Source organism: Myotis yumanensis, unplaced genomic scaffold (assembly GCF_028538775.1).
Source record: "Myotis yumanensis isolate MYYU_CA2020_CCGP unplaced genomic scaffold, mMyoYum1.0.hap1 SCAF_8, whole genome shotgun sequence".
Lineage (NCBI taxonomy): Eukaryota > Metazoa > Chordata > Mammalia > Chiroptera > Vespertilionidae > Myotis > Myotis yumanensis.
This window is the reverse complement of record NW_027223759.1, coordinates 33672549-33816727: the sequence shown is the minus strand read 5'-3', so window position 1 is coordinate 33816727 and position 144179 is coordinate 33672549. Positions and strand designations below refer to the sequence as shown.

The 144179-nt window shown below is 51.0% G+C and overlaps 1 long non-coding RNA gene across 1 annotated transcript; it reads right to left on the bottom strand.

Moving 5' to 3' along the window:
• Positions 1 to 32200: 32200 nt before the first annotated feature.
• On the bottom strand, positions 32201 to 117048 carry LOC139015601 (uncharacterized). Its single transcript, XR_011472464.1, has 3 exons — positions 117017 to 117048; positions 109363 to 109584; positions 32201 to 32441 (listed from the first exon to the last, which is right to left on the bottom strand). It is a non-coding gene; the product is annotated as an uncharacterized lncRNA (long non-coding RNA).
• Between the last annotated feature and the right edge of the window lie 27131 nt (positions 117049 to 144179).

Here is a 144179-nt window from a genome sequence, read left to right as displayed (position 1 = left end):
ATCTATCTCAGGAAGTCTAGAGGGAGATTAACACACACACACACACACACACACACACAACCCACAAAAATCTAATCTGCTTCCCCTGCCTAGGCATAGAGCAAAACTAATTTTTCTTCTAGGTGTTAAGGACTAAACTCAGGCCTAGTGTTGGGGACACAGACACATGCTCACAAGGGTACTGCTCTGCAGTCTGCTCAGGGCCAGTCCCCATCTCTGTTTCTCTTTGTCTCCGAAGCAAAATGCATGTTCCTGCACCGTGTCATTTAAAGTCTGACCCAGAGACCTATTTCCTCCAAAGGCTTAGTCCAAGTGGGAAATGCAAGAAAAATTCAGGAAAACATAAACTACGAATTTCTACTTGTTTTCAGGACACTGAAGCCAGCGAGAGTGACTCAATGTCTCTGCCATGCCTGGGGATGGAGCCCTGGGAGGTCACTCCCCAAAGACAATGGGAGGCTCCTGAGATCAAGGTCACTGCCTGGTCTCCTACTGGCACCTGGTACACGTTTTGAATGAATACTGCCATGAAACACACAGATACACACCCATAGATGGTATGGTGTGTGCCTGGGAGATGTACAAGGCATTTAATGGTCACAGCAGGTCTGTGGCAGAGCTGCTGGGATCAGCCCATTTCACAGCTGAGGGGGAGTGGAAGCGGACACCCAGAGAGGCCAAGCAGTCTGCCCACGTCACACTGGGCGAATTAGCAGTGGAATGGGATGCAGACTCACCTCTGGGTCCATGTTCCTAACCACTGTGGTCCATGTTAATCCCCCTCCATCCCCCACCCCCACTCCAGACGGCCTAGAGCAACATTAGTCATGACTGGTGAACATGAACCAATCTACTCAAGTTAGGGTAGACCTCCAAAGCCGGGTCCCATCTTCAGGCCCCCTCCCAGAGCCCCATGGTGGGTCATCGGGATTGTATTAGGGGGTGCTCCTCTTTACCAAGTTCCAGGCCCTTCTACCTGTACTTTCTGTCCTGGCCACAGATGTCTCCATGGGCACGTGGGCCTTGCTGAAGGCTCAGAGTGGCTCCCATGACCTCAGGCCTCAGCTGGCCCGTGGGCCGTGCCCTTACAGGGGACCTGGGGAGCAGGCCTGGGGCTGCTGGTCTTTCTCAGATAAACTTCAGCCTCAGCCGGGCCACTTGGTTTTTGCTGAGAACACCAACTAAGAGCATGTTGCCTTATCTTTTGAACTTTTAGGGAGCCAGGGTCATGTCCTCTACATAGACGGAATAACTGACCCCATTGCATGAATGCAGCAAATGCCAGGCTCCGGCCCAGAAATGCTTCCAGTGAGAAAGACGAGGCCATTTCTTTGCCTGTGGGGCCCTGGGGATATTCTTGCTTGCACTTTCCTGCCAGGTGGGCAAATAAACGTCATATTTTTAATGGAACAATGATATATTTAGCATTTGTTAAGTTTAGACTTCCTAATTTTTCTCTGTTGCTAAACAACTACACACAAATAAAATGCAATGTTTTAGCCCAAAATAAACAGAGTGAATAGTTTCCCAGATACCACGGGAGAGAGCACCCTGCACGGGTCTGTCCGCTGGTTCTCACACAGGGCAGAGCTGGCTGGGGTGCCCGCTGGGACCCGAGGCCAGGGACACAAGGGTCACTGCCTCTGTGTGACCACGTCAGAAGGGTCTGCTTGTCTGGTTCGTTTCAGCCTCGCCAGTCCTGGGTTTCTCTATGTCTAATGCTGAGTGTGGGAAGAGAATTTTCTGAGTCCTGGTTTGCCCAAGACTGACAGGTCAGGGACTCTCAGGCCAGGCCGGGGAGTCCTCCCGGATGGCCAGGGGAGCTTTCGGTCAGTTCTAGAATGGAGGTGACCTTACCAAGGTGGCCGTGTCAGTTCCATTCTCTTGGTGCCTCCTGGGGAACACAGGGCTCTTATGCTCCCCTCCCCATCCCCCCTGCCCTGCTCCTGGAATTGTCCCCTTCCCCTCCTCCCACTACCCCACGCTCTGTACTCCACCCACATGGAGCCTGTCTGCTCCTCTTTCCACATCAGGGACTCCACATATTTGAAGATAGCCATCAGGTCACCCAAGTAAGAGAGTGCTAATTTCCCCTCCTACCTGGATGGCATTGCAAATAACTGTTGAAAGGCTGAATTAGTTAATAGGGCGATGACATAACTGGTAACTGTTTGGTTTAGATCCTTATCTCAGCTGATGGGCCAAATATATTCCAGCTGGATTAAAGATGGAAAGATTCTTTCAAAATGAAATCATAAAATAATAATAAAACATATTTTAAATAGCTACAAGAAACTGTAAGTGAAAAAAAGATCTGGAACTGGTTTGGCCTCTGTAAGCATAATACCCCGATCAGAATCCACGAAGGAGCCGTTCATTGACCTGCTCAAACCTGGAAGTAAAAAGTGTCTACAAATTAAAATAACCCATAAACATAATTAAACATAAAACAGCACATTGGCAATATTCTCAGCCTGTATGACAAATAATTGGAACCCCTAATAAGATGGGAACCTTTTCAAAACAATTTAAAGCATGACAGCGTGTTGCTCATAGAATAATAAATTCGCATGACCAGCAGTCACTGAAAATATTTAGCTGTGTTAATAAACAAAGAAATTCAAACTTAAAACCAGATGTGTTTTTGCCTATTAGACTGGAAAAGATTAAAGAAGGATGTAACGCCTCATCTTGCTGTGGGGCTAGGAGGCAGGAGCGTGAGGAACGGTGCTGTCCCCCTGCAGGGGCCGTGGCAGGGTGCACCCATGAATAATCGCTGGAATATTACCCACACTCCCACCCCCAGGCCTTTCAGTGTCTGAGAAATTGCAGTCGCTTTGGAATTTGTCAGCATCAGGCTTGGGTAATGGCACAGGTGTGTGCTCAGCCAGGAACGCCTGCAAACGGGGGAGTGACCGGAGTGTTGATACGCTGCTGGGGAGTGTGCACACCCCCGCCACCTTGGAGACAGTCTGATAGTTTCCTTAAGAGCTATACCTACACCTGCTGTGATTCAGGCATTTCCCTCCTGGGCATTTACCCAAGAGAGGACAAAGCAATATCCATGCAAGATTTGTACACAGACGCTCACGGCAGCATCGTTGTTATAACCAACAGCTGGAAACAGCCCAGTGTCATCAACAGGTGAATGAAGAAAGGAACTGTGGGGTCCGTGCAACATCACCACTCGGCAATAACAGGGAAAGAACCCCGATGAACATGATCCTTTAGCCTAGACCCGTGGTCAGCAAACCGAGGCTCGCGAGCCACATGCAGCTCTTTGGCCCCTTCAGTGTGGCTCTTCCATAAAATACCAAGTGCGGGTGCGCACGTACAGTGCGATTGAAACTTCGTGGCCCATGCGCAGAAGTCGATATTTTGTGGAAGAGCCACACTGAAGGGGCCAAAGAGCCACATGTGGCTCGTGAGCTGCGGTTTGCCGAGCCACAGTTTGCCGACCTCTGGCCTAGACGAACCTCAGAGTAATGATGCCACGTGAACAGTGCAAGATGAAAACTATGTGTGCTATGGGATCACATTCCCCTCGAGTCTAGGAAAATGCCAAGAAATCCGTAGTGACAGAAGCAGGACGAGTGGCTGCCTGGGGACGGAGGGGCAGTCACAGGAGCAAGGGAGGGATGAGGAAGGACCGGGAAGAGCCTCCGGAGGTGGTGGACACATCTCCTCGTCAAGTGTGGTCGTGGCTTCACAGGTGTGTAACACTGTCAGCAGTTATCAAATGCACACTTCAATAGGTGCCCTTTCTGTGTCAATTATACCTCAAGCAATCTGCTAAAATAAGTTAAAAGTAGTGTAAAAGGTTCCTGTTGTCTGAAGTGCTCTCTCTGTCTTGAGCACATCCGCACGGCGGGGAAGCTAGTTCACGTGAAGAATTCAGAGCAGCCACTCTTCCTGAGCCTGCCATGTGCAGGAAGCTGTGCTGATGCCGGGGACCAGGTCAAGGCCGCATGCCTATGGCAGTCCTTGAGAAACGTTCTTGAGGGTGGGGGGGTGGGGGTGGGAGGGTAAGGCTGAGCTCCCCATCAGGAGGACCAGTCAGGCCCCAGGGAGCGCTGCGGGGTCGGGGTGGGGCAGCAGTCTGAGCGGGAGCCCATTCATTGGCAGAAATGACAAAAACTAAAGTACAAACGATGCCAATTACAGCCACCGTCACTGGACTGTGGAGACTTCAGGACTCCACACTCCCTAGCAGAGCAGGGGGAGCCTGTCTCGCCCCACCACCTCCTCCCTGAATAAGTGCCTTTTCATTCCCTGTGCCCATGTCTCCGTGCCTCGGGGCTGCAGACTTCCTGAGAAACCCCACTCCCCGTCCTTTCCACCTGCTCACACCGCCCACCCTTCAGGGCCCGGCTTGGGCTGTCAGGAAGCTTCCAGACCTGCCCATCGGGTTAGGTGCCTACCCAGCCTCTCTGTGATCCAGCCCTCATCACACCGTAGTGGACCTGCAGCTGATCGCAGGCCTCTCCTGGGCTGGATGGTGCCTCCCCTGGGACACAGGCCACGACTTGTCAGTCTCCGTGTTCCTAATCCTAGCAGTTTCTACAATATCGTAGGCACTCAGCTGCATTTGCAATAATCGATCATTGCAATAATGAATCAATACATGAATGAACAAAGACACAAAGACAGGGAGATTAGCTCGGGTAATGCCCCGCGGCCTTTCTCACCCCCATCCTCTCTAATAAAAGTGACAGGGGTGTGCTGTCCCCCGTCTCAGGCACTCAGACTTCGAGGTGTCCACAGGCCTCCCCACGCCTGTGCAGGCACCTGCCGCTCTCCATCAGCCAGCGCGCTTCTCTCCATCTTGCTCTTCTAATCGTGTTACCAAAAAAATTTGCAATTTATTTCATTATCCCAACTTTAAACACAGAACGTGTGTTTTTTTTTCAAAATACACTCGCTCCGCACCTTCAAACTCGGAGTCAGTGCCTGGTATGGGGTGCAGCCTCTCTGCGCTGGGCTGTGGAAAACCCACCTGTCACGGAATCAGGTTGTGCTGATGGTAGCAGAGGGCTGACTGAAGCCATTGGCGACCTGGACAGCGAGGGGGATGCAGACTCAGAGGACACGTCAGAGGAAGAACGGGTTAAACTGGGCACAGTCATATCAGACAGTGCACTCTGGAGACCCCGAGGGTGAGGGCTGCGGCCTGTCCTTGCCTCCGCCCAGGCCCTGCCATCAGCTGCCAGTGAGCAGGGTTGTTTGCAGGTCACAAGGGGGCAGAGAAGGACCAGCCTCTGCAGTCTTCTGGGGACACCAGCCTTTGGAGGCTCCCCATGAAACAGCTGGCCAGGGTTAGGGACAGATGCAGGGGTCTCTGTGTTTCTAGGCTCAGCAAAGAAGAGAAATGGAAGACCTGACCTTGTCCAGGCAGGCTTGGGAATCCCACCAGTCAAAGGGCGAACGTGTAAGAGATGCAGGGGTGGGGGCGCAAAGAGGTGTGAGACTGGGCGGGCGAAGTTGGAAACCAGGCACTTGTCCACCGGTCCTAGTGAGGAGGCTACAAGTCCAGTTTGGGGCCTTGGTGCCTTTGAAAGCGTGTTTTTTTCTCACCCACAAACTGTGTTCGAGAAAATGAAATCAGCAGACTCCAAGACCTCACCATTTCCCTCCATTGTGGCAAAGAGGATTTCTAAAAATACGTACCCATTTCACATAAGCAGTGTAAAGATAACAGCTTAGAGACAAGTCATACCGATGGACTGAGATGCTCCTGGGGAAAATCTCATGTGCAAAATATGAAGGAATGAATAAATATGATTAATTCTATGAGGGTATGAAGTGCTAAGATCAGGATGGTTCTCTGGGATCCAGGCATCATGGCCCTTCAGAGGAGCTGGCTCACAGGCTCACATACATGTACTTTTAAATTCTCATTCAAAACCTCCCCAGAAGGCCTGTGTGCTCTGCTGATTCAGGGGTTACACTGCCGACCACGACAGAGCCCTACCCTTGGGTCATGCTGTAAACAGACAGTTGTCCTACAAAGTGGCTGGGACCATAAAGCAACTTTCCCAGAACATCAGAGGGAAAGAGAAAGAACCGTCAGTACATGTTTTTTGAACAACAACATTAAAAGAATAATTTATTAGATTACTTCCTCTCACACACCACGATGTATCCGAGATAGATTCAAGAAGGACATATTTAACCGTCAGCAAAGCTACAAGAAAGCAAACATCAATCATAAAATCTCCTGAGAAGGAGGAGCTTTCATATGTTGAAGCAATAAAAGAAATGACAAAGGAAAAGTTGTTGGATTCTGACTAGATCCATTTTTAAATGCCAGTATATCAAAACCATAACCAGGACTTCAGAGTGAATGGGTAAAGAAAAGGTAATTGTGGTAAGTATGCAGACAGAGGGTTAATTTCACTGCAAAACGCCCCTGGGAGAAAAAGGGGTGGGGGTCATGGACCAAGAAGTCACAAAAGGAAATGCAATTAGTAAACAAACACTTGGGGAAATTTCCCACAGCACGAAGGATGGATCAATGCAATTAAAATAATTACATACCATTTGACCTATCAAGTTAACAAAGCTTGTGAAAATAAACATCGTTGCCAGAGAAGGGACCTTCAAGTTACCAGTGGACAGTGCTGCCCCAGAGCCGGGGACCATCTGTGGTGACAGACCAAGTCCTCTAACCTCTGGGAATCCCGAGGCAGTGAAAACAAATACCAGGAAAGCTTCAGAGAGAGAGAGAGATTTTCATCACGACATAATTCACAACAGTGACAAATGGGCCGTGCTATAAATGCCCCCCAAAGAGACACGTGGTTAAGGAAACACACTCTTTTGCAAAAGTGATTACTGATATTTTAAAAGAGTATACCACAGCCAGGGAAATATGTCTGATGTGACAGAATGTTAAGTGGAAAAGCAGAACCCAAAGCTGAATACACGGTGTGATCAAATCCGTAATAAAATCAGTTTCCGTGGGAAGGTGAAAGAACATACCGAGATGTTTTTCTCATGGGATTAGGGTTGATTTACTTTTCATTTCATTCTACTTGCTTATATTTCACAAATCTGCTTTACGGAGAGCCCTGGCTCTCAAATTTTAATATGTAGAAGCATCACTTGAATGCTCCTTAAAAATGAGGATTCCCGGACCCAGAGGGTCTGGTCTACGAGACCTGGAAGCACCGTGCCTATTAACATTCTGAGGATTGTCATGTCGGCAGTTCTAACCAATTCTCCGACACCAACTGGTGTCCCACAGTTCAATTCAATTCTGACACCAACCACCCAGAGTCAGCATCCGATCCCACAAGTTAAAGGGCAAGTTCCCCACCAGACTGCCCTCCCTTCAGGCGCCAGCTACCCATGGGATCCTGAGGATACCCCAACTTCTGTCCCACTTGACTATGAATTTGGGAGTCCCCATGATTCCTACCTCATGCTTGATGATTTGCTAGAACTCAGGAAAGCGCTGACCCTTGAACACCATGGCTTAGAACGCAAGGGTACATTTATACGCAGATGTTTTTCAATCGACAATTTGAAGAAACTTGAAAGCAAACCAGGCAGCCTAAAATAGACTATGTGTAAACTTACAGCAGCAATAGATAGACTCAGTACTTTAAATGTATTTTCTCTTCCTTGTGATGTTCTTTACATGTTCTTTTCTCTAGCTCTCTTTATGTGAGAACACAGTATATAACACACGTCACACACACACACACACACACACACACACACGGTGTTGTTTGTGATCAGGAAGACTTCTGGTCCACATGGTCTCGCAATCGTTAAGTTTGGGGGGAAATAAAAGTTACACTTTTAATTTTTCAACTTTGTGGTGGGTCGGCACCCGACCCCTGCAGTGTTCTAGCGTCCATTGTACTCGTGAATACAGTTTTATTTCAAAGAAGACAAAGTAAAGCCAGAAAGAAAGATGCACAGGGTGAAGTCTGGGAGGGGAAGCCAGAGCTTCCATGCCCGCTTGTCCCAGAATCCCAGCTCGTCCCCTTCCCAACGCATTGATGCATTCACCAACCAGGAAGCTCCCTCACACCTCCAGATCAGAGTTTTTATTGGGGATTTTATCACCTACGATTGATTGATACCTCACTGGCCATAGGCTTGAACACACTCTCCAGCCCTCTCCCTCCCCTCCCCAGAGGTCTACTGTGATGGTTCAAGTTCCAGCCCTCCTATCACATGCTTGGTCTTTCCGGCCTGGACAGCTCCTCCTTGAAATGATCTAGGACCCCACTTCATTAGCATAAATTCAGGTATGGCCTAAAGGTGTCCCTGTGAATAGCAGAGACATTGGTATTGCTCAGGAAATCCCAAGGGGTTTGGAACTCTGTACAAGGAACAGGGACAAAGGCCAGGGGATTCTTTACTATGTCACAATAGTCCACGTCCAACAGTTACACTCTGACAAATATTAGAACATGCATTATTTTAATTTAAAAAATAAGGTGTAGGTTGTTAATGAAGAAGGTAATTGGGGACGCTAGAGGACAGGGCAGTGGGAAAGACTCCCCGTGGGATCTTGGAGCTGGGGCCATGATGGTACTGGGGGTTCCCAGCAGGAATGTTAGCTGGAGGTGGGTATACGCCAAGGATGAATGTTTGAGCATCTACCCATAGGTCACATTTCTGGAAGGAGTGCTGTGGTCCGTGTTCGCTGGAGATTAAGTCCTCGTGCAGAAGAGATGACCGAGGGCAGGTAACAGAGCCAAGGGGTCTATCTCACCTGCCCCTCAAGTGAGTGTTTTATAAAGTGTGTGCGGCACGGCGGCTAATAGAACAGAAATGCCAGGGGACAGTGCACGCAATAACTGTTGTTTGTGACACTTGTTTCCGTTTTACGTGTATGTTTACTGTGTGTGTGTGTGTGAACAGCATCTGGGCTCCACAAGGAAGTGGGGTGAAAAACCTTGTGTTGTGGACAGCTGACTGTCAGTGAGCAGAAAATGGGACAATACAGTGAGGAACGACAGGGACCATCCAAGAAACAAGGGCAGTGATGGAATGATGAGGTGGGGCGCTGGCAGGGGCCACAAAGGAAAGGCCAGAAGGGAGAGACATTTAGGGTTCTACAGGCAGACTCAGTGCCGGCCTGACATGAGGCTGGGTGTGGGCCTAAGATTGTAGAAGACACACCAGAAAGGAGAGGGTATGTCGTGAGGGATGTGCTAACAGGACTTTCAGGCACAGATATGTCTGCCTACGGGACAGGGTACAGCAAACAGGAGAGCCAAAGAAGGTGAAAATGAGGAGGGCAGAGCGCCACAGCCCACAGGGAGCAGAGGACAGAGGGAGCCTTTAGGGCAGCGGTTCTCAACCTGTGGGTCACGACCTCTTTGGGGGTTGAACGACACTTTCACAGGGGTCGCCTAAGACCACCCTGCATATCAGATATTTACATAACGATTCATAACAGTAGCAACATTACAGTTATGAAGTAGCAACGGAAATAATTTTATGGTTGGGTCACAACATGAGGAACTGTATTTAAAGGACCAGAAGGTTGAGAACCACTGCTTTAGGGAGACAGGAAAAAGAAGCCAGATCCTGGAAGGGAGGTTCCCGGGTAGAAACGAGAGCAGCCCGAGGCTCTGCCCCGAAAGCCCCCTGGAATGCACATGGAACTCACTCACTCACTCAGCTGCAAAATTAACTCCGCCAGGGAATTCGAGAAGCTCAATCACGATTTTTCAAACTCTGGAAAGAAGTTGCCGTCAACACTAGTGGACGATCCAGCAGGAGCCCAGGTGATTAAAAGCCCGAAGGACTGACTCAGGTAGACAGAGGCTGATCAAAGCACAGGTGGATTCAGGACAGACTTTAAGTGTGACTGGGAACCTGAACTGGCAGAGAAATGCACCCAACCCGATAAAAGCCAGGCCAACTCATTACCAAAAGCACCAGGAGAGCTGGTTCCTTGGTTAAGAAATAAAACAAAGGTCAATGTTCACCTTAAACCACACCCAAGTAAAATAGAGGTCAATCAATGAGTTAACAAACAAAAGAAAAAATATATGAATATTGATACAATCTCTGTCTAAAGAAGGGCCTTCTAAATAAATAAATCACTTATATAAATTATTTTAGATATCCACACAGGGGGAGTAAACCCACAAGAATGCATTACAAACAGTGATGGGGGCACTTCAAAAGGGAAGGCCAATGGCGTCAACCGCTGTGTGAGTGACATATGATCGCTGGCGTCCCATCGGAACTGGGCCTTGAAGAACCGCGGGATTTGGACAGGTGCACGGTGGGAAGGGAGGGCCAGGTGGCCAGGACAGCATGAGGCGGGCCGGGGCAAGGGGACAGCCAGGCCTTCAGCTGGCCTGGCTTAATTATCAGGTAACAAAAGTGCTGCATCAACAAAGACCACCTGGCCAAGGGATACCACCTGCCTAACTTCATTCCTTATGACTGGCAACACTGACACGTGCAGAGTCTGTGAAAACAAACTTAATTGTCCAGCAAATACCATCCTCTCTGCAGGCACCCGGGTCTAACCCACACGCCCGACCCAGGATGCCGACTTTGCCAGAGAGAATCGCCACCTCGGGAAAGCGAACGCAGACATTGCTAAGTGCCATCAGCAGAACCGGTTTTCTAGTTATTTCCTCCTTCATCAAACACAACCCGAGGGCAGCTTTCTGCATTTTATCCAGAGAGGCAGGAGACCCTCGGAGGCAGAGCCCGCCCCGTCCGTCCGGGAAGGGAAAGCTAGGACAAAGGAGCAGGGACAGGGGCAGGACACCAGGCTCGCTGCTGCCCTCCCCAGATGTGACTTCAAAGGGACTCTTCAATCTGCCCTTAAATATAGCGGTTTTGTTTCATCTTCATGCACTTTCTCAGAAAACAAGTATTTCTGAAATGCCTGGCAGCCGGAACAAAGTGCCTAATTTAGGGACTGCATGCCATGCCCCCTTCTTCAAATGACATTTTATTTCCTGATATTCAAGAAAGAAACTGGACCCTTACACAGAAAGGTTAGGAAAAACATCCTCCTCAGGATGACAACCTTGTTTTTTCTCGTGTCCTCTCGGCTAAGATGTCCACAGGAGGCTGGGAGGTGGTGTTACTGCTCGGTGTCGACAGGCTCAAAGGTCCTCTCGTGTCCACACTAAAAAGCAGTTTTCTTGGTGACAAATCCTCAAATTGATGCCATTCAGTTTGAAATTCAGGAGATGCTGACCATCCCTCTGCTGCACCCCGAGGCTCACACGTCCACCTCAGGCGTTTCTCCTTCTCTTCCTGCTCCCCCAGGCGAGAGGCCGACTGGCAGGACAGGAGGCTGCGAGAACCTTCCTGTCTGGAGCCTCCTCTGAAAGATCAGAGGCCTGAAGGCTAATTCACAGCGTGTTATTAACAGGTTCTCACCTTCAATCTGGTAGAGCTCTTCCTTTTAATCCGGACCCTCTGTTTACGGAGCTGATTAAAGGTGTCCTTCCCAACCCAATCTGCTGCGGGCGGGACACGTTCCCCTGAGAGGCCGTGTTTGGGGAAGGGACCCTCTGAAGGGAGATAAGGATTTTTTATGATGTCGGCACCAGATGGATGCAGACACCTTGTTCAAAGCTGAGAGCGCATTAGCATTTGCGAAGAGCCCACACCTGCTCCCAGCGCCCAGGGATTGTGCTCACGTGTTTGTCCTATGGACACTTAATGAAAAGGGTTTTTCCCACTTTCCAGGAGAAAAGTGGAGAGACAGGAAAGTTTCCCTTTATGATGGGCAGGAGGTAGCTGGAGCCTGTCCTTACTGACAAGAGAAAGGTGAGTATTGGACAGAAGGCCCTGGCCCTGCCCCAAACCTCCCCCCTGCTCCATCCTGGCCAGGCCTCCCTGCCGGCCCTGGCCCTGCCCCCAGCCCACGTCCTCTGAGCATGCCTCGCACAGTGTGGGGACACATTAGTGTAGTTCAGGGGTGAGGAACATCCAGCCCACCCCGGGCCGTACAAGGCCCACAAAGTCATTTGGCCTGGCTGCCAAGGCATTAGGGGTGAGTTCATTAAATGTTTGACCAAATAGAGCAGGCCAATTTTTAAGATGATAATTTTGTATGGCCTGCAAATGATGTTATAAATATCCAAATGGCCCTTGGCAGAAAAAAACTCCTCTCCCCTCTGCTCCCCTCCCTTCCCTCTCCTCCTCTCCTCCCCTTCCCTTCTCCCATCTCCTCTCCTCCCCTGCCCTCCTTTTTTCTTCCCTCCCCTCCTCCCCTCTCCTCTCTTCACACTCCACAACCAGAGGCTGAAGCCCCAGGCATCGGCATGGCAGTGAAGCAGGCCTGGCTTAGTCAACTCTGCCCTGCCCATCTGAGTGGCCTCAACCAAGTCTCCAAACTCTCCACTCATACGGTTCCCTGTCTCCAAAACAGAGGGCTCAGTAGGACCCATCCAGCTCCCCCTGGCAGCCATGGGCCTGGTCTCTGGTGCCACGTGGCCTCCTGTCTTCTCTCCGAGGCCTGCTCTCTGCCCGGCACCCCTCGGGAAGGAAGACCGGGATCTTTCCAGCCCAGGACCCCCGACCTCACTGGATTCTTATCTCTGTCCACTGCAGCAGGGACTCCACCAGAAGAGGTGCTCTATCATCACCTTGTCCTTAGAGGCACTTATCTGGACTCTGTGAGGAGGAGAGGGGACGGAGACAAGGACCCTATTCACCAGCACTCCCAAACCACGCCCCTGCTTTTTAATTTGGAGCAAAAACATTCATACAGTCGTCCTCTGGTTTCTCTGTGTGTAATTCTCTTCCTGGTTGGGGCAATGCCAGACCAATGCCCCCGTCTAAATGGGGGAAGTTCCAGGCTTACGCTATGTGTGTGTGTGTATGTGTGTGTGTGACGAACACAGTGGGTATTAACCCTGAGCCCTCCTATCCTGTGTGAACATGCCGATAAGTCCCAACCCCCCTTGCTGCTCCTAAGGCCACCTGGACACCCCCACAGTGCCCAGCAGGCCCTGCAGGGTCACCCGCCGCAGCCCGCAGGCCAGGCCTTCCCTTGGCCTCCTCAGGAAGGCTCACGTGCATGGAAGGCTCACATTGACATGTCACCCTCTATTCTCAACACGCAGCCAGTTTCAATACCACAGCTTTCTGCCGATGAACCACAAAAGCCTTCCCACAAAGAGCTGGGGCTCCGAGTCCCTGCTACCTGACACCCAAGCCTGTGGTCCTGCCTGGTAGAGGCCACAAGGGGAGCAGACAGTGGGCAGGGGAGTCGAGATGCAAAGCCCATCTCAGAGGGAAGGGCTGGGTGCACGCACATGCATGTGCCTGGAATATAGAACATATATTGTGTATTATATGTATATCTAGCTAATTTCTTAGTGAGTCAATCACCAGGAAAGTGTTTTGGTGTCTTCATGAAGTCTGGAGGTAGCAGGAGAGGATCGTGCAGGTAACATAGGAGCCGGGTTCTCCGATGGGCTGGAGCCTCCTTGCACCAGCCCGCTCCCAGCCATTCCGCAGCTGCCCCGGGGCACCTGGCCTTCCTGGCCATGCAGCCCCGAAGGCCACCTGCTCGGCGTGGTTTAGGAAGACGTTGCTCTTCAGGTGCCACAGGAACAGCGGCGGGGGCTAAGCTGCCCGGCCACCTCACACTCCCAAAGGTGCTTGGGTTACATTCCCACCATGTCCCCATGTGTCAAGTGCATTGGGCTTATTGTTTCTGGAACGCGTACCGTACCGGCATCCCGAGCGCGGCCTCTGTGACGTGCTGGTGTCTGAGCCAAAGGAGTCACACAGGCTGCTGTTTTCCTAGGCACAGACGCGCAGCGCTCGGCTCTCTGTGGCTTCTCTCATAATGTTGTTTTAATATATTACAACCACTTGTGAGTGCCAATGTCAGCTGTGAGAGGGAAAAAACACCAGAATTGCCATTAAAGAGCAATAATGAGCTGGAAGACTCACTTCCAGGTCCCCACACAGAATCTCCTGCGACGACAATAAGCCACCACGTGAGAGTAGCGCCTTGTGGCGTCCAAGAACCTCCGTGGACACATCCTGGGGAGAGGTGGGACACGGCAGCTGGGACTGCATTCATTGGTAAGGAGCTGTTCCTGCTCTCCTGCCGGGCCCTCGGCGGTCAGAGCAGACCCAGCATCGACACCACGCCCTTGCTCTCGCACCGGAGCTGACAACAGGTGACACCCCTCCTTCCTGTCATCACCAAACCCCATCAGCTACGGTCAGCAGGAAGCTTGTCACAATAAAGCCAGGATCTGCAAGAAGCATTTTGTTGACAAATGTGTTACCTTCCTTTTTCTATGTTTGGTGCTTGCTGGAGACTCCTGGTTGTGTCAGCTGTCCTGGGCGAGGCAGAATTCAGGGGGATGGAAGGAAGAGGAGGCTGTGCTTGCTGGGGGCTTCTCACCTTCTTCCGCCTCCTGCCACGGGGGTGGGGGGTTTGGGGGGGAGTGGTTCTCCCAGCAACCAGCTGGGGACTGGGACTAGGACTGGGACAGGTGGGTGGAGGTTGCAGAGGGCCACACAAGAGAGGCACCAAGTCAGGGAGCTGGCCCGCCTGCCAGAGCCCCACGCTGGGTGTGTCCCAAACAGCTGTCGCCTGAGGCCCTGGCGTCACCGTGACAATCTCCCTGAGCTAATGTTTATTGATGCTGTTTTCTGTTAATTAAATTAAAGCTCTTTCTGCAGCCCTTGGGCAGGCAGGGCTGCCTGATGGGAGAAGGGGGGCTATTTTCCCAGGTGCTGGGTGGGGTTGCAGCCAAGGGAAGTGAAATGTGATCCCCCCAAGTGTGAAGCTCCCCCAGAGGCCCCTGTCACCAGGCTGCACTCGGGTTTCAGCCCATCTTGCTTCAATTCAGCGCTTTATGCACAAAATTTCACTCAGAAAAATAAAACCCAGACCTAATGATTTCGATTGAAAATTACTGCTCTCTAACATAAAACATATTAAACGTCATTAAATTTTATGGGTTACGACTCCCTAGTGGACAGCACACCAGCCCTCCGTGCAGGAACCGCCGGTGTGGTGAATTGGGATCCACGTGATTTATGGAGATGATCAGAAATGTCATCAGAATGGCTCCACCTGGGCAGACGACAGATCCAATAACCTGATCTGGCCCTAGCTGGTTTGGTTCAGTGGATAAGGCATCGGCCTGTGGACTAAGGGATCCCGGGTTCTATTCCGGCCAAGGGCACATGCCTGGTTACAGGCTCAATCTCCAGTAGGGGGTGTGCAGGAGGCAGTTGATCGATGATTCTCTCTCATTATTGATGTTTCTATCATTCTCTTCCTCTCCTTTCCTCTCTGAAATCAATAAAAATATATTTTTTTAAAAAAGCTGATCTGTTCAGTTTTAATTATTGCTGATCCCTTTCATTCGAACACTCCACATTTGCAAATTCACCTTCTGGCTAAAATGTGTTTCTGAGGGCAAACTCAACACTCACGCGCTCCGGTGGTCAGGTGTGGGCAGGTGCAGAGCTGGGAATGAGTCGTCCAAAAGCATGTCCCCAGGTGAGGTTCACAGAGAGCCAAGTTGGGGGGATTGCTTTGCATTTTTGTGCCCTTTGGCAGTGATTTCACGTGCCCCAAGGGCAGTGCCGAGGTACTGGGGGTAATCGGTGTCCCTGAGCTCGAGAAGGCTGTGTGGTGCCTTACGGAGCAGACACGTGTTAGGTGTGCTTCGCTCAGGCCGGTGTGCTGGTGCTGTTGTCCGGGTCAGTGTCAGGGAGTGAGGGTGCCGAGCATGGAGCAAACCTCGGAGGAAACCCCTGTGCTCTGGGAAGGGCTCAGGGACAGCTAGCACGCTTGAGAGCCGTGGAGAATGGAAAAGCAGCTACATTGGTGGATTCATGAGATGATGACTGATTTTTAAAAATGTCGTGGCAAAGACATTGTTGTGAGGCTAAACTAAAAGCCAGAGAAATGTATGGTCACCGTTGCCCGGGGTCATGCAAGTGTTAGGTCTTTCTCAGCGAGCGTTTTATTATAAAGAAACGCGGTATATAATTAGTTATTTTTGAGAAGTGCATATTAAATAAGGTGCCTTTAAACAGAAACACGGGTAAGACAAGGTTACCTATGGAACAGCTGGTGAGAATGTTGTGACCAGAGACTCACAGGAAGCTTAGCCCACATTTCCCGTGGGAGCAAGGGCTCAGTGTTCCTTACTTCCCTGTTGGTGCTGACTTGATAGAGAGTAACCATCTGAGGAAGAAGAATGGGCTGTGGTTGTTGTAATTACAAAGTTGTACATGAAGAAACTTAAAGATGAAGTGAGAAGGAACACTCACCTGCCATCTCATCAGAAGAGGACAGTTAAAATGTAGCGTCATGCCTTTCGTGCCTCCTTCAGGGTGTCCAGGTTGGCATATACACTGTGCCCTGGTCAGATCCCACTGCTTCCTTTTGTGCTGTTACCTTGACAGCATTGCCTTTTTCAATAAACATCCACCCTAAACCTCCTTCTTCATAGCTGCATAATATTCCATCCAGTATTAACCCTTATACCTGTGTCTAACCTTCTACCTCCTTCTTCATAGCTGCATAATATTCCATCCTGATTAACCCTGATACCTGTGTCTAATCCTCTCTCTCGGGGACAGTGTTTCCAGGGATGTGGGTGCAGGTCATTCACTGCACAGCAGCACCCGGCAGAGGGCAGGGGAATGTAGCTCACAGTGAACTTGGGCAGCCATGCTTCCTGGCTGGAGCCGTGTCTTTTTGGAGGAAGGGATGCCTGTCAGCCCCTGAGCCTGAAGGTTGGGTACCCAGCAGGCATAACTTCATCCATTTCCTCCAGCACATCCCAAGGGTCAGAGAAGTCCCTGGTTGGACATTCAGGTTATGGCTCATAAAAACAGGGAGGCTGTGAGCGGGTTCCCTCCCAGTTTCTCCCAGCTCCAATCATTGTCGTTAAGTATTGATCAATTCTGAGAAGTGGGGTAACTAGGTTAGAATAAAACTTTATTCACTGAAAAGCGACCATTTCAGTCATTCTCGTTGACTCGTGAGTGCTGAGAAGTGGCCAGCTCCTTGCTTGAACTTGAACGGGAACAGAGCTGTTTTTATGCCAGAAACTCTGCCTTTGCCCACATTCTCTCAGGAAACCTCCCCACACAGCAGCTTCTTCTGAAAAATTAGATGATCCCATTGGCCACCCTCAAAGGTCCCTTTCCGCTGGAGAGAAATAATTGTAACATTGTGTGTGCAAGACTTTGACTTTTATTGGGGTGTTTTTAGTATCGGCATTTTAACCAGGAGCGTGTCCTCGTTAAAATTCTGGACCCGCATTCCCCAGACCCTGTGGCTCACCGCCTTAATGAATCACTGCTGTGCACTGTTATTGGGGTTTCATCTGCAGAACCCTCTGCCTCGGGCTGGAGAGACTCAGGGCTTGACAGACCCCGGGCTGGGAGACCCGGACGGGGCCTTCATCATCCTGCTATTTATCTACTTCCTGTTTGTAGAGTTAAGCCACAAACCAAATACACAGGGAAATACTAAAAACGCATTATTTATTTTCAAAAAACATTTTCTCTCTAAACGGCTGAATACGTGTTCTCTGTTTATCCTTTCAGGCAGGAGCTCCGTGTCCTGCCAGCACCGAGACCCAGCACCCACCCCACACCTCCGCGGCTGCACGGGGAGCAGGTGTCACCAGGCCCGGGCTAGGCCTGTCCGCCTATAGTAAGCTCCAAAAGGTGACCCCCGCCAGCATGCCACCACACCGGGGTTCACTCTCCTCTCCTCCCTGTCACCCATGCACACAGCCAAATGAATGAATATCTAAGAGGACAACTTCGTTCCCGGGGCAGGTGTTATAACCGGATAGAACCGACTAAGCAGTTCACCGTGGGACCTCAGGTTTATGGAGAAAGGACAGGCGGCATCTCCCCTTCCCCAAAGTGGGGGACAGCTGCTTTGTCTTCCAGGATTGGGGATCCCCTGACCCTCCACGGTTAAGTCAAAGGGACTGGTGCCTCCAAACCCCCTATAGGTGTGGGTGCGAGGAGGGCTGCTGCTGGCATGGATACCCTGACGCTGTGGGAGACAGGGTGGGTTAACAGAAGGAAAATGAAGGGTGAGCCTTAAGCCAAGAGGGAAGCATCGCCCCAGGGCAGCTGCTCCCGGGCCTCACCGCAGCCTTCCCTGCCCCCGCAGGTCCAGGGCCCAGGCCTCCCAGGTCGCAAAGAGAACCAGCTGACTCTCCTCCACACTGAAAACTGAGGTACCGCACAGACATTTTCTCTATTTAAGCCTAAATCAAATTAGTTTGGAGAATGGCATTTGCAGCCTAATTTCTCATGACTGCACGAGTGGCTGAGTGCCGTTTTCCGATGAAATATTATACTGTCTCGCTCATAACAAGGGCCAAATGAATGAGAACGGCAGTGATGGATGCAAAGGTGCTTACTGTAAACAAAGTGCACGCTTTCCCCGGTCCAAACCCTCTTTTAATTTGGAGCCTCTGGTTAATATTTACGCTGAGCCTCATTTACAACACTGAGTAGTGGAAGTCACTAACCCGACTTTGTGAGTTCCTACGATCCTGTGAGGCAGGGATGAGATGAGCAAAACAGCTCCTAATGGAAGGGAGGATCGTTTTGTTGGGCCACTTTCTCCTGGCATCTGCGTGAAAGGGAAGATGTCTGAGGCCAGACTGGGGGCGGGGGGTGGGACCTTATAAACTGGGGCACACCCTCATCGGGCCGGAGTTTGGGTCACTCCCAGGAGAGCCACCAGTGACACGCTGTCCACCAGCACCCGCAGACTTGGAAATGCCTTTAAACCCACCCGTCTGCTCGGTGAGGTCCAAGGCCCGGCCTCTGGGGTGGTTCAGGATCCGTTGTTTTGTTTACTGTTCTTTTATTTTTCATGATAGAAGCAGAGCAAAAGTCATTTGTGAAATGCTTCAATATACAGAAAAAAAGGGAGAAAGAAAGGGAAGGGAGAGAACGTCCCTGAGAGGACTAACCCCCGAGGCCAAGGGCTGGCCTCCCTACACAGTTCCCAGTGTTGGTATCGGATGCGTAGTTTCTGGAATGCGGTTGTGGTCGCAGTGTGTGAGGTCGCGCTCACGTCCCGGTTTTATGGAGTCACATGGGAACACGAGCATTTGTAATGTGCGATGGAGGAGGTGTCAGGGCGTGTGGACAGGGCGTGAGGGTTGCTCGGCACCGTGTCAGCCTGTGCAGAGTAGCTGGGCTGCAGTAGCTTCTTTAAAAACAATAACGAGAGCGTCGGTAGAATGCAGAATAGGAGTGGGGCAAAGTCATGTTTTTGTAGCAAAGCGCTTGACAATCTCTCAGTGTGTCCTTTCTATAAAAAATAGAAAAATGAGTGGGTTTGGCTCAAGAGTGGTCCATGGTTCTGGGGACACTGGGTCCTGCTTCCGCCTGTGGCTGTGCTCATCCCCTGGGTGGTGTCCACCTCTGGCCCCAGGACGTGGCCCAGCCTGGATGGTGGGGGTAACTGGAACAACTGAGCGTGCTCCTGGCTCCCTTGTCCGACCTCCCTCAGTCCTGCTCACCCCAGCTGGTTTGGGCCACTGTCCTGTGCTCTGCAGGCAGCGGCCCGGCCTGCCGAGTCCCCCTGCACCTGACCCTCTTCCTGCACCCTGACTCACACTGACTCACCTCCTCTGGGCCCATCTCTGCATGGGCAGCTCCTTCTGATTATAATCCATTCATTCCAGACACGCCACGGGGCCTGTTGTAACCTATTTATGTGGTAGAGAAGGAGGCGAGAGATCGCTGTTCTCAAGGGAGGCTCGTCAAACGTCCTTGGCGAGCTGCTCGACACAGCACCGTTGTCGGACCCGCCATCTCAGAGCCACGGTTTCTTTCCACGTGTCCATCACCTGCCGCACACTCCTGAGGAGGCAAGACAGACGCTTTCATCAGAAAGAGCTGATTCACTCTGTGGTTTTGGCACAGTTTCCCACACGCCACATACTTAAACCATCCTCACGAACAAAGCACCTGTGTGCCAAGTCCAATCTGCATGGCTGGGGGCGGGGGGCACTCCGCGCACGTGTTTCTGACAGCCGCTAACAAGAGTAGCCTTCTATCTGCAGCAGGATCTCGGGTCTTGGGAGGGGTAGGCATTGTGGAGGCTGCCCGAGGACCCCAGCCACGTAGGAGCAGTGCCCAGCGAGGACTAGCTGGGCTTCCCGTGGATGGAGACGTGGCAGGTGGAGAGGGAATCCTCGCTGGGCTGCAGAGAGATGACGGCAGCTTGTCCAAGCACAAGTGGATGGACGGTTGGTTAAACAGATGCTGCCAGTGCCTGGTGATGCCTGGGGAGCTTCACGGAGCAGAGGATGGAGCTTCAGGGAAGAGAAGCTGCTCTGTCTCCCGGACCTTGGAGCATGGAGGGAGCAAGTAGAGGTGTTGGAACTGAGAGCACAGGCTTCGTTTTCCAGATAGTGTGTCACCCATACGCTCAGGGTTGGGAAGGGGTAAGCAGAAGGTGTTGCCGATGAGGACACAAGGCCAGAGCAGGGTCAGCCACTCGGAGTCTTGCTAACCTGCAGCCGGGTCCCTGCACTGCAAACTGCTCCTGAAGCCCCCCTGCATGTGCCTGTCCTGTGTGCCTGTCCTATGTGTGTCTATCCTGTGTGCGTGCCCTGTGTGCACCTTTCCTGTGTGTGCCTGTGCTGTGTGTGCCTGTGCTGTGTGCGCCTGTGCTGTGTGCCTGTGTTGTGTGCGCCTGTCCTGTGTGCCTGTGTTGTGTGCGCCTGTCCTGTGCGCCTGTGCTGTGTACGCCTGTCCTGTGTGCGCCTGTGCTGTGTGCCTGTGTTGTGTGCGCCTGTCCTGTGTGCCTGTGTTGTGTGCGCCTGTCCTGTGTGCCTGTGTTGTGTGCGCCTGTGCTGTGTGCGCCTGTGCTGTGTGCCTGTGCTGTGTGCCTGTGTTGTGTGCACCTGTGCTGTGTGCCTGTGCTGTGTGCCTGTGTTGTGTGCACCTGTGCTGTGTGTGCCTGTCCTGTGCGCCTGTGTTGTGTGCGCCTGTGCTGTGTGCGCCTGTGCTGTGTGCCTGTCCTGTGTGCACCTTTCCTGTGTGCGCCTGTGCTGTGTGCGCCTGTCCTGTGCGCCTGTGCTGTGTGCGCCTGTCCTTTGTGTGCCTGTCCTGTGTGCACCTTTCCTGTGTGCGCCTGTGCTGTGTGCGCCTGTGCTGTGTGCCTGTCCTGTGTGCCTGTGTTGTGTGCACCTGTGCTGTGTGCCTGTGCTGTGTGCCTGTGTTGTGTGCACCTGTGCTGTGTGTGCCTGTGCTGTGCGCCTGTGTTGTGTGCGCCTGTGCTGTGTGCGCCTGTGCTGTGTGCCTGTCCTGTGTGCACCTTTCCTGTGTGCGCCTGTGCTGTGTGCCTGTGCTGTGCGCCTGTGCTGTGTGCGCCTGTCCTTTGTGTGCCTGTCCTGTGTGCACCTTTCCTGTGTGCGCCTGTGCTGTGTGCGCCTGTGCTGTGCGCCTGTGCTGTGCGCCTGTGCTGTGCGCCTGTGCTGTGTGCGCCTGTCCTTTGTGTGCCTGTCCTGTGTGCACCTTTCCTGTGTGCGCCTGTGCTGTGTGCGCCTGTCCTGTGCGCCTGTGCTTGTGCGCCTGTGCTGTGTGCGCCTGTCCTGTGCGCCTGTGCTTGTGCGCCTGTGCTGTGTGCGCCTGTGGTGGGGGAGTAGTGAGAGGCTTTCTCTGAGGCTCTCCAATGACACCAGGCAGCATCGGGAAAGAGCGTCCTGGGCCTGAGGCATGAGGAACGTGTTCTTGGTTTCCCCCTGGTCAACAATGACCCTTTTCCCCGTGTGTCCAACGAAACCTTGAAGGATTCCTATTTCTAAAATTTACCCTCCACAAATCTTAATTACTGCAAAGAGTTCCACACTGAATATGCCTCAGATGGAAAACACAAGCCCTGAATGTATTTGTCTTAGTGCAGAATGGTCAGAAGTCAGCAGCCATGGCGCTCCGGTTGACAATTCTGACTGAATGATGGTCGCTATGACTCATCTGCTCATGGAAAAATTGGTTAAAAATATGATTTGCCTAAATTTTAGTTGCAATAGTTGTTTCATTAGATTTAACCTATTTAGGTGAGGGTTGGGGGAAATGGACTGAAATTTTATGATTAACTGCTTGAAATGATTAAAAGTTTATTTCCTTGCTCCTAAGTGTTTCTTTCCCCTTGAAGACCAAGTTCACACAAACAATTCAGAGAAAACAGATCTGCTCCTCCTCTGGACAGAGATAGCTCCCTGGGTGGAGCTGGCGGGCCTTGGAGAGTCACAGCCACAGCGTCGCCCTCGGCGGTGGTCCGAGCATGGGGTTAGTCAGCGGCTCCGGGCAGCAACTCAAAACAGGCAGAGACACCAGGGCAGGGCTCCGACCTTGCTGCCAAGACCTCAGGTAAAACTGAGGAGCCTGGGCTCCCCCGCTCTGCTTCCTCTGGGCGTTCCCCCCGAACTTCCTTGGCTGCTGACTCAAAGCACCCCGTGCTCTCACACCCCTCTCCTGAGATGCACCCTGGGCAGCTGTGGGGAGCTCCTCCGGCTTTCACGGCCTTATATCCCCCCCGCAATCCCTTGCCCTCTTACCCCACCCCCAGCCTCACTCTGGCTCACATATGATGAAGGGCAATCCCACGTGCCAGTTTTCTGGAAGGTCGAGGATGAACGTCTGGCTGAGCAGAGGGGCAAAGGTTCTCCAGTCATCAGTGCCCGGTGCCAGGAGGGGAGAGGAACAGCTGCCCAGCTCCTCCGTGGCTGGGAGAAGGGCCCTGGGAGCTGGGCCCCGCTCAGCCTCAGGGTGAGCCATCGCAGGAGATGGGGCAAAGCTGGCAGAGAGCTCCATCCGGATTCACGGCACGGGGACGGCAGCACATTCGACAGCTTGTGACGTGCGCACCCAGCTCCTGCCATTGCTCTGGTGACAGTACTACTGGCATTTCTGTCAACCCTCGTGGGAGAGGGGACATAGAATTCTGTCCCAATGCACAGATCTTTCCTCTCACTCGTCCGGTCCCTTCAGCTCTTGGTATTTGGTGAAATCTCTCGTCCTGAATGAAGCAGGCAGAGAACCCCAAACTGAGCCTTCTTTCCCTGACAAACCCCCCACCCCATGTGCTCCGACATCTGCCTAGCTTGTCAGTCCTCTCTGCTAAGCTTGTTTCTTCTTGGCTTCCACCTCCAGTGCATCTGGGTCACAGTCAAGGTTCTGGATCTGGTCTATCAAACACATCCCCACATGCAACCAGTCCAGCCCATCCCTGGATACCAGACCTGCTCTCTGAAAGTGCCGGGGGGTCTAGTTGAATTTCTTTGGAATTGTGAATCCACCCCAAGTTCTGCCCGGAGACCCTATTCCAGGTACATGCCATGACCACGGACATCAGCCAGACCAGCCTGAGAAGAGTGGACCTTATGAGTGGACAGCTGGCCCTGCTGCATTGGGCAGCCAGCATCCCCTAAACTCCGACATCCTCCAGGTCTGACCTCTCTCCTCCCAGGCCAGTTTGACACCCTCATCCCACCTCGAGGCTGCTTGCCCAAGCCACAAAAGAGGCGTCACCTGATACATCTGTTATCAGTGAAAGTGTAGTTTTTGGGGTGCCTCAAGGAAAATAATTTCCTGAGGCCCCTACGGGAAGATGGGATTTCATGGAAAGCTTTATTGATGATGTAAAATTAAGGGGGTTCCCCTCCAAGGTCCCATCTTTGTCCATCTCTCCATGGAAGAAGTCCAGTCTTGTCTTCAGCAGGGCCAGGATTAAAGCCACTGCCCAGAATTTCTGCTCCATATTAAAGTCCATCCCAGCATCTGGCTCGCTCAGCTTGTGTCCCAGCTGCAGTCCATTGCATGTGGGGTCTGCATGGCCAAGAACCATGCAACTGCTTCAGGCCACGTGGCTCTGGAGAGAGAAGAGGCCAGCGCATGGGCGAGTGTGGGTCATGGAGCAAGAGAGCGAACAGAGAACAAAAGCAAATAAGCGAGAGTGAACAAGAGAGCCCAAGAGAGAGGGGACTCTCTGTTTGGGGATTTTAACTAGGAGCTTCTGTGAACTAATCAATTAACTCTCCAAGATTTTGCACGTGCTTCTGATGGGGTCCACCCCCTGGCCCATCCATTGTTCCCAGGCTAGACTGACAGGCAAGCAACTTCTCTACATCATCCAGACTTCATTGCCCATGCACCCACCCATCTCCCCCTTTGTTTGATCCCTTCCCTTCCCCCAGTGAACTTCAAGGGATGGACCTGAAGCTGCCAAGATGGCTGTGCTTATCATGTCTGGCCTTCTGTTCGCTTTCTTTCCTTTTATTAATATTAACCAGCTAATTATGATGATAACACGTCCAGGCTGAAAACGTTATGAATACAGCATGCACTCAAAGTTGGAATTTTGATGCAGGCAACTCATGACTGTGCCTTTAACATGAGGGGGTAGAAAATAATCCATCAAAGTTATATCCTGTGAACGCTGGTCATTAGCAAAATTAAGCACAGGAATGGTCTTAGCTTGCTGACCGCACTGGGATCCAGGACCCCCGTCCTAGTGACAAGAGTTTGGAATCAGGGTCTTACAGAAAACAAGGAAGCATGAGTCCACGCCCTGTACGTAAGGTTCCCTTCAGAAGTGACCTGTGCAGAAACCCCCGTCTGTGTCCACTAACTTTTTACATGTTTAAATTTCTTCCTGTACCTACTACGAATGTGGGATTTAATATTTCTTTTTAGAAGTTTTGTTATTTACGGCTAGACCTCAGCTGTGATGTTTATGCCAGTAAATCTCTCAGGCTTCTCAGATACGTTGCCGAATCCCTCCACCCCCAAATAATCCAAACCAAAAAGCTGCATCAGAAATTAATAACCATGATCATAAATCAAAGTGAAGTTTTTATCCTTTCATTCTGCATACGCCATCATGACTAAATGAGGACCCCAATGCACACAGGACTTAATCAAAAAGGGAGAGAAAAAAACCTTCCTTAATCAAAGGCATATTTCATCTCTGAAGAATTCATCAGAACGTGTTATGGTGTGACTGTACGTCTTGAAAATCTCTCTCTAGCACATCTGGAAACTCACCCGTTCCCCCCACCCCCCATCGTTATATTCAGGAATACAAACCGTTCCGATTTGCATGCATGAAGCAGTTTCTTCATCTCCCACCTTGTGCGCCATGCGACGAATGTCTGTAATCTATGGTTACAATTACAGGGATGTGGATTAACAGGGCCCCACTATGCAGATGGCTGCCATGACCGAGAAACTGCCGGAAACATGAGACGGTGCTGAGCACCCTTCGCTGCAGCGTACAGCACAGAGCCCTCCCGTGGCGTCCGCCTGGGACCAGAGCTTTCATGAGCACCTGAACCCAGACTTTTCTGTGCTCTGAGCAGGAATGATGCTGACAAGTCACCCTGCTATTGCAATCCTGCGCTCACAGCCAATGTCTGATGCCCCCTCCCGATTGCCCCCCACACACACCCCCAGGGCTGAACTGTCCCTCCACTCTCCTGGGGGCTCTGCCTCTCGTCTCTCAGCAACATACCTGCCGGCTCTTGCCAAGTCCTCCAAGGTGGATGTTCAGTGCATGCATCCCTTGTGTATTGGTTGATATCAGAGGCCAACATATCCAGGAAGGGCTTTTCACCACCTACAATCATGCCCTGTCTGCTTGTCCATAGTATCTGAGTTTGTGCACAAAATAAACAGAGAAAGGTGAAGAAAGCAGAGTGTGCGCGCAGCACAGCGAGGTACTGGAATGTCACGTTCATCACCACCACCCCCCAGAGCAGCATCCTTCAGGTGCTGGCATGGCCGCATCCGCAGCAGCATCCCTGCCTCGGGGGGCAGGCACCGGGCAACTCTGAAGACCCATTCAGACTCAGACTCACTCCGTCACAGCAGCTATAGGAGCCTGGGGAAATGTCTTCTACTGCTTCCTGGGCTATACAATGGGAACAATTACACAGTGGGGCCTTGACTTGCGAGTTTAATTCGTTCTGAGACCGAGCTCGTTAAGGAGCTCGTTAACTCAAATTACTGTATCAACTCAATGCAAAAAATCGGTTGAGAGACAGCTGGTATCTCAAAAAACGCGTTAGTCGGGACACTCGTAAGTCAAGGCCCCACTGTACTGCTTAGTGCCTCCATCCATCCATCCCTCTGTGTCCCGTGGCTGCTGTCACAAAGTACCACAACTGGGTGATGTCGAACAACAGAAATTGATCATCTCAGAGTTCTGGAGGCTGGAGTCCAAAATCAAGGTGTGTGCAGGGCCTCGCTCCCTCTAAAGTCTGTAGGGGAAGGATCCTGGCCTCTTCCAGCTGCTGGTACCTCTGGACATTCCTTGGCTCATGGCTGCATCACTGCAGTCTTCACCTGGTATTTTCCCTGTGGTTCTTCATGTAGTCCTCCCTCTGTGTGTCTGTCATGTCCCCCCTCTGTGTGTCTGTCACGTAGTCCTCCCTCTGTGTGTCTGTCACATAGTCCCCCCTCTGTGTGTCTGTCACGTAGTCCTCCCTCTGTGTGTCTGTCATGTCCGCCCTCTGTGTGGCTGTCACGTAGTCCTCCCTCTGTGTGTCTGTCACGTAGTCCCCCCTCTGTGTGTCTGTCACGTAGTCCTCCCTCTGTGTGTCTGTCACGTAGTCCTCCCTCTGTGTGTCTGTCACGTAGTCCTCCCTCTGTGTGTCTGTCATGTCCGCCCTCTGTGTGGCTGTCACGTAGTCCTCCCTCTGTGTGTCTGTCATGTAGTCCCCCCTCTGTGTGTCTGTCACGTAGTCCTCCCTCTGTGTGTCTGTCACGTAGTCCTCCCTCTGTGTGTCTGTCACGTAGTCCCCCCTCTGTGTGTCTGTCACATACTCCTCCCTCTGTATGTCTGTCACATAGTCCTCCCTCTGTGTGTCTGTCACATAGTCCTCCCTCTGTGTGTCTGTCACATAGTACCCCCTCTGTGTGTCTGTCTGAGGGCTCTGGTTACACTGGATGAGGGCTTACCCTAGGACCTAATTTGAACTTGATCATCCCTGTAAAGGCCTTATATCCAAATAAGGTCACATTTTGAGGTTCTGGGGGTTGGCACTCCAACACATCTTTTTAAGGGGTCACAATTCAGCTTATAACCAATTTACAGGGTTGTTGTTGGAACTGGAGACGGTGCACGGGGTCCATTAATGACCACAGTACTGTCTCTTCCACTGGCCCTAGCTCCTGAGTTGAGGCACACTCAGTGGAGCACACAGTGACTGCTTTGCCTGGGTTCAACCTGATAAGGGGACTGATATGCTTGGGACTCACACTGTAGCGAGTCGGGGCACTATTCAAAGAGCTGCAGGCATCACAATGGGTCCCCTCAGCTAGAGATGCAAATTCAGCTTCCAGATAATCCTGCAGCACTTGCAGCTGCCGCAAACCAGGCAGGGTAAGCATCACGTGAGCTTCTAAATTTGGCACAAAACCTGCTTTCTTCCAAAATCATGGGCAATTATTCTCTATGAAAAGACCAAGATTGTTCATTGTTTTTCAAGGAAACATGAAATGGAGAAGAATGAATACGGCATGATATGAAGAACTGCTATAGGGTTGAGTGGTACACAAGGTAATTAACGCTCTGAGCAAAGATGGCTACAAAGACGCCAAGATGAAGCTCACATCAAGACCGCTGGTCCAGCTTGCGTGGTTTTGGACAGGCCGCCGCGGTTCTCACTCAGCCTGGCTGTACTTGGGAGCCCCTTTTTTAAAGAATCTGTCACAAACAACATCACGCTGATGCTGCTCCGCAGCCTGTCCCCAGCCTTTGACGGAGGAACCTGCCAGGCGGCAGGGTGAAGTGGTATGTGCTCCCAGTGGATTCTGGGATTTGTGTTACTCAAGGTTGGGGTTTAAACACCTCTGAGTGAGCGGGTCACATGGCGAATCAATATGTAGTTCTAAATGGCATAAAAAAGGGCTTGTGTGCCCCCCCCCCCCCCCCGCCCCTGCCAAAAGGGCTCTCAGTAGTGCTGGCTGCCCACCATCCTGCCTGGAGGGCTTAGGACAAGTGCCTGTTCCATGGGCCCATGGGGTTTTGCTGTTAGCGCTGCAGGCAGTCTCCAGGCTGAGACCAGTCCTGCGGGTTAATTACTGCCAGAGGTCACAGTGTGATGTCAGCTCATCTCAAACCCCATCCAGCAGATGTGCTCCCAAAATGTTGTGGCATAGACCACTGGCGGTGCATTCTGAAATCAGTTCTTCTTTCTGGTTTCACTGAGAAATCATACGCAATCGAGACTGAGGTTCCATGGGAATATTACAGAGATTTCTTTTCCTTTGGCTACAATTTTTGTACCACAAAAAGTTCCCAGCTAAAATAATTTCCCCAGTGTTTTATAGGGAATAGAACTTTATAATCCCAGTGGTTCTTAATGTGTTCCTAATCCCCTCAGCTCATTCTAGTGGAGAGTTTGGGTTCCCAAAAGCAGACATGCAGTATGACCATCTCTAGCTCTCTGAGGGAACTGAGTCTGACCTCAACCAAGAACACAAAAGCCCCGGGTTCGGTGCACTTCCCAAAGGCAATCATTCATCCACAGAGCAGCTCTGACCTGAGCTCCCACTGAGAAATGTATGGAGGACATGGAGTCCATCCAGTCCTCCACACGTTCTAGAATTTTCCATGTTAAATATAGCCTATATTTTCTTGTTCTCTCATTTGTCATGGGGTTGCACTTTGCCATAAAACTCTCCACACACATGTAGGGATGACGTAGAAAAAGACTTGAGTTATTGAGGACATTGTGTCGCTCCTCTCTTAAGATGCCCAATGTGAGAAATGGTATTATACACAAAATACACACACAGACACACCACACACACAAACACAGACACACCACACACTCACAGACACACACACACACACACACACACACACACACACACGCCCTAGGAGAAGTTTCTTCTCCAAGGCACTCATTTGCTTTCTCCTCATAAGCATTGGTACCTGGTAACGGATTCACATTTGTTTTTGCTTCGGCCACCAGGGCCATCAGAGCACAGTCTGCACCTCAGCCTTGGCATGGGTCCCACATCATTTTCTGTCCCCCAAGTCCCCACTCTCCTGGAGGGGGCCTGGCACTTGCTGTCACTTGCCCAGCCTCCTTCCTAAGGCCTAGTGTGAGGTCAGGGCCCTTCCTGAACCAGGATCAAGGTGGGAGCCAGCAAGGGGAGTGTGCTGTGAGAAGACCTTCTGCAGTAAACTCCATCGTTGGGCCCCTCCCCTAGATGGACCTCCTGGATAGGAAACACAATCAGCTGTCCCCCCTCCAAATACCCATTCCCCACCCACCTTGCACATGGTTGAAAGTGCTTAGGTTTAGATGGGCTAAGCTGTCTTTCCTCAAGTTACTTCCCTCCCAGTGCCAGCCCTTGTTTCCCCAGTAAAATGGGGAAATAGGACTGCCCACCCCACTGGATTCTGGGGCTTTGATAATATACTCCATGGAAAGCCCTGGGCACAATGCCCAGAACAGTGAACACACAATATGTGTTACTGCAGCTGTGGCTGCTGTTGTCACTGTTTGCATTCATATTTGTAATGATACTACCCCGTGTGCCATCAGTGTCATCTAAGTTACGGGCAGGAATAGTTCATGTGCAGGATTAATGGAAGCTCAGCAGGAAGCCGGGCGGCCCACTAATTTGAGAGCCATCAGCCCCATTTCCATGCAGCCATTAATCCCGGGCCAATCCAGCGTGATCCCTCAGCTTATCCTTCCAAAGGATCGCATGAGAAACTTTTCCAAAATGCTGTTCCGATCCAGATATATGATGTCTGCAGACGGCTCTGCTCTGTAAGTCCAGTTTCCCTGTCAAAACAAGGAAATGGGACTAATCTCCCGTGATTGGCCCTCGAGGAACTCCCGCTGGCTTCAGATGATCACCTTCCTCCCGGGAGGCTTATAAACCATCTACTGGAAAGTCATTTCTAAATGCTTGCCCTGGATCCAGCTCCAGGGCTGTGGTTGAAGGAGACGCTTCATCTTCCCCTTTTCGTAGGAAGTGATATGTCCCACTTTTCACATGGACCATAGCTTTTTGGAAACTACTGCCACGTAGGTGTCATTGACTAACCTTGGGCCAGCACTCCTCTCCATCCATCCTAATTATCTGGGTAATTTTCTAGTTGCTCACAATAGAATTCTGTCTCCATCTACAATGTTAGATGGGCAGGGGCTGGGGAGGAGGGAAGTGCATGAATTTTTCATAATGGCCATTTGCTAAAAATCTTCTTAGATTTGGCTTTCTAAAGTTTTGGGGCTCGTATTTGAATCCAGTTGCTCCTGATGCCCTAAGAAGGTGTGATACCTGCATCTAAGTAAGAAAGACAGCCCTCAAGTCCCTGGCTTTGTCCCTGCTGTCCCTGCTGACATGATGAGTTGGGGTCATTTTGCTTCTCTGACTGCCACCAAGGCCAACCCAGAGCAAATCAGACCTGGGTTCTGGTGGCAGTGGCACAGCCATAGGAATAGTGGGAGAGGTGTGAGCCATGTGAGCTATTTGTGGGAATAGAATAAGCACATGAAAAATACCTGCAGAGAATACCTGACATGTCCATCTGCCCACCCTCTTTAGATTGCAGGTCACTGACTTCTTTTCTGGGACCACCCCTCCTTCACTCTCAAGCCAGGTAGTTCATGTGAGGCTGATTGCCTCTTAGGCAAAGGCTATGACATAGGCCTGGCCAGTTAGGTGTCACAACTGCTCAGCCAGAGTGATGGATTTGGTGTGTGCAGCCCAGGAGCCAAACCAAGAACCAGCCCTGAGACTTCGCTGTAATTTCTGGGAAGTAGCCTCTCTGCCTGCGGCCTGGAGCTCCCATCTTCGGGAGACTCCATCTGAGAATGAAAACAGCACAGATGAAAGCAGAACCTCACAATGGAGACCAGCTTCCTAAAACGTTGCGGGAATATCTGGAAGTAGTTTCCCCTAAAGCGAGGTTTTGCTCCCACTGGAACTTTCAGTCATATAAGCCAATGGATTTATCTTTTCTTAAAACCAACTTTAATTATATTTCTGTCAGTTGCAACTAAAAGACTCTTATCTGATTGTCTGCAGAACTGGAGAGCTTAGGAAGGGGTCAGGCGGGCCAAGAACCAAAGGTGGCAGACATCGCTGATATTCATCAAATGTCTCCAGTTCCCGATTTTCCAGGCACATATTAGGATTGCATTTCTCTATTCCCTTTGAAGTTAGCTGAGGCCATATGGCTTGCTTTGGCAAATGAAATGTGATCGGAGAGGCACATCTAACTTCCAGGGAGAAGCTTTAAGAGCCAATGTGTTATTTCAACACATTCCCTTTCCTCTGTTTGCCAATAATGGAAACATAAAGCTGGAGACTCCCTCAGCCTGGTTCCATGAGATAGAGAAGAGCCCATGGCCCCAGACAAGTAGTGATGGACATGTGGCTTGAGTGGGGGGAAAGAAATAAACAGACATAAAGATTTTAAATCTACTGATATTTTGGCTTGTTTGTTATTTCAGCATAGTTTATCTGATCCTGACTGATACAAACATCTAGCCCATGGGAATAGCAGTAAGAGCTCAGGCAGGCAAGGTGACCTTCTTCAGATGGTGAGCCAGCCGTGTCATCTAGGTCCTCCATGTGAGGGGAGAAATGGGCAGAAAGATCTCGAAGACTTGCAGAATCCAGAGCACCATTAGACCAAGGCTTATGAATGTTGTTAAAGAAGTAAAGGAAATAATAAGATAAAAGACTTAGATCCATTGGTAGCTAGGAAACTTGGATAACACTTATAATAGCAGCCAAAGGAGATAAGAGAAATGGAATGTGCAAGAAAATGTAAAAGTGATAAACCCAGAAGATAGAAATGAATTCACTAATGAAATTACACTTGAAACTGTACTTTCTGGATTTTTCTGTGAGTCAGATTCTCAGGTCACTGATTTATATATGTTGTGCTGGGCTCCATGGTAACTGGAGAAGGTCCTAAAGAGACCATAATCCCAAGGGTGGGGTTACTGGGATCAGACTCTCCTCATCTTGTCCCTCGGGGTAGTGTGGGATCCTGATTGGATAAGAGAGTTTCAAAGACTATCAAAGCACAAAATAAAGTGTTTTTCTTTTGTTTACAGGATTCTAAAATAGCTTCTTGTCTTAGTTATCTATTGCTACACAGATTATTACCCTCAAACTGTGTGGCTTAAAACAATAAATGTATTTATTATGTTAGACTTTTCTGTGGGTCAGGAGTTTGGAAGTGGATCAGCTGGGTGCTTCTGGCTTAGGGTCTCTTGTGAGGTTACAATCCAGGTGACATCTGGGACTATAGTCATTGGAGGGCTTGATGGGGCTGAGGAGCAATTTTAAGATGGCACATTCATGTGGCTGTTGGCAGGAGGCCTCAGTTCCTCACCATGTGTGCCTCTAAACAGGGCTGCTTGAGCATCCTTACAATATGGCAGCTGGCTTCTCCCAGAGTCAGTGACCTAAGAGAGAGAAAGCAAAGAAAACATCACAATGCCTTTTATGACTTAGTCTCAAACTGTTGACCTAGTCTCCAAGAAGTTACAAACCATTGCTTCTGTCTTCTATCTGTTAGAAGAGAGTTGCTACGTTTGACCTACAAGCGAAGGGAAAGGAATTAAGCTCCATTTCTTGAAGGGAGGAGTATCAGTTTGTGGACAAATTTTAAAACCACCACACTCGTGCATTTTTTTCTTCTTTTAGTGTGGTGGACAGAATAATGGACTCCAGAGATGTGCACATCTTAATTCCTGAAACCTAAGGACATGTGACCCTACACAGCAAAAGGGACTTTGTGGGTGTGGTTAGGTCAGGGACCTTGAGATGGAGAGATCATCCTGGATTACTAGGATATTTGTCCATGCTCCCTATCCTGGCTGCTGTGTGCAGAGTAAGGGAACTCTGGGTTCAAGGACTGATGTTCCCTAATAGCTGTGTGACTTGGGCCATGGGACTTGATGGGCCCTACAGCCTGCCTGGCGTGAGAGTTCTTCGCGTGATTAATGGGTTTCATCCAGACGACTCCCGGATGTCAGGAGTCTGCTGCACATGCCTTTAGCAGAGAGTGAAGGCACAGGCACAGCCCGACACACTGAACCTCAAGACCTCATTATCCACAAGGCTCAGGAAAGACGGTCCAGGCAGCACCAGGGGAAGAGGTCACAGCGAAGGCAGGAGGGACATTGACGGTGTCTTGCTTAAGCTGGTTTCCAAATTGCTTATTGAGCCCTAGAGGAGGTGTGTCCCCCAGCATTTGTGTTTGTCCCCTTGGGCCCTCGGGGGAGGGATCCTGGCTCCCTCTTCCTTTACATTCACCCGGGAATTATGACCCTAGTTGATCAAACTCAACAAGCAAGCAGTGTTAAATTAAAATGTCACCACGGGGTCCCTTTTTCATTTTCCTTCCTCACTGCAGTGGACCAAAAAGAGCTGCTGACTCAGAGCCCCCTTCACACAATCCATCCCATCTCATAAAGGACCGAATTCTAAGTCCCCAGGCTGAGCTCGGGACTGTCCCACCCACAGGAGAGCGAGTCCCCAGACTCAGCAGGGCGCGCAGGATGCTCTGCCCAGGGCACTGTAATTCCCGTGCAGGTGGTCAATTTTTGCCGAGCAAGACATGCCAATGACTTTGGCGAAGCAATTGCATTTGTTTTGACACTGGACTTCATTACTACAGGTTTCTTTCAGAAAAATCACCACTTGTTGGTGCTCTGTCCACAGTCATAGAGCTCAGGATGTGTGTGCTGAGTGAGCGTGTGGATGGGCAGATGAGGTAGACATTATCTAGAAAAGCCAGGTCCCACTGGCCAGCCTCTCCGTGGAAACTGGGGCTCCGAGAGCAGGGGCTCAGAATGACCGGCTCAAACCGTCTGTCAACAGCTCCCGAGGCCAAGTATTGTGGAGGTCAGCTATGTGGTGGGAGGCGTGGGTCACTGCAAAAGTTCCCAATATTTCTTTGAATTACATCACTTTGCAAATCAATGACATCAGTTGCAAAGGGCACGTGCAGAGCCTGTCTGCTTCTTGGGGGAGTTGCCCTTCCTGGCAATGATTTCAATTCCTGACCGGGGCCTCGAAGGGCTGCACGAATTCATTCCTGATTAAATAAGGCATACTTGTACCCAGAACCCAAAAGCAGCGTGGATTCCAGGAAACAATGGCTTTGGAGCTCCTCAAAAACGATGAAATACATAATGTAAGAGATGTGGGAAATGAGAGAAATGTTATTGCCCCGTAAACAGTTCCTTCTGCTCGGGGTTTCTGCGGCAGCCGCTCACTCCGTGTTTGCTTTAACACGAGAACCATAAAGGCTGCATTCCTCGGTGAACACGGCGGCGGCTCAGCTTTCTTGCAGCTCTGTGTTCTGAAGTGTGCATGCAAACGGATCAAATAGAAAGAGCAGAGTCGGAAATCTGGTTAATCTATTAAGCCGTTGCCTCATTTCTCCCTTGCAGAGCCATTAGCCCAGCAGCACGCAATTAGCCTCCTGTTTTGCTAAATAGACAAAATCCGTACTTCTGCCCCACGGGGAATAACTCCTCGGCGGGCTGTTTCTTTTATTTTAAATTGAATTTATTGGGGTGGCATTGGTTTATAAAACCGTACAGGTTTCAAGTGTACCACTTAGTAAAACATCATCTGCCCACTGCATCGGGCACCCACCACCCCAAGCAAAGTCTCTTTCCCAGTCCCCCTTGCCCACCCCCTCCCCCCAACTATCACCACACTGTGGTCTGTATCTATATGTCATGTATGTTTTTTGACTCATCTGTTCACCTTCTTTCATCCAGTCCCCCAGCCCCCTCTGCTCTGACAGCTGTCAATCTGTTCTATGTATCCATGCCTGTTTCTATTTTGTTCATCCGTTTGTTTTGTTCCTTAGATTCCACATATAAGTGAGATCATAGGGTATTTGTCTTCTCTGACTGGCTTGTTTCACTTAGTATAATAAGCTATTTCAAAGGAAGAAGGTAGAGCAAAACCATCACCAGGTTGCTGACCAATGTGGTTCGGGCTAAACTGAATTTGTTGGTTAACGTAAGAACCCTGGTCTTCACCTCCCAAGCGCCTGCCACATCCTCCCTGGCCATGAGTTTACTGAGACCTGGCCGTGGTCATCCACCTGCTTACCCACAACCTGGGCGTTCTTGTGTTCTACTTTGCTTGAGCTGAGAAGCATTTTTGTATTTGACAAAGGAAAGCAAGTTGAGGAAATCTCCCCATGGTGGGGCCAGGCACCTGCCCTGGAGCTCAGCGGACCTCCTCATTTTGACTCGGACTTTTTTTTATTGTCTAAAGTTTTACATATGTCTCCTTTTTCCCCAATTGAAGCCCCCTCCCAGCCATTCCCACCCCGGGCAAGCCCCCACCACCCCAGTGTCTGTATCCATTGGTTATACTAATATGCATGCATATAAGTCCTTTGGTTGCTCTCTAACCACCTCTCCCCTACCATTTGTCTCTGGATCTATTCTTGTTCATCAGTTTATGTTGTTCTTTATATCCCACATATGAGTGAGATCATGTGATATTTATCTTTCTCTGACTGGCTTATTTCACTTAGCATAATGCTCTCCAGTTCCATCCATGCTGTTGCAAATGGTAAAAGTTCCTTCTTTTTTACTGCAGCATAGTATTCCATTGCGTAGATGTACCAAAGTTTTTTAATACATTCATCTGCTGATGGGCACTTAGGCTGTTTCCAAATCTTAGCTACTGTAAATTGTGCTGCTATGAACATAGGGGTGCATATATCCTTTCTAATTGGTGTTTCTGGTTTATTGAAATATAATCCTAGAAGTGGGACCACTGTGTCAAATGGCAGTTCCATATTTAACTTTGTGAGGAAACTCCATACTGTCTTCCACAGTGGCTGCACCAGTCTGCATTCCCAACAGCAGTGCACAAGTGTTCCTTTTTCTCCACATCCTCTCCAGCATTTGTCCTTTGTTGATTTGTTGATGATAGCCATTCTGACAAGTGTGAGATGGTACCTCATTGTTGCTTTGATTTGTATCTCTTGGATGATTAGTGACTTTGAGTATGTTTTCGTATGTCTCTGGGCCTTCTGTATGTCCTCTTTCGAAAAGTGTCCATTTAGGTCCTTTGCCCATTTTTTGATTGGATCGTTTATCTTCCTTTTGTTAAGCTGTATGAGTTCTCTGATTCAGACTTTTTGTTCATTCTCATGGCACCTCGGCTCACTCTCACCCCAACTCTGTGTGGGGAGGAGGTGTTAGTCTCCTTCACATGAGGACGGTACTGACAGCCAGGCGAAGCAGTTTGGGCCTTACTTGGAAAGTGATTAAAACCCCAAACCTTGACATTGTAATCAGTTCAGTGATAAACGCAGAGCTGGTGTCAGGATCATCGCAAGCCCTTGGTGGTAAGAGAGGCAGAGGAGGCAGAGGAACCTGAGGCAGGGAAACAAACAGACCAACCATTGGGAAGGAGGCCATACAATGGGAGTGGTGATGAAAGGGGGAGAGACACAAAGAACTTTCTAGAGACAGCATTGACCTTGCAGAAGTGGCAGCTTTAGGCTCTGGAGAATAAATACCAATGAAGTCCCCCCAGGCAGATGGTGTCACCTGCACAAATCGGAATCCGTAGAGGGAGGGACAGAAGGTGGAAGGAAGGGTGCTGAGTTGAGGTATCTGGGGACTAGCCAGGTTCTATGACTATGAAGCCACCTCAGATTCTGGGCACAGCTTGACAGATGCCCAAAATGTGGACTGGGATTTAAATGCTGACTCTGGTGGAGGCTGTAGGGAGAGAAAGAGTGTGGGGGTGCGAGGGCTGAGGGAGGACACCAACAAAGGCAGAAGCAAGAACCTTCCCTGTTTCTGTGAGGATCCTTTTCTATGGTGAATGCAAAATAGCTAAGTCTCAGAATGCTGGCTATAATGAATCTTGGAATCAGAGCCCCGGTCTTAGATAGAATTTCTGTTATGATAGAAACATGATATATGTCATATAGAACATGAAACTTTCAAAAATTCAATGATAGTTAAGGACGGGTATATCTGGTCCTCTTTACATTCAAAGAATGAAAGATTAGGGGTCAGGCTACATCCAAATGTGTGTTTGTGCATGTGAAAGCATGCACATGTATGTGTGTTTGTGTATTTGTAAGTGTGTGCATGCACATATGTGAGTTAGTGTGTGTGTTTTTGAGTGCATGTGTGTGCATGTGTGTGTGCGTATGGTGTGCATAGATGGACGGAAGTGATCTATAACAAGCACAGCCGGGCTCCCCGGTGGGCCAGGTGTCTGTGGTTTGAAACAAGGGGCATTTGCTCTTTTAAGTGTCCGTAGCTGAGCTCAGGCTGTTATGACTGCTGAGTCCTGTGGGATTTGCGGTGTGACAGGAATGTTAGCTGAAGGCCGCTCATCCCTGTGAGAGGCAGGCAGACAGTTCCCCCCATGCACCTCAGAGCGATTTCTCCGTTACCACGGCAGCCTCTGGAAGTCACAGGTAATCTGTCACCACGAGGTGCTTTTTCCTTTCAGTCTGACCCTCATATATTTTGTCCAAAGAAGTTTTTACTTCAAAAAACACATGATGGACAACAAAAGAAAAACAGATAAATTGGACTACATCAAAATTAAAAACTTCTGATGTAGTTTTTAACATTTTTTTTGCCTTTTTACTTTATTGATTGTGTGTTTTGGTTTTGTTTTTTTTTTTGCAGCACAATCAATAAAGTAAAAAGCCAACTGACAAAACAGGAAAAATACTTACAAATTATATATCTGATAGGGGTTAATATCCAAAATACGTAAAGCGCTCTTACAACTCAACAACAACAACAAAACAGCCCGAGCAACTTGATAAAAAATGGGCAAAGCACTTATACACATTTCCCCAAAGAAGATGTGTAAGTCACCAATAAGCACATGAAAAGATGCTCAACGTCACAAATCATTAGAGACATGCTACTATCAAGAACCAGAAAACAACACGTATTGACGAGGATGTGGAGAAATTGGAGCCCTTGTAGACTGCTAGTGGGATGTAACATGGTGCAGCTGCTCTGGAAAATAGTAAGGAAATTCTTCAAAAAACAAAAATTAGAGATACCATATGATCCAGCAATATCATATCTGGGTGTAAACCCCAAAGAATTGAACGCATCTCTATGAGGTCATTGTGGAGCAACCCCAGTGTTCTGGGCAGATGCACGGACAAGCACAATGTGGTCCATACATGCAGTGGGATGGTACTCAGCTTTAAAAGGAAGGAGGGCCCTGGCCAGTGGGACTCGGTCGGAGTGTCGTCCTGTACACCAACAGGTTCAATTCCTCGTCAGGGCACATCCTCAGGTTGTGGGTTTGATCCCTGGTTGGGACACATATAGGAGGCAACTGACCGATGTTTCTCTCTCCCCCCCCCCCTTCCTATCTCTCTAAGATAAATAAATAAAAGGAAGGAGATGCATAGACATAACTCAACATGGCTGAACCTCGAGGACATGATTCTAGGTGAAATAAGCCAGTCACAAAAAGGCTAATACTGCGTGATTCCACTCATAGGCGGTCCCAGAGGACTTGGGGGAAACAGAGAAGACGGTCTTAGGGGGCAGCAGCTGCAGGACCCGTTTGGACGACGGCAGTTCCTAGAAGGGCAGGTCATTAGAGGCCACAGACCGGCATCTTCCACGCAGGGAAGCAGAGGTCACAGCTTTTCTAGGCGTGGCTTGTCTCACCTGCATCATTTTTATATCATTTTTCAAGATGCACTAGAGCCAAGCCTCAGAAAGCCGGTCCTCTTACAAACTGAGCTTCAACAGGTCCAGCGGATGATCATGCCCTGGAACAAACACGTTTCTAGCCTCAGGCTGTGTGAGTGGGTCCTTCTGCGATGGAGGGACAGCCAGGTGACCCAGCCCCTTCCTACCTGGGACTTGTTCCATCCTGGTCTCAGCCTGCCACAGGAACAGCACTGTCCTTCCTCACAGAGCTGGGGTTGGGGGTGGCCGGATGACCAACAGCCCACTAACAAATGAAACAAGGGGCCATTCACATCCAGGTCACAGGGCCGGGTCACGATGCTATAAATCACTCCCTGCTCAGGACACACGGTGACTATGTGAAATGACTGTTGTCACCTCTGACGGCCCTTTTGTTGGGAGGTGCTCTCAGGCATGCAGTCGCCCTCCTTGCCTCGAGTGCGTCCCCCCCAGGGCTGCCCTGCAGGAGGACCCTGGTGTCCGATGCTGCATTAAGATAGGAGTGGTCCTGAGTCTAGGTCCCTGGGTGTGGCCTGTTCATCCTTCAGATGCAGAAAAGCATGACGGTGGCCCTGGTGGGTAGAAGCCCTGGTAAGAGGAAGGGTGGAGAGCTATCTCTCTGTTTTGGTGCCATTTTTATTCGTTGGAGCAAGCAGGCAGGCGTTGCTTCAGAAAATAGCAGAGGAATGCTCACAGCCACAGGGCAGAAATAACTTGTGTTGGTTACAGACGTGGGTGTGACCGTCCCGGGGGCCCTTTAGCTGTCAGGACAAGACAGGGTGAATTTGAATATCAGATTTCATGTGAACAGATGTTAAAATCAATGAAATAATATTTGTCCTGGCAACACTGCCCAGGATAAACATGATCACTGATAAAAAATGAATAGCGTCAGATGGGTGAATATGCAATGGGTCTATAGGCGTAGAAAGGCTGAAAAACAGCTTCTTTGGGAAGGTCAGTCAGAAAGAAGAAGTCAAACATGCCTTCAGTCCTTATAGGAACCTGGGGTCAACAGAGTCAAGCATGACTCGGGGTCCCTCTCTGGTCCCTCTGGGGCTGGGCTCCGTCCCTGACCGATCCTGAGGAGGTCACCTGGCAGAGCAGGTGTGTGGGGCAGAGGCAGGCTTAGCGGGAAGGTGTGAGTCACTCATCACACCTGTGGGTGGCGGATGATGAGGACGCACAGAGTGAACACAGACCACAGTGTTTACAGTGTTGAGGTGTGGTTTGTGGGGAGAATCATGGACGTTGGTGGGAACAGTGGCTCCTCCCACAGGTCTTTTGTGATGATTTATTCATATCTGCAAGGCATGGGTCTCAGCAGAAAGATTTGCAAGTGTCCCAGCCACAACTGTGCGTGACCTTTTGAACAAAAATGAACGGAGGCCACAAGCCATCCCTCTCCCCAGTTGCACCATCCACATGACATTTCAAAATCCTTATTAAAGGTTCAAAGCCATCAACATTGATCCTCAGCGACAGGCAAAGCTGCTGTCCCCAAAGGCACCCCTGACCTTAGGAAAGCGATTCCATCGCAGGTGAGGTCTGTGTCTGACCTGCACGCAGCAGCCACTCGCAGGTCTGACCTGCACGCACCTCTCCCTGTGCAGCCTGGCCGTGCACACCCCGTTCAAAGCAGCTTCCCTGAGCCCAGTAGGAAGGGACCCTCGTCAAACGCCAGCGAGGATTCCAAATCAACATCGTTCTCGAGGGTTAGCGTAAATTCCACGCAATGTCTTTGCCAATGAAACCGAGGGCGAAAAATATCCAAGTACAAAAGGGTCCTAACATGTTTGAAATTCTTTCTTAAAATGTCAAGATTCTTCCCAAGTTCACTGGTTTCTTCTCAATAGTTATTTTCGTCATCACCAGGAACAAAGTCATGAAATATCCTCTTTGTCTGAAAAGCCCTAATTGTACTTTCTGTTATTAGATCTATAGAGTGTGGGGGCTTTTGGTCCTATAACTATTTCTATCATTGTTGTGAAGAGCCCATGGGGTGCCAGGAACCCTCAGAACTTAAAAGGTCCTTGTCTGTAAGTTGCTATGGCTGTTCTCACAAAATGCTCTGTAACCCTTGTTTCCAGGGGAGGAAAACACACCACAGTTCCTTTTCAATCTAGAACTCTCCTCGCCTTTCAAATAGCGGCTTTGCTAACAGGGTTTTATTGGATTACAAGAAATACACAAGTAAACGATTATTCTCACATCTTAAATGTTCAAATAAATTATGATTCATCAACACAGTGGGAGCCACTAAGAAACAGTTATTGAACATTATGTTTTCAGAGAATTTGTAATATTGGAAACATGCTCACCACATGATGCCAAGTGAAAGCAAGCCTGTCATGTCAGGCCGTACACAGACTACGGTGTTCTGGAAATCACTGGCTTGTTTTCAATTTAGTTACAAGTTCCCGGGCACTTGCGAGGTGCCAGGCAAGAGATGAACCCTGGCATACTTTTTCTCACTTCTTCTTTACAGAATCTCTACATGGCAGATGCTATCCCCATTTTATAGGTGAGGAAACTGAGGCACAGAGAGGTCAAATAAGCTGCTCTCCAGCACTTGTGCATGACCGGAGCAGCGCTCGGACTCCAAGCCTGAGCTCTACCCTCAATCCTCAGAGTCGTGGTGACCAGACCAGCAGCATCAGTGTGACCTGAAGCTCAGGCCAGGGATCAAAGGTGAATCAGGCTCTGGATATTGGCTTGATCGCCAAAGGATTGCTATGCACGTTCCCCGTCTGTAAACGCGGCTCTAAAGCACACGGCATGCAGGATGAAAGCATGAAGAAAATGCAGCAAAATGTCAACAGCGATTAACTGTGCTCCCACAAGTGGTTTTAATTTGCTTATTCACACTTGGCTGTATTTTCCAAACAGCTTCAATGAGCATCTATAATAAGAAAAATATTGAAGTCAGTTTTCCCTCTCTCACTTGTTGGTACCACAGAACACGATCTCAAACACCCTAAGTTGCAAAAACATAAATTAAAACCAACTTTCCCTCTCCATCCCCACCAGACCGCAGATGTATGAAGCACGGCCATGGATGTTGATGTCAACAAGAAAGGGAAAGTCTAAACTGGGGACAATGCCATCCTGCCATCCCCACAGCTCTTTCAAGAAGGATGTCTGTGCACTGCCAGGGCAGGCTGGGGTCCAGCGGAGGGAGAGGGGAGCCGGGCAAGGGCCCAGATATGCTCACCAGGCAGGCCGTCCCCTCCTGGGTGGCTGTCAGAGCCTTGTGGCCCCGGGCTGGTGTGACAAGGAGGAGTTTGTTCAGGGGATGAGCTAATGAACGGATCTGAGGATAGGTGGTGGATGACAGGTGGCCCACAAAAGGATGCTGAGGTCTTCGAGGAAGAAAGCACAGGCCCAGCCCATCATCAGAAGCCTGCCTATCTCCTCGGGAACATGGTGCCCACATGCCTCCCCACCCCCTTCCTGGAGCTATTCTGTCACTGCCCTCACACAATGGTTAGGGGCGAGAAGACGGAGGGAAATAGACAAAACCCAGCCCAATTGTAGGCCGCCTCGCCCTGTATCTCCTCGGCAGCCATTTCAAATTCATCCTGGAAGGCATTGGGGGCTCTGGAACGCTTTCTAAAGGCCATTGTTGTATCCGCTTTCCTCCATGAGGGCAGCACATTCACACTAATCTTGTCGAGTCCTTAGCACTGTAACTGGAGTTGAGCAGCCACCAAGGCTTCTCTGTGCCCAGGAAAGGGACGCTGCCCAAGTTTCAACAGACCGGCCATGCCCAGGGGCCCAGGTCACGTCTCCCCCACCAGAGTCACCCTCCTCCCTGCCCCTCATCTGCATGGGTCTTGAGGGACTGGGTGCTGGCACCCTGCAGAGTTGACTCCCCAGGAGGTGGGTTCTTAATCCAAGTGCAGCCGGTGAACTTCTCAGGACCTCCCTCTTGAATCTGAGGAGGCCCATGCCTCTTCAGAGGTGGGAGTTCTTAAGACAAAAATGCAAGCACCGTCCGTGACTTTGTTTCTCTTGTAGAAAGATCACCAGCCCGTCCTGAGCGAGAGCATTCATGGGGTCAGAGGCCCAGCCTGTCACTCCGGAGGCTCAGCCCCCAAGGACTATCCGGGACTTGTCCTACTTGTCCTGGAAGATGCCAGGCAATTTGCAGGGGTGTCTGCTTCCCACCAAGCAGGAGCCGGCACAGAGAAGGCCCCGAAAGCAAGCAGAGCCTGCCTCCACGTGGGTGGGCCGGGCTCTCTGGAAGGTACATCTGAGTCGTCACATGTGCACAAAGAACTTGGAAAGGTGTACCAGTCTGGGGACCTGACAGGGAGGGAGACAAACTCTCTGAGGATGGGGTGAAAAGAATGCCCCCCGCCCCATGCCCCGGCTGGTCAAACATCCTGGGCTCTGGAAGGCGGAGAGGAGGGTCCTCTGGTTCCTCTCTTCCATGACAGTGTCTTTCTGGGCCCCGTTTGACTTCTTAGAAGCTCACATCTCAGAGATGAGGAAGAACAGGGAGCAGAGGGCACACACACACACACACACACACACACACACACACACGCGCACTCTGCCAGACCCCCACCCGGGCAGGGCGCTTAGAACAAGGGCGGGAATCCGGCGAGCCAGGTGCAGTGGCGTTTCCTGCATTCTTCCTTCTTGCACAGACCTGCCCCGGTGGGGACTCATCCTTCGGGGCCTGTCACACCCCATCCAGCTCAGCATGCCTGGGCCACACCTGGGGGTCAACACCCCAGGAGCAAGGATTTGTACCTTCCAACCTGAAGCCATGTCTCTCACTCCACCTTTTCAACTCCTATTGGTCCAGGTCCCAGAAAATAAGCCAGTAAGTGGGGGACAGTGATTCTGACCTGGTAACCCCACCCCTCCTTACGGCCTTTGGAGAACAAGGGAGTACACCACCCAAAGGAAAGGTGCTGTACCCTCCCCCAGCAACGCCCCCGCTAGCCCAGTGTAGATGCCTGGTGGTGGTCAGCACTCTACCTTAGATGTGGCTGACCCGGGCGTCCCCTGGGGGACGCTCCATCCTGTGTGTCTCTCTCTCTGTCCCTGTCTCTGAGGCGAGCACCCCGGAGATGGGAGTCCACCTGCCTGGGGCCCTCCTTCCACTGCCTGGACTTTCCTCACAATCTGGACTTCTCCTCCCATCTTCCCCTCCCACCTGCCCTGACATCCCACCCCAATCTGGGCCTCATCCTGGGAAGTTGCCACTGCTCTTGGTGTGGGTGCTACAGGTTGAGTGAGACCCCTGCCCTCATGGCACCCAGGGTCCCATGGGAAGGACCCCACTCGGGCATGAAGATGCAATCTCTTACCTAAGCGCCCAGGTCTAAGCTCTGGGCTGGACTTCTGACTCCAAGCCGACTCCCTTTCTGCTTTCCTGCCCCTCCTTGTGTTCTGATTGATCCCATTGTCTCCCCCTCCCACCCCCACCCCTGCCCGTCATGTCCTCCCATGTCCAGGCCCTTCCTCCCGGGAAGCTGCTCCTCCTGCCTCTTCCCTGCCCGGCACTGACAGCATCTGCTCATCGGATGAAAATGCCTCTAACACCAGCCGTGTGTGCCAGGCGCGATGGCAGAGCACGGCCTTGGGGGCTAGGGTTTGGCAGGAAACCCCCAGACAAGAGGCCGTTCTGATGTTTGGGGGACAGAAGCCTGGGCTGCAGAGCTGGGCCCACAGTCTGGCTTCCATTAGAAAAAAATCCTTCAGGAGAGGACTGCTCCCTCCGACCCTGTGGGTTGGCGGCCTCACTCTGGTCATTTGGCTCTACAGGCGGGCAGGGCTCACCTCCAAAGCCGGCAGCACTCAGGGGTCTAGGGTGGCAATCACATCCCCCATGTGGCCCCTGCCTGTTTGTGGTCTGGTGCCTGTTCCTGCTCCCACTCCCCCCTGCCACACACACACACACACACACACACACACACACACACACACAGGAGAGAAACCTACGCAGGCCAGAGAGGCCCTGGGGCAAAGCCATTCTTCCACAACGCGGTGCAGAGCTGAGGGGAAAGCTTCCGTGTTCGCATGCAAATCTGGCATCTCCAGCACTGTCCTCCTGTCAGCAGACCCACACCCAGCGGAGGCGAAGAGGGAGTGGGGGGTTCCGATTCAACACGCTCAGCTCAGAGCCTGGCGCCGGCCCCAAGCATGGCCGGGGCACCAGCCAGAGGGAGGAGGAGAGAGAAGACTCCCTGAGTCTCAGAGCAGCAGACGGGTCAGTCCTCGAGGGCAGCGGGGTTGACTCCAAAGCTCAGCTTCCTAACAGCCTCCGTGGATGGCCCAGGGCCACAGGCTTGCGTGAGCCAACCTGGTAGGTTAACGTTGCGACTTGGGGTCGAAGGTGAAGGAAGGTGGGGGAATGGAGAGGTCTGGAAGGCATTACTTAATGCCACCATTCAGTTTCCCCAGATAGATTCTCTCATGTGTAACCTGTGACCTGTGACCTTCAGGGCTTCCAGTTTCTGTGTGAGCATCAGGTAGCCGCGGGGGTGGGCGGCAGCAGGGAGCCTGGGTTAATGGCTGGTGCAGCCCCAGAAACAAGGTCACAGACCTCCAGGGCCCACCGACTTCAGCGCCATGGTCACTGAGTCATGTGACACTGTGCTCTATGGGTTCACTCACAGGACAGAGCTAGGAGAGGCGCCTGGCGGGGGCGCTTCCAGGGCACAGAGGGTGGGTCCCTGCCTCTGGCCAGTGAGGGAGGCAGCCCACAGACTCCATTATTACAGTCATGCCAGGTTTACCTGCCCACCAGCTCCCCGCCACTGTCCCGAGAGGCCTGGGAGCACATGAAAATCTCTCTATGGCCAGGGATCCAGGCTGGCTTTGCTTACATCCCACCCCGTAACTTCCCGTGCTCCCCACAGACACTGGCAGTTACTCACGCTCCTGGGCCATCATCAACGCACCATCAGCAGCATGAAGAGGCAACCTGGGGAATGGGAGGAAATATTTGCAGATCACACATCAGATAAGGGACTGAGATCCAGAATCTACAGAGAGCTCCCACAACTCAACAACAACAACAACAACGAGGCACCTCAGTTAAAAAATGGGCGAAAGACTTGAATGGACGTTTCTCTGAAGCAAATGACAAATAGACAACAAGCACATAAAAAAGATGCTCAACATCATCCATCATTAGGGAGATGTGAATCCAAACTACAACGAGAGACCACTCCATACCCCTAGGCTGGCTATAATTAAGAAACACACAAACAAACAAAAAACAAAACAGAAACTAGCAAGTGTTTACAAAAATGTGAAGAAATTGGAAATCTTTGCACTATTGATGGGAATCTAAAATGATGTAGCCAATATGGCAGTTCCTCAAAATTTCAGCATAGAGTTAGCGTATAAGCTAGGTGTACACAGAAGTGAAAGAGGGGCTTGAGCAGGTACTTGTACACCCATGTTCAGGGCAGCATTATTCACAACAGCTGAAAGGTGGACGCAACTAAGTGTCCATCGATGGATGAATAGACGAACAAAATGTGGTCCATGCAGACAGTGGAATATTACTCAGCCTGAAAAAGGACACATGCTACAACATGGGTGAGGACATTATGTTAAGTGAAATAAACCAGTCACAGAAGAACAAATACTGCCTGATTCAGCTTATACACAGAACAGTCACATTTATGGAGACAGAAAGTAGAATTGGTGGGTGCCATGGGCTGGGGGGAGGGGGAATGGGGGGGCTAATGGGTAAGCGTTTTAGTTGGGAAAGACGAAGAAGTTCTGGAGATGATGGTGGGGATGGTCGCACAACATTGTAAAAGTACTTAATGCCACTGAACTGTACCCTTAAAAATGATCAAAATGTGAATATATATGATGTATATTTTACCACAATTTTTTTTTAAAAGTCTCAATAGGCTGAATTAAATTCAAGTCACCAGTGTGAAAACAGCTCTGCTTTTGGACGGATAAGCACAAGGAGTTCCTTGTCCGAGGGCGCTGAGCTCCGTGTCCAGCTCCTCTCTCACTGGCACCTCTTCGCTGGGCTCCTCAGAGAAGCCTTTAGCGAGGCCTGTAGCATTGGGTCCATGAGCCCACTACCCGTTTCCAGGGGGAAGCAGGACAATCAGCCACGGACACAGCCTTGAGATGCAGGGGGCTCTGCCTCGCACCCCACTCACGCACCCCGGGCAGCGTTATGGACGACCCTGCTCTGATGTCCCCAAACACTCACAAACCTGCACATGCACAACCACCACCCAGCATTCGGGTGCCTGGGAGTCTGAGTTTAACCTGCGAACCACATGGATCGAATGTCTCTTGCTTTTGTAAGTGCAAAGCTTTTATACAACCGGTCTAAATCTTTTCACAGGCTCACACCGCCTGGAGAAATGGACTAATTTTCCTTTTCTAAACCTGGTGCATCCTGTAGCAGGGTGGTCCCCATCACTCCAGCCTCTGATGCCCTTTAAAGACTGTTTAGGGGGAAAGGCTTAAGGCTTTGAAGACTCTGTTCTTTCAAGAGGTAGACACACTTGAAGCCCCTGTCATGGGCCTCACTGATGCGGTCACATGGCCAAGTCTGGGCAGGGGCGGATCTGTCCCACTAAACCCTAAGCATGACAGAGATTAAACTCACTGTAAACAAGAGAAATTAAGAACAAAAAGCGGAGCTGGGGGGATCAAATAACATGGGTCATGAGAATAAAGGCTCCCTGGGAAATCTAGAAAGTGGTTGAGCAGAGACTGGTGCTGCGCTCAGAAAATCGGCAACCATGTCCTTAATGGAACAATAAAGTGCTGACGAAGACGTACTTCCCAAGCCAGCAAGAGCCAGGCCAGCGCCAGCTTGGCCATCACCTGGCCCCCAGGTGTTTTAAGCTGGACATTCAACCACCTGCAGGTTCCTTCTTGACCATAAAGGTCCACAGGGGGATGTCGGAAGCTTTGCTGTCGTCTCTGCAGCTGGTGCCCAACCCCCTGAGGGTGTTTCCCCTCCCAAAAAAACACTTTAGGAAGAGGGTCTTTTCCACCTGGTTTTCTCAGCATATGGATTCAGCCACGTGCTGGCAGGTACGGGTTTGCCCACACCCATGCTCTCTCCAGCAGGAGGCTTCTTCATGTGCCGGTGGCGGCTGCAGATACAGAGGGGTCCACACAGGGACCTGGCATCTAGACCTGGCGGCCAGTGCAGGCAGCTCATCTCAGGCCCAGCCCTCTACCAAGCTGGCCAGAGAGCCTGGGTTGTCCTCTCTATTTTTACAAATTAAAAAAACACACACACAAAAAAAACACACAAAGAAACTGAAAATTTTACAAATATTGGAAAGTTTGAAAGTGTGGGGAAGAGACAGAGGAAAAGGGGGAGAGAGAGAGAATCCATGGACAGCACACGGGCTAACATCTCAGTACATGATCATGCAGGTCGTTCTTGCCCCCAGCTTGTTCCGGGTGATCTCTGTGAGGGTGGAAGGGCTCGGCCTCCACTCCCCGGGCGCTCTCCTGGATGGCATGGCACAAAGGTGCGGGGGCGGTGACAGAAGCTGCACCTGGCTGAATTTGCTTGGGGTGACTCTGGGAACAGCAGCACTTGCAACATAACCTGGAGGTGGGGACAGGCCTTTTCTTGTGGCTTCCTGAGCCTTGTCGCAGAGGAAACTGGAGAAGCAGAGAACGAAAGCAGAGGCCCAAAAACTGGCGGGGAGGGCCCTTGTCCGGAGCACCTGGAGGCACACCTACGCAAGGTTTGGCATCATCTGGGACCTTGTGTGGAAGAGGGGGGCTTATCTGAGCAATGTCAGCCATCTTCCCACGCCCACACCATCGCCGTCACCATCAGATGTGCACGGTTCCTCCCTGCAGTTCACGGGGCTTCTACATGGCAACCACAAAGGCCATACTTCTGATCTGGGCAGTTCAAGGGCCACACGCACCTGCCCATCTGACACCCAGCAGTGCAGGAGGGCACTGCAGGCCACTGTAGTAGTCTGTGCCCGGACTGCCGCTGCGGGTCAGATCGAACAGGACAGCACAGGTGTGCACTCCCACGCCTGGAGTTTCAGGAGAAACACCAATGTCACGTAGCTCAGTGTGATTTTCTGAAGAGACACCACATGCACACATTTTTCAATCCGTGCGGAATCCGGGGCTGCCATTCCTGTTGGGAGCTGTGCGGACCGTCTGGGCTGTCATCTCCTTCAGTGACTGACAAGGTCTTCCTCTTTCCAAGAGAATGGGTAGGCAGCGCGGGACGAAAGCACTAGGTAAAATAATTAAAAATCAGAAATTCTTAAGACCTATCCATCGATTTTTTTTATGCTTCGCTGATTTCCTAAAGCAAATTTAGAAACTGATGGAGTTTTAGGGTTTTTTGATGCACGAAGGTCAGCTGGCCTTGTCACCATTTGCCCAGCAAATGGCATTCATGTGCCGTCTTCCATTTCTTTCACTCTGTGGGAAGCAGAGCCAATCGTTTTATAACACCTCCTTCCCGCGTAGGGGAGGCGTTTATCTTAAAAATGTGTCCGAGTCCTGGGGAATCTAATTTCTGTCCCACGTGCACGGCCGCATCTAGAAGGAGGCAAAGTGCTCTGCTGAATTTTTTTTTAAAATATCAAGATTTTTATACCATTTTCATTATTTCCACCCAAACCTTCAAGGATTCTACTTTCTGCAGATCTCCAAAACAGGTAAAGCAAGGAAACATGTCCCAGGTGAATAAGCCCTCATTCACTCCTCATGGTGCCTAAACCCTGAGCCACTCGTCCCCACACTGAAGCCACGGGTCTGTTTAGGAGACAACAAGGCACGGGACTCATTTCTCTATCGCACTGTGACTCTTAGTTAATGAGTTCTCACCACAGTGACCGGGGCCAAGTCCAGGGTCAGGTGATGGTGGCACTGAGGGTGTAAAAGTTAAGGAGGTGTTTGTTCACTGTCAGGGTCTTGCAAGTTATTGTGCACCTGCCAGGAAACCAGGGACACGATGGCAACATGGACAGGAGGGACAGAGAGGTGAGAGGCCTGGGTACTGGGGTGCTCGACAGTGACTCAACCTCCTAATCTCAGGACCAGGGGTAGTGGAGATCTTTAGGGGACAATGGGCCCTGACTTTCCAATCCTACTCCTGAGTCCTCATTTTAAGAAAATCATAGTTGCTTTTACCTCTGGTCCCTGGGACTTCAGGGGACTGCGGTCCAGTTAGCACACTGATAAGGAGCCTTCAGGGCTCATTGCCCAAGGTCTCACCATCTTCAACCTCAGCCTCTGGGATAAGCAGACCCGGGCCCTGGACACCTCAGCATTCAGCCATCTGGTCAACGTCACTGCTCCTGCCCAAGGCTCACCCGTCACTCAAGACTTCATGGCAGTTACCCCACCACCCACACTAACCTCTTCTGAATCACCAGTCCATGCCCCATTTCTTCCGCAGATGAAGAGTTGAGAGCATCCCACAGAGTACCCAGAGCCTCTCCTGTGGGAAGCACAGTGCCCCCCTGCCCCCCACCCTCCCCCAGAGGAGACTTTCCACCTCTCTAATGTGGGCTTCTCTGTCGGATTCAGGAACCCATCCCTTCCCAACACTGCTGGTGGTAATCTCTTCCTGCAAATATCACTGCCCCCCTCCCACTGCCAACATGCCTAATGACACACACTTTACACCAGCAATATATCCTGTAGTTAACTCACATTATAAATTATTATTATTATGAAAGTAATACATCCATTTGGTAAACAATGATTTACAGACTCCAGAAAGGAATTAAATGAAGAGTGAAAATCTCTCTCACCCTCCTCCTCCCCATCCAATATCCTGTAGACGCCCCTGAACAGTCTTTGGTTTGGGTTATGCTCGTGGCTATCACCACAACATTAAACAATGGGCTCAGACATCTGCTTCCAAGCCCATCGCACTGAGCAGCACGCACTTCCTCTCCCGTCCATAAGGTGAAAGGCACATGCAGGTACACGCCCCCCTCCCCCCTTCTCACTTTTGTTTGGTCTCATCATCGTTGGTGTTTTTCTTATTCATCGTCTACATTTTCAAATGTTTTTTAAGTTGATTTCACAGAGAGGAATAGAGGTGGAGAGAGAGATAGAAACATCAATGATGAGAGAGAATCATTGATCAGCTGCCCCCAGCATGCCCCCTACTGGGGATTGAGCCTACAACCCGGGCATGTGCCCTGACTGGGAATCCAACTGTGACCTCCTTGTTCATAGGTCAATGTTCAACCCCTGAGATTGATTATGTAAGAGAAGTAAAATAAGAAAATATAGAGGAGATAATGGGGTTCTGATCATGGGAAGGAAGCTGAGATGGACTCAGTGGTGTTGGACTGGAATTAAGGTATCCTTATGAGCTCACAAACACATGAGTCCCAGCTCTGACATAAAGCAGCAACACCACAACAGCAAAGAGCACACCTAGCACCCAGACATTGGTGTCTAACTGCCATTCTCATGGAGAAATGACCGATTTCAAGGCTGGGAGGCTACACAACTTATTGTCACAGAAAATATAGAAGTGCTTACCCTGTGGCAGGGGTATAGCAAAAGGATTAGATACCAGGTAGAGTGGGCTCTGCAGGCTACTAGTATTTATGGTACACTTTGAACATCAAAATGAGGAATAGTACTAATACGTTATACCCCATTGAAGTTTATACTCATAGGAATCCATGAATAAATAAATAGGGAAAAGGGAAAGCTCTTTGTGAGAGCTGAAAGCCAACTAATAAATGCAGAAGATATGATGGAATTGGGAAATCACCATTTTTGGCAACTACTATAACGTCAAAAAAAATCAGTAGATGCTAAAATTAGTGGGTAAAAGTTTGAAGAGAATAGGATATTGACATATCTCCTCACAAAAATATTCATTAATTACAAAGGGAATAAAGCACCTTCACAGTAGAGAATCCTGGTAGACACCCTCTTAACCAAGTGATCAAGATCAACATCACCAGCAATGGTACCAAGCAAAATCATTGGGCACCTCCTGGGAGAGAACACAGCATCATGTCTAAGATGTTTTCCACATATGAGTCATCTGAATCTCATCATGAGGAAGCATTAGATACACCAAAATGGAGGGCCGTGTCCCAAGATAACTCGGGTGTCATTTCCCAAAGCAGTAAGGTCATGAAAGTCAAGGGAAGATTAGGAAGTTGTCCCAGAATGAAAGGAACATAAAGAGACAGGACAACTGAATGCAATCTGTGGCCCGAGTTGACTAAGTTTGCTCTAGCTAAAGGACATTATTGGAATGACTGGTATCAGCTGAAAGGAGTCTGGAATCAAAGAATACAATCTATCAACTTTAATTTCCCAACTTCCCTGCTGTCTGTGCTGCCCTTGTGCTGCCTTGTCTGCACTAAACCCACAGCAAAGTGTTTGTGTGTGAAGGGCTCCTGGCGACAGCACTCTCTCAAGTAACTCAGGGGAAAATTCCTTGTGCTATTGGTGCAGGTTTCCTGCTTATCTAAAATTATTTCAAAATAACCAGTAAAAAATAAGCTTAAATTATTGCAAAGGCTCAACAATGGTGACACGTATGTATCAAGAACCAAAAGATCCCTATACATTTTGATTCAGAAACGTCACTACACAAGACAGATCCTGAGGTTATAATCACAAATGTCGGCAAAGATTTAGCTCCAAAGCTGTTCATCCATTTTATTTATAGGTAGAAAAATGAGGGTTGGCCTAAATATGTTAGGATAGGATTTGGGGCCATAAATTATGGTGCAACCATGAAATGGAATACTAATGCAGCAACTATTAAGAAAGATGTTTGAGAAAAGTTAATGGCTTGAAAAATGTTTGTGATGTTTTATTGAATGGAGAAAGCAGGTTTGAAAACAGTATATTCAGTTCATCTTATTGTTGAAATAGCAGAGAAAAACAAGCGTCCCAGGCGTGCGCACGCACGTGTGTGTGTGTGTGTGTGTGTGTGTGTGTGTGTGTGAGAGAGAGAGAAAGAGAGAGAGAGAGAGAGAGAGAGATGGACAGCAAATTAATCAGATTCTTTACCACAAGGAAACCCATGCCCTTCGTGTGCAGATGTGCATTGTGGGTCTCCAAAGCTGGGATGAAGGGGGCCATGTTTCCCAAATGGATTTGACCACAGAACCCGTTGTTTTCAGAACTTCTGAGCCCAGTTTGGACTCATCTCTGAGAGTGCCTAGAGCTCCAAGTGCTCACCTTCCTTCTCTTTCTCTTCAATTTCTCTATCCCATACCCTACTGTATTCTGCTATATGTCACTGTATGTTCTCTCACATTGTATTTCAAACAAAATGTGTAGTGTTATAAGTTAATGATCAACAACAAGACTCAGACTTTCTTGAAAGAGGTCCAGGGGGCCTTGGGAAGGTGCATGTCCTTACCTGGCCCAGCTCCCCCCACCTGTGGAACACATTGCTCTCTCATCCTCTGGGCTCAGGGCCCTTTCACAAGCTTTTCTCTCTCCTGGGAATTCCTTTTCCTTTCAGTAACCTTGAGGTCTCCATGTGAAATCCCCTCCTCAGGAAGCCTTTCCTGTCCCCATTATTACTTTCCAAGCTTGCCTTCCTTCCCTAAAGATGCTTCCCACAATTGTGCCCAACGCTGGCCTGTGGTATTGGGACTTTCTGCCTCCAGCTGAGCTGTGATGGCCGCATGGGCATGGAGCATGTCTGCCTGCTCACCACTGAACCAGTGCAGCCCATAAATATCAGAGGAATACAGCAACAGTACAAATATCAAATAATAGAGTTTGTGCAGAAATTTATCAGGCAACCACATGCTAAAGAGTCAGATGGGTCTCCATGTAAAGTGTTAGAGTGTAGCTTCCCCATCAGGGCTTGAAACTATAACATCACCAGCCAAGTCACAACTAGAACATCTGGTTGTACCATTTCTTCCTCTTTTTATTTTTGGAAATGCTGTTGGAAATATGGGTTGACGGTACAGGCTCTTGCCTTCTGGAGGACTAAGGCAATCCCCGTCCTGCTTAATGCAAGGCACTGCTGCTGTTTCCACTAACGTTTGCAGGGAGCCCGGCCTTATGTACCTTCATGCTCTGCCTCGCTCTTGCTAGACATTCCCAGAGAAGCTGGTGGCAGGCCAGCTTCAGGGGAGGGTCTGCAGCTGGGAGCCCCCAGCCTCTGTATCCAGAGCCAGCTTGTGGGGAACCCCAGGCACTCCGCTATTGTCTGGCTCCACTCAGCAAAACCGGAGAAAAGGCATTTAGCTTCAGCCTGGGGGACCTGTCAAAATGCTTTCCAGCCTTAAGCTTCTGTGATTTTAAAATATTGGCTCAATGGCCAGGACTCAAAGGAGGAATTGGGGGCAGGGATGCTCACAGGCAGGATCAAGCGAGACCCTAGAATTGGACATAAAACAGCCAACTAAGCAAAAAGGCTTGGGAGGCTGGGCGGCCTGCGGGGACTTGGCTGGGATGGGAAGTGAAGCCCAGGGAAATTATTTAATGCTGATATTTCCTCATCACGACACGGTGCTGCTTTGAACGGCCCATGAGTCAAGGTCAGCACACACTGTGCATTAAAGAGGAGGATGGTTGAGGGGACGTGGCTACAGGGGCGTCAGATCGGCCTCTGGATGAGCCTTCTGAGGGTGTCCACACCAGGAATCCAGAAAGCAAAACTCAGGATGGAGAGATCAGAGCCCCGTGCAGGAGCAAAGAGCGGTGGCCCCTACGGAGCCCGAGATCCCACCCAGGTGCCCTTGCTGAAGGCCTGGGAGACGGAACCCAGAAAAGAGTGGATCTGATCCCCCCTCCACAGTGTCCCTGTGAATCTGTCTGCGTGGTGGAGGGGGGACGCCATGCCAACAGAATCATGGCAGACAGTGAAGCAAGCTGCCAGAGCTGTGACAGGGGAGAGGTGGTCTGCCCCACCCACTGAATGCCTTTCTCCCAGTGGGCTCAGCGCCTGGGCCTGCGCATGAGACTTCCGCTGCTGGGGGCACTCCTGCCCCAGAAAATAGTGCGGGAGGTCCCAGGCCCTGACCTAGGCGGTCACTCCAGATATCTGAAGACTGAGAGCTGATTTTAAGGTGATTAACAGATTGTTTTCCAGGTGTACAGAAATGGGAAGGAACTTTTTTTTTGCTTTGGGCTGACTGAATGAAGAGACTCTAGAAATAGATGATATAGAAAAGGCAAAACAACAAACCAGCAGCAGCCGGACAGCAGCACGCGGCACAGACCCCCAGTGGGTAACTTCACCCGACAGCCTGGGGCTGGCATGTGGCCGCCCTGTTGAAGGTCATCTGCAGGTGACCAGGTCCTGGCTTCAAGGTGAATGCAAAGGGCCGTGAGAGGTCAACTGCAAATGTGGGCTTCCCTGGGATACCCGTTGCTTTTGTGAATTCTGTGCCAATAATCAGGTTAGAGAACTCCAAGAGAGGAGCATCTGGAACCCATTATAGACTCGTTGCCAATTACTCAGATTTCTGATGCCATACCCAGCACATTCCAGCCGGGGTCTGCGGGCACCAAGGGTCTGATGCGACACAGTGACATCCCACATTTCAGCTGGTCACACACCAGGACTTCCTATATCAGATAAAGAACATCAGTGATGAGGACACTCAACAGCCAAGCGATATCTGTGTGACAACCATCCACCCACCAGGAAACAGCAGCTTCATCACTGCAATAGGATTGGGACCCATCGGGAGTGACCGTGTGTGTCCGCTTAGGGACATGGTGTAAACAGCCAGGCCTTCCTTGCTCCTTCTCTTCAGGGTCCCTTGACAGCACTTTCTCAGCAAAAAACCTTCCTTGTCAGTTGGACCTTGTGAGTTGGCAATTGTTAGCTCCTTGTTAGTGCCCCCCACCCTCAAGGGCATCTTAGCTGTTCACCATAGCTGTTCTAACCCTATGCTTGCTGTTCTAGAAGAACTAAGGCATAGCTCCAAATTCTAACATGAACTTAAGCAACCCCAGTCGCCAGGAATAAGTGTGTTGGCCCCTCAAATCTATGACTATGACATTGCATGTTCACATAGTCATGTGGCTCTTTCCCAGAATTACTTCTTAGGAGGACTATTCAGAAAGTTTTCCAAAGCTGTCCTGGAGACAAGAGGAACAGTGATAAAGATGTGATAGGCACAGGAATTCACACTAATATATTTCTTTAAATCATTGACAAACTTTGAAGACGCTATCCAGCGACCTAAGCATGGTCCTTAAGAATAATCTTTGAATAAAAAACATCTATGCCCTGAATTGAAGCACATGTTGGCTTATCCCAGCCGTGGGCAAACTACGGCCCGCGGGCCGGATCCGGCCCGTTTGAAATGAATAAAACTAAAAAAAAAAAAGACTGTACCCTTTTATGTAATGATGTTTACTTTGAATTTATATTAGTTCACACAAACACTCCATCCATGCTTTTGTTCCGGCCCTCCGGTCCAGTTTAAGAACCCATTGTGGCCCTCGAGTCAAAAAGTTTGCCCACCCCTGGCTTATCCCTTTGGTGAAAATGTCTGAAAATTCTGTAAATCATTCACATTCTCCGGGCCACTGTGCTCTAATAGACCACCCGGCTTGATGAATGCAAGGTTTAGCTGGAGAAAAATAACAATCGTGGTTAAAAGTTAAATTCCATTCCAGAAGCTCAGTGCTCAGGAACATCCTCCTGAGAAGTGTGGGCACCTGGGTGCGAGGACGGGAGAGGCCTGGTGCATGCAGGCACCCTTGGCATTGGCACCGAGTGCCCCAACCCCCAGGCTTCTGTGAACGCTCCATTCATTCTTATTCCTCAAGGCACTTAGGCCAAGTTCAGTGACAGTGGGAATCTGCACAAGCAGCAAAGGATGTATTTAAAGCAAACAGCCTCAGAAAGCCTCAGCCAGCGCCTCTTTCCGTATCTCTCTTTCTGCTACTGTACTTTTTTTCTGAATAAAGGGATTTCCCCACTTCTGCATCTTTGACCATGCCGTATTTTGTTCTACTATTTTTGGCACAGAAGAATCTCTAGGCCTCATTAAAGCACTGATAAATGCACAGTCCTCTCTCCTGACTCCCGGCCAATGGGTCTGTTCTGAGGGCCCCGAGTGCTGCTGACTCAGATGTCTGTGCAGTGATGGGCTCCCAGAGAATGGTTGATGGTCAGCAACTTCATGCTTGTGGTCAAAATGAAGCGCTTAAGGAACGCCTAGAGTTAATAAACGTCTATAGTCTGTAGTTCCTGACACGCAGGAACATCTGTGAATGGGATGCATTGATGATTTCTCCGAAGCGTTTTTGCATTTGCCAAACACATTCCAGTGATTTTCCTTGGACATTCTTGGGTCGGCCCTAGGAGTGCATTCGGTAGCAGGACATTGTTTCACGTCGCTGAGGAAGGCAAGGTGTTGTCATTCAGTAATTTAAAGCACATGAAAATCCAAAGCATTGGAGCGCAACAAAACCATCATCAAATTCCTTAGCTCCGAGGGCTTTGGCAAGAGGTCCGTTTTAAGAACTGTGACACAAATGAGGAGAGACAGGAATGGCGACCCAACAGACAGGGTCAGGGTTGCAAGCAGAGTGAGAGCAGGTGCAGTTGCTTTTCTCCTCCAATCCTTCCCCAGGAGCTTGTGTCTTAATCATCTAGCAGCGCTTATGAAGAACTGGATGTATGTCCCCAAGGTAACACGGAGGGAGATAAGCCTCCTCCCTTCTGCCGAGGACATAATTTCATTATCATGAACTGACAGCGACCTCAAAAGATGTAACCACCGCCAGGAAGAACAGCTCCCATGGAATCGCCCCAGCTCTAGCCATGGTCTTTGCAAACACTGTTCAAGACTCAAAGAGTCACCCCTCAATGAGTTTAAGAGTCAGGTCCTCACTCAGCGAGTTCACAAGCAAGTCCACATGTCTGTGTCCATCACCCTGGTGACTGCCCAGCATCCAGAGCTGCTCACACACTGAAGAGAAGGGTCTCCAGGGTCTTCCTGGGCTCCCCAGGAGAGCAAGCAGTAACACTTTCTCTGAAGATGTACCAGGTCCAAATTTTGTCTGCCCGACCCTATAAACCGTGGGACTCTGGGCTCCCATTAGGGAGAGAGTTGAGGTTATACCAGTTCCTAGGACACTCCTTGAAGAAAATCTTAGATTTTGCCTGCAATGACCTTCCCCGCCTTGAGGACAGCAGCCTCCTCGTCTCCTTTTCCCACGGTTGAGAGATCAGTCCTGTCACTACCACCTCTGAACTTCCAAGGGCACAACTTTCTCTCCACCAGATACATGGAACTGGGGTCTCGAGCCCTTTGTGGGAGGGGCCACACAAGTCCCCGCAGGTGGGGATCAGTCTTGTGCTGCCTTCATTTCCCTACTCCTCTCACATTTGATCATTGCATCAAGTTAGAATGCTAGAAGCTACATACTTGCATCATGTAAATTTAACCTCATCCAGGATCCTGTTATATTTTTATGCTACTGCTTGACCTTTTTTCTTATAGGTTTACTACAAGAAAAAAATAGTCATAGGAAACAGCTCTAGAGTTTCTATATAAAAACACTGCCTAAGCCTTTTCTCATTATGCCATCCAGTGTTGCCCCACAGTTGAAGTCCATGACAATTCTTATTTTAATAATTCACTGCCAGAAAACATTTAGCCAAACCTGAAAAACAAAAATACTCCTAGTTATGATCATGGAAATCATGAGATAATTTTTCCTCATTTTTTCCTTTGTTTTCAGAGATGCTCAGAAGCAAATTCAGTGCTCATCCCAAAGGAATGACCTGTTCTATGGCTTTGGTTTTCTCCTTCCTTTTTCTACCCAGTTGCTTTCTGATTTACTTTATGACATTGTTAACTTTGGGGGGTAGAGACCCTTTAGACCAGGGGTCCTCAAACTTTTTAAACAGGGGGCCAGTTCACTGTCCCTCAGACCATTGGAGGGCCGGACTATAGTTTAAAAAAAAAACTAGTCGGCTGCTAAGCAACAGGCAGTGGTGGCAAAAACACCTGGCGGGCTGGATAAATGTTTTGGCCCGCAGGCCATAGTTTGAGGACCCCTGCTTTATACCGTAGATCAAAGGCCACTTTTGAAAGCAGCTCCTGCCTTTTTAAAAGCAGCCATTACCTTAGGTTATGTAAGTGGTGGTGAGAAGCCCAGTGAGAGGAGGAGGAGTCCTCATGCTGCTCCTCCCACTGGGGATGTGTCCTCTGCTCAACCAGGGCCACAGCTCTGTGCTCCTTTCCCTGCCCCCTGCTCTTCCCAGGAGACCTTCTCCTATCCTGTCATCCACTGTTCATCATTTATGCCCAAAGCATAAGCAAGGTCATTTTGTCCCTGGAGCTAAATTCATGCTGGAAACATGAGCATCCAGAAGCTCCTAAGTCAGTGGCCAGGGCCACTCCCTGCTGCAGGGGCTCCTGGGTATTTCCCACGGCTAATGACCCTCCTCTTTTGGGGGTCTGCAGGTCTTCAGACAAAAGGACAAGCACTTGGAGGGCTTCCTGGCAAGAGCACTACTCAATGCAATGACTGGTCATTGTTGCAATGTAGACTGCTCTATGGAGACACACTGATACCCTTGGTAAGATGCTGAATGTTTTTATCCTTACAATCTTACTATTAGCAAATGGCATCAAATGGTTGCATTCTTGGATTATGGACTGTCTTGGAGGTAAGTGTCTTATTCCAAATTGTTTTCAAAGAATGTTCAGGAGAAAATGGAATCAGTTTCTAAGGGAACGTCTACTAACCTCCAGGACACTATGTACGAAGGCTCCCCTAGGAGGCAGGGGGTGGGAGGAGAGGGAGAAAACACAACTTGTATCATTACAGAAAACACACGCTGCAGTCTCACCGATGCATTGGCATCTTGGGCTCCCTCGCCTCTGCGAGAGCCCATCTGCCTGGAGGGAGAGGTCACGGAGCATGGTTTTAGTTGTCCCATAAATCCAACCCAATGCGCCTCCAAGAGACTCATTAAACAAAATGACTCGGAAAAGTAGAAAAGCCAAAGCATGCATTCGTCACTCAGGCAGAGTGAAAGGGGGTGGCCCTAGAGTCCCATCTGCAGCTCCACTTGGTCATTCAGGTTAATTAATTCTGCTGGTTCACTACGTGCTGCAGCCATGAGCTTCGTGAGGGAGCCCCGAGTGGCAGAGAGACCACTGATGGAGGACTGACCCCCCTTTCATGTGCTGAGAGACAAGTAGATGAGCGTGCAGCCGCTGGAGGTCCAGCCCTCTCCACTGCTGAGGGGTGGGGCAACTTGAACACGGAATGACAGTTCTCTAGGGGAAAAAGTTAAGGTTCTGGAAAGTTCAATTTTCTGGGTGGCTAACTGAAAAGAAGCTGCCTCGGGAGTTGGGATCCCTCGGGCACAGGCCACCCCAGGCCCAGCCAGCCTCCCATCTCAGGAGCACCTCCTCCCCCAACCTGGGGACATCTCACCCACCTTTCTAGGTGTTCACTACCAGCAGCCTCAGGGGGAGCCCCCAGGCCTTTGGGGGAGGGAAGTAGGACCTCAGATAACACCCCCCACAGCAGAGTGAGCTGGGCTGGGTCGGGCTGGGCAGGCTCAGGGTTCCTGGTGCCAGTTACAATCAAACTGAATGGATTTGGTGTCTTTCCTCAAAAACCAGTGGGGCCTGGATCAAGTCCCTTGTTGGGTCTTTGGTTTGCAAATACCTACCTTACCTCAAAGTGATTTTATAAAGGAAGAGGAAGGGAATGCATGGCAATAATAGACCTAATGAAAAACTAACATATTAGTACTAAGGGCAAACGCCTAACACCTAAATCCCTCCACTGGCTTCCAACCTCACGCAGCAGCCAATGTCCCTCCAAAGGCCGAAGCTCCCCTGCCACCCCCTCCTCCTGTCCACTGCTCTCCTCCCACTTTTCTCCAGCCACACTGACTTCTGCTCTCCCCCACTCTCAGCACCTGCATTGCCTTTCTCTCTGCCTGGAATGCTCTTCCTGTAGGACTTCCCATGGCTCCCTCTGTCACTTCCTTTCCCAAACCACACCTTCCTCAACATGCGTTCACACATGCACACTCACACATGGAAATGCTCACACATACACTTACATACACACTCACACATGCTCACACATACACACACTGACATACTTCCTCCTTTACTCCTCTACTTCTCCTTAGCATTTATCACAATTGAACATTTTACATATCTTATTTGCTCATTTTGTTTGTTTTTTATGCCAAAACCCCATGGGAATATAGCTCCATGAAGAAATGGATTTTGCATGGCCTTATTTTGATTTGTTTCCACTGTTGAATTCCAGCATGCTCGGCACATGGCAGCACGTAGAACATTTGTTGAACAAATGAAGATACTTCCTGTAGACTCTAGACATATGGGTACATTCTCATGATCTCAGTGGCCAGCCAATTGGATCTCTGCTTGTTTTCCTTGGGTTTTGGCCATTGAATATTTGTGACCCAGAGAGACACGATTTTAGAGGAAAAGACTGTCTGAGAACCGGGGAGACCTTGTTTCTCATGATCTCACTGGCCGTGTGAGACTCAGGTGATTCCCTCACTCTTCCCTGGACAATTCTTCGCTCAACTATAAATAACAATTATCCAAATGGTAACAGCTATCACTTTTGAGCACTTCCTCATATATCAGACACTGTGTTAATTGCCTCCTGAGGTCTGGCAGGAAACTCAGAGGTGGATGCTGTTATTATGTTGATCTCTCAGAGAAGGAAATGAATTCTCAAAAGTAAAGCAGCAGCAAAGCTGGGGTTCAAACCAAAACACTCAGACTTTAGTGTCCACATGATGGTTGGTAGGCCACAAAAATTCACTGGGAAAGAAGGCATTTGAGCTAACACCCCTTCCAGCTGTAAGAATTTCTCTCTGCCCACCCATCCATCTACCAGCTCATCCATCCATCCATCCATCCATCTATACATCCATCCACCTACCCACTCACCTATCCATCAATCTACCCATTCATTCATTCACCCATCCACCCATCCATCCTCTGTTTATGTACCCATCAATCCGTCTGTCTACACATTTATCAATTCCCCATTCTCTCACCTGATGACCTGAGGAACTGGAGTTTTGGATAACAGCGAAGCACATCCTCCCAGCTGGAGAAGACACTCGCAGTGTATGCCCTACTGGCAGTCACTCACTGGTGACATCTTGGCACTCACAGAACAGTAAGTACTTCGTGACTCCATTGGCTATACCCACAACTAGGAATTTGGGATGACAGAAAAGTGGCCAGAAAAAAAAACAAACGTGAAATCCAACCAGGCAAGAAACACTAGAGCTAGCATTTGGTGGAGGGGAAGCAAAGGGAACTATAACCTATTTTATAGCACAGTTTGGGAACTGGCTATGCTTTCAAATGGATATGATGTCTGCATATATTTTTTAAATTAAGGATTAGATTGGCCAAAATGCAAAATGCAGTTTACAGGGACAAATGAAAACCATTTGCATCCTCTGCAAGTATTTACTACAGATGGCTACAAGCACATGGCTCTTCTCCATCTCACACTGCATGCTCGGGGGAGCCCCACAAAGTAAAAGGCACACAGCTCCTACCCTCTAAGAGCCTTCATTTTGGGGGGGAGATAAAACATGATTTTTGGCATGAAAAGGAGGTGCGTGGAGGTGCAAAGGTGTGGAACAGGCATCGGGGCAGAGAAGTGTACCTGTCCGGACGGTGGCAGTGCAGGCCTTTCCAGAGGGAGGTGCATCCTTACTTGGAAGCAAGCAGCCCAAAGGCAGCGCTTTGCTGGTCACAGAGAGGAGAGTCCAGCTCCCTACTGACCGGCACAGGCGAGCGCTTCCATCCATCGGTGAAGTCAGCAGCAGGACACGGGGGTGGGGCAGGTGGATGCTCTCAGAATCCTGTATTCTTTTGTAGCCCACCTTGGGGAAAATCAGCAGAGGTTGCTGAATGAATTCCTTTGCAAAAGGAATTCAAACTTTCAGTATGCTAATATCAACTTGAACTGCGGATCGTGTCTCCTCGTTTAAAACCAGTACCGTTGATAAAGTTTTTTATGGAAGTTTTGTCATTGACCTCCAGTTTGATTAGTCTGTTTGTGCTGACGAAAGTTACAAAGGTACGTTGCCCGGCGCCGCCATAAGTGGTCCCACAGTGACCAAAGCTACCTGCAACCGCGCTGCGCTAAGTGAGAAACCCGGGAACAAAGCAACGCTCTTAATCCATGAGAAAGCTGTGCCGTCGAGTTTCCCAAGGAGCAGCCGGTGGAGTGGTAATTCCATAGGATGGTAACAGGTATTAAATAACAAAGGAGCCCGGTGCTCAAGCAAGCTTATAAATCACTGATTAAACACAGTTGAAGTCGGTTTACTTATTGCAGCATTTTTTTTTTGTAGTTTTTAATACTGCAATGTGAATTATGAATCTCCAGGAGGAGGCTATAATATGTGATAGTTCCCAAACTCTTCTGACCACAGAAACCGTATATTAAAGAGCATTCGGGGAACTGTGTTTCTATGGAGCCCACCCTAACACTGTATTAAATACCAGGGTGTAGAAACCAGAGAGGATTAAAGTTTCTGACACCACCCAAGCGAGAAGAGAGAAGACGCGCACGCCTGAGCTGTAGCTCAGCCAGTCCTCTACTCTGCCTCTGTACTGTGACTACATAATACACATGACATAACTCTGTTGGGGAACAGAGGCTCACTGAATTTGCATACTTCTTATAGTATCACTGTACTCATGTTGTTTCAAATGCCATGCTTTGTAAAGACACTTCCCCCCACAGTGCATGTTCGAGTGTCCTCCTCCACACCCGGGATTCCTGCAGTGCCATTGGCAGAGTTAAAATGTTGGAAAGTGACATTGTAACTCCATCACCTGGGCCTCGGGCCTTTAGGTGTCATTCCCAGGAAAGTATCGCTGTCAACATTCGTGGGAGGCTCCGTTTTCCTCAGGGAAGAGGGGAGGGTGAAGCCGTGGTCCTCAATGCCAATGGCGATGCTGTAGGAAAGAAACGACCTCAGGAGGACGAGACAACGCTCTTTACACACTGGGAGGGCAAGCACACCCCGCAGAGTTTGGACAGATTTCCTAAATCTTTAGGGTCAGTGCTAACAGGGATGTGGGTACAGGTCCAACAAATCACTCACTTTGGGTGCTGTTGGCACAGAGGAGAGCTCCTGGGGAAGGTGAGTGAGCCCTGATATGGGGCCCCATGGTGGGAGGACCTGCGTCTCTAAGATCCTGTCATTGTTCTTGGCTTCAGGGAAGAACAAATCAGTGGTGGAGCCGTGGTTTCTTCCACCTGTGCCCAGGGAGCCTCCAGGCTCTCACACTGTGGACTCGGCCCCAGACGAACTTCTTGGGTCAGCCTGGTGGTTCCAGGATCCAGGGGAATCTGCGCAGAAAGGACTCCTGATTGTCTCAGAGTCTTTGCTCAACAAAAATGAGGGTGGAAAAAGGATTGATAATCCAAGGATCCACTTTTAGTACCTGTGGCTGCTGAGAAATTCAGCTGAAATCTTATTAAGGTTTAAAAACAGAAAACACACAAAAACCCCACAACAATTATTCCTAGAAAAATGGACGAAATAGAGCTGTATAAAAATGTATAATTGTGCCGCAGCAGCACAGCCAGTTTCAGTGAACCTGAGTGGGGGTGGTGAAGGATTAAGAAAAGACAGATAAGAGAAGAAAGCTGGGGCTGGGTGGGACGCTGCCCTCTCTGATGAGAGACAGCGCCATGGCCTGCAAGCTGAGTCTTTATTTTATCGCCAGATTCCACAAGGCAAAGTAAGGGCGTGGTCAAGATGTTCACAACGTTCTCGTGGGTTTCAAATCTACTCAATTACATGCACCTGATCAAGCTTTGTTTACTTGCTGCACCTCCTGCAGCTTATATCACTCAGCCAGGTGGGACCACAGGTTTGTACCATAACCTGTCCAAACACTGTAGCCACTCTCCACATCTCCCCCGCCCCCCTATTTTTTCTGTTTTTAAACACTTTCATTTACATTATCAAAAGCTCTAGGCAAATTATGCAGCATAACCAAGACATCAAGAACAAACTTCTGGCTATTAACAAAACAACAACCACAGTAATGTAAACCTAACTACAAACTTGTAATACAGCAATAAGAGAAACCAAACTACAAACATGTTAACATTTTCAGGACTGTTTCTCCAAAATGAAAGTTTCTTTTGCTGCACTTGGAGTATATCTTACTCAGAGTCCTCAGACTTGAGTGCGCAATACTTTACAGAAAACTGGCAGCTCACCAATGCTAGCATAGCCAGAAACATAGGCTCCACTTCTTGTTTTTCTACCACCTGCTAACTTCTTCAGCTGACCCCTTGTTGGTACCTCGGTCCATTGCGTAGTCTTCGTTGTCTTCTCCTTCCACATCACAATCATCAGGGCAACTCTCAGTCTTTTGAACGGAGGGACAAGGAGATTCTCTGGGTCCCCTGCACCTCCTCCAGACGCCTGTGCCGCTTCTCCGTCTCCTCGATGAGGAGGCCCCACGGCTGCCGCAGGTCGGCGAACTTCTGCAGGATGGCCTCGGCATTCAGGCTGCTGACCATGCTCTGGCTCCTCTCGAAGATGCTGTTGATGAGAAGATGTCGTCGATGCGAGGCTGGTGCCCCTGGATTCTGAGGAGCAGGCTGCTTAGACGGTTGGCTTTGGGACTGAGTCAGCACCAGTCCCAGTCAGCCCCGTCCACGCCGGTGGAAGTCTGGTCCCTTCCTCAGCTTCTTCAGCCGCTGCTGCATGCAGTCCTCTCTGGAAGCGAGCAGCCCTCGGCTCTGCAGAGCTGGAGACCTCCAACTCGGAATCTGGCATCTCACACAGACCCAAGGTTCCAGGGAGCTAGCAGGTCATCGAACAGTCAGAACTCATATTGAGGTCATCAGCCACAGACCACAGCAGACAGTCCTTAACAAAATGCCCTGGCCTGGCTCTAAGCGTCCCGCGGACCAGGACTTCCATCCTGTGCTTTACAGTTCCTAACAAAACTTAAGAAATTTAAAAATGCTTCACTAAGCATTGTTTTAGGGATCCCCTTCCTGAGATCCTAAATGCCCATGTTTTACACCCAGCGACTACCAAACCTCGCTCACTACCCTACTTTTGCTTTCTGACCTTACTTTTGCTTTTCTTTCTGCATGCCTCAGGGGAGCCTCCTTTCACCTGACAATTATAGTTCCCCCGTACTCAGGCCTCACTGGGTGCCTTATGTGCTAAGCCAGCATGGCCATGGGTGAAGGATTTAGAAAACACAGACAAGAGAAGAAAGCTGGGGCTGGGTGAGACGCCGCCCTCTCTGATGGAGAGACAGTGCCACGGCCTGCAAGCTGAGTCTTTATTTTATAGCCAGATTCCACGAGGCAAAGGGCATGGTCAAGGTGTTTACAATGTTCTCACAGGTTTCGAATCTACTCAGTTACATGCACCTGATCAAGGTTTGTTTACTTGCTGCACCTCCTGCAGCTTATATCACTCAGCTACATGGGACCACGGGTTCGGACCATAACCTGTCCAAACACTGTAGCCGCTCTCCACATATGATGTTCTAAATACATGGTCACAAAAGTGAGTGAAAGAATGAATGGAAGAGTGAGGGAGTGAATTCCTTCCTCCACAGGTTCTAAATGGTACAGGGGAGGCTGGAGGTTTGAACTGAAGAGAAAAGGTGTAGGTTGGATCTCCGGACTCTTGTGGGACCTGCCCGCGGTGACTCAGGGTGAAAATGTCCCCTGCAGTGACCTCTGGCTGGGACACCCAGACACACAGGAAGGGAGGACAGGTACCAACAGGACGTCAACTGGCCACTTTTAGTCACTTCCTCTCAAATGAGGCATCGTGGGTGGGCTCCTGGGTCTCTGAGGCAGGAAGCTGCCCCCACGTGTTCTCGCGGTGTTAATGTCGCACACTGTCCTTCTCTTTACCTTTAAACCGCCCGCCCCTCTTCCCTCTCCGGTGTCCCTTCCAGCCGAGGCAGAGGTTTTCCATATCTGCCAGGCATCCAGGAGCCCTGGCCAGAGACTCAGCCCTGGAGTCGGCCAGCTGCTCCAGGGAGACCGAGGGCCAGCATGACAGGGGCAGCGCGGTCCAGGCTGCTTCCCGGCTCATATTCGTATTGCCTTTTGGACAGAGAAAGAGGAGAGAGAATGTGCCATGACCCCCAGGTTGAGGAGGACAGACCCAGCCCTTGCTGGGGGTGGCCCCTAAGTGGACATGGGTCTGTCCGAAGGCGATGTGTCTTGGCCCTAAACACTCGTGCCCTATGTCCCGGTAATCTGACTCCTGCAAAGCAACCTGGAGGGGCCTTTCTGGGACAAGGGCACTTGGTGATGGACTGCCCTCCGTAGCTGGCGCTGTTTGCTCAGGTTAAATTGAAGTCAGGCTCCTTGACAGGGACGTGTCTTACACTGTGCCTCCTCCCATTATATTCACCCGGCGGGTGGGACACCGTGATTTGGCCCTTACCTCCGGGAGAAGGTGAGTGCTTGGGTCTGGGCTCTGAGGACGGTCCTGGTCACTCACAGGCTGCATGACTGTCCTGAACATGAGCCCCTTCGCCCAATGTACCCACCCTGCCTGCTGGCACCAGCACGCTGCCTGGGGCCCCTGGCCTGAGAGTCCTGGAGGCCTAGATTAGATTGTCCTCTCTCAGGGTCAATGCAGGGGACAGAGACACGGTGAGGGGGGGTACCTCACACCAGCCTGATCACCCTTGTTCTCTGGAGCAGAGGCTGCCGTTTGAGGAAGCTCCCGAAAGCAGAGACCTGGGAAGGCCGAGGGAGGCCTGGGTCCCACTGGCGCCAATTCCCGGTGTCCTGGCTCGACACCTCGGGGAGCAGATTCTCTGAGCCCTTTACCTATACAACCTCCTGTGTCTTCAGTCCTAGGAAGCCTGGACAAGAACACGGACCGCACTGAGCCAGAGCCTGTGCCCTCTGAGGAGGGTCAGTTTGAGAAATGGTGGGAGGATGCAGCCCGACACAGTGTGTGCATGGGGCCTGTCGTGACACAGTGTGTGGAAGGGAGGCTGTCCTTTCTCCTCCATCGCTGCCCTAAGTCGGGGTCAGCCCACCTCCTCTGCTAAGGGCAGACAGGGCGTGTTCCTGGTTTTATGGACCCTACTGTCTCCGTCACACTACTCAGCTCTGCCGCTGCAGCCTAAAAGCAGCCACGGACAATTGTGCACAAATGCTCCTGCTGCATTCCAATAAAACTTTATTTACAAAGCCAGGGGGGTGGGCCGGGTTGGCCCCTGGGCTGTCATTTGCTGACTCGCTTAAATTAGTCCTCCCCCTGTGCCTGCAGCGGACATCTTTCCCTTCCCCTCCCACCCACATGCTGTGCTGTGCTGTGCTATATAAGTACCCGTCCAAGTGGGCTTGCAGATCTGGGAGGCACTGGGGGTGCCAGGAGCCAGGTCAAGTGTAGGATGCCAGTTAAGACTGAATTTCAGAGACGCAACCCACAATTTGTGTTAGTGTAAGTATACCCCACGTAGGGCATGGGTCATACCTATTCTAAGAAAGGATCTGTTGTTTGCCTGGGATTTGAATTTAACTAGACCTCCTCTATTTTTATTTGTTCAACCCACCAGCCCCAGGTGCACATCACTGTGGCCTGGGCAGCAGCAGGGAACCTGTGTGAGCACAGATGCCAGAGAGCTGCCTGCTGACGGCCCTGGGACTTGTTCCCCGGGGCGCCCCTCACAGAGTTAGCGGGGCTAGAGGTGGGGAGGAGGAGGTGCCAGCGCAGGAGAGCAGGGCCTCAGTCCTGTGACTTCCAGGGATGGCGGCCCGGGGATGGAGCCAGGCTGGCCAGCAGAGCTCACGGCCTCGGGTGACCCGAGAACCCCAACCAGCCTGCCTTGCGCTTGGTCTCCCCTGCCCCAGACGGGAGCAGTGTGAGCTCAATGCTAAGTTCACAACCCGGCAGCTGTTTCTGACATTACAGGTTCTAATCTCACTGAGCAACGGCCTCCTTTTCACAACTTCGCCCTCTGCTCTTTTTCCCAGGAAGGAATAAAAGGTCATAAACACTCACACCAGTTTTCCTCACTCTTCTCTATTAGCGTTCCAAGTAATTTTTTAAATGTGCTACTAGTGGTTGAAAATTTAATGTTTAAAACCTAATGAATTAGAACTATGTTAATAAGGAGTATTTAATGCAGAAATATAAACTCACTTCTAGACTGTTACAGCCTTTGTTGTCAGGGAGGTGCTGTTATTATTTCTACTTTCCAGTTAGGGACACTCGGGCACTGGGAAATTCAAGCTCACACACAGGTGGACACAGTCAGTGACGGAGGCAGGATCAGAACTCAGGGGGGTCAATGCCTGAGCCCAGTCTCATCACACTACATCCTAAAAATTGTCTAAGCACACTTAGAATATTTTCCAATATAGAATCCCATTTCTAATAGTTTGTTTTAGAATATTTTCCAATATAGAATCTAATTTCTAATAGCTTGTTTTAACCATGATACTTGCTTCTTTTCTATTATTATACGAAAATTTTTAAATGCAAAATAAAGCAAAAAATTCTACCACCAAGTGCAGTAACTTTTACCTTTGTGGTTTATTACTTTTACTTTCTAGAGTATTTTCTGTGAGCAGGTACACACACACACACACACACACACACACGTGTGTGCATATGTATAAATATGTATATTTAACAAAACCGAGCCCCGGGCCTTGACTTTCTGGTCTGAAGGAGAGGACCCTGCCTGATCCTGCCTGTTCTCACTAAGGTACTGCTCACGATGGATGCTCAGCTCCAAGAGGCCGGCAAGGCAGGGCCAGGACGTGGTCAAGGTCTAGGCTAGGGTGCTAACCACATACAGAGCAGTACCTATACCACGCTTGAGACTGAGGGAGGCACAAACACACCGCCCGTCCAACGTCCAAGATCCCACCAGCTCCAAGGAGCCATGGTGCTGGCATTGTGTAGGGGAGACTGAGGCAGGGCTCCCAGCGCAGGTCGTCCAGATAACAAGCCCTCTGATCCCTCCTCGAAACATCCCTGCTCTGACCAGCTTCCTGTCCTGCCACCACCTCCCGCCCGGCCCACTGGCCGATCCTCTCCAGACCTGCTTCCTCCCACCCCCAGGGTCCTGCATTCCCTCAGCTCTGACCTTCTCTGACCTTGACAATGAGATTCAGGTGCTCCTCCTCCCAGCGCCTTCCCCAGGACACAGGCCAGAGGTCTGACCATCCTGCCCCCTTGGTCCACTGACCCTCATGACACAAGTGGGACTGGCGGAAGTGACTCAAAAGAAGCTCACGACCTTATGACAGCCTCTTCTTCCACAAACGACCGCTGTACAGGAAGGTCACAGGAACTGCGCGTTTATGTGTCCCTGGTGTTTATGAGCCAAAGGCCACAGCACCAGACTTTGGACAGGAACTCAGGGAAGTGGCGATCCCCGTGCCTCTCACTCTGCAGCCTTGCACTCCGGATGTCACCCCTTCTTGGTGATGACGAGTTGACCGTAGATTCCAGGACAAATGGGTGGGTGGGTGGGAGGGGACCGGAAAAGAAACAAAGAAGAAAGGAAATACAACGTCCTTCAGGTGGACAGGCTGCCTAATGCAAAGTGCTTGATAGACCAAGTGACGCAGAACGGAAACGTGTGAAAGGACTGGTGAGAGCGGGGCAGGGCTGTGCGGCCTCATCCGTCACTCGCTCATCTTTCACGGCCACTGAGCCACCACTCTCTTGCCCCAAAGGTGTTCAGGGCTTTGAGCTGAGCTCTTGGGGAAAGGAACCAGCCTGCTCTCAGGGACACCTTTAGAAGGGACCGTGGCACAGGGAGCCAGGGCACGAAAAGACAGGTGGCGGGGGCAGTGCCAGCAGAGAGGAGCTGAGGCCACGAGGCCATTCCAGGGCGCCCCAGCGTGGAACCAGGTGGCTGAGGTTCCGGCCTCGCCGCCCCCCCCCCTCCCCCCGCCCCCGAGACCTGCCAGGAGGAGACCTGGAACATCGCACATGAAAAATGGGGGCATCAGCCTTTCCCTCCAGTTGCATTAAATCACAATGTCAAGCCCTTGCTAGTTTCCTTCTCTGTGTTCCCACCTCCCCAGGCTCCCCATTTGTATCCAGCTTTTCAGCACTGATACCTTCGGTTTGTTCCTACTGAAATCCTAGTTCAGGGCTGAGAAACAGTCCCGTTCAGCTGAACCCCAGGCACGTGGCCCACAGCAATCAGTCCATCCTGGCCAGACACCAAAATCCAACTGCCTGGCCCCACACTGTCCCACCTCCACCTACACTGCTGTAGCTACAGCCACACTGGGCACCGGGGACAGTCACAGCTCTCTGGGAGCCCAGCCACTTGGGTAGGCCCTCTCCTAAGGGCAGGTGGTGTTTGTTCTTCCAGGGGATAGAGTTGCAGCATTCTTGGGGTCCCGGGGACCCTCCCTGGGCCCAGGTAAAGGGAAGACACCTTCCTCGGCTGACGTCTCCCTGAACTGCCTCCGTTGGGTCTGAACACAGAGGTGCTTCATTGGTGCTGTTCCCTTCCTCCTGCGAGTTTCGCTTATGGGGATCAGCATTCATTCTCCTGCGCTATCCTGAAAGACCCGAGGGAACCATTATGTCTCTGTAACAAAAGCTGCAGGGCCGCTGGGTGCTGACTGCACAGCCCATCTCCAAGCTGTTTAGTCCGAGACGGGGTCTGCAACAAGCCGCCATGGTTAACGCACAATTATGGTTTTCAATAAATTGCTCCCAGATGGCTCAGGAAAACGGCATTAAGCAGAAACAAGAATGATCAGATTTTAATGAATGTTTGTTTCCTTTGCCTTGTTTCCTTCATAAATCCTACTTGAATCAGTGGTTCAAGAGTTTACCTGCTGCGGGGTATGGGGCAGGTATATGCATGAGGCATCAGACATGTGCATGCTTAATACATGTAAATGCATATGCAATGAGCATGCATGAGTATAATGGGATGTACATGTATACATGTCATTCACTCAGCATGTTTGGGTACCTGGCACTGGGCTCAATTACATACAACATTATATTCCTCACAATTCTGCAAGAAAGATAATATTCCCATTTTAGATATGAGAAAACTGAGGCTCTGAGAGTGACTTGTCCCAAGGTGACCCAAAAATGTAATGACATAGGGAGTAAGTGAACCCCTTCGTGTGACCCGGTTTGCCCCCGTTTGATGATGCCACATTGTCTTTTCATAATAGATGGACAGCCCCGGCTGTGCCTCATCTCTGCAGCCTGTCACCTTGCTTTCTATCAGCACCCACGCCAGCTATGACTAGATGGTCTAAGCACGCTCACCTGGTGGGGGAGGGGATCCCAGTGCTCACGCAGGTTCTCCGTCGGGCAGCTATTTCCCAGGACTCCGTGGTGAGCCTGCAACATCCGGGGATGTGGGAAGGACATGAAGGAAGGAGGAGAAAGGGGGCTGACCAAGCCCATGCTTAGAGAAGCCCAGAGTAACAGAAATAACTATTGGTATTGTTGCTCACTAATATTCTGGTCAAAAATGCAGAACCCCAGTCTAATAGTGAGGAAACATAGAAAAACCCAAGTGGAGAGACATTTTACAAAACAAAAACAGGCCATTCTCCTGAAAATAGTGTGGAGGTCAGAAAAGACAAACTGAAGGAAACATCCCAGATGGGAGATGACCACAGAACGTGACAGCCAAGTCCTGGCCGGAGGGAGGATGTCACAGGACAAGCAGCAAACTTGGCAAAGGGTTTGTATGTTGCTTAATAAGGGTGGACCAGCAGCAGTGATTGCCTCGATTAGTTATTGTCATCTGAGTAACATTTGGGGAAGTTATAGGGAGGGTACTGGGAACTCTGTGTATAATTTTACAATTTGACTAGTTCTAAAAGTTTTTTTAAAAATAAAAAAGATTTTTTTAAAATGTGCTCCATGGGAATGGGCTCAGGAGCCACCACTCTGGACGCTCAGCGGAGCCTTGCCCGCAGCCAACAAGAGGATGTCGGTGAAACGCCGAGCGGTTCCAGACCTTCTACAGAATCGCTGGGATTAATTTGAATTATGCCATTAAACAGATGTGCTCCGTGGGGCATAGACAACTTTTTATTTCTCACCTGTCTCACCTGCTGCCGTATCCGATGGCGTCAAATTAATTATACAGTTATCAACAGACGTGACATAACAAGCCGTGGCACAGCCATACATCATCACCCGTCATAACGGAGCTGCCGTCAGGCTGCAGGGGATCAGATTCCACCTGACGGGCGGCAGGTGACTCTCCACGCACGCCATGGCACCCTCGAGTGCATCTGAAAACTTAAATGCAAGCTCAAAGGAAAAGCCCCCAAAATTAAAGAGTCGTATCTAAAACCATCAGAACTGGTTAATGAATACAGGTTTATCATTTACACTTGAAAATACAAGGTACATAGGTGGTATGCTTTATACATACATTTTATACATTTAAATATAGTACTCTACTATATGTTCGAAGTGCCTGACGGAAGGAGGAGAAAAAATAAGGGCTGATCAAGTCCAACAAGAACAGAAATAACTCTTGGTATTGCTCAGGCTGTGCCTCATCTCTGCAGCCTGTCTATAATAATAAAAGTGTAATATGCTAATTAGAGTGGACGTCCTTCCAGACATCCTTCCGGACGACCTTCCGAATGAAGCCGGGGCTGCAAGGGAAGCCCAGGTTCCGGGTGCCAGAGGGAAGCTGGTGCCGCAGCCAGGGGAAGGAAGGCCTACTCTTGCACAAATTTTGTGCATCGGGCCTCTAGTTTAAATATAATACCCTATATATGTGTTTGAATAGTTTATGCAACATATATCCTGATAATAAATTTATCTTTTCCAGTTTAGCCAGCTCAAGTTGGTTTTCTTTCTCAGAGCCCAAGAGTCCAACTAGCACAGGTCACTGGCAATCTGACCTTGACCCCAATGTGTCCCTGCTGTCCTGCATGAAGGCTCAACCTCTGGTTACAGACGCTGGCCATCCGGGCCTCCTTCTCATGGCCCCTCTTTGCCTCGTGGGTTGTAAATCAGGACCCTGGTGGCCTCGACTTTGACCTGGCTCTGATCCCCTGGTCAAGTAAGACATTCACCTCTTACTTGAAGCCCAACTTTAAGGTTTGTTGGAATCAGGGCACAAGAAGGACCTGGGGAAATGCATGACTCCTGTTGGAAACACACAAATTTTTGTTTATTTATGCCAGTAACCAAGGCCATGTTAATTAAACCTCTACCCCAGGCATATTTGTACAAGCTCCATGTGGCCGCTGAGAAGTACCAGACACAGCCGTGGGCCTGGCGCATGCAGCCCAGCCTGCCTGGAACTGGGTCCTGAGTTTGTGAAAATCAACAGAAGCTGGTGGCCAAAGAACCCCAGTGGGGAGGGAAACAAGATCAGGGAGGGGAAGCCCAGAAATGTTTTAAGAGGTCACTGTGCTACATTGGCTACAATGGGAATGAAATGGAGAAGCTCACAGTGTTCAGCGTTGGCTTCCGGCAGTCTGAATGCTGCAGACACGCGTGTTCGGGCCCCACATTTCACATCACCGTGAATAAGATCTGTGAACTGCATGCTTAGGCTGCACCATGCGTGCAAAGGATGGAACTTAGGGAAATGAAGATTCCTGGGCATCCTTAAAACTCTGGCGCTCAATGCAAAACTCCCGGATCAGTCTCAGCGATGACCAGGCAATTATCCTGCAATGGTCCTTGGGCTAAATTTTGAGGAACAGTGACAGGTAAAAATAGACTGTAACGTAAACTCAGTAGTTCTGGGGTCCCAGGGAGGTCTGGTGGGGATTTGGCTTCATTAGGGTGTAGATGTCGCAGGCCCACAATCTGCAGGAACCCATCTCATCCCAGCCTGTTGATGGCAGCCTTTCTATTTCCCAGAAAAATAAACAATCTCTCTCTCTCTCTCTCTCTCTCTCTCTCTCTCTCTCTCTCATTTCTTCCATCCTGTCTGTGTGTCAGGGGAAGGAGGAGTTAAACACTCTTGAAGTCACATCCCGACTTACGCCGCCAGCCCGTGCCCAGCTCTGGAAGCCCTAATTAAAACGTGTCAGGATCAGCCATGTTCAGAGCCTCCAGTCACATTCTCTCATAAGAGAATCAGTGCAGCTCACACGATGATAAACGATTTTATCAGCACAATCATGTTACCCGGAGAGAAAGCAGGAGGGCCTTTAATATGTTGCCGGAGGAAGAAGCACGGGTCCTGCAGGGGGTCTGGGCTCTCTGGGTTTCAATCCATTTCCATTATCCTAAAAAATTCCAGACTAAGGGCACGTGTGGGCCAGCCCTTCATTCGTGTTAATTCAGATCCACCACCGTCTCCTTGTTTTCATCTTATCTCTAAGCAGAGGTTGGATTCCATTTCAGATACTCACTCCTAGGTTCAAGGAGCGCAAGGCAAAGGCAGTTCACTTAAAAAAAAATATTTGTGGAGGCTGTATTTTATGTAGTGGGACCAAATCCAGACTGTTTGAATCTAGTTTTTCTCTGTGTAACGTGGTTGGGTTAATTCTTACGCCTCTCTGTGGTTCCATATCCTCATGGGAAAAATGGATATAAATATGGTGCCCGCTGTGTGAAAGGCTGGTGAGAACTAAAGGTACTAAGGCATACAGAGTTCTCCGCACAGTCCCTGGCATCCTGGAGGTGGGCGAGAATGAGCTGTCGTGGATTTTCGGGCCCTTGGTGAGACCTGGGACTTAGCCGGTGCTTGGCTCGGGTTCCCCCAGAAAGCCGAGAGCTGAGAGAAGTCCTTGTGATCACCTGGATCACCATGGAGATGATCGCAGGGAACTGGAGGGAAGGCCCCGGGAGTGTGAGAAACAGAAGGAGGGTCAACAGAAGGTTATGTTACGAACATATCTACTCAGAAAAGAAACCGGGGTCTTGATCCTGCTTGGGACCCTCTGAGGAGAGCGTGGAATTGCCCCTCCAGGGATTCAGGTGAAGGATTCACCCACTGCCCACCCCCCCCCCCCACACTCCCAGTCCCCACCCATTGAAAGTCGTCCCCAGGACTCAAACTCCCCACACTCTGCATTGAATAATAGGCTCCCAGCAGTGTCTGCCCCTGGGGAAGCCCCAGGCGCCAAATGAAAGACACTCCTTGTGCTGGAGGCAGCCAGACAAGGAGAACCTGCAGGCGGATATCAGAAGGGGACCCGAGGATGTGTCACATAGTGCAGGCTTAGAAGCCAGCAGAGACAAAGGGAGGTGTGGGTTAGGATCAGCTTGAGATGGGGGGGGGGGGGGGGGGGGCGTGAGGATGAAATAAAGCTCACGATGGATGCCCTGAGGCAGGTGCTAAAGACATGGCTGAGGGCAAAGCCCAGTCCTGGTGATCCAGGTTGTGCTCACGCTAGGGAGGCTGCCATCCATGCTGCTTCCTCTCTTAGGCTGGGCGTGCTGCCAGAACCCCCAAAGCACCAGCACCTCACACCTGGGACATGTCAGCGGCCCCTGAGACACTGAATAATGCTTGACCTTGGTGTTGGGGGGTAGCAGCCACTGAGTCCACTATTAGGACTTGAAGCATTGTCAACAGCAAGAACTCTGTGATACTTGAACAACAAAACGAAAACCTCCGAGAGGAGGCGTGAAACAGCTCATTACAGACTATGTCACTCCCTCGCCGCGTCACTAAACACGCATCCTGACACGTCCTTATGGATACAAGGCGAAAATTCAATCAGAGCAACGTTTTCAGAAGCCCAATATCATAGCCATGATTAGCTAATAAAATCCCAGTGGCCTGACGATATTAGTTTTCTGGGCTGTAATTTCCATTTTTACTGCAATCCATCTTTGTCTGAGTCCAGATCCATTTCTTTGCAGCTCTGGGCACCAGCTAATTTGAATAAATGAGATAAGCACTGTGGACAGGTGACTATCCATCATATTTCCCACGTCTCCTGGGGACTGATGCCACCACACCCCCCAGTGGGCGGTCCTGGCCTGAATGCCCAGCCATGTTGGCATCCAACGAGTGCAGACAGCCCGGGACGGCGAGTGCCCAACAATTAAGGGTTTGGTCTGGCGCCTGATTCCCTCAAAATTTCTGTGACGGATTAAGGGTGTATGGCATCCCACTGCCATCGCAACCTCCTCTTCCTCCAGCCTGCTGTTCAGCTGTCAGTGCACACAATGGTCCTGCCTCGGGTTGCCCTCCACGTCCATCAACCTCGGAAAAGCAGACGGCTATTGTCACCGTTGGCTCAACTCCCATCCCAGGGCAGTGCTGCTTTTTCCTCTGTGTGGTCCTCATTGGGCTGAAAACAACTTTCTAAAAACCAATTAACTTTCCATTCCAAGTGAGGTAAACCAATTTCTCCTCCTATCCTCTCTCTAAAGACATGTCATGAGTCTGGGCTCTCCAGGGCTCCCAACGAACGGATGCCTCCTGAGGGAATTCTGTTCTAGAAGATTTCATGACCTAAGGACTCAAGACCTCAACCCAGATGGAATCCTGTAGCCGCCCCAGGAATTCACTCAAACCAGGAGAAAGATTTTCGGATCTCTGGACCCCGGCCATCATTTTAACTTTCCTGTCTACTTTGCTTTTAAGGAGACTCTTTTTTCATTTGCCTTCGCGTGGCTCCAACCCCAAACCGCAACCCCACACAAATGCACACGCAGGCTGGCTTCCTTGGAAACACTGGCCAGGGAGCGCTGCCAGGGACCACATGGATCAAATATCAGAGCTGAGGGAGCCAAGAATGGTTGGAGTAGCCCCCGTGCCCACCTCCTGGTGCTGCCTGAGCACTAACTTGCACTCTCCACTAGAAACGGAGGTCCTGACCATTTGAACTACGGCTACTGCAAACCAAGATGCACAGGCAGTGCGTAACACACACTGGATTTCAAAGACGTAATACAAGGAAAAAGAATGTAAAGCATTTCACTGGTCAATTTTATACAGGGTCCATGTTGAAAGGAGAATATTTTGGATGCACTGAGTAAAATAAAATATCGTATTAAAATTCACTTCACCTTTAAAAACGTTTTAAATATAAATTCTAGAAAGCTTAAGGTTTGGTAAGTGGCTCACATTCTATTTCTGCTGGGCAGCTCTGCTCTGGACCCTTCCTGAGTGAGCGGCTATGCCCAGCTCTGGCCCCAAACGCCTCTCGGAGTCAGATAAGAACGGTGTCCGCTCGTCTGTGTGTTCTCTGGGGCAGAGGAGAGCGGTCCATGGCTGGTCATCTGTGAAGGATGCACAGGCCGGGGCTACCAGCTCAGCCAAACCTACCCAGGTGAGAGGAGAGAACAGAAAAGTTGCTTGTGTGCATGTGGAAGAGAGTGTGTGGCTATGTGTGACTCTGTGTGCATGTGTGAGAGTGTGTGCAGTGTGTGTGCATGCACATGTGTGTACACATATTCCGTGAGTAACAGTCATTCAGTCTGACTCTCCCTGTGGGAAACCAAGAGCTTTGCCTTGTTTAAAGAAGGTGATATCAGCAGCCCCTTGAGTGTCATTCCTGGATCCTGCTCTGGGCTGTGTATTCATTTTCTGAGGCTGCTATAATAAATTACCAAAGCAGAACGGCTTAAAACAACAGAAATGTATTCTCTAGCCATCCTGGAGGCCTGAAGTCCTGGATCGAGGTGTCGGCAGGTCCACGCTCCCTCCCTGGAGGGAGCGTCTGACCAGTGGTTGTCTAGGAGAGAATCCTTCCTGCCTCTCCCAGTGTCTGGTGGCTCCAGGCATTCGCTGGCAGGTGACAGCATCACTCCATCTTCCCGTCTTCACATGGCCTCCCCTCTTGTGTGTGTGGGCGCTCCCTCTGCATCACTCATGACCACCCATCATTGGGTTTAGTGCCTCCTCTCAACATCCTTACTTCATCACATTTTTACCATATCTCTATATATAAAAAGCCAGCAACTGGAATGCCATAATGACTCGAATGACTAGTTGCTATGACACCCACTGTGGCCAGCGAACCCGCCCAATTGAGCCCCTCCCCCCAGCCAGCTTCGCCTCCTATTCGCCGCCCCCCAGACACCAATTGGGGGTGGGGCTGGCTGGCCCACCACCCACAGCCCCTCTCCACAACCAGCCCCGCCCCCAATCAGTCCCCTCACCCCAATCGGGGGCAGGGTCTGCCAGCCAATTGCCTGTGGCCCCTTCCCCCAGCCAGCCCATCCCTGATCAGCCCCGATTGGGGCGGGCTGGCCAGCCAACCTCCCGCCATCTCCTCCTCCTGACAGGCCAGGCCCCAATCCAGCGATTGGGGCCAGGCTAGGTCGGACCCCACCTGTGCACAAATTCATGCACTGGGCCTCTAGTTAGGTAATATTTGCGAGTTCCAGGAACTTGGATATGGACACATCTTTATGGGACCACCGTTAAGCCCACTGCAGGATGGAGGGGGGGGGATGAACCACTGGTCAGACCCCTAGTGGGCAGGAAACTGCTGAGTTCTCATTGCCTGAATTTATTGGGTATCCCAGAAGTCAATGGCAATTTCTCATTCCAGGAATTCGGCAATAAAGTGCCTCAAACCTAAATTCCTCTAATAAGTGGATGGAATTGTGTGCACATTCAGTGTATAGATTACTTTTCCAAACCACACCCGTAAGGAGGAATCCAGGGCTCTGTCTCAGGTTGGTTGGGAGCTATTTGTTGCTGTTTGGTGGAAACCCTTCATGCAGGCCTGTCCAGCAGACCTGCCACGGACCCGGTCTCAGCTGTGCTTCCCAGAATGCAGCCCCCAAACCCAGGCACCAGGGTGACCCCAACACTGTGACCCTGTCAACTCCCAGCCTCTCCCAGATCAGAATTTCTGGGGAGGGAGTCCCAGGAACCAGGCCTTCTAACAAACTCCCCTGGTGATTTTTATTAAAAGAAAGAGTAAGAACTGCCAGGTCTTCTCTTGACCTCCATCCTTGAAGGAAGCTGAGGCTATGGGTCAGCTCACTGGACAGGGAGTAGCCACTGTTTCTACTAGCGTGGGACCAGCCTCAGGCATCCAGTCATAAATCACATGTGAGGACTTTATTGCCTTTGCATCTCTTTGTTGCTAGTCTGTCTGGAACACCCACACTGCTTATCTCCCTGTTCAGCAGAGAAAGGGAGCAGGCCTCCAGGGGTGAGCCCAGAGGGGACAGAATTCTCTGGCTTTCCTTCCTGGTATGTGATAGTGCTTTTCAATTTCAGGCTGCGATACTAAATTCCCCTTTTAACATAATGTATTACACAAATAAGCCAGCTTAAAGGAAAACATTATGAAAATAAAAATGCAAACAGTAAGCTGAGAAAGGTGGTAATGGATGGAAACACTTACCTGTTAGCCAGGATTCTCCAGAGAAACAGAAATACACACACACATGCACATACACTTACATACATACATATACATGTACACACACATATATAGAAAGAGCTTTATTATAAGGAATTGGCTCGTGTGATTATGGAAACTGAGAAGTCCCAAGACCTACAGGTGACAAGCAGGAGACCCAGGCTGGCCGATGGGGTAGTTCCAGTCCACAGCCAGCAGGCTCAAGACCCAGGAGAGTCAACTTTCAGTTGACGTTGGAAGTCAGAAGACTGATGCTCCAGCCCAAGAGTTCCCTTTTACTCAGCTTTCTTCTTCTATTCGGGTCTTTATGATTGGCTGAGGCCCACCCACACTGGGAAGGCCATCTGCTTTATTCAGTCTCCTATTCAAACATTAGTCTCAACCAGAAACACCCTCCAAGCACACTCGGAATAATGTCTGACCAAATGTCAGCATCCTGTGGCTCAGTCAAGTTGACACACAAAATTGACCTTCACACTGGCCAACACAACACAAGCAATTAAGAGTAAGTGTTATGTGTGTGTGCGTCTGCACCTTGAGAAAGCAGCTCTTTGGCCCCCAGGACTCACTCAGCAAGAGTTCATTCTCAGGTTGACCAGATGGTCAGATTGGAGTATTCATGAACTTTCTGGCCAAGACAACCTGGTTTAAGGAAGGTAACTAACACCTTTGTTTGGACTCACTCCACAGTCGCTCCCACTAAGCAGGTGAACTCACCAGACCAAACTCCCTCCTCCAGCTCTACCTTTCTGGCTCACACCCACCACAGCTGGGGGATAGGCTTCTCATGGAAAGAAAGCACTTTGAAATTCAAGTGTGAATGTGGGACAGAATGGTCATTGTAACTCTCTCCCTCTATAGAGCTAGTATGCTTCAAGGTAAAATATTGAAATACAAAGTCGCTACAAGTGTTAACACAGAGATTTGAGGATGTTTTTTAATAGGATGCACACTTTCTAAAAATAAGTAGCTTGGAGTAATGGCCTTAAGATATTACTCTATCCCTATTAAATCTGATTATTGCTCAAACCCTTTGCAATTGTTTTTCTATTCATTTAGCAAATATTCATTGAGTAATTACTATAAACCAAGAAAAGCAAGACTAGAGTGACCATTAAGAGTTGTGAAGAGTATAAACCTTTAAAAACCCAAATCTAATCCTCTCTCCAAACCTTTGACTTCTCCCCCTTGCTGCTCAGGAAACAGCCAAACTCCCTCCTGGCCTCTGGCCCCTATGAGGCCTATAGGCTCCCCCTCCTCTGTTGCCCCACCAGAGGCCCTCACCCACCTGCCCCAGCCACACTGTTCCTTGCTCCAGAGCTGGGACTGGCAGCTTCTTCTATAAAGGGCCCACAGTGAACATTTTAGGTTCAATGGCCTATAGCAGCTGTGGGCAAACTACGGCCCATGGGCCAGATCCGGCCCGTTTGAAATGAATAAAACTAAAAAAAAAAAGACTGTACCCTTTTATGTAATGATGTTTACTTTGAATTTATATTAGTTCACACAAACACTCCATCCATGCTTTTGTTCCGGCCCTCCGGTCCAGTTTAAGAACCCATTGTGGCCCTTGAGTCAAAAAGTTTGCCCACCCCTGGCCTATAGGATCTGTCATAACTATTCAACTCTGTTATTATAACACTGAAACAACCACAAAAGACAGTACATAAGCATGTGGGTGTAGCTGCATTCCAAAAAAAACTTTACTGACAAAACAGAGTGGGCAGATTGGGCCCACACGGCACTTTGCTGGCCCTGCCCTCTGACTCAGCCTGGTGCACACTCCTGCTGTGGCCTGTGTGGCCTCTTTCTTCTCACCCAGTTAATTTCACTTTTCCTTTAAGTGTCAGAATACACCCTTTCCAGGAAACTCCACCCTGGCTCTTCAGAGGAGATTCTGTCCTTCAGAGCAGTTACCACAATTGTAATTAAAGTGTGTGTGTGCACACATGAGTGTGAGATGATCCAACGTCTGCCTTTCCATGAGTCATGGGGCAGCCTGCTTTGCTCACCACGATATTCCCAGTCTGGCACCTGCTGGAGGCCCAGTGAGTATCTGTCAAACAAATCAATCACTGAGTGGTAGACAAGTGGATGTGCAAGCTAGGAAGACTTTGCATCCTTGATCTCCCTAGCTCCCCTCGCCAGGCAAGGCAATTGGATCAATGCTTTGTTTTCTTTTCTTCTGATGTTTTTCCCTAGAAAGTGTGTGGGCAGCTTTTTCCAAGTTTACCTTCCGCTTACCAGCTCTGAGACCCGGGGTGAGATCATTTCTGACTGGGGAATAGGTTCACATGAGCAAGGGCATCAGCAGAACAAAATAATCAGAGAGGAGGGAGGCCAGAAGGGTGGCGTTTCCCTGGAGACAGGCGGGCCAAGTGGCTGGGCATTTCAGAGGAAGACAGGTGGCAGGGAGAGGTACGACCCAACTCTCAGACCCATCATTTTATGGGACAGACAGGTCCTTGGACCTCATCTGTTGGCTCTACAGATTGAGACCTTCTCCTTAATACGCAGCTCAGAGAACCCCCACTGAAGTGTTGGTGGGAGCTGAGATCCCAGTGAGGATGGCAGAGGACTGAGGTCACTGTAGAGCCCAGCATAGGATACAAATGTCCCTCGGGATTACTGTCTTCTTGGGACTGCCAAGGCCACTCCTTGGAAGATGTCTGCTCCCTTGATTCCCTGCAGATACACCAGCATTCCTGTAGTATGACCACCAGGAGGGAAGTGCATTTCTTGGGGCAGGTATGTCAGGGGAAGCTGGAGATGACCTGGTGAATGGGTGGGTGGGAGGGCAGGGGAAGAGGTCACGGCCACTCTAAGGAGCTGGGACAGGCTCCAAGGAAGCAGAGAGGTTTCGGGGCTTTGTGCTCTCTCCTGCTGCACTGTTCCAGATGTGATCCCATTGTTACACTGCGGCCTCATGCACAGGAAGCAGCAGGACAGCAAGCACTTATTCAACAGTGTATATTCTCTGCGGTGGGGGGGGGGGGCGGGGTGTGCGCACACACACACACACACACACACACACACACATACTCGAGCTGTTGGAAATATAAACATCTTGCATATTTTGTTTGTTTTTCTTCCAGCTCAGAAAGACCTTCCTTTGGTTTGTCATCTGCAGTCCCCTTGGCAGCCAGGGCGTAATCTGATCAAGGAAACTCAAGCCCAGCGAGGTGTCCTGGGATCCTGAGTTGGCTTTTCTTGGGAAATGGCTTCTCCCAAGATTGCTGTCACTGTGCGAATGCGTTTTCACAAGACCATTTAGCAATACTGGATGTGACATTTGATTGGGCCTTCCTTTAAAAAGGTCAGCTCTGCTTTAATAATGGTACCTGTCATTACCGCGCGTAATAGGAAAATACCGGCCAGTTGACAGACCGGAGGCAGAGTGGGTTTTTTCAGCCATTCAAGATATGGTCACCCCGCAGTGTACATAAATATTGGAATGTGGTAGTAATTATAATGTGTGAACAGGGCAGAAAGGTTAATTCTGTTTCATTTTGACACCTGAAGGTGTCCAGCAAAATGTCAGTTTAAAATGTTCAGATAGAGCCTGTTCCTTTCGGGTTCAAGTAAGCCAAATACACAGCTGATGTAAGCCAAAAAGCCAGTGAGTGAGAGAAGAAAACGTAACTCAAACCATACTCCATACCCACCCTCCAAAGATTGATATCCCAGCAGAAACACCATGTAACAATTTGGATTGTTCATGGACTTCCAAAAGAAAGATGACTGATTGCCTGGTTGGTACAGTAGACCTAAAAGACAACTAAGCCCCTATTTTCAAGCGAGAGAACAGAGAACCTGATAATCCATGGCGTGTCCAGATCATGAGCCACCTTACAAGAGAGATAGGAGTAGCACCATGAGTCTATTTCTGCAACAGAGACATCCTCAAATTGAAGGGCAGGCATTGGCCATGGGAGTGGACAACCCATTCCTCATCTGATGACCATGAGGCCCAGGGAGGGAAGTGATGAGGGGCTAGAAGGGTGGGGACCACCACGCACTGAGCACCTCCTGGTGCTGGGGATGTAGGAGGGGTATTTGCCTCTGCCTCATGCATTTCTCACACTGACCAAGATCCAAGTGCAATGGTGTGTGGGTTCCAATTTCAAGTCTGGGTCTCTCCTCTGCCTCAGGGACAGCAAGACAGTCAGTGCACAGAGATATGGGTGAACAGAGACTCAAAAAGGATAGTGTGAGTCACATGCTGCAGAGAGGCCGGAAGGAGAGAGGACGTCCTACTTGTCAGAGCACACAGCAGTTGAGCTTTCTCTTGTCTACAGGAATCCTCCCTCCCCAGATTCCTGTGAAGGCCTCTACAGCTCCAGTCTTCCAAGCCCCCAGGCTCTGACCACTCTGTGGAGTTCCTACCCAGCGGAACTGGGTTTCTTAGGAGCCGCCCAAAGCAATAGTTATTTTTATGAATTTCCCTTTCGCCTTTCCTTGCTTCAATTGAGAATTTCATGTCAGAAGGGCTGACTTCTTTTCTCTGCCCTTTTTGAAATCTGCTACCTTCCTCCTCCAAAGGAGAAGGTCCCTGGCATGCGGCCCTAATGGCAGGGAAGTTGACACTGGGGTCGGTGTGGAATGAGCCCTGGTGGCCCTGAGCCACCGGCTACTCCAGACCAAAGGAATGTCGGTACCCAGGACCCCCCCAAAGCCACCGCTGGGCCCCTACGGGGCGGCTTGGTCCACGGGAGGCGCCAGCCTTCACCTCTCCCACAGCCCTGCTTTCCTGTCCAGCAGGCTCCGCCTCAGATCTCTTTCTTGCCCAGCAATCTGACACCGCCAGGAGATTTTTATCCAGTCTCCTGTCTGGGATTCCCTCCCCGGCCTGTAGGGTTCAGTGGCTCTCCTATTCCAGGCTTGCCCAGTAGTGGACTCGCAGGCAGCTAGAGAGGGCTGACCCTACCCAAGAGGGCAGAGGCCCTCCAGCTGTGCCTCGGACCCCACAGTCACTGCTCACCTTCCAGTGAAGCCTCCCCATCTCCAGTCAGGTGGGTCACCTGGGCCATGGCTCCCTCGGCGTCTGCAGAAATCTCAGAAGCTGTGGGCCACTGGCCACCTGATTAAGCCGAGGCATCACTGTGGGCCCAGAAGGGCAAATCCAAGTCCTCAGACCTCCCTCTATGAGCAAAGTCAACAAAGGAGAAAGAATGCAAGCAGGAGAAAGATCCCTTTTGCCAAGGCCTCACCTGGCTGGTGATGTCCCTCTGGTGTCCGAGCCGGCTGGGTCATCCTCCCCACAGATGCATCAGCCCCGTTGTGGGGACCACAGGCTGGGGCAGGGACACCTCTGAGCTAGAGTCAATGGGATTACCTGTAGACACTGAGGGAGAGGGTGGGCAAATTCTGGCCGCAGGGGAGGGAGGGAGGTGAGTAGCAATCCCTTTGGCCCTGATAGGCACAGGGACAGAGTTGGGAGGAAGGGGAATGCCTGCTAAATGCTGGCGCTGGGTTAAATGCTTTTTGTAGGTGAAGGTCACTTGCTGAAGTTTCCACATGCGGGACCCCCAACCGTTCCATCCACAGCAGATCAATGCACAGAAAGATTGGTATTTGGAACTCATCCTATGCTAGGCCCGGAGTTGACTTATCAGAGAAGACAACCCTCCCCCAAGGGAAATCAAGAAGAAAACAGAGGTGACCCCAACCCCAGGAAACCTTGATAATGAGAGGGTGCAGAGGAGACCTGCCTGTCTGCCTGTGTCCTCATGGAGAAGGACTTCCAGGTTTTCTTGCAGTCTGCCACCCGTCCCAGACAAGGAGCTCAATGGACACGTGTTGGATGGATTAATGAATGGATGGGTGGATGGATGGATGGATGGATGGATGGATGGGTTAATGGGGGAGTGGATGGATGGATGGATAGGTGGATAAATAAATAAATGCACTTGAGGGACCACCATTTAATCCTAGGCTAAAAATAGCTACCTTTCAACTTTGGCCAAGTCACTCCAACTCCGTCTTTTTGTTTATCTACAAAATGCAAATAATGATTCCACAGGTTATGAGAACGAGGGCGATATCACAGAGGAGCAGAGCCCAGCAGAGGCTCACCATCTGCCAGGGCCCCTTCCATCTTCCCTGGGCACACTGACCAGATGGCAGCTCTCTGACTAGATGTGGTTGAGGTCTCTCCCTGCTCTTATTCCAAGAATCTACGTGCACACATGAATGTATGGCCTTGGGGTATGTAGTCAGCAGGAAGGGGACTAGTCCCGCAGAAGGCGGTAAGTGAATGCAGTCAGCCCGGCTGGGTTCCCGCCCACGTCTTGGCTCAAATCCGAGATAAGAGAAAACATTCTTCTTTTTCAATTACTGTCATGACTGACAGGTTTTGCAGGGTTCCCTCTGCTCATGTGGAATGCAGAAATGCAGGAACAAGGCATTCCAAAACACAGCCCTTGAAAACAGACAAGCCTTCCCGCTAATTGACTCCAACAGCCAGTGTTCAGCCCGGGGCTCCTTTCCTTGGAGAGATGCTAACCAGGGAATGCCATGTGCGAGCTCGCAGCCCAGACGAACGGATCTGCAAGCTCACCTTAGGCAATGAAAGCTAAAAATATTGAGTCGGGATCCCCAACATCTCAATGTGGTATTGATCTTTTTCTACAATTCTGGCATAAATCCTATAGGATAAACCTTATAAAAGTTCATAGATGAGCAGATTCAAAATTTGAAGGAAAGTGTAAGGACATCTTTTCCAACCACACAGGCCCATAGGAGGCAAAACATCCCCCCGAATCTGGGAATAAAAAAGGAAAGCAAAGTGTCCCCTAAGAGTTAGACGGGATATCAACACATACGGGGGCAGCCTGAGCATCGTGCAGAGCTCGCTGCAGAGGCCTGGCTCCTGCTGCAAAGCCCACTGTCCTCCCCTCGAGCACAGAAAGTGCCAGCAGATGTGGGCCGGCAGCCACAGGAGCCGGGACAGAGCACCCCCTGAGGAAGTGAGGGGCATGATGGGGAGAGCATGTCCCAGCCGAGGACAGGACAGTCCCTGGGCCACATGAACACCCACTACTGCATGGATTGCCCGGCTCTCCTGATTTGGTGACATGAGATACAGCAGGGTTGTCACGGGCAAGGGCTTTGGGCTCAGAGTGACCAAGGGCTCAACCACAACACCCAGCCCAGCCTTTTGGCCTTGGACTTGCTGCTGTATCAAACAAAGTCTCATTTTCCTAATGTTCATATACATATTTTTTTTCACATGGAACAGCCTTCGATAAATGTCAGCTTTTAAAAAGATATTCACAGTTAACCACTCCAGAAGCACCTTCTGAATTATACTTTGCTTCACCTCCAGGAAATGAACGCATGGTCAGGCTCCCCGGCAGCCCCACACTCGCGTGCTCCCAACGACATTGCCCCGCTTTATTCTGCGCCACGTCTCTGAGACACTACATGGAGGGCATCTCTTCCAGTGACGCCCAGCACTCCACTCCAGTGGCATTTCTTACCCACCTGCTCAGCAGCACTTGGATAACAGGCACCAAGAACAGTCAGCAGCTCAAAGCCGTCTGGGAGATCATCTCCTCCAGCCTGCATTCGACCCATGAGACAACCCCGCACGGACAGGACCCAGCTCTTCTGTACTGGAAGCAGCTGTTGCCCTCAAATCCCCTGATTCCAAGGCCTTCCCAAACCTTCCTGTAACTCGTAGGAATTCTTATAGTTCAGGAGTAAAAACGTTACATTGGGCGTTTTGACAAAGTGGCAGGAAGCTAGCCCAAGTCCTCAGGTTCTGAACTCAGTGCACAAGAAAAGAGAAATGGTGGCCCAGGTGGCGAGGGGCTCTGTGAGGCAGCCGGAGAGGGTCTCACCTCCCATCTGTGGCACACAGCGGTGCCCATGCCCGACATGGGTGCCTTTGCTTCCTGCTGGTGAAGAATACGTTTACTTAAGCAGAATGTTCAAAGCAACTCCCCAGATCCCAGAATTGGGGAAGGGAATCGGGACGTGAGTGGCGTGTCTATCGCCATTGAGCTCGTCTGCCGGGTGGTCCCCGAGCTACTTGGCCTTCTCCGTGTGTATTTCTAGAATATGAATGCCTGTCATATTTCTGGCTATGCATCCATTTGGATTCAAACCAGTTCAAAATGCTTCACCCAAATGAGCATTTCTGGGCTCTCTCCACATGGGAACATGACCTATCCCACCCCACAGAGGATCCCCCAGGCCCTCACCTGGGAGCTCCCCGCTGAGGCAGTCCTCAGCACCGGGGTTCACAGAGAAGGGCTGTGCCCCTCTCCAGGCCTGGCATCAGCCCCGGGTCTCCTGAGCCTCCAGGAGCCCAGCAGCGCCAGGGGATGAGGAGTGTGTCATGCAGGTGCCGTGCAGGTACCACACAGGCTGGAGAGACTCATCGGGAGCCTCGATAAGAGATTTTCTCAGGTGCAGCTGCCTCCTCTGTGGTGAGATCAGGGCTCCAAGTCCTTCCCACAACACCCCACCCCCAGCTTCCTCTCACGGCCCCTCCCAGTCCAGACATCACCCTGGAAACCGGATTAAGTCCCCAAACATCTTCCTATTCCCACAGCATTCAGGAACTCTCCGAGGAGATAAGTGGGGACCCTGTGATTGTTTTCACAGATGAGGGAATGGGCAGAGAGGAAGAGTATAAAAGAGTTTTCTGTAATCAAGTCTCCATAATACACGGAATTACAGCTTGGCCTCCTCTTACAGACCCAGATTCTCAGGACAGACAGCCCTGGGGCTCACACGTCATTTGGTAAACGGAACCACCCACAGTGGCTTCGTCTCAATGGAGCTCGTGAAAGCGCAAAGCCCCCTCCCGGACAGGACACACCCACAGCCCCTGGACCTCAATGTCCTGGACCACAGGCCAGACAGGAGGGCGGAGGCAGCGCACAGGGGCAGATGTTCAGGTCTGATACAGGCCTGTGTGCCGGAGCCAGGAGCAGAGGCAGGACCCCGGAGCCCAGATAAACCCAGGGACCTGGTGCCTGCGGGTCGGCAATGAGAAAGTAACAAAAACCCAGAGACCCCTTTGCATGTTTATTCTACATGCAACGTGCAGACTTAGTCTTTGCCAACATAAAGCCCCCAAGAGAAGCCGTCATATTCTGGAGCCGCCTCATAGCTTTCAGACTTCCCAGCAGGTCAGCTTGCCCAGCCTCTGGGAGGCTCAGCCCTGGCCCAGGCTGGGGCCCCAGAGCAGTCCCTGCAGGAGACCTGCCACCCACACTAGTCATACCAGCCAGACCCCCAGACCCTTGACCCTGTGCACTCTGTCCCAGAATCTTCCATCTGAAGATTCAGCCCAGGCACCCCATATCTGAAGCCCGAGTTCACCCCTGCTTCTCCATAAACACCCCGTGAGGCCCTCCCTGGCTCTGCCCCAGCCTCTGCTCGGTCTTGCCCTCCACCCTGATTTCCAGCTGTGGCCACCGCCCTGGGACCGCCAGCTCCTGGTGAGGACACCCTGTTCTGCGCTGAAAAGCTGCACACACCCAGAGAGGCCCAAGTGACGCGGATACAGCTCCTTCTCCACTTCCTGCCTAGAAACGGCTTTACCTCTGGGCCTGGACGGAGTAAGGGGCTTCTACAGCAGCCAAGGAGGTGGCTTGGGCAGGAGTGCTGTGGGGCTTGGGCCTGGAGGCAGCAGACTCGCCCCAGGCCCACATCCCAGGTTCACATCTGCCCTCACGGTGAAAGCCAGCCTCCTGCTAGGGCCCAGCACCGCCTCCTCCTGCAGCCATGGTGGGAGGGCTTTCTGATGCTTCCACCTTCTAAGAGGTGCAGCGAGGTGGCTGGCCACTGGGTTGACTCTCAGGCTGGGCCTTGGCTTCTTATTCCGCTGGGATGCACTGCACAGCCCACCGTTCAGCAGCTATGACATTGGGGTCATGCAGGGTCACGCAGCCCTTTGACTGTCACCTGGGGATTAGCTTATTCACTGAGTGATATTGGGGTCCCTTTGTTCACATGTCACATGCCTACACGTCATATCCAGGGGTCTTTTGATCCCAGTAGAGGAGAGAGGCTCAAAATGCAAAACGGTGGCTGAAATGCATGACCATTATTAACCTAGGAGTATCATTACTGATATCTATTAAGCACTGAATGTTTATGTTCTGGGCACCATGCCGCAGGTCTACAGAATTTTCTCATTTAATCCTACGGAAATCCCGAGGGCAGACACTCTGGTCTCCACTTTGCAGAAGAGGAAGACGAGGGAGCTCTGAGGTTTGGTCAGCATGGTCCGTAGCATGGGCAATGACGAGGACATTCCTCATTCTGCTCTCACAGGGAGAAGAGCTCAGAGAGAGAGGGAGCTCTAGGTGGGCAGGGTTCACCACCAGGAAGAGATTTAGAAACGGGAGACTGAAGACAGAACATGCCATATACCAGCTTACCATTTTGTCTCTAACTGTAGACTGAGAGACTTTTTTGGAGAGAGACGCTCTAATAATGCAATATCCCCCCCACCACTCATAGCGAGCATCCTGGACAGGTCACCTCAGCCCTCCACTTAGGTTGCCCAGCTGCAAGACAGGGGGATGATGCCCACCCACCTGGAAGGTAGACATGAGTCACAACTCAACTGAACCCCGTCCTGCACTTACAGGGAGCAGCGCAGTTCCTTCTCTAGGACAAGCACCAGCCCCAAATTCTGGGATGGATGTAGTCGCTTTGTCTTGTTTTTGAAGAGGCCAACTTCGTTTTATGGGCACTGGCAGATCAAGGTGTCTCTGCGTTCACTTTTTTTTTTTTTATCAAGTCGATAGAGACAATAATAACATCTCCTTCCAAAAAGATCCACACCCTCCTTATTCTGAGTCAATTCCAGTAAATCAAACCAAATTACAATGTAGCCCAAAGTAACAGGGCCGACGGGCTCAGACGGGAACAGCCCCAGGACTCTATCCGCCCAGTTATTTCTCTCACGGATGTTGTCTACACGCTCGTTCTCAGGAACCCCCTCCTGCACCAGCTGCAGGTTTGTGGGGAATGGATGGTAACAGAAATTCCCCGTGGAAGGACAGCAGACCCGGGTGGAGAGTTATAGGGACGGGATCAAATGTCCCCACCACCGCCAGCTCCTTGATGAGCCTGTTGGCCCACCGCATCCAGTCATCACTGTGACGCCAGGCAAAAATACTGCCTGTGGGCCGGGCACCGGATCAGTATAACTGAGCCCCAATGAGCAGGGAGGGCCCAGGTTTGCCTCCTAGAACTGGGTGGCAAGTTCAGAGGGGCTTCTGTATGGTCCTGGCTCCCTTCCCCCACCTCTGTCTCTCCCTGTCTCTCTCTCCCTCCCATCCTCTCTCACCACGGATCCCCTGCACCCCTGAAGAATCATCTTCCTCACAGTCCAGGGTCCTCTCTTTCCGTGAGCTCGTGGCTTCCCCAGCTCCCTCTCACCCACCCCCTGTAGCCAAGCACCAACAGAGACTAATTACATTCAGTGGTCCCAGGTCCAAATTATGGGGACAGCCTCTCATGGGCCCAGCTGGGTGGGGGCCAGCCCCAGTCCAGTCACTCATGCATTCATGGCTTGGGGTGCTGGGTACGGAAGAGTGAGCGCTGTCTGGGCACGGGTGCTGTATGGTGGGCGCATTCACTGATGTGAAGGCAGCATTCATCCTGGCATGTTGCGTTCCAGGGCCATACAGAGTTATTACTGTGGGGCTGGAGGGCAGCTCCAACTCCGTGTGTCTGAGTCACCTAATCTATAGTCAGATCTCCGACGATTAGACTCGAGACCAGGGCGTATTTGGGGTGTCGTGGGGGATGGTGCCTGAAGCCAGCATTCGGAACATGCTTGGAGGAATTCATCTTGTTTACACATGCCACTGAGTTTCTGGAACCAACGTTAAACTTCACCAGCTCAGTTCGAGATCCTTTCACAGTTAGTGAGTGGATTACTGTTATGGTGAAAATAGTGGAAACCATCAGAGGAAGTTGGTAAGTGCCCATGGAAATGTATCTAAGTAAGTGTATATGGAGTTTAAATTCTCTGCAGATTGTACACAGGCAGCGCCCCACACAGTGAATTCCATACTCTCATGGTCCCGCATAAAATCGCTGCGTGTTTTCCTTAGTTATGATGTCATATCTTCACCTGAGCCCCTCTTCTGTCTATAGATGTTTGTCTACTTTGATACTTAATTAATACATGCACATCCAGAGTAGAAAACAGCCATAAGCAGAAAAGAAATAAGTATATTACTCTACCACCCACAGAGAAAACATAACCATCTATTTCTTCACTACAGCATTACTCACGGTGGCCAGGACATGGAAACAGCCAAAGTGTCCTGTGATAGAGGACTGGGTAAAGAAGATGTGGTACATGTACACAATGGAATACTACGCAGCCATAACAAAGGATGAAATATTGCCATTTGCAACACCATGAATGGACCTTGAGAATATTACGTAAAGTGAAATGAGCCAGGTAGAAAAAGCTAAGAACCATGTGATTTCACTCATATGTGGGATATAAAACTGAAACTTGTGGACACAAACAGCAGTGTGGTGGTTGCCAGAGGGAAGGGGGTTGGGGATGGGTAAAAGGGGCAAATATATGGCGACAGAGGTGATTAACTTTGGGTGGTGGGCACACAATGTAATATACAGATCGTGTAACATGGAAATCCACACCTGAAACCTAAATGACCATATTAACCAATGTCACCCCAATAAATTTAATTTAAAAACAAATTTTAAAGTGGGGTGATTCTGTAGACCTAGCTTTCTTACCTAGAACATATCAAGGGCATCACTCTGTGTCGATAGAAATCTCTTCATGGCCTCACACTACTCCTCGGCGAGGCGAGGGCGTGCCGTAGGTTTTTAATCGGCCCCTCGTTGCTGGATATTTCAGCCGTTGCCTTTCGCACTGTGGGGATCAGTGCATCGTCGATCCATCATTCCTCACCGAGGTGAACTTTTTCCACGGCATCATGCATGTGAGCAGTCTGTCACTGCGATTTCGATTGCATCTTGCACCTGATAGTTATGTAGGGACGCTTTGTTCCGACCTGCTTTGTTTTCCTTTTCCTGTGGCTACGGTTTCCTGTTTATTATCTTTATCCCTTCGCTGGAGTCCACTGCATTGTGCTGAAAGAATGTGGAGAGCACTGTTTCTGCTCTTTGTCATTTACTGAGTTCTTTAGAAATACTTAACATTTAGTCCATTTCTGTAGCTGTCCCCGGGCAGGTAGTCTGTTCCCTTCGGAGAACATACAGGATGCCTCTCAGCTCTCCACTTGCAGTTATTAATTATGATATTTAAACCCTCACTCTCATTTTTTCCCTGAAGTAACCTCTTCAAAAACAAAGGATGAGCTTCCGCTGCTATTCCTCTCAGGCACGTCCCTTTTTACTAATGTCAGGTTCAAGTGCTTTGCTGTGGCTGCGGCTGCTTTTGGCAGGAAGGTGAGGGGGTGGCGGGGGGAGGGGGAAGAGCTCGCAGTCAGTGAGGATGCTCTCCTGGTGCTGATCTTTCTCTTAGGAACAATGGGCATTGGCACGTGGAGGCCCCGCTCCCTCTCGCCCACAGCTGTTCTAGGTTCTCAGTGCTCCTCGCCTCTCCCCTGCATGCTCACTTCCTCCTGAAGGAGCTCCTCAGATCCCCCGATTCCGTTTTCTGAATTCCAAGGGACTTTTGCTTTCTGACCCCATCTTACATTCTCGTGGGGCTTTCTTTTTCTCTAACCATTTTTCTTTACTTCACCGTCTCCTTTGCCATCTCCATCTTCGGCTGTAGTCCACCTCTCACGGTGTGGAGCCCAGGAAAGGGGGAGAGATTTCCACATTCCCTCTGCTTCCTGCAGCACCGGTGTATGTTTCTCCCTAATGAGTGCACATGTTGGCTCCTTCTCTCATGTTGCAGAATCTTCTCACAGGTAAGTGTGGGTCTGGACGCTATCTGACCGAAAACAGTGGGAGTTGCCCCTGGACCCTCCTCTGTGCAGGCACATCAGCACCCTCGCACATGCCCAGATTTACAGCCAGACAGGGACGGTGCTGGGTCGCACAGGCCTAATAGTGAGTGTGCCTTGGCCCATCCCTCGGTCTCTGCCGGGTGTATCCTCTTGCTGACAAAACTCTCACATGGACCCCCAGTTGTCCAGACTTGGCCGTCCAGCCAGCTCGCCACTCCAGGACCCATGTGGCTTTGGCCGGCCCTGTCTGCCGCCACACCTGCCAAATTGGAGAAGTACTGCTCACCTGGAATGAGACGGTGGGTCACAAACATGAAAACAGGTGGGACAGGCAGGGCCACTTAAACACAAGCTGCGCATCAGCTGGTTTTCCGTGTGGCCTCCCGGAGGGTCACTTTGCGGACAGGCAAATTGGTGCCAAGAGGCATGTCTGTGTGGCCCATTCTCACCTGGAGCCCTGCCTTCCCAAGCCGGGGCAGGATAAGGTTCCCTGAGACACCTCCTACCCATGCCCACACCCCTCACTGATTTCTGGGGAAAGATGAGGTGATGTTGTAACCCTGTGTCCCCTCTCACTACATCCCCTCTCACTACATCCAGCACAAAGTCCTCAGTGTTCTTGGTCACAGAGCCTCCCACCTGGACTCAGTGCTGACCCCACTGCCCCACCTGTCTTTGCCTTACTGGTATCTTTGCCATCAATTTCAAGGAGACAGAGAGAAGCTGCACTGTTCATCCATGAGGTTCACGGGCGTGATAACAAGCAGCTAGTAAACTGGTGAGGCCCTAATTCTGCGCCCAGAACAGTCTTAAGCGTTTACCATATGTCAGCCCATTTACTCTTCACAAGGCAGGTACTAGTATTCGTCTCCCCATATCACAGGTGAGGAGACTGAGGCCCACAGAAGCAAAGTGAATTGTTCCCGGTCATATAGCTGCTGAGTAGCACCAACATCTGGGTCAGTCCAGCTCCAGAGCCGGCCTCTTGACCCCCTTGTGCCTTTCCATCCAAAGCAGGTGACTGGCCCCAGCTGCTGTTTGTTCCAGCACTTGATGCCCCAGGGGACGGACAGGAGCAGCATGGAAAATGGCAGAGCAGCCTTCAATCCTGACTCCTACGAACACTGTTGGAGAGGACCCTCGGACCCCATGTCGGGCCTAAGATAAACAGGTTGTAAAAGCCCCTGCCCCGCCCCATGCCAGGGCTGTTGGAGCAGACGCCACCTCTGTGCTTCTCAGAGAATGTCCTTGAGGTGACCTTTTCACACTGTTTCAGAGAAGCAGATGGCAACATAACCGTTGCTGCGATGCAAGAAACACAGGGAAACCTCTTGACCGGCACGCAGGCCAGTAAGCCCACACTTGGACTTCAGACTTTGCCTCCTTCAAGTAATCATCTTCAACACACTTGACGTGGCATGTTCAGCGCCTCGGTCACAGTGCAAAGTTTAAGAGAACTACAACCTGGCCATCATGAAAAGTGCCAAGAAAAGGCTCCATAGCCATCTCATAGCCAGCACCCAGGAACAGCGGAGAGCTGGATGGTGATACTATTCAGGTTGAAGATGCCACAGAAATATCTGAACACCTGCCTTTGACGGCTTCTCCACATCCACCACCACAGCCCTGCAATCCCCCCATGCTCCCCAAGGGCAGTGTCATCTATTCTGAGGGCCACAGAAAAATCGATACCATTGCTTTCGTCTGAATGGGACGCCTCCCAAACGGTCTATTCTTCAGTTAGCAATCCTAACCTCCTTGCCAAAGAGTATGTGAAAGATACTTTGCCTAATTAATGCTGTGACATACAAACAGAAGTGTTTTGTGGGCTTTCTCCTCTCCCTAATTAAAGATCTCCATGGAGAAATAAACAAACGCTCTCTAGTCAACAGCGCCGAGGTAGGCGGTTGGGGATGCGTTGCCATCTGAGGTGCAGAAACTTCCAAACGCAGGGTGTGGGATTAATCCGGAGGGTTCCGTGGTCTTCCTGGGTGATCTCAAGCACGTTTTCGTGCCTCAGTTGACTTTTACAATCTGTAAATCTTGCAGGGATATTAAGATCAGCGAAGGAATGTCTGTAAAGTGCTTTGAACTCCGAGAGTTAGACATTAAGTAAATACCCGGTGTTATTAGAACTCTACTGGGGCAATAGAATGTTCGAAATGGGACTTTATTATAAATACTCTCTGAAGTTTGCCAAGAATAAATTGAATGGGCAAAGACAACATACTTGGCTGTAACTTAACCCAAGCTTGGCACCAGGCTGCATGAATAGGGAGCTCTGGAGAGAACATGAAAGGCTTCTATTATTTGAGCCAACTGTTTGGCTAAATTTCCATATCTTCCATTTAGTTGTTCTACTCTTTAAATTGCTGCCTTATAGAGGCAAGCAAAAGAACAAAATAAAAATAAAGGTCCATTAGCCTGTTTGCATCTTCCTGCAATTAATATGACTGAATGTACATTGGTTTAAAGATCCCCAAATCACCCCCACACCAGTGTCTGAAATGGACAGAAACCAGGCTTCCCTTCTTGGAGTTCCCGCAGCAAAACGACAACCATGAACCGCCTGTGGTCAGAACTTTTTTCTCTGAGCTGATCTCTGCCTACAGTCCAATTAGATATATGTCAAAGTCCACACACATAAAGAAATCATGATTTTCCTTGAGCTAGAAGGAAGTTTCAAATTGCAAATTCAAAACTTTTGCATTGCCCCAAAGCATGCATTATGATTCAGAGCTTTCATAAGGACACAACAGGCAGCATTTCCCATAACTCAGCAGCCGGTGTTTGGTCTATGTCAGGAAATCGGTCAGGGGAGATAGTGGGGTGCAGAGAAAATCCCAACCAATCTGGTGGTTGGGATTCTGGAGTCTGGTCTTGCTTCTGTCATGAACTAATTGTGTGGGAGCCTCAAGCCCCTGCCTGCACCTCAGGTTCCTTATCTGTAAGATGACAGCACAGATCCCATGAACCTACTTCTTCAAATCACCACTTTTCTCCAAAGCATGCCAAGTGAGAATGCAGCCAAAAGAGTGCATTCCTGGAAGGAAATAGCCCCAAATTAAGGTCTGAGCCCTCACTCATCCCCAAGAAGAAATGTTTTGGAACAACATGATTTAATCAAACCGATGCCTAAGCCTTTTCTCCATCACCTGCTTACAGGAAAAAGAAAATGACTTTATGTTCCCAAAATGCCGTTGGCTGTTTCCAGCAGCAAACCTCAGTCCCTGTGTGTCCTGTGTTTAAACTCAGCACGGACTTAATTCTTCAGTCCAAATAAATACTTGGAGGTATGTTTCCAGATATGCTTACCAGGAGATTAAATCCCCCTGACGGATGGCAGTGAAAATAGGAGTCACGTGTTTTCTGGATGAGTAAGTGGAGGGGATAAAAATAAAATAAAAATAGGAGGTGATTTCAACAAAGCACACACTCAGGGTTCTGTCTTGACCATATGCTTTCAGCAAATGAGAAGACCGTCCTAATGCTCTAGCTCAGTGGTCGGCAAACTGCGGCTCGCGAGCCACATGCGGCTCTTTGGCCCCTTGAGTGTGGCTGTTCCACAAAATACCGACTTCTGCGCATGGGCCATGAAGTTTCAATCGCACTGTACGTGCGCGCCCACATGTGGTATTTTGTGGAAGAGCCACACTCAAGGGGCCAAAGAGCCGCATGTGGCTCTCGAGCCGCAGTTTGCCGACCACTGGTCTAGCTCATCTTAGGATGGGAACAACATGCCTGCCAACATGGCCGAGAGGAAAATGTGGGGCTTGGAGCCAGGCCCGCAACCAGATCTGTGGTGCACACACCAGCTTTCCCTGAGCTCACTGTGCTCCCAGCTCGTGGCCCCGGCACAGGGGGTGGCCAGGACAGCAAATCTCCAACTGTGGAGAGCGGCTACAGTGTTTGGACAGGTTCAAGCCTTGGACTAATGAGGGGGCACAGTCCTCTCACTGCCATGTGCAAGTTCCAGCTTGGAGGGCAGAGTCCTCCCAGCACAATTACAGCCAACAGCTATAGTTGTAAGCTTGAACCTATGGTCCGAACATGTGGCCCTATGTGCCTGCGTGATGTGGGCTTGATGGAGTTCAGGTGCATGTAATTGAGTAGGATTGAAACCCACAAGAATGTTGTAAACATCTTGACCACACCCTTACTTTGCCTCGTGGAATCTGGCGATAAAATAAAGACATGGCTTGTAGTCTCTGGCGCTGTCTCTCTCCATCAGAGAGGGCAGCGTGCCACCCAGCCTCAGCTTTATTCTCTTGTCTGTCTTTTCTAATCCTTCACTGCCCCCACTCAGGGTCACCCTTGGACGTGCTGGTGCGGCACAGGTCACACTACCAGGCTCAGGGACGGGGGACAGTCTGCTCTCTGAAGTTAGCACACTCGCACAGTCCGACAAAGATTGAATGCCTGACTATTTAGGAAACTACTGGTTCACCTGGCCATGAACTTCAGCCACTGGATTTGCATCAGAGGAGAGCTCTGCTATCAGCAGGCATCAGCCTCATGCTGGAGGGGCGAGGAAGAGGGCCCGGTTCCACCCAGGGTTTTGATGAGGGAGAGGACCCTCCAAATGCCTGGGACCTGCCAGAGGTCCCCTAGGGAGAGCAGCACCCTGCTCTCCTGACTTCCCAAGGCAGCCACCCCCAAACCCGTCCCAGCAGCTCATGGAGCAGGGGTTATCGTGGGGACCTGTGGTGATCATACTCTCAAGCACTGACCACCAGGCCCTCCCTGAAGGGGCCTCGGACGAATGTCAGCTGCTTCTCTTATTTGAGGTGCAGGTTCCCACCTGCCCTCTGTGTCCCGTCATTGCACCTGTGGGGCTTCCCAGCCACCTGGGCAGTGGTTGCAGATGACTGGGAAGTCCTGCTCTTCAGCACGTTGGCTAGTGTGTCACCTGGAGCTCATGGCACCACCACAGCTTGTCGTTGGATAACTAACCAGATTGCCTCACGGATGTGGCACAATAAGCAGTGATAACAATGAAGTACCAGGAACATGTTGTTTAGTGTTATTTGCCTGCATGAACTCAGCCTGTGACAGCACCCTGTCCTCCTGATGTCCCCCACCCCCAGGACAGGGCCCATGCCCCTCATTGCTCCAGGCGGTCCCAGTGTGGCTGCTCTTCCCCTTCCACACTTGGCCCAGGGGCCTCCGTGGGCACTGGTGTCCCAGCCAAGGTGTGGTGACATCTAGCCTGTATCTGAATGTCTGAGGAATGTGACAATAAAACAGGATGGTTCCGCCTTGTGGAAGGGCGGTGGGATGAGGCAGGCATACAGCTGACAGCCACGCGCACACTGCACACTCAAATGTGCACAATCATGTGTGTACACGTCACACACAGGTGCACACACCCAAGTACTCACACACTCATGCACACACTCCAACAAGTACACATCATGCTTGCATGTACTCCCACACTCATACATTCACTCATTCATACCCATTTGCGCACACACATGTGCACGTCTGCACACCCAGGTAAACATGGAACTGCTTGGGCTGCAATGTGAAATGACATAAAGAAAAATGATGGGGAGGGAATCCGGATGAGTGACACCACTGGGTGTGCTCGGGTCAGAAGTTCACCCATCGTCTTCTGGGTGAGCCTTCTGTCCAAGTGCTCCTTGGTGTGGCTCCAGCCCACGTACAGTGGGCGTCATTGCTGCTGACACAAACATTCTTTTCAGATCTGGAGGCTGCAAATGCAGCAAAGTCCAAACAAAATTCTCCAAGTGTCCCTGGGACGCTCACAGATCCTTAGCCACTCAGCAGGTGCATTCTCACGGGCGGAGCTCCACCTCTACCCAGACAGGGGCTCGGACGGCACAGGTGTCGGTCCTCCTACCCAGGTGCCCGGGTCTGGAGGTCTGGAGTGGTGGTGCTGGCTGGGTCCCCCCACCCCTGGCCCAAAGAAGCAGGACAGATGCCTGTCCTGAGGCCATGAAAGAGGATGTGCTAAGAGGAACAGGGAATTAGACAGGGCATTCACTCTGGCCCAGACATGTCCTATGTCATGAAGACCCTCACCCTCCATATGGGCCACCAGATCTGTGGGAGGGACAGTGTCCAGCACCTGTGTGCAGGGGGGCATCTGTGTGCAGGGGGCATCTGTGTGCAGGGGGGCATCTGTGTGCAGGGGGCGCCATGACAAAATTTGCCCCATCACAGACAGTAGGAGCCACTCTCGCCTCAACTCCTTCAAAAACCCGGAGGACTGTCAGCAACCTAATCACCAGATTCCATGGGGCATCGTCTTAGTTCCTTTTCCTGCTGTAGCAAATGACCACAGAGTGGCTCAAAACAACACCAATTTCCTATGTCACAGCTCTGGAGGCTGGAAGTCTGAGAAGGGTCCCACCTGGCCACAGACAAGGAGTGGGCAGGGCTGCCTTTCTTCCCAGGTTCTGGGCAGAACTCATTCCTTGCCTTTCCCAGGGTCTAGAGGTGCCCACACCCCTGTGACAGGGCCTCCTGCATCACCAGAGCCTGCAGCTGCACCCCTCTGGGTTCCGCTTCACCCTCGAGTCTCCTCTCCAGACCCTCCTGCCTGCTCTGCATCCCACTTCCGCCTTAGAGACCCCTGGGATCACATTGTGGATAATCCAGGGTAATCCCCCTATTTTAAGGACAATTAATTAGCAACCTTAATTCCTTAGTTCCCCTTTGCCATGTAACCTATATATCGCCCGGTTCCAGGCATAAGGACAGGGACATCTTTGGGGGCATTGTCCTGCCCCCCCCGCCCCGCCCCCAACACACACACACAGGCATATTCCCAGGGAGCAACACCAGGACACAGACTTGCCTACAGGAGTTTTCATTGTAGTGAAGACCCGCCCCCACCCAGCAAATGCAATCACAGGTTACATTGTACAGGGTCGCCAAGCTCCAGAACCAGCTGGGGTCAGTCTCTAAGGTCAAACAGGACGTAGTTGATTAAATCCAAGGCCCCTTCATCAGGTGCTCACCATGCGTCAGATGCTAGGACAGGCACTCGGAATAAGAGGATAAATGGGTTGCCGCCTGCCCTAAAGGAGCCGATAGCTGGTAGGGATGTATTTTATCAGTGGCTGGAGTTTGGCCACTGTCCAAGGTTCCTCCCTGGTGGGTGGGTGGGCAGGTGGGAAGAGAATAGTTTTCAACGCTGCAAATCTGTGGACAAGTTACTCAGCTTCTTAAAACTCCACCCACTCCGCAGCAAAGTGGAGACCGGCACGGCCACCTGGCAGGGTGTAGCGAGGACAGGGAAGTAAGGCATGTGAGTGCCTCGCACGATGCCTGTCGAGAGCCATGCTGAGTACACGGTGCCACGTGGTCACTGGGGTGGTGCTGGATTTCCACAGAGGCCATGTCAGAGCAGCTCAAGTCTGCTTCCCAGTCTCTGCCTTTGACTTTCTCTCCCCTCTTTGAGCTTGCAGAGGCACCACACCCTCCTCCCCATCGCTCAGGACCCATCCTTTAACTTAAAGGAAAAGTGGCGCTTCCTTAGAAAACCATCCGAGGACAGTCCTGTGGCCTTCTGAAACCAGCACCACCATCCGCAGCACAGAGAGCTCGGTCCTACTTCAGCTTGGCCAGTTTTAGCTGTGTGACCTCACACCGCTCACTCACCCTCTCTGGTCATCACCTATCATCTCAGACACTGGCCCAGTCAGGTCTCCAAACGTATTTTTCTTTCTTTACAGTGGAACCTTTCCCGCTGAGATCCTACGATACAGAAGTCCAACAGGTGGAACAGTCAGAGCAGGGGCAGGACCAGGGCCACGGGGTCTTGGTGACCCTTCAGCTCCCTCACAAAACCCCTCAAAGTGAAGTGCAGGCCCAGGTTGAAAGGCTCCCACCAATAGGTGCTGGAGGCCCCTTGGGCTCTAGGTCCCGTTGAGTGAGCCTCTGCCCTCGAGACTCATAGTCTATCCTGTTGGGTTTTTTTCGGTCTTTAAATTAGGATTCCGTGTGGTTTGTAGACAGTGTGTGAGTATATATATCCAGGGCCGTGTAAAATGCTTTGGCCGCCTCCCTCCATCTCCTGTTCCTCGTGGCCATCACTCACTTGTCATCGCAGGTACAACTGGAGGCAGCTGGTCTCCACGTTTTCCCAGCTCAGACCAAAGGCCGGCTGGAGCCCTGGCTCTACGTCATCCATGATCACTATCCGGCTACTGTGTGTGGTCCAAAACCCCCGTGATTCACCCAGAAACCACGCTCACTGATAGACCAATTAAATTGTTGTAACTTGTTCCAATTACTTAACAAAGCTTGTAGGGTGTTTAAGAACCCCTCTGATAAAAGCATCATTATTAATGTAAAACATCATTATTATACCAACAGCCACCATTGTGCCAAATTCCCGCGCCCCACCCCTCGGAAGCCTGGTGAGCTCTGGCCTGTGTGCTGCGGGGGAGGCTGCGGAGCAAACACCGCCCAGGGAGCAGGGCAGTGGCTGAGGGCCGGAGGGGAAGGGGGGCGGGGCAGTGCTCCAGAGGGACGCTGTGCCCCAGTTTCCCGCAGTCCAAGGAGGCTGCTAAATGTCAGCCACGTGCCTCGGTGATTAGGGCTGTGGTTTGGGCAGCCTTTCAAAGACGCCCCCAGGAGACACTCCAACCCTCTCAGCCCAGCGAGGATGCTCCCTGCTTTTATTGCCGGGCAATCCAGAGTTTCTGGGAGAGCAATTGCTGTTTATAAGCCATTTACACACACACATTCCCCACTGCAGTCCTAAACTTTAAAATAATGCTTGGCCTTTTCTTTTTCCAATTCAGGCAGGATGCACAGTCTGGCGGTGAGAGCCTGCCTACCCGACGGGACACAGAGGCCAAGCAGGGGGGTGGGGGACGGGATAGTGCCAGGGAGACTTCATTCGTGGACTTCATTTGTCTCGCAGGCTGGCTTCCTGGAACTTCATTCCTCTCTGACCCACCTCTCCCTCAACTCAGCGTGAAGTTTGCTGGGGCCAAAAACTCAGCTGCAGGAGACACGAGGCAGGAGCTGGAGACACAAGGCAGGAGCTAGAGACATAGTAAATGAAGCATAGGAAGGGAACCTTGGGGTTTCTTTGGCTGTGTTGCAGGGTCTCAAAAAATTTCATTCTGGGAGCCCAACGCCCTAGATGCAAAGCCAAGGAGATAATTCCCACTTTGCCGTCCTGCGGCAAAAACTTCTTTTTAGCTTGATTTTTTGATACAGGTCAGATCAGCTGCTGGGATTAAAATGACAGCTTTTAAACATGTTCCTGTTTTTATTCCTAAAACTTTCCCACCTGGACCTTCCCTGCGAGAGCCACACATGTCCACGTGTGGAGACTGAGTGAGAACCAGCTTCGTCACCTCCTGCCCCTCAGCCCTCCTGCTGTCCCAGAGTTGTCTGTCTCTGTCTTAGAGGCCCGGCCACTCTGAGCACAGGAAAGCGACCCAGAAAGAAAAGCATCTCGGTACAGAACTTGAGAACCGGGTGTGAGTGAGAGATCCCGGCTGCATAGGCTCCTGATAAACGAGCCCCCGGAGTCCCTGCCCCACCCCCAAGCCTTTGCGTGGTCCAGAGCATTTCAGAAATCACCATTTTGCTGCCTGAGTCACTAGTGGTGGAGGAGGGCTCTGTGTTCAGCTGTCGTCCATTCCAGACCAGACAGGGGTGTGCTGGCAGGCACGTGTCAGCAACGTCATGGGTGGCTGGGGAGGGAGAGCCCTGTCTGTGGCACTGGCCAGTTTCCATCCTTAAATAAACACCTGCACATCAGCCAACTTCATGGTGGCGACGTGAAGTCGAGTAGCTCTGCCGATATCTGAGCATGGAGCACGCAACCCTCGCTGGCAGGGGCAAGCCGCCGCTGGCACCCCGGGCCGAGTCTCCTCTGCGCCACGCCCCCTGCCACAGCTCGAAGCACCTTATTTACTCTTGTCTCATCAATGCCAACGGGCTAAGAACGTTTCTGGCACAGGAACCAGACACTCTGGCTCTAAAAAAGGCAAAGGGGAGTTTGAGCACATTTGAGTTTGCTTTTTTAAAATAAGAGACAGAGTAGCTGCAAAATAGAGCAGGAGACGTAATGCTCCTCGTGGTGATCCCTCAGGGCACACGCTGTGCCCAGCATAAAACACAGCCAGATTTTATCGCAGAAGAGGGGGCGCTGGCTTATTTTTCTTCAACCCCTCCCAGCCTTGATGATGAGGCCAATCTTTATTGCATGTCAGGGTTGCTTTTACCCATTACTTTTCTTTATTACAGTTGAATCGTGATAACGACTCCAAAAACCATTGATTCCGCTTTCCCTACCTTCAAGAAATGATTTTATAATCTTAGATTTATCTTTAGTGACAGGGAGGACAAAAATAGAGTTGTTTCACAGCTTGACTTGAAACGTTGGGGTCACTGCTTTCTGGTTTTAAAATAAACGACCCCTTTGGATGAAATGATGGCCACAGGGTTATGGTGATGCCTACTCCACTCGGACGCCCCGGGGCCAAGAAGGAAGCTGAGCGATTGGGAACTCCAGGACTAACCATCGGGAGGGGAAACTCCATAGTAACAGAGAAAGGCTAGGGAAAGACCTTTAATAAAACACATCAAAAGACTGAACATCAACATCCCCAAATCACCTGGAAGCCCCCTCCCCACTCATGCTGCCCCCTCTTGTCCGCTCCAGGTGGGAAACAGCTAAAAGGAGTGGAAAAGGAACAGGAAAAACGCCCATTCATTCTTCGGGATTCCCAGGAGCCAATGCGTGCTTTTATCTTGATGACCAACAAGCTGGGTTCATTTCAGTTCGTCTCCCAGAGATGCACTCAGAGCTCACTGTGGGCCTCCCTCTTAAGCAAACTCACGCGGTTCTTACAACTTGGAACCAGTCCGGGTCACTCTGTGATTTGCTAGACGTGTCCGCTGTTACTCATACTTTCAGTACAAAGGCTGCGCGAGAGCCAAGCGGCAAGGCGGTGCCAAGACTCCATCCCGCTAATGTGCTGGGAGAGGTCAGCAGGCTGCAGAGTTCAGTTCCATCGCCTGGTAATCATTCTCGTCTAGAGTAACCCCAGGCTCCCTGAGACAGGCCGTAAAGCCATCTACATCTGACTGTTCAGGAAGGTTAACCTGAGAGCACTGATTACAGCCACGGAGTTGACACACGCAATTAGGCTGGGAAAGCTCTCCAAGTAAAACTGAAGACAGAATCTTATAGAAACAGATGTTTATCTGACGAATGCTGTTGGGCGAATGCCATGTGGCCGTGTCTGTGACATGCTCGGGTGTGGGACATCCTCGAGCTCTCTTGCTGGATTGTAACTCAGAGGTCTCTGCTCACCTGGGACCCGCCAAAGGGGGCATGAGAGCTCATGCCCTCCTGGTGCCCCGTTCCTCACACCTGTTTGGCAGCCTTGGACCTACACGAGGCGAGAGACAGACTGGAGTCTCCCCCAAAGGAATGTGACAAGGGCAGCGTTGTCACGGAGCAAAGAGAGGCAGCCACCTTGATATCAGAGCAACATGGTGGTCACTACGTGGCCCCAACCGAAATGCCTGGTTCTGCCAGACAATTAGAGGAGGAGCACCCCCCAAGAGAGGGCCCCTCAGCTGGGGACGTGGGATAAGCCAGAGGAGGCAGCGTCCAAGAGACTGAGTCGGTGGCCCCTATCTTCTCACAGGGAGAGGAAAAGGAAGGGCGGGTGAGTGATAACCAAGGTAACCTCAGAGGGCGGCCCTGCCCCTCCCACCACAACCAGGGTGTTTTCCTTCCGGGTCACAGTGGGCGAATTCCCAGCCCAGCTCAGCAGAGGAGACCCACCTCCCACCAGGGCACCTTTCCCTGGTCATGTTGCTCTGTTCATATAACCAGAGCAACGTGACCAGGAGCACCGGTCTGGGCACGTGGCCCTGGTGTCCTTGAGAACTGGACACCAGGATCCCTTCCCATTCTGATTGATCATCTTCCTCGTCCTGCATGTCATTGGTAAAAGAAGTCCAGAATACTGGCATGAAGTAGGGCCCTTGTGAATGCCCCCCCATACTCCCCCAACTCCCTCCTGCATTCCATTCCTGCCTTACTAACCCACCATCCATGAGCCCATCTCTATGGACTCATCCCATGGCCACACCATCACTAGGTCCTATCAATTCTAATCCCACAATGTCCACCCTTGCCCATATCCTGCTCTGCTGCCCTGCTCCGGGCCCCTACAGCAATCTCCTGCTCAGTCTCTCCCTTCCCATTCTTACCCGACTCCACAAGTGACAGCCAGAATCATCCGTTTACATTCTTAGTCAATCAAGTCATCTCCCTGCCAAAATCCTTTTATGGCTTCCTACCGCCTTTGGAGTCAATCCAAACCCTCCCGCATGCCTCAAAGACCCTGCGTGATTGAACATAATGAAAAGTAGGACAATTAAGAACAGAGACCGTATTAAAGATGTGGAGGAGTAGACGTGAGCTTATTATCACAAGTTAATAGGAAACTTAGCTATGAGTTTCCTAAAAGCCCATCAAAAGTGAAATACTTTGGTACACGATTATTTTTTAAACCAAAGTTCCCACACAGATGCATCTAGAGACAGCTCCTGACATTAAACCCAAGGCCTCAACCCAACCTTGTCTAAGGATGGAAAACCCACTCACCAGAGAGGTGTGGTAATGAATTTCTCTCTGCAAGTCCAAGGGCTCACCATGGACTAGTACCAGGCTCAAACAAGACGCAGTGGCATGTGAACGTGCTTTGTAAACTGAGAAGTGTCCTAACCAGCCTTAGGTCATGTGAACTGGAAGGTGGGTTCCATTTCCACGCTGTTTCCACAGCTGAACGGAAACATTTCGGGGGCATAACTGAGGTCATGTGACCGAGGTATTCTGCTTCTTGATGACCCAGAGCATTTGGCTAGTGTGTGTATTCTAAAAGAAAGAATAGATAGTTTATCTCTCGCATTGCCTTGAGCAACGCGTGCTGCAGGCAGAGGAGCAAGCGCTGAAGTTTCGGGCAGGAGGCGGAGAAGCAGCCTCATTCTGTGGTGAGATTTAAGACTACACTATGGCACTCTATGGATTTAGTTCTTTAGGGATAACTAACCGTTCATCCTCCCTCCAAGTCAGGAGGAACCTCCAGGTAGTGATAAAGTAGCTGTTTATTGCTCTGGGCATGAACACAAGTCGGGAGCACTGTCGATGGTGAGTAGTCAGTCGTGTGACGGATCCAAGGGAAGGGGCCTATTTTAACACTGTTGGGAGGTGGTGGCGTGTGCACCCCAGCAACACAGAGCAGCCGGGTGGGGCCGAACCTGCCTCTTTCTTCACCTCCTGACTCTCCCCTCTTCCTTCCTCTCCTCCCTTCCTTCCTCGCCCCCTGCATCCTTCAAGTGCTTTCCTGGAGGGAACTGATGGGGGCCTCACTCCTCACCTGCCCAAAGCAGGTGCCCCAGATTTAATGGTGAAATTGGTGGACGATGTTGAGGCCCTTTGGAAGGTCTCCCACCCCTCTCCCCACCTACACGCCAACATCCACAGTGAATACCGAGGCCAGGGTTCTGTGCCCACCGACAATGGTTCCAAAACTGTTTCATAAGAACCAAAATGTATTTAGCTCATCTGACAACTAGGCGAATTCGCCTTTGGTCAACAGAAATAAATTTTGAGTTCCAAACATCCCCAGTTGTGAAACAGCTCACCTAAAATTCTCACTAAGTTCAGGTTGCAGGCTTTCTCGAATAGCGACAACTGAAATGCGATCTGAGACCATCAGAAACAGACAAAGGAAGCAACACACTGGGGATAGTCATTTCTATATAAGCTACTGCTAAAAACACTATCCTAAGATTATAATTCTAGCGAACTTCCCTGTGAGCGTTGTATAATCATTGAACACTAGCAGCAAAATCAAGTAAGAGAAAATTCAATATTATTTCAGAAGAGAGACAAAAATTTACTATTCCTGGGTCCATATAACATATGGTTAAATAGCAATAACAAAAATACTGTTGTACCACCTAGGAATCAAATAAGATGGAAACAATTTAAAAGGCCACATTCACCTGATGTATATTTATTGATAGAACACCATCCTAACAATTATTCTATCGAGTCCTCATGTAGATGTCATATAATTATTTAAGTAATAGCAATAAGAACCAAAATAGAAGACTTTTAAAATTATTTCAGAAGAAAGACCAAATAATATGTTTGCCGTCTTTTTGGATGATTTTAGTTGACTTGTTCACAATTAAGGTACTGTAACTACACTCTCTACAAAAATATATATAATGGAATCAGTTCATTTGTGAGTCACATTTAAATAATCTACAACTGTAAAACTTGATCCAAGAATAATAAAATCCTATCAAGTTTCCATTTGAGCCAATAAAAACTAACAGCAGGTAAAAGGAAAAAAAATCAAATTATTTCAGCAGAGCGAGAACTGCTTGTTATGGCTCTGGGTTCTCAGAACCAGCCTCCTGGGAAGGTGGGGGCAACTTGGAGTGGACTCACTTCTGCCTGCAGGCTGTGTGGACAGCGCTCTGTGTAGGTGCGTGCATCTCTGCACCTTAGTCAGAGAGGGCTGGGTCAGGGCGCTCTTCGCCCTTCGTGGTGGGATTCCTGGGCAGTTCCTTCCTCCCGTTTTGGAATCTGGGAAAGAACAACGCTCTCTCTCTCTCCAGGAGCTGGTCCTGAAACTCCTGGAACCTCCGCCCGAGGGACAAGGGGACGAGGTGAGGATGGAGCCCAGAAGGTTGGATCAAAAGCCAGTCCCTCCTTCCTGTGCTCAGGGAGTGGCTGACTCCTGGGGATGGGCCGACATGGCAGGAGCTCTTGCCCCAAGCCCTGGACCCCGCACCTCCACCCAGCACAACCCAGTGCTCCTGTTCCTTGGGTCCTGGTCATCCTCCAGGGTGTCTGCCAGATGCCCCTCCCACAGCAGCAGGGACCTAAGGATTCTCTGGAAACCTTTAAAATTCTTCCTCAGTCCTTTCCGTCTCAGATAAACACTCTCATTTCTTAAGTTGAGTGGGTGTCTCTCGGCCAAAAGAGCACTCAACTCGTTATCATGAGCTTTTCTCTCCTAGAAAGTAAGCTGCCTTGGATAACAGCCAGGGATTCTTTTGAATTTTTCTGGGATAACTTTGGCTTGTATTTTATAGGGGTCAGAAGCATCAAACCTCCACACATGTGACCCACCTTGTCCTGGGCTTGGGGAGCCACTCCTGTGCTGTGACAGGGTCAACACTCTCTTAAACAGGACACTTGGCGAACGCGCTTTCTTTCCTTGATGTAGGTCGGAGGATGTGCTGTTTTCCCCAGGGGCCATGGCCTCCCCACCCTGACTGAGGTTTTCTGGCTGTGACAAAGCTTTCCCAAGGCTCAGACTTTTCATGCAATTGTTAGGAACATGGATCATTTCAGCTGCTTCTGTTAATTAGTGCACATTCAGATTCTTCCTTCACCTGCAATAGGTACTTACCAGTAACTCAGCAGCAGCCATCGCATCCCAGAAGCCATCTGCACCACCATCCACGCGATCCATCTCCATTCAGTTCTGTGTGGATGGCTTGAGGGAGATCTGCCCTTACAAGCTCTGCAACTTCCTCCTTCAGCCCCAGTGCACCAGCAGGAGCACTTTGCAAACAAACTTGCAACCTCGTGTCAAGCACAGGTCCTTAGATATGAACGTGAACGCACAATCCTAAAAGAAAAAAAAAATGGGTCAACCAGACACGGTCAACATTTTACAACATTTGTTCTGCAACAGAAAAATGAGAAAATAGACCACCTACTAAGAAAAAAATATTTACAAATTGTATAACTGACAATGAACTTCAGGATCTATAAACAACTCTCAAAGATCAACAATAGACAAAACCCAATTAACAAAAACAAAATTAGAACAGACTCTTCACCAAAGAAGATACACAGATGCAAATAAGCACATGGAAAGATAGATGCTCAAAGATTGCTTAAGAACAGGCAGATTAAAACCAATGAGATACACATGCTGACGAGAATGATTTAAAATCTTTAGCTGGCAGCACCAAATGTCTACACGAATGCGGAATAACGGGCGCTCTCCTGCATCACTAAAGGAACACAAGCTAGGGCCACTTTCAAAGACAGTTTGATGGTATGTATGTTCACACACAAAAAAAAACAACCTTGTACATGAGTGTTGATGGCACCTTTCATCTAATTTAAAAAAATCAAAGTTTCCCTCTAATGGGGTGGATGAACAACTGTGGCACATACACAGCAGGGGGTGCAGTCCAGCAGTGAAAGGGACCCACTATTGAAACACACAACATGCACATCTCAAACACTCTCTGAAGGGGGCCGGAGCCAGACTCAAAGCTGCCTGTGGTGCTATCCCATCTATTTTATCTTCTGGCAAAGGCCAACTCTAGGACAGAGAACAGATCCGTGTGCTTGCAAAGGGCAGCTCAAGGGACTTCAGGGAGGGGTGACACTGCCCATGCCTGATTGCAATAGCAATCACGTGACTACACATTTGCCAAATTCATAGAACCGCACACCAAAAGGGTGCACTCTACTTGTATAAACTAAAGAGTAACCGTGAAATGGGAAGGGGGTCCACTGCATGGTGACAGCTGGAAGCTAGACTTTGGCGGTGAGCATGATATGGTATATGCAGATGTCGAATTATAATATTATACACCTGAAACTTATTTAATGTGACAAATCAATGTTACCTCAATAACAAAATTCTACTACCATAAAACCTTGAAAAGTCTGTGTGCATTGTAAGCATGCATTCACGTAGGCCTCGCTCCATGTTTATTGGTGCCTGTCCTGTGATGCAGATGTCTTTGGATCAGTACAGGGACAAACGAGGTCCATCCAGTCTCCCCTCTCTAAACTCATAGTGAAAGGTTGGCAGATGAGAGCCAAGGGCCAAATCCTCCCACCAGTTATCTTGTAAATAAAGTTTTATTGGAATCAACCAGGCCCATTCATCTACATATGATCTATGGGGAGAGTTTAGTTGTCACAGAGACCAATGGCCCACAAAACCTAAAAAGTACTTACTACCTAGCCCTTTACAAAAAATGTTTGCCCACCCCTCATGTGGTGGGTCTCCAACTTTATTTTGCCTGAATATCTTTTTGGAGCCTGTTAAACTCAAATTCTACCCAGAGAATTTCTAATTGAGTGGGTCTGGAGCAAGCCCAACAGTCTGAAGATTTCTAGATGGTTCTAAAGCAAATAGTCCTGGACCACACTTGGAAAATGCTGTTTAAGAAGTCCAGGCATTAAGCAAAGAATTGCAATTGAGTGAATCTTGTTTGCAGGGTTCAACTGTAATTCATGCATTTAACTCAAGTTTGACAGTCCAGCCCTTTTAGAAGTTGCTTCAACTATTTGAAGGTGGCATCCTCTGGGTAAAACAATATTTTGAAAACAGATGTTTCTGAAGAATTATGGGCACGGGGTTATTGTAGTCACCTTATCTCCCGTTACAAATACATATAAAACTATTCAAGAATTTGGTCATAAAACCACACATTATTTTAGGTTTCAGCCCTAGTCCAGCCAGCCAAGGTTCACAAGCAAGGCCAGCCAGACCCTCTGCTGGGAGAATAATAGCTGTGTGTCCATGTGTAAATCCCAACAGTGGGCATGGGGGAGGGCATGCTGGGAGACCTGGAGGCACTTGGAGCAGGGGAGGGGGGGGAAGGGGGCACTTGCCAGCAAGGCTCACTTGCAGAACTACCTCCCGCCGCCAGAATGTTCCCTTTGTCCCTCTTCATCCAAACGTGCCCTGCTCCCCTCCTCTTCTTTCAGAGCATGAAGGCCAGCCCCTAGCTGGGCCCTGGGGTCCCCACACACTTGCAGAATGCAACCCAGAATTCATGATCAGAGCCGACCAGGGACCACCTTCAGGGAGCGCAGGAAGTTGATGTGAAATAGTTACTAAACATAGCTCTGGGTTTCCTAAAAGCAAGAGTGAAAAATTAAATAAACAAATCAGAAACTACCAATATTAGCAAAATGCCCTGGCCATGGGTTGAGGTGAGTCAGAGAAGTGGGGGGACCGGAGGAGGGTCTGTGTCACTGGGTCTGCTCCTCGTCCCGTCTCCCACAGTCACCCCAGGGGGATCAGCCATGAGCTCATGTCCGCTTGCCTCAAAGGACAACTTTGGTTGTTGCTTTTAGGACTCTGCGGTCAGCCCAAAGCAATCCAGTGAATTCCACCAACTTTAGGGTCCTAATAATAACTATTCTAGAACATGACAAGCTGGGAATATAATTGCTTTAATTAGTAATTAAATGACATCACCACTGGGAAGATTTTATTTTGAGAGCAAAGCTACCCAAGATGCAAAATGGAATTATTTTTGGTCTCTGCCAGGGTCTCCTTGAGGCTGACAGTGCTGAGGTCTCTCTGAACATATGAACTACGTCTAACACATAAACACAAACTTTTAAAATTCTATTTAGTTTCCAAATATACTGAGCTTGAACTCTACATCTGATGCCAAGATGGCTCTGTGCTATAACTAGTAATGAATCATTGTCTGTCTTCTTTGCATTATTTTCTTTCTGGTTATTAATTGACAAAATTAGCGTGTTCAACAGGTGTCCCATCTGAGCTTTCTCCTCAGAGCCCAGGGCAGGAGCATTCCACCGTGATGGACGGGGTCGGGACGAGACGAGGGAATGCGTTTCATGTGCAGAAAATCAGAACGTAGACTTCTGGCTGGAATGAGAAGAATCCCACTGGCCGGCACAGTGGGGGCACAGTGAGGCTCACACTGATTTATCCAGCCGAAAACAAACTCCATGCATTACTACAAAGAAGATAAACAAGGGAGAACACCAGGGTCCTCCTCTCAATTAATGGGAAAGGTAGGAGTCGCCGTGAAGACAAAAAAGAGGTAGTCATGGGCAACCTGGGGCCTCGTGGAGTCGTGAGTTACCTACCCAGTGACGTTTCCTCGGAAGTATTTCTTTCCTATGGGACTGTCCAGCTTAAAGGAAAGGAAAGGGCCACATCAGGAATGCCGAGCTCTCTGGCTGAGAGAACTAGTGACGAAGGGTGTAGTCAGTGTAGCTCTGGACACTATAGCTGTGTCCTAGGTCACATTAATAGTCACGGTGGAAGTTACACAGAATAAATTCAGATGTTTTTACTCTCAGAAAATGTTCCTAACATATCATTAGCAGTACTAATGTGCTGAATGCCTTTGGTGAGAAAAGGAAAACTGGCATCAGCGGAGGCCATACAATAACCAACATCTCAAAGTCATTCAGGAGATCAAGTGGCCAAAAATATGCCTCCCAGGGCTGTAGGCGCCAGTGACAGCGGCCGGCAGGCCTGGGAGCATCAGGACACAGGACCCCAGGAGGTATCAAGTGCCTCCTAAGTGACCTTCGGTGACCTGCACCTGGGCTCCTCAGGGAAGGGCCGGAGAGAAGCTGGTTGAGTTGCTGCACAGGGCATAGGTAGGTGCTCCATATAGGTCTTCTGAGGCAGCTCACTGTTTGGGCTGCGGAATTTTAAAGTGATGAAACCATAGAAGAAACAAGATCCACAATCCAAGGAATTCTTGGGAAAGCCAGCGGTGACATGCCAAAGCTGTTTACTCCCCTATTTTGAAGGGAATCAACCCTGGAGGTCTAGCCGAGGCCTTTTACTTGGAAAGGGCAGGATTCAAGTAAACCCAGAGGCGGCTCGTGAGACCCAGGGCCCGAGCTGTCATGACTCAGCCGCAGAGCCAGCGAGCGGCCGCCCCGCCCCGGGGAGCAAACAGACTTCTTTGAAACCAAACCCATTTGTCATCCCACCGGCTGTTTTTCCTTCACTGCCACTCAGGTTCCAATGACCCTTCGGAAGGCACAGGCCAGCCAGAGAGCAGTCCTTCCCTGGGGTGGCGGGGTCACCACCAGGAAAACACCAGATGTGAGCGGAGGGCGGAGCTCTGGGGCACTCAGCTGTGCTGCGCTTCGGAGGAAACCTGCGGCCCAGCACTGCATCAGCTCCTTGGGCGTTGTTTTTCTGACCTCAGAGATGTTTTGGGAGCCACTTAACCGCCTCTCCTCTGGAAGGAGCTCTGTGGACCTCATTCTGGTCTGCTGGTTCTTTACCAGACACGTGCTCGCTGAGGACTTGAACTTTCACAGGGTGCACGTGTGCAGGCCCCGCCAGCCCTGCTAGGAAGAGCGCCCAGGCGTGGGAGCCAGCGGGCGTGGGGTCTTCGCGATTTTCATGTGTTTGAATGTCCCACAAGGTCCTCGGCAGGTGCCCCTCCCTAGGAAGCACCGAGTCCCCGGACCTGAGGTAACCCTCTGGCAGCCGGGGTCCTGAGGAGCGGAATGCTCTGCTCCAGGTCTCAGGATGAGCCCCTCCCTCCCCAGGTTGATTCTCTGCCCATCCTGACCCTCCTGACCCAACCCCTGTGGAGAAAGCAAAGAAAGGATGTCTCATGAAAAAAGATAAAAGCAGGACCAAGTCACGTGGGACGGAGGTTTACAAGCCAGAATCCCACCCGTTCAGAAGATAGCTGTGGCCTGGCCAGCGGGGCTCGGAGACACCAGGAATGCAGCCCCCTTCCACAGGTCCAGGAGTCCGGGGCGCACAGGTGCTGGACAATTTGAATGGAGAGGATGGATCCCACCCACTTCTTTAAGGGGGATCCAGATTCCCCCTTAAAGAAGCGGGGTGTAAATGGCAGCACAGTGGTAAAGGCAGCCTGTTTTCAGGTCCTGGCTGGGATGGGACCCTCCTCACTAGTCACCGGCCCTCCCATCCATGTGGGTGATAAATGAGGCCTCAGGACTCGGCAGGGTGGAGGATCAGCCCAAGGGCGAGTGTTCCCCAGGCCACCAGGGCTATGACTGCACCTAAGGACAGACACAAATTTTACAGTCTCCTCGGCTCTCCCCACCGCCCACACTAGCTTTCCCCAGTTGTCCCAGCGTGCCTTTCGCAGAGGTTTCACTTTTTGCCCCAGGACCCAATTAAACTTCTTTCACGACATTCTTTTGTTTTTAATGTTTTTTACTTCTTTTTATTTTAGAGCCGCCCCCATCTGCCACCCTTTGGTTGGTTTGTTTGGTTTGCGTGACATGGAACAGACTCCAGGCTATTTGTCTTCTAGAAGGTCTGGCGCTCTGGATTTGCCTGATTGTTTCCTCGTTAGTAACGTTTTGGGGAAGAATGCCAGAAAGGTGGATTTGCTGTAGCACATAATTATTCTTTTTGACAGCCGAGCCCATCAGCCCGTGAGCGCTGCCCTGGTTTAGGAAGTTAGATGTTCCAGGAGCAAGCTGTGCCTTCCCCGCTGGCCCTGTCACTTCCCCGGGAAATGCTATTTAGACACCAAGATTTGGGGACCAGATATGCTCCTTAGAACTGAGACGTCATCGCGCCTTGACACTGCTGGGGACAGGTACTAGTGGGCATGTTCCATTCTGCTGCCTCTCATTCAAACCGGCATCATAGGTTATTCCTCACCCCCTTCCACATGTGTGTTTACCCAATCCCTACAGATCACTGATGCCCCTAAATTCTACGTTATCTTTTCTGGGTTTCTTTTTGCACATATATGCAAATATATCCACATATCCCTCCTTTCTAACAATCTTTTGCACATTAACAACATATCCTCTCTTACCAATATATCCTGGAAACTATATATCCACTCTTAAAGACCTTCCTTATTATTTATTTTACTGATGCACATTATTTCATCAATTGTCAATCTACCCCATGTATTGCCTGTCCCATACAGCATTCCCACCCAAACGTTGTTGAGAAGGAAACATGGTGGTAGACGCAAAGCAGAAGTTAGAAGAGAGACCCAGGGACAGTGACGGATGGGGATAGGCCAAGTCCAGGTAACTTGATGTCTACCTGTGACGCAACCCAGAGCACATGTCCTCCCTGGGAAAGGAGTGGCTTCAACAAGACTCAAAGGAGAAGGGGCCCCACGATGCCCAAGCAGCAGGGTCTATGCAGGCACAGAGCTTCCCCGGAGAGCATCAGAAGTGGCTGTGCCCGACAGGGTCCTACTCGGCAGATAAATCGCTGTGTGGGACACAGTGGGTATCAGATGCATAAAGTCAGTTTTGTAACTTAGAATGTCCAAACATTTGTGTAGAACATGCATACAGCTGGCACAGTGACAGATAAAATGGCAGTCACCAACGCAGCCCCTTCCTCAGGAGCAGGAATTCTCAGCTCAGGTATCTGTGAATCCTCCGAAGTTCCTTATAAAATGTAAGAGTGGACTCACAGAGCTTTCATCGGGCTTTGAAAGAAGTTGCTGACTCAAAAAATATTTATTGGAAGTTAAGGAACACTGCTGTGGCGGCCAGGACACTGTGGGGTGAGCAGATGGCCACGGTCATCACACTGATTGCACAGAGCCAATGCGTCCCTGCAAATGACTTTCCCAGGCTTCATCCCTCAAAACCACAGATGCTCTTTGCATACATTATCTCATGCATCCTTCTAACAAGTGTTTATGATTAGCCCTGTCCCAGAGGAGTCAATATCAGCCCCAACGCCATGACATTGGCAACTGGTAGAGCTGGGATTCGCGCCCACACCTGCCTCCCTCCAGAGTGACTTGCTGGAGCCCTCTTCAGATGGCTTCTCACCAGTCTGACCCTGCTGAGGCTCCCCAGACTGTCCTGTGTACCTCACTTAGAGACCAAAAGGGACCACAGTTGGAGAAGACCGGCTGCAACAGTGTTAGAACTCTCAGCCTTATCCCGGCAAAGGCCAGCCGATGCCCTTCCAGACTCTCTCTCTCCTCATAACTTCAGCCAGCACCACCCCCTGCAGCCCATTCTGTCAGCTGCTCGGTCCTCAGCCCACCTGGCTCCAGGGCGGGGTGTTGCTGCTACCCTGTCCTGTCCAGCTCAGGCTCCAGCTCCTCCTGTGGCTACATCACCACCTTTACCCACCTCTGGACACTGGGTCCTCCACATGGGCCTGCTTCAGAGTGCCTTGGTACTAGACTCTTTTTAGTCCTCTGCCCTGTGCCCAAGGCTCCCGCCTGGCCTTTGCTCCTGTCTGCTGGCTCACTTCCAGGAGGCCTCCACCGTCTGCCTTCTGGCCTGGACTCCCACCTGGGTCCAGAGCCCTGCTATTGTACCTGCTCCCTCTCCGGCGCTGACTCCACCAGACCACCCCGCCCTCTGGACAGGGCATGCTTCTTCCAGATGGAATTCCTCCCGGAGCCTCCGCTGGCTCTGCCGGTTCCAACAGCACCTGCAGCTCTGTCTCGGTACATAATGTCCTAAGGGCTATGAAGTGAGCTTCTCTCACACAATGCATCATGCTAGCAATCAAGAAACAAATGCCAAAGCCATGGTGGAGTGCCTCGTTTTTTAAAGTTTATTCTAAAAGCCTTTTATGATATGCCCATGTTGTTATGACTTCTCCATCCTGCAGAGGAGAGACTGGGGCACCCCTGCCATCCAGGGACTGCCCAGCAGGTCCAGAGTGCCTCATAAATATTAATGAAGATATGTAAATGAGCACCACTCTTACTGAGGTGCCCAATAGGAATACAATTAATAATGACTGGAAAGAATCCACTTATTTGAAATTATTCTAGCAAAATGCCATATTCCACTTTCATTTGACTGCATTTTCTTGAAATTGGTCATTTTCCATGGCTTCTCTCTGGAGGGAAGTTAGGAATATTTTCCAGTATTTACTATGGAATCATCCCCTTCTTAAAAACATCCTGGGTTTTGAAATCTGGTGCCTCGCCTCAGTTGAGCAGATGGGATTTTCCATTAGATCATCTTGGAGGAAATGTGGACTCTGTGTGTCTGTAATCAGCCCTGAAACCCTGCCTCCCGATTACACTGCTATGCGGTTCATTCATTAGCAAACTCGTTTACAGCACGTACAATGTGCCGGGCACAGTTCTAACACTCCAGATATTAGCTCATGTGAGGATGTTTGCACAAGACACCTGAGGTGCAGAAATCTTCCAGGTCAGAGTCAACGCTGGGAAGCTGGGGGTCCATATGCAATTTAAAATTTATTAGAAGTAAAATAATTTTCAATGTTATGTGAACTCCAGCTATAATGTGTACAATAATGTGGTAATTAGAAGGTAACGGAGGAGTATTGAGAACAAGAGAAGGGAGTATAGACGCCGAGAGTCGTCACAGAGGAACACGGCTCCAGGAAGCACTGCAGATGGGTCAAGAGGAGGGCTCCCTAAGATGACCCTGGTGGATGCTTCTGAGACCATGGAGGAGGCCGTGGAGGAGAGGGCCGTAGTGCCAAGTGCTCATGGCAACAAAGAAGCCGCTTACAGACCATGTCCTGCACGCCCAAGAATCTTCTCCAAACACATAGAAAATGCTTCCCGGAGGTGTCTTTTAAATGCAGGATTTCCTGAGGCTGATACGGTTTGTGGAGAAAGAATGAACCATGATAGGGGTGATTTAACCATCACACACATTTATGCACACACACATGCACACATATGCACACACACACACACACACACACACACACACTCTGAAAAAAATACTTTACAATCCAATGCTAAAATAATCAAGAATTGAAAATAGTTTTCCCCACCCTAGTGCAAAGGGTCTGCTACCCAGTAGACATTACTGAGAGCTGGGCCAGCAAGGTACCCCAGCAAATGCCAGAAAGAGACCCCCAGCCTGTTTCTTGGGGCTCCTTTCCATAAAGCCCAGGTAGGGGGGCAAAGCACTTATTCGGTAGCAGAGTGGAAGGAATATAAAGCATCATAATACCAGTCTGGCCCAGGCTCTGAGCCGGATGGGTTGTCTCACTCATCTCCATGCCTTCCCTATGGAGACAGGACAGTGAGCATTAGCTTCCTGTGGCTGCTGTAACAAAGTACCACAAATCAGGTGGATCAAAACAACAGTCATTGTTTTCTCTCCCTGTTCTGGAAACCGGAGGCCCAAAATCAAGGTGTGGCAGGGCCATGCTATCGCCAAAGGCTCTAGGGATGTCCTGCCTGTGTCTTTCCAGCTTCTGGAGGCAGCCGGTGGCTTGTAGCTGCATCCCTCCAGTCTCTGCCTCAGTCTCCCTATTGCCTTCTCTCTCTGTGTCCCCTCCTCTCTTATAAGGACACTAGTCATTGGATTTAGGGCCCATCCTAATCCAAGATCATCTCTCCTCAAGATCCTCAACTAGTTACACTGCAAAGACTCAACTTCCAGATCAGGCCACACTCACAGGTGTGGGGGTTGGGGTACAGAAATATTTGGGAGGGTCACTGTTCAGTGACTGGTAAGGTACCCAGCTGGCAAGAAGCAGAGTGCCGAGCTGTGGTGTGAGTGGGAGTGTGTATTCTAGAGAGAGAGAGACGGACAGCTGAGATTTCTGATGACACTGCAGAGCAAAGCTGAGCACCCGGAATGGCGTGGGTTCCCACCTCCTAGAACCAGTGTGCTCGAGTGGACCCTGTCTCTCCATAGAACACAGGGCACCATCCGCAGTGTGACCTCCAGCAGGGAGCCGCCCGCCCGGCCAGGGCCTGCGACACTGACCCAGCAACAGTGGCCACAGAACGGCAAGGTGCGGCTCTAACACACACACTGCTGTTCATGCCCGAATAAGCGAGAACACCTCCTGTGCTGATGATCGACGACGTGCGGGCAAGGGCCTCACCTGGCACTCGAGAGGCGGCCCTAATTGATGAGGATCGATCATAAATCCTCATTTAACGTGAATCGTTGATCAGCATTTGGGGAATATGTCAGCTGTCACCAGCGCCCGGGGCTCCACACCGCTGCCTCTGGTGAGTTGAGCCTGATGCTCGGAGAGGAGGCCCACCAACCAGCCTCTGGAAAAATTACAGAAACTGGGAAGAGACGCCCGAGATCTCCAGACCACTGATCCAAGACCGGAGGAATTACAGCAGGAAATGTGACGAGAGCAGGACAGGCACATCAGCGCCACTTAGAAGGAGAGGGAAGGGGGAGAGATGAGAAATTCAGAAAGTTAATTAACCTGCCAAACTATAACCCTTCACCTGCATTTAGGGCTGAGAAGAGAATGATAGAGAAACAAAGGAGAGCCATTTCTGGGGTGCAAACAGCACGGAGGAGCCATCTTTCCAATCCTAACACCAACATGAGGATACAAGGCCAGAGAAATCAGAGCGGAAAGCCACCCTGGTCTTCAGCCCGGGCTGCCGTTAGACGTTGGTGCTCCTGATCAGTTCCCCCCAAGCCCTGCCAAAGCCAAGTTCCCTCCTGACTTCACTCAACATCAGCCAAGGACTTCACTTCTTCTGCAACCAGCAGGGGTCACCAAGTGTGTTGATGCGGATCTCCGCATGGAGCGGGTTAGAGACGCCTGGCTGAGTGGTGTCCAACAGATCCTAGGGTTCGGTTAAAGTGGTGCAGCTTCTTCTGCAAAGACGCCCAAGTGTGAAAGAGCAAAGAGTCCAGAAAGTGGTCAAAGGATTGGAGTCAGCTCAGGTCCTGTGAGATGAATGCTTCAGTGGCAAAGCCATGGTGACGGCACTGATTGAACTCCGGTGCTGCTGGTGTGCTTGCATCTTCGTAGAGCTTGTTAGCTCCCCACCACTGATGCCCCGTGCGTCTTGTTCCCACCCATTTCTTATGCTCGTGCTGTAGGACCCGCTTTCTGGGCCTCAGACTCCCCCTTCCCCGCCACCATGCACAGACCAGTGACCCACAGGTCCTATCCCACTCCCAGCCCCAGGCGCACACGCCCAGCTCCTTCCACTGTCCAAACACAGTCGTTCCTCGGGCTCCTCGCACCTGGAAACCTGCTCTTCACCTATAAGTCCTGGCGGGGATACTGCCCGCTACCTGTCCAGCCGGAAGGAGGGAGAGTGTCACCTCCCCTCAGGTCTCAGCCTGGCCCCCAATCTCCATAACATTCCACTTGTCTTCTAATTTCTTAAATTGTCCACTCCTTTTCTCCCAGCTGCCCCGCCCTCCCTGAGGTCCTCCCCTTCCTCTCCTGTGCAGACTTGCACTGTAAGCTCCTGCCTGCTCTCCCACCTCCCACTTCCCCATCAAATCCCTCCTCCACATGGTACTTTCACGTGACTCAATTGCCTTCTCCAGTCCCATCTCCAGGCTGTGTCTCAGAAATGCAAAACCACCACAGATCCCCGCCACCCTGCAGCCTTGGGGCTCCACACCTGTTCATCTGCTGATTGCCCCCCTGCACTGCTCACCACCTGCCTGACCAACTTCTATTCATCCTTCAAAACCCTCTCAGGCATCTTACCTATAAAGCCTTCTCTGAGGCTCCCACCCCATAAGATCAGTTCATTTATGCCCCCCGTGACCCTACCTGCCTCTCTCAGCCACTGGGCACCTCCCAGGCCCACGGGCCATGCTCGTATGTAATTGCCTTTGTGTGCCTCCATCCCTTCTACACCAGGCCAGGGCTCCTTGGGAGACACCTGTCCACAGAGCCTGCCAGTCTACTCGGCCCAGAGTTAAGGGGTCAACAGGCTCCACCTCTCCTCGGGGACACGTCATGTTAAGAGCATGCACCTTTGAGAGGATGTGATGAGAAGGGCACTTTAGCTCCGTGGGGTCCCCCGACACCCCACAGCCCAGCCTCACCATGAGAACAACAGCAGAAACCCCAAACTGGAGGACATGCTACAAAACCTCTGACAGAACTCCTGAAAGCCACTCCAAAGGCAAACGTGAACAGCGCGACGGGAACTCCCACAGTCCGTCTGAGCCCTTCTCATGGTCAAGGTGAGGACTCGCTGACCGGTGTTGGGGATGACGTACCGTCACAGGTGTGTCCCCTGCCCGCCCACCTGCCCAGGCACAATGTCTAATTTTGATGGAGAGCCTCTGAAAGTCGCTCGCCCCCTAAAACTGCCCAGAGTTCCTCCCTGCCCTGGGAAGGAACCCTGAGTGCTTGCCTGGTCTGCCACATCCTGCAGACTGGCCCTGCCCATCTCCAACTCTCTTTTGCTCCTCCCTGTTCTCACAGACCCCTTACCCCCCAAACTCTACCTCTGCTGCCTACCCATCCCCCACCCCCACCCACCGGCTCCTTCTGCCCCATAAAGTCCCTCCTAAGAGCTGCTGCCTGGCCACCAGGGGTAGCAGGTGCCCTCAGTGTGGATTCTGTCACAGCCCTGACCACAGTCACTTGCGATTTTTCGCTCTGACCACCTCCCGACCTGTGAGCCTGAGACAGCGGGATCACCATGCGCCGTGCACGGCAGTAGGTCGGGGCACAGGACCACGCACTGGACAGATGAAAGTGGCACAGGCGGAGTTACAATCAGGGAAGAATTGGGCAGACTGGTGCCTGAGAGACCAGGATCCAAAGCAAGACTTTCAGAAAGTGCTAGACGTCCCTGCAAAGTGCAGATAAAGGCCCCACGTCATCGGGCCGCAGGATTAAATGAGATAGTGTTTCTTACAGGCCAAGCGCGGTGTCTGGCACGGAGCATGATGCTCATTATCCCCTGGTGCTTTAAAGATATGGTTAAGCCAACAGCGCAGGCTGTTTAAACCCATTCCCAAACCAACTCACGGCTATCACTCCTCCATAGGTGCAAAAACAGGGCCCGTTTTATCTTGGCCATAAGTCATACAGAACAGCCCATTTACAAAAATGTTAACTTTTTACCTTTCCCACGTATCTTGAGTTCCAAAAAGATTATAACAATGTGCTTTGAAGCAAAATTCCCTTTGGGGGCGGTAAAGCATAAAAGGTGAATTTTAAAACTCCGCTAGAGGTGAAGGACCCCGAATTCAGTGTGTTTGCTTGTATAAGCTGCGATCAAGAGAAAACTCCAAAGAGAAGAAGAATTTGAACAGAAGACTACAGGGAGAAATTCAGTCAATGGCGTTCAGCCCTCGGTTCAGGCTTTGCTTATAAATTTCCCCTGGCCACACTTTAAAAAGAAAACAAAAAAAAACCTTTTCTTAGTGACAATTGGGACACTTAGCAAACAAAGAAATAAAATAATGGGAGAAGCGTAATTTATTGTGGTCAAGACCAACATCTGTCAATGAAAACAATACACAAAAAACGAAAGAGAGACAAAACCCTTGAGACAATGGGGTGCAGCGAGGGCTTGAATGAGGCCGCAGCCTGTCCAGTAAGGTGGAGTCACATAGCTATTTGCCCCCAAAAGGAGCACATAACAGTGGTGAGAACGAGGCCCACTGGAGAGCAGTGTCACGGCCGATGTTGGGGTGCTGGGGAGTCCTTGATGGATCGTCGCCATGTCAAGGGCCATTGTGCACAGAATAAAGGGACATCTGGTGGACTCCCTCTGCCTCCCAGTAACACGCCCACAGGCTCCTGTCCACTGAGGGCCTCTGGGGCAGCTGGGGCACCGCCCTGGCTGGCCGCTTTCTATGTAAGGCCTGAGCCGTGTTCCCTGAGCAGAGTCGGGGTGCAGACTGCGGGAACAGAAGAAACATTGGGGTCCTTGCTCCTAACCCTGCAGGCTGCTGGTGAACACTGGGAGCTCCTCACCGAAGCCTGGGACACACCAGGCTGCCTGACCTCTGACCTCAGAGGTTCAAAGACTCGCTCACCCCGCCCAGCAACGCTGGCTAGGAAAGTACCTAAGATAGTGCTATCTCCAGACAGCCCACCCCAGATCTAGCAGAACAGCCTCTCTGTGTCGGGCTCTGAGTCACCAGAAAATGCACCCTGGCTAGGCTGAGGTCCATTGGGGGTGGGGGAACCCAGCGGGCTGGACTCAGGGGCGGGCAGGCAGGTCACCGCTGGGCATGGGGCTGCAGCCACTCCCCTGGGCGGTTAGGGCAGGTTGTAAGTCAGGCAGACTCAGCAGAGCAGGCCACAGCTCCAGCCAAAAGCACCCAACTTCTGCTAGGCTGAGTGTTGTGGGGTGAATGGTGGCTCCCCCAAAAGGTGTGTCCACAACCTGGGAATGGGACCTGATTTGGAAAGTCTTTGGGTGATAATCAAGTTAGATCACACTAGATTATCTGGGTGGGCCCTAAGTCCAATGACAAGTGTCCTTGCAAGAGGGAAGGTGCAGGGAAAGGAGGCAAAGGCCGTGTGGAGACAGAGGAGAGACTGGAGTGATGTGGCTACAAGCCAAGGGGCACCTGGAGCCACCAGACGCCGGAGGAGGCAAGGAGCAGGATCTCCCCTAGGACCTCAGAAGGAAACACAGCCCTGCTGACACCTGGATTTCGGACTTCTAGCCTCCAGAGGTGTGAGGGAACACGTTTCTGCTGTTTTCAGCTGCCCCATTTGTGGAATTTATTATGGCATTCCCCAGGAAATAACACACTCAGTTTCTTTAAGTCAAACCAGACTCAAAAAGGTATCAATTGCTGGGAGTTGGTGCTCTGGGCACCCAGCCTCTCCTGCAGCCCCTCCACAGCAGCCCCCGGGACCCTCTCCTGGAGCTGAGCGAGCTTGTGCACAGGCCGGGGGAGGACACACTGGCCTCCACAGAGATCAGAGTGAGACAGAAGCAGAGGCAGGTGAGACATCCAAATGCTATCTCCCCACCCCGCCTACCCAAGTCTGTCAGCATCCACAGGTCAGAAACGAAGCGGGGGCAAAGAGGGGGACCCAGGAGGAGGACCTCAGGATCTGCTCTGATCTGCAAATGGGTCTTTCCAGATGTAATCAGTTAAATTAAGATGTGGTCATATCAGGTTATGGTGGGGACAGACACACGGGGAGAGGCCCCATGACCACGGAGACAGAGATTGGGGTTATGCAGGCTCCCCCTCCTGAACCTGGCATCAGGGATGAGACCAGCTCCAACCCCGTGCAGCCCCGCCCCCACCCCACACAGGGAAGGGGAAGACCTGCCATGCACGTGGACAGGCGCACACCCGCCTGAAGGAGGTGCAGCTGTGGGGGTGTGGAGGCCACACCAGGAAGAAGCAGAGGCCACAGCAGTTCTGAACATCCCTCCCACCCCTCCCAGCATCGTGAGTCAGTCCTTGGGCAGCTCCCCCAGGTCCCACTGCACCCCTCAGCTGTCATAGAAATGGGGAAGCCCGATGGAGATGGAGACAGTGTGTCCAGGGACAGACTTGCACTCAGCAGATGGGAAATAACATAAAAACCAGTGAGGAAAGTTCACACAGACTGGTCCAATCTTCTTGTAAACATGCCACCCCGTGGAGGGCCTTCCCATGATCCAAGGCGTTTGTGGATCCCAGAGTCAGGTTCCAACTAGTCTACACAGGAGGAGTTTGCCACCCATTGGCTAAAGTGCCCACCCGACCTCGGAGGGGGCTGGTGGCCGAGGGCCTGGCTCAGCTGGTGGCCGATCTGACCTAGGGCTGTGGCCCCTGCACGGCATAACTCCCGCCCAGCTCACCAGGCAGTGACCTGCAGGGACAGGCTTGCTCCTGGGAAACATGGGACAGGGAGACACTTACTGGCCTCTCTCCTGTGCCTCTCTGGGGTTGGTTAACTAGCTAAATGGCTTTCTTTCTGTGACTTCAGACTGAACATCAGGGAGGAAAACCACAGCAGGGCGTTTGGGGATGGCCATTACACCTGGTTTGAGGCTCAAAGGCGTTAAATCATTTTATCGAGGTCACAAGATGGGGCCAGCTTCACACCTGGGTCTCCCGAGTCCTGTTACATCGGTCAGTCATGTAACACATACTCATCAGAGGCCGACGTGAGCCAGGCACAGCTTCCCATGAGGGATCCCGCAGTGTGCGGAGGACGCCCTGTGCGGGGACGGCACTGAGGACACAGGCACGAGGTCACAGGCACGAGGTCACATGGAGGTGAGGAGGCGCGGCAGGGGCAGGGCATCCAGGCCGGCCTTCAACGCTCTGTCAGCCACACTGAGGGTCTCAAACGCTCGTTAAGCTGTAGGAAACCTTTCTCTGACCCCAAAAGCCCACATCAAATTGCAATAAATAAAGCTGAGCCAAGGATGGGTCTCTGGTTGAGTAGGGAAAAGGGAGGGTCTGCTCAGTGGCCTGTCCCTGTACCCCAGCCTATCCCTCACCCCTGAGGCCCATCGTGAAACATGGGAGACCCATGGGCCCCCGAGGGAAATCAGTCTGCTGACCGGGACCCTTGCCTCTGATGGGCCGTCTTGACTCCATGGCCCGCCCTGAGAACAGCTGCCCACGGAGAGCCCAGCCAGGCTGAGCTGGAGGCTGGCAATGCCCAGGACCTGCCACCTTGCAGCTTCCGCCTTTGGGAGCCAGCCAGGTTCCCTAAGTGACCCCTAGGGGCTGTCCCCCATTTCTGCCCACTCTGAGGTGCTTTCCTTTTGAGAGGGAGGCGCTGGGAACCTGGCACCTCGAAGGCGCTCTCCTGGAAACCGATGACGGAGACAAATGGCCCTCTTGTCTCAAAGGCTCAGCCGTCCCCAGCGGCGAGCACCCAGGCCATGGCACATTAGTGGGGTCCTGAGAAAAGGGGGCTGCTGGGGCCCCTCTCCTCCAGGCCTTTATTCACCCGTCCACGCTCTGTCCTCAGAGGAGATGGATCCAATCAAGGGCCAACGAGGTGGTTTCTGAGCCGTGGACAGGGTTCCCTCAGAACTTAAGAGAAGTCTTTGATTCAGTGTGTGCTGGGGCAGAGCGTGGGGTGGAATGCTGCAATGAGGGGTGCCAGCTAGGGGGGCCCGGGAACTCACAGTTCCTCCCTAGACCTGCCGTCTCCAGGGCGAGGCCCACCCTCTCCAAGGCTCCTCCACCTGCTCTGCTCCCTGGTGGTGTTTAACCGCTCTAATCCTCGCGCTGGCTTCCTGCTTCCTTCCCGCTCTCCTCCCTCTGAGTTTTATTATGGCTGCCAGCTCCCTTCCTGACGGCTCTAAGTGCTCACTCCAGAATGGCCGAGGAATTGGATTAAAAAGCTGGAAATTGTTAAAGGGAAATCAGCGTCAGGAAGCCTGTCTGCGATCGGGTCCCTGATTATTAACAAATGGTCAGGATGCTGTTGACAGCCCCAGTCACAGACTCAGCAACATAGAGGAAAGGCGTCTGTCCTGCTGCCAGCACAGTGGACCAGTGGACGCCTGTACTGGGCCCGCCCACCTGGACAGCCTCGTCCCCACCTGAAGGGCACAGGTGTCCCTTCTCACTGTGATCCCCCCTCACTCACTGCCCCTCATCTGGACCCCTAGCTCTTTGAGCCACACCCCTGATCCTGACCACTGGGGCTTACGTGGCACAGCTCTGGGCCCACCTCACATCCGGTGTGAGTGGCCCCTGGTGTGGCACCTCTTGGTTCCCTGAGTATGCACTGGCCTCCCTCAACGCCACAACCCTCCACCTGGGCTCCTCAGGCATAGGAATACCTACCTGTGCGTGGCACACAGCAGGCTTGTCTTGGACCCCTGCCCCACCCAACATTTCTAGTGAGGAACTCCTCATCACCATGTTCCCCCACCCCAGGCTGCCTCCCCTGGGGCTCTGGGACGTCCCTGCAGATAAGAGGCTATGGCTGCCTTAGCTTTGCATCCTGGGAGCTGCACCGACCTCTGACGCTGATCCTGTAATGTCCCAGTGCCATCCTGGGAGGCATCTCAAGCTTCAGAGTCCCGCTCCGGACGTCAGCACCATGAATCCACCACGCTCCCTCCCACCTCCTGAACACAAGAAGGCCAAGTCCCTGGAATAGGGCGGGACACTGTTAGCATAGGATCCTGTCTGAGGCCAAAACCATCCAGAAGACATTCAGGGTAAAGCTGGAGAGCACGCCCAGGTTCTATTACCAACAGGCGCAACCGCCACCAGTAGGAAAGGCTCAACCTGAGAGATGAGAAGCTGACCAGCTCCCCTTGTCTGCCCACCTCCTCCTCCCCCAAACATCTCCCATCTCCCAGGAAGGTTTCTGGGTCCTGAATGTCCCATTGCTCCCCGGAACCTGCTCCCACCCGCACCAGCAGAGGGACAGCGGGCTGTGAAGCAAAGTGGTGAATCCCAAAAACGGAGAACAGGGCCCATGCTCAGGTGCCAGGAAGGTCCTCATGGGTCAGAAACCTTTGTGGGTCAAGGCTCATCTGTGGAGGTTTCCCACGTCAGTTCATCAATAGGATGTGGAGTAACTGAGTCTCAGAGCTAGTTGCTGAACCCCACTTTACGTATAAAATTCCTCCACACTACCCTCTTGGATGCCTCTGTTGTGGGACCTCATCACCACTGATTCACATTAGGTGCTATGACCTCCTGCTCCTTGCCTGGGACCTCTGGTCTGGAAGCATATAGAACCCGTCCAGCCCACGTCCACATGTACCACCGCTTGTCAGTCCTCATTCCCTGACCAACGCTGCCCATCAGCTTGAACACACCCAGCCTGTTCCCGCTCCTCTCAAAGTCCAGCCTGGAACCCAGGGCCACCTGCTAATGTAACCTGACCAGGGCACAGTTTCAAGGAACCAGAACCCCCCTAGCCTTGATGTGATGGGCTATTTCTGCCTCAGAGCCCCAGGCGGCTGGGCAGACACCAGTGTCCTGACTCACTCTGTATTCACAGCCGCTGGCTGTTGTAGGTCATTTCCAGATGAACTGTTGCTTAACCAATCCCTTCCCAACTGTCTTTCACCAGTTGGGCTTTTCTGTACCTTCATGCAAGACTTTAAAATAACCACTGTCATCTGTCTATAAAGATATTTGAGTATCTTATAATAAACATAGAAACAACACACAGTACAGGCAAAATGGAGAAGCTGCAAGTTTACCGAAGAAAGGCAGAGCTAATTCCTCCAGGCCCCTGAGATATGATGGTGGTTATGTTTGTACAAGTTTTGCACAGAGCTTCCTGGAAGACGATGCAAAAAGGGAAACATGATGGATTTCCCCTGACAGGTGAAAGGAAGCACAATGGGCCTTGAGTCAAGACCAACATTTTCCCGGCAGCAATTCAAAATGGCATGTGTGTTAGTGTTTTCTTATGTAAGTGCCATTAGATAACACAACAGGAAAAATTGGCCACAGTGGGCTCTTCAGGTTGTCATAACCAGGCATGGAGAGAAGTCATCTGGCACTCACTCTGGGAGGCAGAGGCAGCCCCATTTTGACCACATGTCAGCACCTTCGGCTCGGCACATGATCCAGCCCATGGGGTCTTTTTGGATCCGAAGTTGGTTCTGGCAAAGTACTTGTCACACACAGCCATGGAAAGTTTAATCCATGGGTCACCCAACTTTGCACCCAGTGATTGACGCCAGGGTGGAGCAGAGGGGAATAAGGCAGGTTCAGAAGGCATCACCCTGCATGACTTTGAGCGGAAGGTGTGGGCTCTGCATCCAGCCGGAGCAGTCTCACACTGGCCAGCATGTCAAGAATAAAGCAGGCCCAGGTGGGAATAGCCACCAAGGAGAAGGAATGGCCATGGGTGGCCAAGAACAGAGGCCAAGGCACAGGCGACCCCTCCACCCTCAGTGCCAAGCAGTGGTTGAGCGCACGACAGGCTGAGCTCCCAGCAGCCTGGGCACTTGGCTGAGGCCTCAGGCCCCCGACCCAAGGCTGCCCTCAGATCTTCTTAGATCCTTGAAGGTTATCCTTTTTAATCCTTTCTTTCTCACTTTCACTCGGCCTCAATAAGTGTGAGGCGAGAGGCCCTTCACCCAAGGCCTCCCTTGTCCAGGTGGCGCCTGGACAGCCCTCCCCACCACCACCACCAGGATAAAGCTCCCAGTAGCTTCCGTGGTAACCTCTGTAGATGAACGGCCATTCTAGACAAATGATGACCATGCTAGGACAGGGGTGTCTCCCCCATCCTGAGCCCTCTGGACTCCAAGCAGGAACCTGCTTTCTGCCGAGGAGCTCAGGGAAAAGAGGTGCCCCTGCGAGCCCCGTGGCATGCTGCTGGCAACTCCCACCAGTCCCCATCCTCCAGTCTTGTCCATGTCTGAGCACCTACTAGGTGCTGGGTACCAGAGTCTCCTGAGGCTGCACACGTGGCGGGAAGAGCACGGGTTCTGATCTGGGTTCCCATCGTGCGCGCCCCCTTTCCCACCTGTGCCCTGTGCCCACCCCCAGCCCCTCTACACTCAGCTCACGTTTGCAGGATGGGGTGTTGTGCTTCCCCCTCAGGGCCGCTGTGTGGTGAGGTACCACTGGGAACGTCCTGCCACAGTCCTATCATGCGTTCCATGCGAGAGGTGGCAGCTAGCATTTCAGTTACGAATATAAATCGGGCTGCTTCCAGAGGAGGAACACTGCACTCACTACGCTTCAACATGTGGATTGTGGGGGTCACAATTCAGCCCAGAGCACACTCTGTAAATAAGGGCCTCAAAGGCCGTCCTCTCCCTCTGTGCCCTCTGCTTAGCAATGGTCCCTGCAGGACTGCGGGGCAGCCGGACACACCCCGTCCTTCCAGCCTCCAGCCTCTCACTGTCACCCACCTGTCACCCTGCCCCATGCTGTTCTCTGTTCAAATATCTTTGCTGTCATCCTGTGACTTGCAGGGAGAAAAAGAGTTGTAGCTCTTCACCGTCTTTCCCCACCTGCCGCCCGCCCCCCCTCACCTCTCTGCCCAGCCCACCAGGGGCCATGAACTGACAGCTGAACAAACCTTCAGACTGGACTGGGCTGCTGTCTCCCTCCCATGCGCCCAGTGCTCCACTCACCCCTCCTCCACCTGGGAGACCAAACTGCTCAGCCTCCGTCAAGCTGCCCCTGACGCCCACCCGAGGGAGGCCTCCTGGGTCGATGTGTGCCCACTCGAGCGCTGTGTGCAGACTGTGTCAATCTCACGGAGCCCGAGGAAGGCTGCTTGCATGCTTGTCACCCACCACTCCAGCTGACAGAATCGGGCCCTCCTCATCTTTGAATTCACAGTGCCTGGCGCACAGCAGACACCCTAGGAACTGGACACATGCATGAATGACCCATTCAGTGAACGAACTTATAGCCTGGGGTCTCTTCTGCTTAGAGGAAACGGTCTTACAGAGATCTCATATTGCACTAACTTGCAGGCTCTGAAAAATAAATAACTTTCTCAGAATTCTAAGAAATCCGATATCAAAGTGCTTAACAGGAGGCCGACGTGGGCATGTGCCTGACCGGGCAGAAAAATTTACGGAGCTCTGAGGCCTGCAACATCCGGGGGTCTGTGCCCCCTGCAAAGCCCTGGACACCTCTGAGAAAGCCAGCGCCCTCACTCTTCCCGGCCCGCCCCAGCAGCAATTTAAATGCCAAACATTTCACTCCACGTCTGTTTTGCAAGCAGAGATAATGCCCGCAGCTTCTGTGAATAAATAGCGATAAACAGTAGGAAAGATGGCCAGGAATAGAGCTCACCCCAAGTTTCCAGGCCTGCCCTTGGCCTTGGGTCACAGCTGGAAAGCGGGGGCATTTTGGTTCTGCCTCAGAAACAGGAAAGGTTTCTGAATAATAGCGCTTTGCTTGTTGGCATGGATTCTGTTCCTTGGCTTATAGAAATGACTGCTCAGTGCTTTTAAGTCTCCCATCTTCTCCTTCAGAAAGTGGGACAAAACCCAAAGCCTCAGATCTCGCAGCATTCTCACTTCTGCCTGCCAAACCCCCATCAGTATGCTGGTCCACATGCCTTCACCTTTTCTCTGGGTTCAATGCAACCTTACACAAAGCTCCCGCTCTGACCAAGGCTGGAGCCTCGGAAACAGAGCAGGTGGCGGGCTGCCCTGCGGGGCCAGTCTCATTTCTGGTTTAGGTCCCGCCCAGCCCGTATCTCAGCTTCCCACAGGGATTTACCGAGCCCGGCCTTGGGAAGATGTTGACCCGGGACCGTCCTTTCCTCAGTCAGTAGCGACACCCTCATTCATTCATTCATCCATCACTAAATCCTTATTGAGTCTCCACCATATGCCAGGCACAGAGGATACTACAGAAGCCTGAGCTTCCTCCACCCTGGCCACCATCTTCTCCCTCCAACATCCCCGCCCTCCCAGGCTGCTGGTCACCAGGTGGTCATGATCCTCTGAACTTGATGACTTCTTTCTTCTCCCTCTTTCTCTACCTCCACTTTCCTCCCTTCCCCAAACATGTGCTGCCTGCAATATAATGTACCACCACCTCCAGTCCCTGTGACCTGAGAATGTTTTCTTACAGTAAAAGGGACTTTGCAAACGGGATTAAGATAGAGAAATTGAAGGAGGGAGATCAGAGCACAGAAGAGAGAATTAATTCGATGTCTGGGACGGAAGCAGAGGTTGGAGTGATGTGCTTTGAAGGTGGAGGAAGGGGCCACAAGCCAAGGAATGTGGGCACCTCTAGACGCTGAAAAGGCTGGGAAACAGGTGATATAAAGCTTCCAGAAAGAACCAGCTCTGCCCACCTGGACTTCAGCCAGTGAAACTGAGTTTGACCTCCAGGACTTTAAAAGAAAAATGTGTTTTAATCCATTAAGTTTGTAGGACTTAAGGGATTAAAACACACTTGAGGGGAAGAGGCACGTACAGTTTGGCGCTATAGTATCCAGGCCTGGAGGGAACATCCCAGTCCATCTAATATTTCTCCGGATTTGCGATGTTCACCAATTCACTAACTGGGCAAACATATGGAGCATGTCTGAGTCGGGCGCCGTGCCCCTGTTAGGAACGGAGAGGACACAAACAGCCGGGTGCCTCCCTGCCAGAGGCTGCTTGCACACACCCAGCGACAGGGAGCTCACTATCTTCCGAGGACGCCCACTTTATCCCGGGACAGCTCTTGCTGTTAGACAGTTCTTTCTTTGAATAGCACAGGGTGCCTTGGAAATGACTTCTTCCAAATAGTTCTCAGAAAGTGAGCTGCCCGGAGATGAACAAGATAACCAGGTCTTTTTCTGCATCTTCGTCCCCCATTCTACACATTTGTGAATGTAGCCTGCGGCTGAATAACTCACCTTTAAATCCATTATATCACCTTCCAGGATCCTGGTCTCTTATCTGCATCATTCAGACACATTTTCCTTGTACCTACGCAATGGGTATTTTTGACGCCAAGTCAATTGTGCTTATGAAATTCCGTTTTCTACATGTCACCTAGTATCCCCCTGACTGTCATCCAGCACACTCACAGACTTCCCAGCTTCATGTCAGCAGAAGAGTCTTTCTTCCATTATTTTGTGGAAGTAAAAACCTCAACCACATCTCTGTGCAGATCCCTCTGAGCGCACGTCTCCTGATGCCCACGCCTGCCCAGCTACAGGCCCCTGGACACATATTTGAACGTCTGGCAATCCAGCGCCTGCCACCACCCTCATCATCTGTGTTCTCGAGGCAACACCAGCTCATTGCCAATCAAGAAGTGGTTAACACATCCCCTCACCCTGGTCTTCCTGCAGACCCAGACCTCAGGCCTCCGCTGTGTACATTCCATGAGCTTTACGGTACCAGGCAAAACCCTCCCAGAGGGATTCCACCGACGATGCAAGGAGGCAAAGAGCATGCTAATCAGGACGCCGGTCCGCAGCAAAGATCGGAGAAGCCTCCCTTATCAGTCTGGGAACTGCAGCTGCCGCCTAACACCCACGCTAATCCAGCGACAGAGAACAGATCTCAGTAATGAGGGCACGCCATGGCTTAGAGACAAAGAGCAGGGTAACTGGAGAGCTAAGTTTGGGGGGATTGAAAGAGAACACTCAGAATGTAAGAGGGGGTGGCTTGTACTCACAAGCCCTCTGAGTATCCCTCCCAACCCCCGAGCGAGGCTCGCTCTCGAGCTTTGGGCTGCGCAGCACTTTGCTCACACCCCGGCCCCAGCACAGGAATAAAGAGATGAATACAAACTTCGTGTGAAAAATAGGGGAGTTCTCCGTCATCCCCACCACAATCCTCCCGCTGCTCAGAAATAACCATCAATAATAATTTGTGGTTTATTTTTCCAGCCTTTTGCTGAGCTGGACACACATACAGCTATTGACACATGTGGGTGCATTAGAAATCTATATTTGGGGGGCTTTTTTCTTTGCACGCGTGTACCTCCCAGATGATGCGCTGTTTTGCAGTTTGGTTTATCCCGTCAAAAGCAGGGCTTGGGTTTCCTGTTGTCCCTGATATAAACTAACTTCACTCTTTTTCATGGCAGCAGGGCACTTCGCTGTGGAGACACCTGTTTGTGTCACTGTCCCTTTCATGGTGCATGTCACGGTTGTTTCAACCTATTTATCATACTAATGGTTGGCCCCTGAATCTTTGTTAACCAGCCACTTCTGTAATCGCTGGTGGAGGCTGGTCTCCAGTCCTTTCCCTGATTCAAATCCCAACCTGCACCCATGAGCAGCTCAGGGGCCCGCGTGCCATTCCCTGAACAGAAGCTGAGGCTTCCCCGCCTTGACGTGGCCCCGGTGGTCCCATGGGATGCGCTCTGCACGGCCCTTCACTCACTCACCAGACTTTCCCTTCCCCCTACCGAAGCCTTCCCGAATTTTCCCAGGCAGAGTGTGCAGTTCACCATCTTGAGAGCCCTCCTCATGTTGTCACCCTCATTCTGCATCCCAGCCCCTGGCATGTGCCAGGATATAGTGCAAATCCAATAAACAGCTGTTGACTGGGTGCAAGAACCAAGGCATTCATGTAAAATGTGGCAAATGTGGGTGCCTCTTGCGGTTCACACCCACCCACAGGCAGCACCCAACTCACTGCAATAAACCTCGAGGCCGACGTGTTTGCGTTTCCTGAGTCATTATCGGCCGCCCCTGGATGCCAAGCATCCATCTGTCTATATGCCACCAGGTGAAGCTCTCGGTGGTGAGGGAGGAAGAAAAGAGGCCACCCTGTGCCAGGCGCTGGGCAGAGCCTTCGGGGCATTACCTCACTCATCCTCCATCAGGAATTACCTGAGGTGCTGATCTGCCATGTGCACCTGCACTGGGTTGAATAGCGTCCCTCAAAGTTTGAGGCCACCTAGAACCTGTGAATGTGGCCTTATCTGGAAATAGTCTTTGCCAATGTGATCAAGTTAAGTTTAGGTCATACTGGATTAGGGTGGGTCCTGAGGCCAATATGGTCAGTTTATGGATTGAATGATTGTGTCCCCCCCAAATTCACATATTGAAACCGTAATACCAATAAGGTAATGTTTGGAGATAAACAGGTCATGAGGGTGGAACCCTTGTGAATTTTATTAGTGCCCTTGTAAGAAGAGCTGGAGAGCCACGGAGCTCTCTTTCTGCCCCGTGAGGATAAAACGAGAAGTAGGCAGTCTGCAACCTGACCAAAGAGGGACCTGATCTCAGACTTCCAGCCTCCAGACTGAGAGAAATAAATTCCTGCTGAGTGTAAGCCACCCAGCCTATGGTGCTCTGTCACAACAGCTCATACTAGGACAGCCGGTGACCTTACAGGAAGAGAAGACACACACACACACACACACACACACACACACACACACACACACGAGAGGCCATGTGTCCAGAGGCAGAGGTTGGAGTGCAGCCTCAGGCTAAGGACACCAGGGTTGCCAGATACCCCCTGAAGCTGGGAGAGGCCAGGAAGGATCCCTGACAGGTCTCAGAGGGCACGTGGCCTGTGACACTGTAGCAGACAGTTAGATGGGCATGAGCAGAGCAGGAACGATGGACCAGGTGCAGAAGGTCACCAGGGAGGAAGCCCCAGGTGCCTAGCAAGGGGCAAAACCATAGGCCCTTGCACGACCACTCCCTTAAGTGTTAAGCCCTGCAGATAACATCTAGACCTCAGCTGTGTTTCAGCTCCAGGCCCAGAAAAGCAGCAAAACCAGGTGGCTGACCGGGGGCCATCTGCAATGACTAATGACCCACCCCTGGGGCTGACCAATCAGTGGAGACCGCGACCCTGAGGAGAAACAGGAAAGCTGCTGAATATTCTATTGAGACCCTCCCCTGAGGCCTCAGGTAAAAGCCCTTAGCCTGGAGAACCCAGCTTCACTCTCTGTGGAGCTGCCCCAGTGCTTTCCCCCACCCCTTTCTTTTCTGGGGCTCTCTTTCTCTCTCCTCCCCTCTTTCTTCTCTCAAGGCATATATACCCCTCTCTCCCATTTCCCTCTCCCATCCTCTCCCCCTCCCTCCCTCCCCTAAGCTCCAAGGGCTCTTCTTTTGCTGTAACTTGTTTCCTGAGCCCAGTTCTTCTACGGCTCACTTCTTCTACCTCTGTGACTTTCTAAATAAACTTTCTCTGAAAGTTTGAGTCTTGGCTCTGAATTCTCTCAGCCAAAACTCAGGGCCTGGGTTGCTGCACCAAGGCTAACACCTGGCGCCTCGCTCCTTTGCTAACAGCACCTGGATTCCAGCCGCCCAGCCTCCAGAGCTGTGAGATCCTTCATTTTGTTCGAAGTCACCCAGTGTGGGGCACTTGGTCACAGCCGTCTGAGGACACGAGTCCGCCCTCCTTCCTTCCTTCCCTCCTTAGGAAGTGAAGTGAGGGAGCCCGGTTACACACAATCCTCCTCTCCTGGGGCCGACATTGCACACCTCAGAGAGGCCACGGGACCAGAGCCAGCCCGAGCCGCAGGGCCCAGCGCACGGGGAGCACCGGCTCCCTGGTTCAGAGGCTGTCTCTTCCCTTCCGCAGGCTCTCTCCCCACCGAACAGGCTGGCTTTTATTTGTTGTGCAGGTCACTCTCGCTTGGGCACAGGGATGTTTGCAGTGACTGCAGACCTTACTGTGCCCAGCCCCACCCTGGGCCCACCCAGGCCTCTGCCAGGGGTGAAGGGCAGCAAAGGCTGCTGAGCTGGGTGCAAGAGGGAGGGGCCCACATCACAGTCCCAGCAGAGTTCACTTACAAACCCAAGTTCAGGGATAAAATGATTAAGGTTCAAAGGTGGAGGCCCTTCTGAGCACAGGCCCTGTGATGACTGCCACACCCAGGAGGCCAGTCCTGGTCAGAACAACCCAAGGCCACTTGGAAAAAGAACATAAGCAGTTGTTGAGTCTGCTGTGCACCAGGCTCCGCAGCTTAAAAACCTCACATCCCGTTTCCACAGGCCCTGGGATAGGCAAATGGTGTGATGATTTTCTTTTTTTAATTTAAATTCTTTATTGTTGATGATTTTTTCCCCCAGGTGAGGAAGCTGACGAAGGAAGGGGAGCCCACGTCTGACTCCAGGGTGCTCTTGCTGGGCAATCCGGGCCTAGTCTTTTTTCAATGTTGGACTCTCCCCCCAACCCTACCAGCCAGCCCACTCAGCTGACAGAAGAAAGTGGCCGATTTCCAGAGAAGGTTTGGGGCAATTTACACAAAGATGCAATAAATCCAAAAACTACTGAAGCATGAACAAAAACACAAGAGTCAAAGAGTAAGGTGGGGAGGCAAATATTTTTACCAGAAACACTCCGCTGAGATAAACGGCCTCCACAAAACTCGCTCCAAGTGTTCTGGCAGCTGCCACAGAGGACGGGATAATTGCACAGCCCTGGTTCTCAAATAAGAGGGAGAAAAACATTCTCCATAAGACGGAGCTGTGGAGACGACGCGCTGCCTGCGTCTTCATGGGGTACACACAGCACAGCATGACGGACTTTTAGAATTTGGGGATCACAGTTTTACAAACACAGATGGTCGGAATCTGGCCATTTCATGAAATGATGCTTTATATGAAAACCAGGGGTGTCCAGTGCAGGTGGCCTTGGGGTAGAGGAAGAGAAACTCAGCGGGGTTCAAGTTCAACCAGCCCAGGTGCTCACACCCGAAGCCCTGGGAACCTAGGTGAGAGCTTTGGGAAGGGAGTCGCCACTGCCCCCTACCCCTCACGTTCCAGGGTGTTCCCCAGGGTCAGTAGAAAGGACACCCAGGCGCAGGAGCCTGCTAAAGGAGGCGGTGTGCTGAGTGACGCCACTCTGGACTGTAAGGGCCCCTCCTCCCCCTGCTCCAGAAGGCACACCTGCGCACACTACCTCCCTACACAAAAACCTCTTTAAGTAAAACAAATGGTTTTAACAAGTAATCAAAATAATCTTCTCTTCTGCAGAAGGATGGTGTTTTTGTTTTAGTGGAGATAAAAGTATGTTGCTAACAGCATTGCTTTTTTGCCATGTAAAACATGACCTTGGAAAGGCCTACCTTGGAGAGACTCCTGGAGAAAAACAACCCGGCAGATGGTGCGCTGGACTCGGCTCCAGGCTGGAGAGGGGGAGACCTGGTGGGTGTCAAGTGGCTGCTGCTGGGCTTGAAGAGCTCCCGAGGTGGGTGGGGCGGAGCTAGAGACACCTGAGGCAGCACCTGCAGCCAGGCCAGCGGCTCCTCCCAGCCCACAGGGACCAGCTGCACCTGCAGGGCAGCCCGCCCTCCTCCTCTGTAGATGCTGATGATAACGGTGAGAGGGACTCAATGAACAAACCCTAGTCGCCAGCCCTGGCCTGGAAACAAGTCCCCCCGGCACCACTTCCCTCCTCCAACCATGGCCTGCCCACCCCCTGCAGGCCCACATGCCCACACCCCACAATACAGAGTCCTGGGCCCTCGGGAGAAGACAACGTGGCAATAAAAAGCTGTTTGGGGGACAGTCCAGAGTCACCGGACTCCTTCACAGGAATCTCTGTGCTCCCTGCAGGGAGGAGCTGCTGTCCTCCGGGCCTTCATAACCTTCGCTCAAGCAGCGACCATGACTATGGGGCTTGCCGGTTTTCCTCAAGTCCCACTGTTCTGTGGGTGCTGGTAAAGACAGCACAGAAGGGCTCACCCACTGGAGCCGCAAAGGGTGCCAGTGAGCAAGGACTGGCGAGGCTTCCCAGGAGGGCGAGGCTGCCCTGGCCAGACCAGCATGGACAGGCAGCCCAGGTTCAATGCCCAGCATCCTTCCAGGGAGGATGGCAGCACCCAGAAGCTGACCCTTTGGAGAGCAGAGTCCAGCTGGTGCCCCCTGCTCCGCAGCACAGACTGGGGGACAGCCTGGAGCTTTTGGCACAGCTGTTCTGTGGTGCGGGGGTGGGAGCAGCTGTGGTCACGAGGCCAGTCTTCTAAGCCAGGAGCTGGGAGCAGAACGATCACAGAGCAGGGAGGGGGCAAGCAGAAGCCAGCCAGCCTTCTTATGTCACACTGAGGCAGTGCTGCCTGGAGGTCAGGTTGGAGATGCAGGGTGATTGACAGGGAGGCTTCGGGACACCCTAGCACCCTGGGTGTGAGCCACAGCGAGGCCCAGCACTAGCCCTCCCTCAGGGGTAAGTGGAGGCAGCAATTCGGAATTCAGGTGTGTTTTCGATCTGTGTGACTGATCCCTGAGCCTGGGGACCTCAGGGGATGCCAACGAGATCAGGGTGTTCCCAGGAGTCACACAAAGCTTAGCTCCGACTCCCCCATGCTGCTCAGCCCCTGGCGGGAAGGCGGCTTCAGAAAGGTGGCAGGTGAGCAGTGCCTTAGTGTCTGTGCACAAGGCCATTCATAGCAGAAACCAATCATTATTCCCAAACTATCCTTCTGGAGGCTATTAAAGGGAGACAAACTTTAGTAAATAAAGATCAATCACTTTTTTGCATGCCATGAGTAGACTGCTCACTGCATCTCCTCCAGGTGCTCGGCTTGCATGTCCTGGGAACCTGCGCCAGCGTAGTTGCTGCGGATGACGGAGGTAAGTGACGTACAGCCCTGCCCTCGGGGAGCATGCGGTCTAATCCAGAAGGGGGACCACGGCAAGTGCTCACCATGGTCAGAAACATGAAGGAGCAATGAGCTTCCAAGACCAGACTCTAAATGCTCAGCAGGCAATGTCTGCATTGTCTGGTCCCCTGCCCCCACCCCACATTTGACCCAACGGGAGAGCCCCAATTTTCAGCTTCTTTAGTGCTGGTCCCCTAGAGTCAAGGTGGCAAGTGAGTGTCCCCCTTGGGGCCAATCTCAGCTGACTGAGAGTGGCGTCTATGAACACTGCGTTAAAAGGACTTTGAGCCACACCAGCCAGACTCAGTGTAGGAGAACCAAGAGGATGAGCTGTCCCTGCCCCTGACATCCAAGGGCGCCCCCAACACGCATCCCTGATATTTCTGTCCAACTGGTATTGTCCCCCCAGCCTGACCCAACTTCTTAAGAGCTCCTCTCACTCAATGTCACTGCCCATCCGTCATCACTTCCCAGTGCAGCCTCCACCCCTCCTGACACCCACGGGTCTGGGCGTGCAGTAGGAGGCATGCATGGCCCCGGGGCACAGCCCGCCTGAGATTGTTAGCAAAATAAATTTGGACCTAATTAGTTCACTCAAACCATCCACCAAGGAGCAAGCTCAGAGGTTGGGACTGATTAATAATTGTTACTGAAGCCAGAGGTAATTAGTTATATAATTTTGGGCACTTGACCTGTAATTCCACTGAGCTTACATCACAAGACCAGAGCACGAGCACGGATTGCTTTCAAAGGGCTAAAGGAGTAACTAAACTTTCATGTTCTCTGCACTTGCATTGGAGCCAAGTCCAGGGCCAAAGGCTCATAATCAACTTGACATTGTTTTAATAAAACGTTTGTGGAGCCAAAACACATGAGGATTTCTTTATTGACACACCCCGATGCCCACTCCAGGATGGAAGGCCTCCACTCTGGGTGGTACACCAGGCCCTGCTGGTCCCCTGACCTCCTCCCAGTGAGTCATTGTCGGCAGCTGTCCCTGTCCCTCTCTGTGCAAAGCATGGCTTCCTCCTCATCTCTACTGTCACGATGGACACGCCATGAGCTTTGTTTGCTGTGGGCTTTTGCAGCTGCTGGTAGCTTTTGTCATGGTGACCTGAGAAAGCCCCCTGACTCGTATTCCTAATGCTACCCCTTTAAGACCACAGGGGGTCAGGAGGTTCTACTTGTGTACCTTTGGGCGTGTTTTGTTTGTAAGAATGTGAAATCTGGGCCTGGGCACTAACTCCTAAACTAAGTGTACAAATACAGTGTAAGGTTAACCCCAAATTCCTGAACTGGCAGGCATCACTCCCCTCTCTCCTAAATGAAGCCTCATGGTGCTTGGGGTGCACTTGGAGCCATCATGGTGGGGGAGCAGCTCTCCCGTTCTTTTGTGATATCGCGCATGTTAGTATATGAAGTCAGTCTTTGTCTCCATCAGAAACACACAAACTCCCTCTTTTTAATCCATCCCAGATCACGTCGAAAGGAAAGCCCATCCTGCTGTGCCCTGAGGAATCAGGTCTCAGACCCGAGCACACCCGCACTCCAGCCAGCAGCACCCAGGCGTGTTACATGCGAGGTCACAGGAACACAGGCTGGAAGATGGCTGAAAGCCTGAGAGGTGACAAGCTCTCCTCACATGTGGGAATCCGATGAGTTAGGGCCATCATCATGGGGTCCGGGGGCACAAAGGAGCCAAGAGCGCCTTCTCCCATAATTCCCAACTCCAGCCCATGGCCTGGGAGTGCAGGTCTTTCCCACATGCTTCCAGGACTCGTCTCTCATTTGGTGATGTCTCACCTGAAAACTTACAGGAGTTTTATTTTGAAAATCTAGGCCTACACGAGTAAACAGAGACAACATTGATTTAGTTATTTATCTTTTTATTTATTTCCCCATGTCAAATCCTGTGCCACGCCAGCACGGCCAAGGGTGAACCTGAGTGGAGACAGCTGAAAGGCTTAGAAAAGACAGACAAGAGAATGAAAGCTGGGTCTCGGTGGGACACTGCTTCTCCGAGAGACAGCGACAGCACCCACAAGCCATGTCTTTATTTTATAGCAGATGCCACAAGGCAAAGTAGGAGCATGATCAAGATGTTTACAAAATTCTCGTGGGTTTCAATCCTACTCAACTATATGCACCTGAACTCTATCACTCAGGCACGTGGGGCTACGTGTTCAGACCATAGGTTCAAGCTCCCAAATATAGCTGTTGGCTATAATTGTGCTGGGAGGGTTCTACCCTCCAAGCTGGGACTTGCACATGGCAATGAGAGGACTGTGCCCTCTCATCAGTCCAAGGCTTGAACCTGTCCAAAATACTGTTGCCACTCTCCACAACATCCAAAGTTGGTACAAACACAATAGCTTGATTAAAAAAAAAATACAGGACACACAGAATGAGGGGTCCATTGACCCACAGACGGCACCTGGGGCCAACATATGATCATCTGTTACAGGTGAAAGAAGTGATAAAGCGATGGAGAAGGACAGAGGAGAGCTACAGAGCAGAAGGCAGCCTGCAGTGAAGCACTGTGTTGAGTAGACACACCCAGGGAGGCAGCATTCAGTGTGGCCGTTCACCAGCGAAAAGCCACAGGACAAAGCAGACTGTGTGGCTAGACAGAGCCGATGCGAGGCAGCTCACACAGCAAGAGGAAACAGCGTTTGGGGGGCTGGGGTAAGGGAAAAATAAGAGGGGCAGCCGTGTGAAGGAGACCACGCCTCCAGGGAAGAGTTTTAGATGTCATTTCGTTTTGTTTTTGATAGAATGTGTATTGTATGAGAAGCCCAAGGCAGCGTCTGTGGACGAGGGGATGCAGTGCACAGCTGAGAGGTGGGGCCTCCTGCAAGGTCCAGCAGAAAACGCACGCTCAGTGGCGATGGTGGAGGCCACATGCAGGGAACTAACAGGGGTGCTGAGACTCCAAGGACAAAGTCATTAACATCCAGACCTGAACAGAAGAGAGAAAGAAACAGGGATGCCCACGACAGGCAACAATGGGAACCGTGGGAGGGAAGGTGCCCAACAGGCATTGTGCCTGAGGCGTCATGTGCTGCTGAGAATGTGTCATTGCAGGAGGGACGGAAAGACAGGCCCAATGCCTCTTTCCTCCCAGGGATCCAGCAAGACGGCAGTGACAGGGACAGGCCTAGGGGTCATGCCCAGGGGAGCAGAGCAGAGGGAATCATGAGTTTGGAGGATGCTCTGGGTGAATTGTGTCTTCCCCAGAAAGGTATGTTGAGGCCCTGGTCCTGGAACCTCAGAATGTGACCTTTGAGCGGGATGGTTGCAGTAATGAGTGCAGGTGAGGTCGTGCTGGAGCAGAGTGAGCCCTGGTCCGTGTGACAGGAGTCCTTATAAGACAGCTGGGTGAAGCCAGGCACGGGGACAGCGCCCTGTAAGGAGGAGGGCAGGGAGGCAGCTGCCGGCTGGAACGCCTGGGTTTGAGCCCAAGGATGGAAGCCAAGAGAAAGGCATGGGACCAAGTCTCCCCGGAGCTCCCAGGGAGAGTGTGGCCCTGCGGGCACCTCGATTTCAGACCTTTAGCCTCCAGAACTTTGAGATGTGCAGTACCAGTGTGTGCCGCCTTGTTGTGGCTGCTAGGAAACCAATATGGGGTACACAGACTAACCCCACATCTAGAAAGAAGAGCGACCAAGTCCCGAGCGGCTGCAGGGTCAGGAGCCAGAGGAGAGGAGTAAGGCTTCCAGGGTGTGTGGTGTGGATGCTGGGAAGGAAACGGGGGTTGTGTCCTCCTGCCACCGGATTTCTCCAAGTGTGACAGGCAAAGACCTCTGCCTCGAGTCAGGGATAGGAGCTGGAGGAGGAGTTTCCGGAGCCAGAGGAGAGCCAGGCACATCTGGCAGGAAAGGAAGAAGAAGGGTTCTGAAGCAGGACATGGTTGCCAAGTGCCTGGAGACCCACCGAGATGGAAAGCCACGTGCTTGGTGGCACCAGTCTACGGGGTCCTATGTCTTCTCCAGCAGCAAGCAGCCTGGGGTGGGCCGGGGTGGGGCTCTTTGTCAGGTCCCTGGCTGGGGAGAGTCAGTGTGGATGCTGTGAGCAGTGCTGCCCAGTTGGACCCTCTGTGGTGAGGGACATGTTCTTTGAACCTGCCCAGTCCTGTGGGAAAACCACCAGCCCTGCGTGGCTGCTGAACACTCCAAATGAGGTGCCACTGACAAACTGAATTTTTTTTTCTTTCATTTAAATTCAAATAACCGCAGGTGCTCTTGGCTACCCTATTGATCTACCTTGCAGTACAGATGATGAGGGATGGCGAGGCCAGAGGGAACCAAGGGTGCACCCGGAGAGCTGGCCATGAGGTCGGAAACCAAGCTGGAGGCTCAGCCAGGCAAAGAAGCGGTCAGAAATCACTAGACTCTCTCTCCACTACACTACACTTCTCCGGGGGCAAATTGGCCCCTGGCCAGAGATGGATGGGCAGTGCCTGGATGTACTTATAGGTACAAGTTCTGCAAAGCTGTGACCTCTGGCAGGTCCCTAACATTTGACAGAGGTCACTGTGCTCCTCGAGTACCTTGTGCTCCTGTCGTGTGCACGCAGCCTGCTGGAATCTTTAGCTTCCCAGGCGAGCTGAAGAGAAGCCCGAGAGAGAAGTTGCAGGCGTGGCGTCTTCATGGCGCGTTATCTCATCATCAGGCCCTGATCCCAAGGTTTTAAAGAAATGCCTCCAGGGGCAGGAGATGCCTGTTGATTAATTAAACTCTGTAACCAGCCATTTGCCGTCTCCTGGGCCTTATTAAGTAAGCCACAGATATTCCATAAAGGAGCCCCTAAAGGAGTTGCCGTGTCTGGAGACAGATA